Here is a 144179-nt window from a genome sequence, read left to right on the forward strand (position 1 = left end):
CCAGGCACCTGAGAAAAATTCCATTGTTGTGCTTTCTGTAAAGCACTTCGTGCACCAACTGGTAAGATAAGGCTTTGAGTTAGAGTTCCCTCTTCTACCGCATGGAAAAGTGAGAGGGCATGGTGTCGTGCTCAAGGTACTAGCACACTTCTTCATACCAAGAGTTTCCATGCGAAGTGGGTGGTGCTCGCTCTACATTATACATATCGATTTCTTGCTCCCATCCAATGAGCTCTTCTTCTTCCTCTTGTGCGTGTACCACTTCTGCTGCAAGTCTACAGAGACCGTGACCCTTGACAATGTGAACTAGCTTGATATCAATATCATACTCTTGTAGTCTTGTCATCTAGTTTGCACCTCTTTCACCCAGATGTTGTTGAACAAGTAATAATCTGACTACTGGGTGTGGCCCAAAGACTATGTAATGATTTTTCAGTAGGTAGGGTCTGAAGTGTTTCACTACCTTGTATACAACATATGCTTGTTTATCCATGGTGGGATAGTTGAGCTTGGGTCCTTGCATTCTCAAATTCATGAAGGAGATGGGATATTCATTGTTTAGCTCATCCTTCTTAGTGAGCACTGTAGCGAGTCAATTGCCGGAAGCGAATGTGTAAAGCAAGAAATATTGTTGAAATCTTGGTTGTATAATGCAGGTGCATCTACTATCACCTGCTTGATATGGGTGAACACATCCTTTTCATTCTTTCCCCAGCTATAGAATGCGTCCTTCTTGATCATCTCTTGTATAGGTTTGACAAACTGCACATAATCTGAGATGAACTTTCAGAGGAAGTTGATCTTCCCCAAGAAGGACTGCATAGCTTTCTTGTTTACTAGGTGATGAATCTGCATGTGAGTTTGAACTCGGTCTGGATCAACCTTGATCCAACTCTTGGAAATGATATGCCTAAGGAGGTTCCCCTCAGACACTGCAAAGAAGCTCTTCTTGGGATTCAAGTATATCCCATACTTTTGACATCGCTCAAAGATGTTGTTAAGATGATGCAAGTGGTCTGACCTATTTCTGGAAAAAAATTGTTACGTCATCAAGGTAAACCACCATGCTCTATCCATTGAGCCCACAAAAGGTAATGTCCATAGCACGCTGAAAAGTTGCGCCTGCGTTTACTAGCCCAAATGTTATCCTTCGATAAGTGAACGTACCCAACTTGGTATGGAATGTAGTTTTAAGCCCGTCAGGTTCTGCTACCAGAAAATGTTTACATTTGGAAAAACCATCAAGCAAAGAAAACATTTCTTCTCCGGATACTGTCAGTAAGATATGCTCCATAGATGACATAGGGTAATTGTCTTTGTCCGACGAATGATTAAGATTTCAGAAATATACGCACATGCGAATCTCCCGAAACTTCTTTCTCACATGAACTAAGTTTGAAACCCAAGTAGAATGAAGAACCTTGTAAATGATCCGAGCATCCAACAACTTAGTAAATTCTTTTTGTATGAGGGGTTCAAGTGATGGATGGAATTTTCTAAGCTTCTAATGAAACGACTTGGCCCCTTCTTTGATCTAAATGATGTGTTGGATTATTTCTGTGTCATATGTTTTCAAGTCATTGTATGTCCATTTGAACACATCACAGTACTGTCTAAATAGGTGAACAAAGGTTTTCCACTCTTCTAGTGTGCAACACATATCAAGATTTATGAACTTCGGATCTCTGTATGTTCCCAGGTTAATTTTTTTGTGCATCAATGGGGAACTGTGGGTTTTAGTGTTCCTGGGTCCCTTGAAGTAGTTCTACAAGTGTTGTTGGGAAAAGTAACCAATTCGGAATGCCCCTATCCCACTCTAAGGTGTGATAGTGCCTTAGCAACAAACAAGGTAAACTAATTGAGTATTCTTCTTTATGAAATGTAAATGAGGAGAAAGGATGTAACTAACCTGTGTCTTCCGCTAGTTTGTCGATCCAAATCACTCCTCTCTTCAGTAGCTCCCAGCTTCTTGCTCCTTCACCGGCCCAGCTTCACGGAATTCCTGCAAGATCACAAGAGAGAGAAACTATACGAAGATACAGATATACATTCATAAAAAGCTCAAGATCAGATTAAGCTAAACATGTAAGCATAACAAAACATCATTGGTACACAACATGTAGGAGAAACTCAAATAGTTTATTAATAGAATAAGAAAGTCCAAGAGGAGATACAACCAAGTGAGTTCCGATCCAGCATCTACCTCCCAGCAAAGGAATCCCTTCCTCTCCTCCAACAAAGCATAAATCACCCAATGTACTAATCTCAATCTCAAACCAACAACAATTCTCTGCAAAGTGAAAAATTCTAGCCTCCTGAACCTCTGGGTCAGAGATCCATATATAGATGTAAGCAGAGAGGATGAGTCAGCTTATGTTTTGACTTGTGGCTTCTCTCTGTCAGTTCTTGCTTCCACTTGGAGGTTGAGAGCCTCTTACTCATCACTAGTCGAATTCATTGAGGCAAGTGTCATTGGAGAAGATTCTGGAAGCTTCCAGGGTCTTTCCACCTCGTTGAATGAGCTTGCCATTTGTCATTTCTCGCTCAGCGCACCCTGGTAGTGCTTCCACCTGCGTTGCAGTGCACCTAGCCAGTGTAGTCTCTGCATTTCAACGCAGGCAGCTAGTGGAGCCTCTGAATTGATCCTGAATTGACTATTTCTGAGTGGTTTTTGGTGGAGAACTTCTGGGAGAAGTTGTCATTGGTTGACCTTGTTCCTTTAGGAGCTGTAACAACATCTTTAGGGACTTTGGATCCCTTGAATTATGGACATTTCATGCTTATAGCTGTAAGGCACAAAAATGTCTATAACAGTTGCCCCCTAAAGTATGAGGCCGTTTATCGGGTGAAATGCTTTATTAGGAGGATCCGAAGTTCATTCAATGCTGGGAGGAGACCTGTAATAAGATACAATACAATACATTATTTTTCATACTGTTTTCATGATCTAGCCGAGGCGGGAATTCCCATGCTCAGCTTTATAAATTCATTTTTATGTACATGGGACAGACAATTGTCTAATGATAGACTGATGATTCTGCCGAAATCATCATCCTTTGGTAGGATGATTGTCTGTGCTGCAATGCTGTACATGTCAATGTCTTTATTTTTCCTGAATATATATTGCAGCCCAGATGGATGAAACTAGATCCGGGGTCTTCAATCTCATCCGATCTTCACTCTAAGTACAAGTCGATCCATGTGAGAAATGTTCTGAAGTCGAACATGGAAAGACATCGCTTGATTACCGGTCAATGAGGTAAACCGTTAACAAGCGCGAGAGGAATCACCGATAATGATAATGACCCTCAAGGTACTACAGTACAATTCACGTGGTGTGAATAAAGGACTTGGCGTCGAACACCACGCAAAATCTTTCGGTCGAAGGTCATTGATGTATACCTGTCGCCGGAAGTGAGAAACTTGCCATTGAGGCATGCAAGCTTCAAAGTACTGAAGGGGGTGTACCTAGATCAACTTCTTGGATAATGAGCTGATGTCGACAAGAAGCGATCTGTCAAAGGAGGGCCTTAATGTATCCCACATCAGTGACACGGAACGGAGCAAATGATTTTGATGGAGGTGAAAACGATCTGATGATATATGATTCAGGGTGGCGGTCATGGAAGAATGAAGGATAATGTATGGTAGTGGACGGGACACGGTTGACTTCTATGGATGACTTCTCTTGAACATATCGGTGAAACTTATGTGATGGATTGGTAGCATTTACCCCAAAGACGGATGGTATGGCGAGACCATGGCGATGTGACCGATGAATGAAACAACCCAACCCGTCTCAGGCACGGAGTGGAAGTGTCATGTTCAAGAGCGACTTGCTACCAATAAAGTTCTTTGAGTTTCTTCCCAATTTTTCCCCAGTCATTGCTGACCAATACCTCTTTATTTTTGTCAAGCTTGAGGAGGATAACATATGCTTGTTCTATAATTTGCCCTTCGGGCAAACCCATCGCTATGTTTTAACGAGCCTAGCGATAGTGAAACTCGTTCTCGTCTAAAGACAAGTTTATCGCTATTTAATGTTTTTAACGAGTCTAACGACAAAGATAACTCGGTCCTTTTCATTTTTAGAGAGTCTGAAAGGTACGTAAAGTCAACTCCGAAATTCCTTTTTCGTCATCTAATCCCTTAAGTCCGAAAAAGTATAAAACAATACAGAAGGGATGAATTTTCGATAGTTTTAACGAGCTGAATAAAACAAGCGCTCGATCTTTTTGTGCAATAATCCCTCAGGTCCAAAAAGATTAAAATCTAGAGGAGGGATAGCACTTCTGGTCGCTTTAACGAGCTGGAAGGCCAAAACTCGACAATCTTTTCATATTTTACGAGTCAGATGAAAAGAGCTTAAAGAAGACTCGTCTTTTGAGGAACGAGTGATAAAACGGGTAGCAGCTGATTCCAGGTACGGGTTGGAATTTTCCAATCACGGCAGTGTCACAAGGATGGCTAGTGAAATCACTCTTCGCAGCTGTTCCTCAAAATGGGTAAACAATCAATATGGAGGTGAATGATTGGCCAATGGAAAAGTGGAGGTGACAGTGCAAACACGACCAAGGCTTTAATGGCTGATAATGTTACATTCACGGTGGTTATTTACCGGAGGGTAGTTCATTTTTTAACGAGCTTAAACGCGGAAAAACACTACTCGGTCTTATTTTTATTTTTTAACGAGCATGAACTATGTGCTGAAACTGCTCGATCTTTTTGTTTGCATGCCCCCAGCATAATAACGCAAATTGAGGTGCATGCCCCCCAAGCTTCATTGCATTCAACTCGGTGGCTGGAATGAAGGTTTACCTTTGAGATTTGAAAAGGGGATTTGTTTCATTTTTTAATGAGGTTGACACAGTAAAAGAACTATCCTCATGACTCCTTGTTTCATTTTTTAATGAGGTTGACACTAGATAAGAACCATCCTCGGAGCCCACTGTATTTACAGTATTTGATAGAAAATCGAAAACTGAAGGATGATAAAGGTCATCTTTGTATCTTCTCCACAATCCGGGAGAAGGGAACGATGGTGGGAATCATTCCATGGTGCCCCGTCAATTACCATTGATTGAATGATTCCTCCGTTTGTAGAATATACAAGTGATGAAGGATTTGAAGAGGTGCCATTTTCCTTAGACCTATCTATCCAAACACTTGATGAGTGTTGAATTTGTTTTGCCCCCCAGGCCAAGAAAATTGATTGCTACAATATTTCTATTAGGGCGATGATCCATGCTGACAAAATGTTTAGGAATCTTCCGAATCCATTAGATATAGAAGATTTCATATTGTAGGTTTCCACTGTGGCCACTTCTGCCAGATTACTCGCAGGCGGTAGGGCAAAAGTACCCATTAAGGCAGGGTCTTTTAGGAGACCTACTCCAATATTTTGAAGCGAATGATTGCTTCCATGGATCATTGGAATGCTTCCCGTAACTTGTGAACTGTCGGGGAGGAAAGTTTGTTGGTCGACGACTGTAATTCCTCCTTGAAAGGGAAATGCAATCTTCCTGAAGTAGGTCGACACAACTGCGGCCATGGCATATATCCAGGGCCTTCCCAGTAGGATGTTGTAATCGAGGTTTCCATCAATTACTTCAACATCAATTCCTACTGTTCTGCCCCCTAGTTCAACTTGCAAGTTACTTAAAATCCCGTATGGAGTGTACAATCGCCCATCAAATGTTTTTAACGTCGTTGACGATATCGACAAGGGTGGTGAGCCTAAATTCTTCCAGCAACTCATTGACATAATACACGTAGATGCCCCCTCATCAATAATTGTTCGATGAACAGTTTTGTTGAGGGATTTCACTTAAATAAGGAAAGCTAGTTGAGCTGGTAACTGAGGGTCATATCCTTTATGATCAAAGGCCACAAGATTGGAATCCCTTGGGCCAATCCCACCTATTGCTGATAATAAAGCTTGCTCTTGGGAGGGGCAATTTTCCGGTACCTCAAGTGTCGACATAACGGATGACGATTGGGCCAGGTCCTCTATTATATTATAATTCTGTGCTATTTTTGCACGAGGATTAAATGTTGATTTGTGTACTATTCCCTTTGGCGACTTTATTATTTGTTCAGGAATGATGGGTGGCACAACTTCGGTCAAAGTTGTTGTCGAAATACTAGGTTGTTCATTAGCCTTGTTATTCAACAACTGTGGATTCTCGTAATCTTTATTCCTTGTCAAAGCATCATTTTGCTGCTTTGAGATAGACAACATAAGCACTTGGGATCGGGAAGCATTTTGATTAGCAACCAGTTTGGTTCCTGGGTTTGGAAACGGATCAGATAAAACTGCTGAGGTTTTTGAACTCTTAAAGAGTTTCTTAACTTCAACTTTATGTGGACAATCTCTCGTCCAATGATCCTCATCACATATATGACACCCCGCAGGGGGTTTCCTTTGCCCCGAAGGGTTTGCAGAAGCTTTTTCAGGAGATGACTCATCCCGCTCCTTTTTTCTCCCTTTCTTTTTATTCTTCTTGCTTCCCGGTTGTTTGGTTTCTTTGCCCTTATCTGCTGATACGACATTTACTTTCGAAGCAAGAATTTCGTCCTTTGCATTTTGATCTGAAATCTTACGGGCTTTCTTGGAGACAACCTTTGTTGATTTCGCGTTTGTCGTGCCAATCACACCATCGCCGGCGTGAGAGTCATTGTTTGATTTAGGAGGAGGAGGAATTGAAAATTCCGGTCTAGGGGCGTCAGGTATTTTATCGTAGAGCATGCCAGACTGAGTATAGACCAAGTCTAGATATTATGCACGAGCGATAACTTGCTCTTCCGTTACGACTCCCCCCTTTGCCACATCTTCCGTTATGGCCTGGAGTAACGACTTGATAAACCATTCAGCTAATAGCTGATCGGGAACATACGTTTTTACCATCCTACGACGACGTCGCCACTCATGTATATGATCAGATATGTGAGTGGCCGTTGTCTGTTTGAAGTTGGTTAAGATTTTCGTTCCCGTTTCATACCTTATGGGTAATTGAAAATGGGTTAAGAAAGTCGTGGCTAAGGTGCTGAAATTGTCGAACGAAGCTCTAGGCAATTCGATATACCATTTTGCTGCCGGACCAGTTAACGTCCTCTAAAAAAGGCGAAGCCTAATCGAATCATCGTTTAGGGTGTTTGATGAACACCACAGATGAAATGTCATCACATGATTCGATGGATCTTCACCCGAATATCCATTAAATTTAGGAATATATGACGGAAGTTTATGCGGAATCGCTGGCCACCAAGGGGCATAAGCAATTGGATCATTCGTCAGCCGGTTTAGATCTGGTAATTCTAGAGTTGCTGGAATGGCGGTTGTTGAGATTGAACCAGCCCTGGTTGTTGGACCATTTGCTGTTGTCCAATGCTGGATGATTGACCAAGATGAGGAGTCATAGTACTTGTTTGAGCCTGAGTCACTCTAGATAAGGAGGCACTAACCTGAGGTTGTGATTGAGTTGTCGAGACAAGAGGTTGTTGTATTGCAACCTGAGAAACTTGGGGTTGACATACAACAGGTAGCGCTTGTACTTGCGACGCAATCACCATACCAGGTATAGTGGGAATATTCGACACAGGGTGGACTGGTTGCATTGAATATGCAACCCTTGGTTGCTGAGGCAGTATTGGTATCCAACCGATGGATGTAATTCCAGTTTGACCTGAACTTTGTTGTAAACTCCCATATGGTTGTTCTCCGGGAGGGAACAATGAAAAGGCATACTGCCCCCCATATGGTGGCAATCCAGTACTTAAAGGGTAGATTGGCCTTTGAAGACACATTGGATCAATTTGTTGAGTTTCAACATAAGAAATACCAGATGATAATCCGGATGAAGAAATAGGAACTAACCCTGTTGTCGAAGCAGTCCCTGATTGGACTCCGGCTTGTTGTTGATAACTTGCCGGGACAGATGGTATACCATCGAACATCGTTGGGGTAGCAGCAGGAGGCTCTGCCGTTGTTGTGACGGATGACACAGTCCTGGATGTCGACGGTTGTTCAGACATATCTAGTCTATCCAAAAGATTTTCTAGCGATTCTACAAGAACTTACGATGAAAAGAGACTAACTTTGAAGATCAACGAGGGAATGGTGATGATTATTCCATTTAAAATAAATTTTAACGACGCTTGGACACAACTTGCTTTTTCAATTTTAAAGAGTCGAGAAAAAGCAAAAGATGACTCTAGTCTCCTTCGATGTTTTAACGAGCCCGAAGTGACAAATGCTCGGATGGACTTTTTCCATTATAGAGTCTGAAAAAGGCCAAAAGGAACTGCTCTGGAGTTCTAGGTAGAGGGTGTGCCAAACTTTTCGCAAAACCGCAAAATACTTTTTAAGGTACGGGCGGTCAATCTTCCCGAATGCTGTGTTCAGTGCATTGCGATCAGTAGGGCGGCCGACACGGCTTCCTAAGGATAAAGGTTTTATTCCTATAGGGGTCTGCCAATATATACTCGATGGTACGTGGGAGCACAATCCGTACTGGCGCTATCGTCTCTCAGGAGGAATCACCTAACCATCAGCGAGATCGACAGTCACCAGGTTTTACGACGCCGGAACACGTCTCTAGTCTAGACCTCTATGTTGTGCGTTAATTAACAAAGCGTTGTTAAGTTCATTCAATTTATTTTAGGTTGATCTTTCTTAGAAGTTTGCCTTTTTGGATCACCACGAGACGTATGATACAATTCCTAAATGCAGTCTAAAGATGATAAGCAAGCTTTTATATCTTTTCAACAATGAAAATCCTAGCTACAAGGGGAAAAGAAAGACACAATCTTTTCTCAAAGAGCATAGAGCACACTGTAAATGCACTTTTCCTAAATCAAAGCATGCAAACTATCAAAATGCAAATGCACATATGCATGTATTTGTTTTCGCTTTCTTAATATTGATGCCTAAAAAGAAAGCTGTTGTACAAATTTGAATTCGATTTCAAGTGAAAACATAAACAAGTTCCTTTTTCGAAATCAAAAAGACGATTACGACACTTTATGATTTACTTGTTTCGACACTAGAAATGCATAAATTTAAACCAAACGACAAAAGTAAAAGCTCAATCAACTGTGAACAACAAACAAACTCACTCCTAAGATCAAAACGACACTTACGACAGGTCTAGATCTAAGGGCGACAGTATGACTAGTTTACTTTAGTAATGGGAAACTGCAAATGATGTAACAAATAAACAAAGAAAAAATACAGTTTCTTTATACAACTGAGGCAGAATTGAGGCAAAGAAAAGGGGTTTCAGATAGGTACACTGACTGATAACAGACTGCAAGAAACAGAGATAAAACTGAGCAAAAGGAAGCAGGGAACCACAGCTGCACAAGGCAAGGGCTGATCAGCGCACCCTCAGCACAGAGAAACTGAAATTCAGCGCAGGTATCCTTCACGGGACCTGCGTTGAAATGAAGAACCTCTTCACAAAGTCTGCGCTGAAGCAGAAACGAGAGTTGTTTCTGGGTTCTGGGTCACGGTTTGCAGTTTAATCTACAGTTTTTGGCCGGATAAAAGCTATCAATTAGGTACAATTAGGAGGATGATTTAAAGGAGGACTAAGATCTATCACAAAGGGCTGTTAGAGCACTTGTGGATCAGTTGTTCAGATCATAAAAACAGGCCCAGTGAGTGGACTAGAGTGGCAGATCTCTACTTTGCATTTGAAAATGGCAAATGCATTTCGATTCGGCACTCCTGAGTTTATGACAAAAACAACAATAGAAACACAAATAAACTAACAAGATACTCTCCCCAGCGGAGTCACCAATTTGTTGTTGGGAAAAGTATCCAATTCGGAATGCCCCTATCACACTCTAAGGTGTGATAGTGCCTTAGCAACAAACAAGGTAAACTAATTGAGTATTCTTCTTTATGAAATGTAAATGAGGAGAAAGGATGTAACTAACCTGTGTCTTCCGCTAGTTTGTTGATCCAAATCACTCCTCTCTTCAGTAGCTCCCAGCTTCTTGCTCCTTCACTGGCCCAGCTTCACCGAATTCCTGCAAGATCACAAGAGAGAGAAACTACAAGAAGATACAGATATACATTCATAAAAAGCTCAAGATTAGATTAAGCTAAACATGTAAGCATAACAAAACATCATTGATACACAACATGTAGGAGAAACTCAAATAGTTTATTAATAGAATAAGAAAGTCCAAGAGGAGATACAACCAAGTGAGTTTCGATCCAGCATCTACCTCCCAGCAAAGGAATCCCTTCCTCTCCTCCAACAAAGCAAATATCACCCAATGTACTAATCTCAATCTCAAACCAACAACAATTCTCTGCAAAGTGCAAAATTCCAGCCTCCTGAACCTCTGGGTGAGAGATCCATATATAGATGTAAGCAGAGAGGATGAGTCAACTTATGTTTTGACTTGTGGATTCTCTCTGTCAGTTCTTGCTTCCACTTGGAGGTTGAGAGCCTCTTACTCATCACTAGTCGAATTCATTGAGGCAAGTGTCATTGGAGAAGATTTTGGAAGCTTCCAGGGTCTTTCCACCTCGTTGAATGAGCTTGCCATTTGTCATTTCCTGCTCAGTGCACCCTGGTAGTGCTTCCACCTGCGTTGCAGTGCACCTAGCCAGTGTAGTCTCTGCATTTCAACATAGGCAGCTAGTGGAGCCTCTGAATTGATCCTGAATTGACTATTTCTGAGTGGTTTTTGGTGGAGAACTTCTGGGAGAAGTTGTCATTGGTTGACCTTGTTCCTTTAGGAGCTGTAACAACATCTTTAGGGACTTTGGATCCCTTGAATTATGGAAATTTCATGCTTATAGCTGTAAGGCACAAAAATATCTATAACAACAAGTCATATAGATTCTTGAGTGAAACCACACCCATGGGGATGATGTTTCCTTTATTGTCATCAACCGTGTCTTGTAGAGACTGCTCGTGCACATCTTCATCTATCACTTCATCCTTGCAGATGTCAACGTTGGCCATGAAATGCATTATCTATTCATCATCATCCAAAAAACACAAATTAGTTATGTTGTTAGGGATAGATGGCTTATACAAAATTTCAATAGAAAATCTATCCCTAAGCGGTGTCATCCTAGCAATTGCATTTTCCAAAGCATCTGCAGCTGCATTGTGCATTCTTGGTACATAGATGATATTAAAATCTTAGAAATTAGAGATAATTTTCCATACCTCTTGTTGGTAACTCTTAAGATGAGGTGATACACAATGTATGGTGTTATGTATCTGACGTACCACAATCTCTGAAGCACCTACCACTTTTAGCACAACAACATTGAGGCCGAGGGCTTTCTGTAAAACCAAAACGGGTGCTTCATATTCAACAGTATTGTTCGTGCACTCGAACTCCAAGTGACTTGAGACTAAGTGTTTCCTTTTCCTTTGGTCTATCAAAACACACTTGGCTCCAGAGCCATCTTGTGTTTTGGATCTGTCGAAATACAAGGTCCACAAGTCATCTTTACAAGGACTGCTTGCCATGTTACTATTGCTAACACTACTGCTACTATTGTTACAGTGTACTATACAAGTTTAATTTTTGCCAGTTGGGCAAGGAAGGAGACCCAATTTTGTATCTGGTGGGGTAGGGCTTGGTTGTGCAAGATAACACCCCATCTGCGTTTCTAGAAAGCAATTTCCGAATAGAAGTTTCGAAAAAGCCAATGGTTCATTCTGACCATCCATGGGAGTAACATTATGTTTCATATATCTCTCTAACAACACCTGTATCTAGTTAATTCTAGCCTTGTACGGAAACATAAGTGTGACCAGTCTATAGAAAAATATCCTTGCAACTTATTGACCAATCTCTGCTAAGAAATAGGCCATATGCTTTCGGGATGCCCACGATCACAATGTTAATGCAGTAGTGAACTTGTCCATAAGATGATAACCGGATGATCACATCCTGATGTTCACTAATGATTGGTACATATGTTTGGTCAAGTTGGATGATCTGCGTAGTTGTACTGCTCCATTGTGCATTGATTTGTTTAGAGATGGACAGTGGCATGACATTGAATGATGCACCAAAGTCAACCAAACAGTTGTGGACATTGAAGTTAAATATTTCAAATGATAACAAAAATGGTGGGAAGAGTGAGTTCGCTTCTTCCATATGAAGTGTGTTGAGCACAAATGCAAGTGATCCGGGAAACTTGCTTTGTCCCATGCAGGAAGATGCAACATTGTCTGTGGAGGTTTGCCTCAGTGCGCGCAAAATAATATCCTGCTGACCCATGCGTTTACTTAGCTCGTACAAAGAAATTTGCACGAGTCTTCTTCATATCTTCAACAATATTGTAATCCAAAGCGGGAAGACTCACCGAGTTGTCCAGGGGAAGCCTTGTGTTTGTACTGTCCAGTGGAGTGTTTGGAGTTTGCTTCTCATGGATGTATCTTTCACTGTAGCTATCTTCCCGGACTTTCTTTGTGTTTTTCGTGTTGAGGATGCTAGTGGATCAACTGTTATGAGCAGTTGTTTGAATTTTTCTTTTATTATCTCAATCACAGCAGGAGCCCCTTAACTTCTCAAGTTGTATCAACTATTATTCTTTGGGGGCTCCTTCTCGGTGGTTGTTTTATTCTGGGTAGAATTAAGACATTGATGCATGTTAAATACATGCCCAAAAATTGGAGCTTCATCAGATGCAACATCCTCTTCTTCATCTTCATCTTCTGGCTGAACCTACTTGCTTGGGTTTAAAATGATCATTCAACCTTGAAGCCATAGTGCCCATAACTTGGTTCCATTATGGATAATACTTCTTTGAATGTCATTCTTCGTGGATCGCAGAAGTTATCCTTCACAATTTGGTCCACTTGGAACACAACATTGGAGCTCTGTGCAGATTTAGACAAGTGGCTACTGTTGCTACCTGATGTCACATTCTTCATCTGCACAAATATGGGAGGTCTGTTGTTCACTGCTCTCTCGTTCATCTGTTATTAAGTTCATCTACTTCAGTTGTCAAGGATTTGAGGAGATGAGTAAGGGTCTCAATTTGACTTGTTTCCTTTTCCTTTACGTTACTCATAATAGTTTGAGACCTCCTGCCCGTGTCATTGGAGTCCTTAGCTGGTTCGTCATCTACAATGACTCCAATCGTGCGCAAGTCTTTCTCAACATCAATTGCTTCTTGGAAATTTTCTAAAAGTGTTGGTTTCATAGCTCACTTGATGAACTACACAATGCTGGTCAACAATGCAGACATGTAGTAGTCAACTGTGATAGAGTCATGAGGTTTAGTGTCTGCAATGAACTTGTTCAAGATACAGTTAAACCTCTTGTTAAAATATTTCACTTTTTATTTCTGATCCATCTTGAGACTACCCAACTCTTTTAACAACATGGCAGGGGTTTCATTCTCAACAAATTTCTCAAGGAAAATTCTCTTGAACATCCCCTAGTTCTAAATGGAGTTGACAGGAAGGTTATGGTACCATACAACTGCTCTACCATCCAAGGTACATGGAAAAAATCTACATGCAACATCGTCATAATGTACCTTGAGTGTCTGCAGATGTAGGTAGAACATGTCTAGATGGTCTTCTACCGTCATTGTTATTTCAGGGTCATACTTCATTAACAACTTCTCTACGTACCTTGGCATCTTGTGCAAGGCACCCGAGAGTGCTAATGGGCCCTGTGTCATCCATTCTAGATTTTTATCAGCCATATTGTCCTCTGCTTCGTCCTCCTCTTCTTCTAAATTTGACGGTTCAACCTCTGAATCTGTTGGTTTGTCTGCACCTTCGCCTCCTCCACTGCCTTGCCCTTTGCCGAAACCTAAACCCAAGAGTAAGTTCTTAACTTCTTCTCCTACTAGAAAAAAAATAGGTTCCTCTTTGTTCTCAATAACTTCTGCCAACTCTTCAAGAGTGGTGAGGGTTTCTTCTTCAACATATGAGACTACCACTCTTATGGGTGTATTATTTTGATTCCTCTACGAAGAGGGAAGAGTGTGTACTCTTGGAATCAGTCCAACAACTTTAGAAAATTGACGGGTGATGGGATGAACAACACAGATGTGATGATATGAAATTTCTTGTTTGGGTCTGAGAGGTGAGGAATAACCAACTTTAGAGTTGCATGTGGGAGAGAGGGAGTATGTGTTACTACCTTGACCAGATGATGGATAAGTGGGGTTGAGAGGACATTCAACCATAAACTACTGGCGACCCTCCTTCTAGCGCTAGAAATGTTGATGGTGCTGGACCTGCTAACATTCAGGGGATCTCCTCGGTATGAAGTCACAAATAGATCTCACACTGTTTGGTGTAGGAGTCCCATCCGGTATGATGGCCCAGTTTCCATTATCTTAGAGATTTTCCTTGGCTCTTGTTGTTCAACACACGAGAGTGTTATGCTTGTAACTTCAAGAAAGAGAGGTCAGTATGCCTGGTGAGTGCGTAATGTAACTTTGTGTCTAGGTTCTCTTACTGTAAGGGAGAGGATAAAAGCGAGCCTCTAGATGAGAGGTAGTGGTATCACCCAAGGAGAGACACACGCAAAAAAAGCAAGGGTCTGTCCAACATCCAGCGGAATAGTCCACAACGGATGCGACAATCATTAAAACAAAAGTACAAGGGAAAACACGTACGCCATCCAATGGAATAGTCCAGCTGGGGGTGACTGTCGTTATAGCCAAGAAAACACAAGGATGGTCTGTCTAATGTTCCAAGGAGTAGTCCACATGGACGAGACATCAGTGATAAGCAATACAACACATCTTCAACAATGTAAGTACTAAAATGACTGAAGTAGTTCAAATATCTTAGTACAGGTTAAGAAAAAATGCATTACAAACGTTTAAAGAATAGTCTTACAAACAAATAAAAAACATGCGTGAAAACGTGTTGGCTTGAGACATGCTTCTAAATTAAGAAAAGGTTCCAAGACACATCTATACACCATACATCACTAACCCTAGTAGTGGGACATTGGAGCCACTCCTTTCTCCTCAAAGAATAAACTACAAACTCTCAAGGCTATGTGGGAGGAGCCAAGGTGAAAAGTCATTTGCTTATAAAATGAGGGGGTATATATAGCCAAGGGGGATAACTGACCCTTGTGACTCTTCAACTTCCCTCATGATTGTTTTACTTTCTGTGACTTTTCAACTTACATGACTTTTAAACTTCATATGTGCGTCTCTTGGACTTTCACATTACATTATATTTGATTACAACAAGTATGGGCCATAGTAGTGATGTGGCCAAGACAAGTCATGACAAAAGTCGTCATGACACTGATGACATGTACTAGCTGAATATGGTGTTCGTGCTGAGCTGCTATGCTGTTGAGTGATGGGTGTGCTTTCAGTGTACCATGTCTTCACCTTTGCATGGCAAAGTGTGTGGGGTCTTCAATGGTCTTGGTCTTTACTTGATGGTTCTCGTGTATGTGTCCCTTTCACTTGTTGCTCGATGTGCTTCGTACGTTCATTAAACTGTGAACAAGTCTTCTAGCATGCACTCCTTCTTCATCTCATTTGTTGTCACACCATGTTTCAACAATGTACCTGTTTATGCAATCTCTCATGATGAGACGACATCAAATCCAAAAATCTCCTAGTCTAGCATGATGTAGTGTTTTCTGTTTCAGGTGCAGGTGACCGGAAGAGAGGACAAGGCACTGAAATTAGGCAGAGTACAACTCAGGCCGGGATGAGAGGCTCCGGAGCACTATCGGGAAAAACTACACAGATGTCACTGGGAGGTAGATTTGGACAATCTAGGACAATAGTGACAGCTGTAAGGTAGAACCTAGCTAGGCAAAACTATGCAGTTCCTAGGATGAGGACTGGGCCGGTCATCCGTGGGTCCAGCTGAGAATCTGCACAATTTTCAGGAGGGAGATAGAGTGGGCAATAGGTGGCACTAGCAAACATTTATGCGTAGTTTTCTAGAGCAAAGCTAGATCAGGTTGTAGGGAGCTGCTTGTCATAATTGCACATTTCTAAGAGACAGTGTCAGATAGGCAGTTGCTTTGTAGTTTCTAGGATGAGTGTAGAGCAGGGCAGCAGGGAGAGTGCCAGTCAAAACTGCGCAATTTTCAGAGGGAGAGCAGGGAAAGCCAACAAGGGGCTTATCAGTCAAATCTGTGCAATTCTTAGAGGGAGAGTAGGGAAAGGCAGTAAGGGTCCTTCCAGTCAAATCTGTGCAATTCCTTGGAAGAGTGCACTGATAGGTAGTAGGATCCTAACTCAAATGACTGCGTAGTTTCCGTAGACAATGCAGGGCAGGTAGGTGGGAAATTTTTGCGCATTTTTGGGGAACAGTGTAGCCCCAGGTCATAGTGCAGTTTAGGTTTTCCGATAGACCAAAGGCATGCTTGATGAGTGATCTTGCGGGAAGCGCAGATTGGATTGGACTTGGGAACGAATTTTGCGCAGTTCTGGGAGATAGTCGGCCTGCTCACTTCCATGATTGAGCAGTGCATGCTACCCTAGAGGAAAACCTCAAGCTCTGTGCAATAGAGAAGGGTCACTAAGAGTTGAGACTGCACAGTGCAACTTAGTCAGGGTCTGGTTGAAGGGGGTTTGTTCAATTTTTCAAGAAAAATGGCTCTATGAGAGCAAGTGAACTTGTGCATACATCACCTTGTGATCACACACTTAGCATGAATCGATAACAAGACACCTCAAACCAACAAGAAAAACATGTGCTAAGTGAGACCACCTTAAAGGTTAAGAGCGACAAGTGTGACACTTAAGATAGATCTTCGAACAACCGTGATGACACTTGCGTGACAATGTGTGCAACTTTGTGTGTGAGTACGACCGATGTTGATAGAGAAAAAACAACTCATGCACAAAAAGACAAACCTTGAAAATTTTTAAAACAAACTCTCAAGCATGACATGACAATCAACATGCCAAAAGATGACCGGTGGTCGATCAAGCAAAAAGGGTGTAAAGACTCTACAAGAGCCCATGGATTGAGCTCGAGTGTTTACAACCATCAAGGGAAAAACCAAGGAAGGTTTCAAAATTTGGATGTAGGCCAAAATTTTGGAGGGTGTTGCAGCCGCTACAACATATTCTTACCTATTCCTCCATTCTTTCTTCATAACATGAATACAAGAATGACATGTCTATCTCTCCCTCTCAACTAGTGAGGATATACTCATTTCTATAAAGGAATATACTCAAACTCCCTCTTAACCAAGGACTTACCCAAGTTCCCTCTAACCTAGGGACTTAATTCCAACAACAAACATATGCTCTTTGGTGGATATTATGGTAGTATCAGTTGCTATTAGGGCTCCTCCTTTCGATGTCATGAAATTCAACTTCTTCGTCACAAAGCCTTTATCTTTTTAGTCTTCTTCCTAGGGCATCGACCATTCATCATTTCCTTCAACGAACCACAACGTTGAACATACAGTCATGTCATCCTTCTTTTCATTGGAAAGTGTTCTTCTAGTCCACATCTGACTTTTCTTCATTTATAGCTACCTCTTCCAAGTTATGTTTCTTTTAGGATCTTCCATCCATTCCCATGAGTACTAGTTGTAGGTGACATATACATCTCTCTTTCGATAGCCCTGTTTCAACCCAGTCAGATGTTGTTCAAAAATCAAAATGAGCATTCAATTAGAGTTACATTTTATGATGATATTTCATCATGACATCTATTTCTTGCAACATCAACATCCTACACATTCATAAATACATCTCCAAGACTTTTAATGTCAAGGGTCTCCTTCCTTTACAAATTTTATCAAGGTCTTCATATATTCTCTATGGAGATGATCCAGATTTAAATAGGAACGCAACAAATTACATAGATAACCATAAATACAGAGATACAACATAAATAATACTTCATTTCATTAATTAAAAACACTGAAATATGCTTATAAACAGAAATGGAAATAAACTAGCTCGGGAGATGGTAGCTTATTTCTGAGGAGAGATGTGGTGGCTACATGCCTCTGAACTATCTTACAATGAGGCTCGAAGGCCTATTTATTGTTGAGAAACAATGGAAAACCTTAAACATCCAAAACCCTAACCCTAGGAGATGAAGCGCCAAACTATGGGCCCCGTTTTGGGTAAATTGGTACATCAACTTCCCAGGGTCGTAACTTTGGCATACGATCTCCGTTTGACGCGCACAATACCTTGTTAGAAATATCTATCCAAGGAATACAACTTTGGGAAGAGAAACATCGGTCCATGAACCCATGTTTCTCCCACTTTTCCCAAAAAACATCATTTAGGGCCTCAAAACGGCTCCGGAAGTCGAGGACCCGAAAAACTACCAAAAATAGTAAATTGTGCTACAAATGAGGAAATTGAACAACTAAAGGAAACAATGGTGGGGTCCAAGTGGAATTGGTGGGTGGCCACCAATATCCACCTTGATCATTCCTCCCCCCTTAGAAAGAAATGGTCCCCATTGCATTGAGTTCCTCCATGAGATGAGGAAACTTTTGCTGAACTTGGTCCCTGGTGAGCCACTTGCCCTGGTGAAGGAGTTGACTTGCTTTGATAGCTCGATACAGTTGGATCTTATGTTGGTGAGTGTGCTTGATCTGCATGTCCATGATCCGATCAATTGCAACTTGTTCCATGCAATCTGGATTTAAATTTGTTGGTGTGAGTTGTTCTGCAATGTCAGATGTGTCTAGTAATGGTGGAAAGTATGGTCGAAGGTGGTCCACATTAAACACTAGATGCAGGCCAAGGAATGGGGGAATGCTGAGCTAAAATTCATTGTCTCCCACAACCTTGGTAATGGTGTAAGGACCATATCAGAGTGGTCTAAGTTTCTGATAGGCTCTGGTAAGGCGTTCCTTTTGAAAATGCAACCATACTTTGTTGCCCACCTGAAACTTGTGTGGCACCTGATGTTGATAATGTCGCTGCTTGTACTTGGCATTTGATTTCTCCAGAATGTCATGGACCTGCCACTTCCACTTGGATCAAGAGATGTCATAGCTAATTCTTCTAGTTATCAGATGTTGATTGCTTATCTTATCTTACGTGACTATAGTTGCATCTTTCACGAACTTTTCTTCCTTTCTTCACATATTTCTTCCCCAAGAATTTCTATACATAGTTCCTTCATCTTGTCATCCACCTCATATTCCATAGCTAATTCTTCTAGTTATCAGATGTTGATTGCTTATCTTATCTTACGTGACTATAGTTGCATCTTTCACGAACTTTTCTTCCTTTCTTCACATATTTCTTCCCCAAGAATTTCTACACATAGTTCCTTCATCTTGTCATCCACCTCATATTCCATATGAGGTCATATTATGTTGATTTCATCTTATCAATATGTGAACTATTCCAAGGCATATGCTTTCATGCATATTTATAAAGGAAGAGATCCTTCTTCTTCGATCATGCTCATGAGATAGAACATTAAACCATGCTATCTGTAACTATATTATGACATGACTCAATACATCAAATATATACATACCTCTTTTCTCCTTTTGGTTATCTTTACTTCCTTTGACAACTTCCTTTTCTTGCTTGAAAGTGCTTCAACCATCTTGACATGCTCTACTCCTTTGTCATGATACCATAATCCTTCTAGACAATAGATCCCACACAAGGTGGAATGTAGACTATTAATGAGTCACTTTCTTCTTCCAAGTAGAGGTGAATCTTCTTATAAATATTGTAGTGAATGATCTTCGATGATCCTCATTCTGCAAATGTGCCTTAATAATGATGATGTATGATGAATTTTCTATCTTCTATCGTGCTCGATGACTTTATTCCAACCATATATACTACTATTTCGATGAGGATACATGAGCTACTTCCTTTATATGATTACTGTTACAACCATGTAGACTTCTACTTCAACTATCCTCTCATGCTTTCAATGAGGATACATGAGCTACTTCCTTTATATGATTACTGTTACAACCATGTAGACTTCTACTTCAACTATCCTCTCAAGCTTCTATAATGATATCATGATCTCTTTTTTTCTTCAATCATATGCTTCTAATATGATGCCATCTTCTAATATAATGCATCCTGTCATACTTACAATGCTTCTCATCTTGACTGCAATCTTTAACCATAGTAGAGGTATTTTCACCTCTTGCATCTCCTTTCTATGTACTTGAAGATAAAATGTGTGAGAGGCCTTAATGAATATCTATCCCTTCTTCCTTTCTATATTTCTTCTCACCAGGTTCTTCTATTTCTTCAGTGATATGGGATTCATTACTTTCTTTCATTTTCTTGTTGCCCTTCTTGACTTTATGACAAGCTATTTTGAAATGCCCATATTCCTGACATCCATACCATTGGATATTTTACATATCGATCTTCTTCTTTTTCTGAGGACCAAACTTCCCAAATATTCCTTTTCTCCTAGCCATGGCAAAAAATTCTTGAACTTATTCATTTGATCCAACATTGCTTTTTTCTTTCAATCTAGTTTCTTCAATCTTACATAATGACCAAAGTCACTGAATGAGGTGGCTTCCTTCTTTCCATAGATACTTGATATAAAGTTTCCCCATTGATTAGGTGTTGGGTGCAACCCAACTTGTCCTAGTTTTTGGAAAAGATTTCGTGTTTTGTAGAGCATAACATGCAACAGAGTGCGAAGTGGAGTGTTCAACGGAGAATTTTGAATATACCACGTGGTATAAGGGCTTCTCAATAGGGTGAAGCCCCTTATTTTTGTAATAATGTAAAAGATCAATTGGTTTTGGGACCATAGTTTCTTTTTTTAGGGAGTCCATGGTATTTGGAACATGGTATTGTATTGATGTAACCCTTGATGTAATAATATATATAGGGTCAAATAATAAGAAGAAAATCATCAGTTGTGATTCAGATTTGTGTTATGGTTGAACTTTTGTGGTTTGTTGTTTAGGAAAAGAAGGCGAGGCTTTGCAGCTGAGTGCACAGAGGCCTGAGTTTGCAGTTGAGTGCACAGACGACCTGCAGCTTAGTGCACAGGTCGAGAACTATTTGTTATACAAGGAATCATTATATTATCAACAATTCTTGTGGATGTAGCCCCACATTGGGGTGAACCATGGTAATTTGGTGTCCTCATGTGTATATTTACTTATTATCTGTTGTAGCATAATAGTTTATTACAGTTGCACTTTATTTCAGTAAAATGATGATTTATGGCTTTATATGATATGTTTAAGTGGTTAAATGAATGCAACTAAGTAATTTATGAAAGTTAGTAATAAGAAAACATAATAATACCACATCTCCACATACTTCACAACTGTAGAAACATGGTTCTGCATCCTCCCATAGTCACTTCGGGTGAGATTGGAATCTGCTTGTAGGTTGTTGCCGAAAGAGCCAGTGATTGAGGGTTTTGTTGGTGTGCGGTATAGATCAAACCTAGGTTAGACCAAATCATAACCAACAAATGGTTCCATTGCCAGGATCGAAATCTGTTTGAGGGATATGTGGATGTGGCACCCGTCGAAGAAGGAAATTCATGATTGTCTAGAATTGAAAGAACAAGAATGTGCAAATCAAGAAAACAAAAACCCTCGTATGACATCCGAAGCTTGGTTACATAAGTATATTTTTATAGATCAATACAAGATTTTCTTCGCATAATTTACTATTAAGTTGTACAAGTGGATATCGAGCTTGACCAAAAGAAATAATGGTTTTAAAGGTGGAGAACCTATGGTGTGGACTCCTGAACTAATACCACAACTCAAGAGCACTGACAATAAGATTTCAAGGGCTGTCGATTTCTAGATTGATAACATCTTGGGAGGATTTATTACTGAGTTTGCAGTAGACTCGACTGTGTCCTATAGTGAAGTAGAACGATGATTCTTCAAAGGAACGCGAGGTAAGTATTTGAAGTCTTTGAAACTTTGGATTAAGATGCTTCTGTGTGAAAATGGAGTTTTACGGATGCAGTCAGATTGCTAGTTTACTTATGTTTAGAAGAAAAGGGAATAAATATAAGCTTGAGATCATAGTAACACGAAGTGGAAAGAGATATAAAATAGATACCATAAAGAGAGCTAATGGACAAGACCCGAACACCTTTGTAGAGACTGAGTATAGTCCTCTTTTGAGTGAATCTGAAAGTGAAAGAGAAGATAACCACCCTGGTAAACCCCAGGTAACTTCACAATATTCACCTTCCTAGATTAAGAGTTCGCAGAAGCCAGAATCCAGTAATAGCAAGGGTGTTTTTGGATCTCCCCCTCCCCCTCCCCTGCACCCTTATCCCCCTAACCCCCATCCCTCTCCCCCTCCAAGAAGAAATATGGCTGATGATATTAAGATGCCTATTTTCAAAGGAACTGGATCAGAGGATCCATAATATTTTTGGTTTTTATGTGAAGTTGTATGGACCGCAAAGCAGATCAAATATGAAAATATAAAGAAAGAATAGCTCATTACAAAATTCTAAGATAGAGCACTAACATGGTATATGAAGTATTCAGATAATCAGATCAGAACATTTGCAGATATTAAAGCAGCGCTGATCAGAGAATTTAAGAAGCCGAAGTTTGAGTCGTAGTGCATCACTGAGTTGAAAGAAATTAAACAAAAACCTACTGAGTCTGTTCAACAATTTGATAAGAGAATTAAAGTATTGTTGGATCAAGTGAGCTTCGACATAGCTCCGCAGCAACATTGAGAATGGTTTATAGTTGTGTTGTTACCACATATCAGACTACCATTGGCGCAACAAAAGATAACAAGTCAAGCCGAAGCTCTACAGACTGCAATGAAGTTGGAAGCTTCACCTATATGAGATACTAATGAAGGTATGCAATAGATTTAGAGTTAGCTGGCAAACCTAACCCTGCAGATATAAGATATAAAGAAAAGCAAAGAAGTCACATAAAAAGTATGGTGTACGAAGTGCAGATCGAAGGGCCATTCTAAAGAACAATGTACTATATTTAGGGATTACATAGATAGTGGGGAACCGAATCCCTTAAATGCAGGATCCAACCTGTGGTGTGAGATATGTAAGACTAGATGCCAACATCGCTCAAATGTCTATTACCTATTATAGAAATATGTGTAGACTCCAAGGAACCTATATTGCGAATTTTGTAAATCAGTAGGACACGATGAGAATACTTGTTAAGCTTATGAACTAATGACGGAGCGCGGTACTGACACTTATAGAATGCAAGTAGAAGAACAAGGACATGAAGGCAGTGGACGACATGGCTGGTTGAGGACGTGGACAGATCATTTGCTATAAATGTGGCCAGGCAGGTCATTTTGGGAGAGATTGTCAGAACCCTACAATGACATGTAAGTATTGTAAATCCTTTGACCATGTAATTGAAGAATTCCACGTACTTATGGCAAAGATGCGAGAAAAAATGAATCAACAATTTACATAGAATATTCAAATGATGATTGCAGAAAGGAGGACCAATGAACCTCGAATTAGTATTGTCACTAGAAGTGGAGCTGCGACAAGAAGTGATAAAGCAGACGAGAAGAAATAATTTGAAAATACATGGGTTAGAAAACTATTGAGAAAGTTCCCATTTTTGATATTCGGAAAGAAAAAGAGGTATTTATGGAAGCAAAGCAAAATTTTATGGATGTTGGATCTTCGACATCTAGTGCACAGCCAAAGCCCAATTATAAAAGTAACTAGGACATGTCATCAAATTCGACACAGGATCGAGCTTCGACAAAGAATTGAGCTCTGACACAGGATCGAGCTTTGACAGAGGGCCAGGATTCAACAAATCAAGCAGGTATTCTAAAGTCTTTTCTGCAGACTTGTACGAAATTGTTAAGATATCAAAATGCTGTAGAAGGGCTTTAGGAGTTGATAAATTGCTGTGTATCCAAAGAAACATTATGAACTCAGATGTGCACAATCAATAATTTGCATTGATAAAAAATAACCGGGTGAGAGATGAGGGTTAGTGCGCAAATAGGAGTATATGAGATGGATCAAGTTATCCTCGATCTGGGATATGATGCTAATGTCTTAACAAAGCAGAAATGGGAGTTAATGGGTAAGCCGAAGCTACAATGGTCACCTATTCAGTTAAGGATGACAAATCAACAAAAGGTATTCCCCTTTAGAAGACTACCAGGTGTAACAGTGGACATTGAAGGAGTTTTTAGTACTGCTAATTTTGAGGTAATAGAGATCGTTGATGACAATAACCCCTATCTTGGATTGCTTAGACTTGATTGAGAATTTGACAATATGGCTATAATTAATATGAAGAAGAGACAAATGATATTTGAAGGGAATAATATGAGAGTAATTGTTCCCTTGGATCCATCAGAAGGAGTAAGATATACAGAACTAGTTAGAGAATAATATTGCACAACTGATATAGATAATATCTATCAAATGACAACAAAGGAACATGATTAGGTTAACCCTACTGTAGAAGGCAAGTTGACTTGGGAGCATGATAGTTCTTGTACCTCAGGCTCAGAAGAATAATTGGAAAACTGGCAAAATAGGATGCATGAAGTATCCACAAGGCACTGTGCAAGAATTACCAAATCAATTCGTTGTATGATATCTAAGGTATGTAATCTGCCTTCTTATGATGGCTTGGGTGATGTAAATACTTTTCTTGATGATTATGAAGAACAGGTTCCAGAGAATCAAATGTTGTTAGCCTTGGATATATCCCTGAAATCTACCCCTACTAGATGGTGGGGTGCACATAAGAAGAATATAGAAGGCTGGTAGGAATGTCGAAGATTGATGTGGATAATGTTTGGACATATAGATATAGAAATAGAGATAAAATATGATGGTGAAACTAATCCTAGGAAGCATATCCAGTTATGCACTACAACATGGAAGGAGATTCCACAACAAGAATGGGTACATGGATTCATTCAAGCATTAGAGACAATCCCTAAGAATTGGTACTTAGAAATAGAGCTTCAACATGGTACATTCAACTAAGAAGACATGTTTGATGGCTTCATATTAACATTCAACTTTGATGATGATTGCCCATACATAGATTTGGCCCTTTAGAGAGTTAAGAAGAATATATTTGAGAATGTAACCCCACTAACATGGAAACAACCTAATTGGGATGTACAGATAGAAAATGCACTCGAATGATATAACCTTACTGCAGATGAAGAATAAGACCCTTGCAACATTGACATAGAAAAATTAGAAGGATACTGCGAAGTAACAAGACCTGAGCTAGAAATACCAGATATAACAAAGTCATTGAAGACCAAGAAGGTGAACATAGGATTAGAGAAGGAACCTAAGTTTGCAACAATAGGAGACTATTGGGATGAAGGGACAGTAAGTAAACTTATAGAGTTACTTCATGAATATCAAGAACTATTTCCCACCAAGTTTTCAGAGATGAAGGGTATACAAGGATATCTAGGGGTTATGAAGATTCCCCTTAAGACTGATGTGAAGCCATTCAAACAAAGACCTTACACACTGTACTCGAAGTATAAGGAGAAATTAAAGATATAGCTTGATAAGATGATAACAACAGGAATTATTGAACCAATAGAAGAATCAGAGTGGGTGAGTCCTATGGTGGTGCAAGAAAATAAGACTCAAGGAGAGATTAGGATCCGTGTGGATCTGAGAAAGTTAAATGATGCATGTTTACATGATCCCTTCCCTATCCCTTTCACAGATGAAGTGCCAGACAATGTAGGAGGTCAGGAATATTACTCATTTATAGATGGATTTTCAGGTTATCATTAGATTAGGATTACTGCAGATGAAGAATAAGACCCTTGCAACATTGACATTGAAAAATTAGAAGGATACTGCGAAGTAACGAGACCTGAGCTAGAAATACCAGATATAACAAAGTCATTGAAGACCAAGAAGGTGAACATAGGATTAGAGAAGGAACCTAAGTTTTCAATAATAGGAGACTTTTGGGATGAAGGGATAGTAAGTAAACTTATAGAGTTACTTCATGAATATCAAGAACTATTTCCCACCAAGTTTTCAGAGATGAAGGGTATACAAGGATATCTAGGGGTTATGAAGATTCCCCTTAAGACTGATGTGAAGCCATTCAAACAAAGACCTTACAGGTTGAACTCGAAGTATAAGGAGAAATTAAAGATATAGCTTGATAAAATGATAACAACAGGAATTATTGAACCAGTAGAAGAATCAGAGTGGGTGAGTCCTATGGTGGTGCAAGAAAATAAGACTCAAGGAGAGATTAGGATCCGTGTGGATCTGAGAAAGTTAAATGATGCATGTTTACATGATCCCTTCCCTATCCCTTTCATAGATGAAGTGCCAGACAATGTAGGAGGTAAGGAATATTACTCATTTACAGATGGATTTTCAGGTTATCATCAGATTAGGATTGCACTTGAAGATCGACATAAGACCACATTTGCTATAGAATGGGGTTCATATCAATATACAATAATGCCTTTTGGATTAAAGAATGCCCCTGCTCTATTTTCTAGAGTGGTGGTTGCAACTTTTAAGGAATATAGCCACAATTTTTTAGAGGTATATTTTGATGATTGGACATCATTTGGGTTGCTAAGAAAACATATTGGAAGTTTAAGACTTATGCTCAACACATGTAGACAATATCAGATCTCTTTGAATTTATAGAAGTGCAAATTTTGTGTACCCTTCAACATATTGTTGGGACATATTGTTTGCAAGAAAGGACTAATGGTGGACCCTACTAAGATTGCTATCATTGTGAATTTGCCTCCACCTAAGACAATAAGACAACTTCACACTACATTGGGACATACTGGGTATTACAGGAAATTCATCAAGGGGTATGCACAGATCACTGCACCTATAGAGAAATTGTTAAAGAAGGATGTAACTTTTCAGTGCAATGAAGAATGTTAGAAGAGCCTCAACATATTGAAAGAAAAAATGGTAACTGCGCCTATATTAGTGTTCCGTGATTGGAATAAGGAATTCCATGTCCATGTGGATGCCTCTTGTGAAGCTTTGGGATTAGTATTGGCACAACCTGGTGTAGGAGAAACTGATCATCATATAGCTTTTGCAAGTAGGAAGTTATCTAAAGAAGAAAAGAATTACACCTGTACAGAAAGGGAAGGATTGGCCATGGTATATGCTTTGTAGAAGTTTAGACATTATTTGTTTGGATTACACTTTAAAATATTTACAGATCATTCTGCACTGAAGTATTAGGTTAATAAGCCTATCTTAGGAGGAAAGCTTTGCATATGGTTACTGTTATTACAAGAATATGAATTTGAAATCATTGTTAAACCAGGAAGACTAAATGTAGGACTTGATCATCTATCAAGTTTGGAAATAGGGGAAGAACCAACTAGCATAAAGGATAATCTACCTGATGTGCAGTTATTTGAAATCACAATTGCAGATGACTGTTTTGCAGATATCATTCAATTTTTGACCAAAGGGATGACTCCTTCAAAGCATACTACGCAACAAAAGAAAGAATTAGTGGTTAAGGCAATTGACTTTTCATTAATAGTAAGACAATTATATAAGATGGGACCAGATGAAATATTGCGCATATATGTTCCTGAACATGAAAGACAGATGATTCTAGTAGAATCTCATGGTGGCGCAATTGGTGGACACTATGCAGGAAAAGCTACTGTGCAAAATATTTTGAGAGCAGGATTGTGGTGGCCTACACTACATAAAGATGCGAAGGAGTACTGCAGAGCATGTGATATGTGTCAAAGAACAAGAAAACCTTCAAGAAGAGATGAGATTCCATTGGTACCACAAGTTACATTGCAGGCCTTTGATAAGTGGGCTATTGATTTTATTGGACCCATCAACCCACCTGGAAAGAGGACTAGTGCAAGGTACATAATTACAACAACTGATTACTTAACAAGATGGAACAAAGCACAACCAGTAAGGGACTGCAACACAGAGACTATTGTGAAGTTTATTTTTGAGTATATAATGTTTAGATTTGGATGTCCAACAATTTTGATGAGTGACCAAGGTTCCCACTTCCTGAATTTAACTATTGAAGAATTGACTGAGGAATTCCAAGTTTATCATCAAAAGAGTACCCCTTATCACCCTCAAGCCAATGAAATAGTAGAAGCATTCAATAATATTTTGGAGAATGCACTGACTAAGGTATGCAATGTGAAGAGAGATGACTGGGACCTTAGAATCCAAACAGTTTTATGGGCTTATAGGACCACATGTAAAAAGTTGACAGGTCAGACACCCTTTTGGTTAGTTTATGGGCAAGAAGATGTGATTCCCATGGAGTACATCGTGCCTAGATTGCGGATTGTAGCTTTTACATATACAACAGACCTTGATATAATGGATGAAAGAATGTCACAGTTGATTACTTTGGAAGAAGACAAATTTATAGCAGGATTCCATCACCAGGTACAAAAAGTAAGAGAAAAGGCTTGGCATGATAGACATATTAAGCAAAATAAATTCCAGGTAGGAGACCTTGTTCTCCTCTATGACATTAAGTTTATGAAATTTCTAGGAAAATTTAAGATGCATTGGTTAGGACCCTACATTATCAAGCATATAATTGATGGAGGTGCCATTCAATTAGAAAAGTTAAATGGAGAATTGATCCAAGGAAGAGTAAATGGCAGCATGTTGAAGCTGTATAGGGACAACCATATCCCTACAACCTCGCTCTAAATAAGAAAGGAGAAGAGTCTTAGTGCCAACGACAGTTGAAAGTGGGCACTAGACTATAAACTACGTTGCAGAGAGCTTCGACGTAGGGAGTTTCTCTTCTACAATCTAGATTATGTCAAAGCACATAGGAGCTGCGGTGTAAGAAGCGTTGTTCACTACACCAACCTAGATCCATCTTAAATCCGGATCTATCAAGAGCTGAGAGGGATCAAATCTCTCAAGGTGCAAATCTCTTTTTTGAGTGCAAACTTGAGGAAAGGTTTGCACCTTGAGAGATTTGATCCCTCTCGGCGCTTGACAGATTTAGAGTTAAGATGGATCTAGGCTAGTTTCAGTCATGTGAGACCAAATAAAATATGATTATTTTGATAAAAAATATGTAAAATCATCTGATATTAATATAATCATTTTAAATATTCTAAATATGTCTCAGATTAATCTGGTCATTTTAATTTTAAATTTGCTTAGTTACCTCAATTTGTTGAGTGATAAATATTGTGAATAACTTTAATTATGAAAAATGATAAAATAAAAATTTTGAATGTAAAGTGACAATGTAATAGTGTTGAATGATAGAAAATGTGAATAATAAGAATATCGTAAATTACAAATAGTCTTCATTGTGATTAATCTCAAACTATTTTCTTCTACTATTCTTATTGTCACCCTTGTTACTTTTGTCGTCTTTTCATATCGATTATATGAAAGGATAGGTTAAACCATAAACCATTTAAATCTTTAGCTCAAGATATTGTAGTAAACATCATACCTTGTCTCTCTTTCTCTCCAATATTAATAGGTTGAATTACTATAACACAAAAATTAATGTACATTGTCAATAATTTTTTATGCTTACACTAAAATCAATGCACAATATTAATCCAATCACTTTAAAATTAATGCACCATCATACATCCAATTACATCAAATCAGAAATCAACATCTACATTGAAATCAATGCATCTAATGCAAGAAATCAAATAAGATTAGAAAACAACATTTACACTGAAAATCAATGCATCTAATGCAAGAAATCAAATATAATTAGAAATCAACATTTACACTCAAATAAATACATCTAGTGCAAGTAAGAAAATAGGATTATAAATCGACATCTACACTGAAATCAATGCATCTAGTGGAAAAAATCAAATAGGATTAGAAATCACCATCTACACTGAAATCAATGCATTTAGTGACGCAATAAAATAGGATTAGAAATCATATACATTGAAATCAGTGCATCTAGTGCAAGCAATCAAATATTATTAGAAATTAACATTTACATTGAAATCAATGCATCTAGTGCAAGCAATCAAATAGGATTAGAAATCACCATCTACACTAAAATCAATGTATTTAGTGAAAGCAATCAAATTTGATTAGAAATCATCTACATTGAAATCAATGCATCTAGTGCAAGCAATCAAATATCATTAGAAATCAACATGTACACTAAAATCAATGCATCTAGTGCAAGCAATGAAATAGGATTAAAAATCACCATCTAAACTGAAATCAATGCATTTAGTGAAAGCAATCAAATAGGATTAGAAATCATCTACATTTAAATCAATGCATCTAGTGCAAGCAATCAAATATCATTATAAATCAACATCTACACTAAAATCAATGCCTCTAGTGCAAGAAATGAAATAGGATTAGAAATCACCATCTAAACCGAAATCAATGCATGTAGTGCAATAAATATTGTTCCCTCTCTCCCCCCTCCATCTATGTCTATATCTCCCTCCATCTCTACATCTTTTTCTCTCTATATCAACCCCCCCAAACACACCCACTCTCTCACTCCATATCTATCAATCTCCTTGTCCCTCCCTCTCTCTCTCCATCTCTCTCTTCTTCCCTCTCTTCAATTTCCATATATATCTTTATCTCCCTTTGTCTCTCTATATCACACCCAAAACATACACTCTCTTTAACCAATATATTTATCGATTATATGAAAGGATAGGTTAAACTGTAAACCATTTAAATCTTTAGCTTGAGACATTGTAGTAAACATCATATCTTGTCTCTCTTTCTGTCCAATATTAATAGGTTGAATTACTATAACAATTACTATAACAAAAAAATCAATGTACATTGTCAATAATTGTTTGTGCTTACACTAAAATCAATGCACAATATTAATCCAATCACTTTTAAATTTAAAGCACCATCATACATCCAATTACATCAAATCAGAAATCAACATCTACACTGAAATCAATGCATCTAATGCAAGAAATCAAATAAGATTAGAAACAACATTTACATTGAAATCAATGCATCTAATGGAAGCAATCAAATATGATTAGAAATCAACGTTTACACTCAAATAAATGAATCTAGTGCAAGTAAGCAAATAGGTTTATAAACCAACATCTACACTGAAATCAATGCATCTAGTGCAAGTAAGAAAATAGGATTATAAACAACATCTACACTGAAATCGATGCATCTAGTGCAAGCAATCAAATAGGATTAGAAATCACCATCTACACTGAAATCAATGCATTTAGTGCAGGCAATAAAATAGTATTAGAAATCATATACATTGAAATCAGTGCATCTAGTGCAAGCAATCAAATATTATTAGAAATTAACAGCTACATTGAAATCAATGCATCTAGTGCAAGCAATCAAATAGGATTAGAAATCACCATCTACACTAAAATCAATGCATTTAGTGAAAGTAATAAAATAGGATTAGAATCATCTACATTGAAATCAATGCATCTAGTGAAAGCAATCAAATATCATTAAAATCAAAATCTACACTAAAATCAATGCATCTAGTGCAAGCAATGAAATAGGATTAGAAATCACCATGTAAACTAAAATCAATACATCTAGTGCAATAAATCTTCTTCCCCTCCCCCCCCCCCCATCTATATCTATATATCCCTCCATCTCTCCTTCTTTGTCTCTCTATCTCAACCCCCTAAACACACCCGCTCTCTCACTCCATATCTATCAATATCTTCGTCCCTCCCTCTCTCTCTCCATATCTCTCTTCTTCCCTCTTTTCACTTTCCATCTATATCTCTATCTCCCTTTGTCTCTCTATATCACCCCCAAAACATACACTCTCTTTCTCCAATATATCTATCTACCCCTCCCTCCTCTTGTCCCTATCTCTCTCTCTCTCTTCCCCTTCTCTCTCTCCCCTCTTCTTCTATCTCTCTTCCATCTTGTTGTCCTCTCTCCCTCTCTCTCCATCTTCCTTATCACTCCCTCTCTCTCCCCACATTTATCTCTATAATTATTTCTTCTTACCTCCCTCTCTCCCCCTCCAACTCTCTCTCTCTCTCTCTCTCTTTCTCTCTCTCGCTCCAACTCTGTTACTATATCCTTCCCTCTTCCCTCTCTCCTTCTCTCCCCCATTCTATCCATCTCTCCTTATTTGCCTCTTTATCTCACCCCCAAACTTACATATAGTCTCTCCATCTCACCGTTCTCACTCCCTCTCTCTCTCTCCACTTCTCACTCTCTATGTATTTCTTCTTCCCTCCCTCTCCCCTCCTCTCTCTCAAGTCTGCTCTCTTGTAATTCCTCTCTCTCCCTTTCTCTTCCCCCATCTCTCTCTCTCTCTCTCTCTTTTCCCTCCAATGCTCTCTCTTCCCCCATCACTCTCCTCCTCTCTCTCAACCCTTGTCTCTCATTCTCTCTTTCTCTGTCTCTCTCTTAGCCCTCCAATATTCTCTCTCTCCCTCTTTTCCCTCCAAGCCTCTCTCTCCCTCCCTCCCCCCCTCTCTCTCTCTATTTTCCCTCCAATCCTCTCTCTTCCCCCATCACTTTCTCTCTCTCTCTTTCTCTCTCTCTCTCCCCAACTATGTCCCTATATCCCTCCCTCTCTCCTTCTCTCTCCTTCTCTCCCCCCCTTCTCTCTATCTCTCTTTCTTTGTCTCTTTATCTCACCCCTAAACATACACTCTCTCTCTCCATATCTCCCTTGCAACTCCCTCTCTCTCCACTTCTCACTCTCTATGTCTTTCTTCTTCCTTCTCTCTCTCCTCCTCTCTTGAAAGTTCTCTCTCTCCCTTTCTCTCCTACCTTCCTCTCCCTTCCCCATCTCTCTCTCTGCCCTCCAATCCTCTCACTATCTCCCTCCCTCTCTCTTTCTCTCTCTCCCCCCTCCATATTTGTGTCTCCCTCTCCCTCTCTTACCCTTCTCTACCTCTCACACTCATCTCCCTCTCTCTCTCTCTTCATTCCTCCTCTCCCCTATCCTTAATTTTATCTCCATTTCTCCCTTGTGTATTATCCAAAGTTATTAATATTATAATATATTAATATGAATATTATATTTAATAATAATAATAATAATATTAATCTTTTAATATTATTATTAGGGTTAATATTTTTTTTTTTTGCATGGTATTAATATAATTTGGTCCATGGTATTTGTCCCATAGGCTTCACCTAAATAAAACATTTTTTTTAGTGTTAGTAAGTATAAAGAGGTTTATGGAGTAAATATAAAGATATGTTTGATTTATTTACCATACCTATCGTTTATTTATATTTATATTTATTTATCATATCTCTTTTATTTACCATTGTATTTGGCCCATAGGCTTGGTATATAATTAAATGTTGATTTCTAATCCTATTTGATATATTTTTATTTATTTGTCATACCTCTTTATACCTCTTTTATATTTATTTATTTACCATACCTCTTTTATAAATATGGTATTTGGCCCATGGTATTATTAATTATTTGTCCCATAGGCTTCACCTAAATAAAACATATTTTTTGATTTTTTGTAAATATAAAGAGGTTTATGGAATAAATATAAAAGGAGGTTTTATTTATTTACCATACCTCTAGTTTATTTATATTTTTATTTATTTACCATACATCTTTTTTGAGTGTTCCTAAACCTCTTTATATTTAAAATTTATATTGTGTTTATACATACTAATAATTAGATTGATTTTTAAATAGGGCAGACATTAGATTAGAAATGTTAAATGTTAAGCATTACGTTTACATTTAGGTTTACGTTTACATGTTTACGTTTTTATGTGAGATCTACCCCCATACTGTGTTGTTTACATTTACATATGTGAGATCTACCCCCATATTGTGTTGTTTACATTTACATTTATGTTTACATTTACATTTACATTTACATTTACATTTACATTTACGTTTACATTTACGTTTACGTTTACGTTTATGTTTTTATGTCTACCCCCATACCCGGCTGTAGAGCGCCTCTCGACACAAATATGGATGTGTCAAAGTTCACTGGAAAAACAAAAATATGACAGTTAAAAGGGAAAGTTAACGTAAAACACGTGGAAAGTTGCATTTATGAGGACAGATTGACAAGATCTAAGGATATATATGCAATTAATGAACACAATCTGAACACAATCTAGATAAAATCTAAGCTAATGATGGGGTTAGATATCCATAATTGTTATAAAAATCTGCGTCCCGCCCAGATGTGGAATTTTGATGAATTGAGAGTCCACGTGTTGATAGTGTGAAGAAGTTGCAGAACTTTTCCCTATTGAATGTCATCTCAGCGTTCTTGGGAAGAAATTGTTCATAGTTTTCGTGAGAAGGGCTTACTTGGAATAATGGAAGTAGTCGCATCAACCGATGGTACGCCTGCAACAACATCATCACAAAAATAACAGAGATATCCATGGAAGAAACCAACCAAGGAACAAAGAACAAAGAACAAAGAAGAAACAAGATAAGAAACTTGTCGAACCTCAACAAGAAGACGAGCAAGTCAAAGACAATGAGGGAGAAGCGGAGCACACAGAGCAGATGGAAACAGATGGCGCAACATTTCCATCACCTCTACCACCATACCTTCCACCATGTAAACCAATTGCTAAACCAGTGAAAGACTCAAAGGATGCAAATTTTGGCACCTTCACACCCCTATTGCTAGAGGAAGTACCATTTATTGGGGAATTACTTGGGAAAATACCGCAACTGAAGTTCGCAGACTACGACTTCAACGACAGGAAGAAATACCCATAGTTCGCACCAAATAGATATTTGAAACAAGTAAACTGCCCAGAGAGTGGTGTGATGAGGTTAGAGCCGCAACAGTGGCAAAATGGATTAGCTCAATCATGATTGATGAACATGCTAAATGTGCTGCACTTCAGCAGAAGTCCAGGGAGCATGACTTGTGTGCGACAGTTGCTCATGTTGGTGCATGATGGATGCTTATGTATTGGGAAACAAGATCCCTATAGATCCAATTTTGATATGGAGAATCACCAGACTTCCATATCAAGGGTGAAACCCCGCAAAATAATTCGTGGAAAATATCAGGACCACACCATAGCCGACAGCATGAAGAAGAAGTTCGGTCTTACAAAAGGAAAGAGGGGATATGATATAAACTCAATCAACGACCATGTAGTTTTCTTAACGCCACACATATTGGCTGGGAAGATCATGAGAAAGTGCTGAGATAATGAAGTCCCTATAATGGTAGTTTCATTAGCTATGCAGTGCATCAATGGGGTTCAATACAAGTGGGCTGAATACCTTTGCAAATAATTTATGGATGATTGCCATGAGGTTCAGGAAAAAGGTACAACATTCCATTATGCATGGTTGATATTGATCATTGTGATGCTGGCATGGAGAGAGTCGAAGGATTCGTAGTTCCCTTCGATAGCTTCATATGTCTATGAAGCCACATAGTATGCCTTGCTCTAGTATACCACTCAACCGTCGCGAGAAATGGCAAACATGATGTTTTTCATGTTATATCACATGAATTTACAATAGTTAGTGAACCAACATCCTCGCTTCTCGCTGAGCCTATACGAGCAGTATAGATTTGTTGCGAAGTTCAAAGATGATTTCCACAAAGTCTCTATACAGGCCCGTAGGGACACAAATAAGAAATGGCATCCACTTCCATACTTATTAACATAATATGATCTCCTCACACAGGTACAACAATGGCCCATAGAATGGATGAATACACTGGAGGTAGAGGCAGAAGATAGTGTGATAGAGGAAAAGATAAGGATGAGCAGGAATCAGAGGAAGAGGAGAAACATGACAAGGGTCACCAGGATCCTCCTGAAGGAGATGAGAAAAATAAGGAGTCTGAAAAGACAGAAATAGAACAAGCTGTCGTAGAAAAGTGGAAGGCACGTAGAGAAGTTTCCATGAAGTTCAAGAAGAAGCAGAGGACATATAAGATGAAGGATATCATGCCAATGGTCCTTACCGATGGGGACCTGGAGCAGATTAGGGATAAAATTCAGGAACCAACAATAAAGTCATGGAATAAGTAGGAAGATTGCTACGACACACTTCTCATAGGGGTGCAGGAGTAGATTTAAAAAATTAAAATTTTGGCGCAGACGGTCAGACATCAAGCGTAGATATAGGAAAGGATTGGAGAAGAAAGGAAAATAGAGCCTACACTTGTAGCAAGGTTAGCGCCAATACCTGCTAGAGCTCTACAGTGTGACTCCACTGAGGTACCACAACAAGCAAAAGGGTGGAAGCATTTCAATATGAACATTGTAGCAGTACCATTGTAGATATTACATAAGTTTCACTTGGAAATAATAGAGGAGTTGAAGCTACACGAACAACACACTTCGCAGCTGAACATTCAGGTAGAAAAAGAGTGGGCTTCGCTACAGCAGAAGCTCGACTAGATGATCCAGGAGAGGGATCAAGTAGTTCAGTAGCAATAGAAGATCAAGGAGGTGATTGAAGTGACATGCAGAGAGATTCCAGACCTTGATGTCTAAGAAGAAGAGCTAGTAGAGGACAAGGTTGCGAAGCTTGGCCTTGCAGTGAAAGGATATAAGGAAAAGATCACCGCAGTATAGTTTAAATATGAAATGCATATCAGTGAGATATAGATGAATCTACAACCAACAACGCCATAGGAAGTAAGGGAGTAGAGGGATACTGACCTAAAGGCTGCAATGGCCAACATCTTTGTAGTAGTGGCAGACTGTGGGAAACTTTTAGACGAGAGTTTACAGATTTGGACTTTGTTACAGGAAGATCCAAATGTACAGAAATTGCAGGAAGACATTCAGTAGAGGCAACAACAGTTGGAAGAGATTCAGGTAACTGCGAAGACCTTACCAATCTCGCAGAAGCTTGCTAAAATAAATGAGGGAAAGGCCCTTTAGAAGAATATTGAGGAACTAAAGAAGGAAGAACAAGTTTTAACAATGAGGACTCAACCATGGCAGGATGAGGCTATCCAACTATCGTAGGCAGTAGATGAGAAGCTTCAAGAGCTTCGATAGAGGGAGACAACGATGGTGCAGAAGGCTGCATAACATGTGATGGAAGCACTACTGGAAGAGGTGCACAACGAAGAAAAGAAATTCACAAAGACTATACAACAATTCACCAATACTTACAACAATATTGCAACAAAAATCAAAGGGAAAGTAGCTGAGTGACTCAGGATGAGTCACATGTGGGTGTTGGGGGCCTTTTGGGCGCAACCCAACTTGGCCTAGGTTTTGGTAAATACTCCACGTTTTGTGGAGAGGAGTGCGTAGTGGAGTTTGTAGTAGAGTGCGAAGTGGACCACACAATGGAGCAGTTTGAACATACCACGCAGTATAAGGGCTTCGGGATAGGGTGAAGCCCCTTCTTTTTGTAATAATGTAAAAGATCAATGGGTTTTGGGACCATAGCTTCTTGTTTTAGGGAGTCCATGGTATTTGGACCATGGTATTGTAACGATGTAACCCTTGATGTAATAGTATATATAGGGTCAAATAATAAGAATAAAATCATCAGTTGTGATCCATATCTGTGTTATGGTTGAAATTTTGTGATTTGTTGTTTGGGAAAAGAAGGCGAGGCTCTGCAATTGAGTGTGTAGAGGCCCGAGTCTACAGACGACCTGCAGATTAGTGCACAGGTCAAGAACTGTTTGTTGTACAAAGAATCATTATATTAGCAACAATTCTTGTGGATGTAGCCCCACATTGGGGTGAACCACGGTAATTTGGTGTCTTCATGTGTATATTTTCTTATTATCTGTTGTAGCGTAGCAGTTTATTACAGTTGCACTTTATTTCAGTACAATGATGATTTATGGATTTATATGATATGTTTAAGTGGTTAAATGAATGTGGTGAAGTAATTTAAGAATTTTAGTAATAAGAAAACATAATAATACCACATCTCCACATCCTTCACGGTTGTAGAAACCTGGTTCTTCATCCTCCCATAGTCACTTCGAGTAAGACTACGATTTGCTTGTAGGTCATTGCCGAAAGGGCCAGTGGTTGAGGGTTTTTTTGGTTCACAATATAGATCGAACCTGGGTCAACTCAAATCATAATCAACATCAGGTAATGAATTCAGTACAATGGTGGTCATTTCTTTATCGAACATTATTTCCCTTAATTATTGTAGTTGATCTCTTATTTGTGACACCCTCATAAGGTATGAGGCTATCCCTTCTTCTTTTGATACCTTCATCTTGTATAACTCAGTTCTCAAAGATATCACTTCTCCTCTAGTGCTTACAAAATACAATTCTACTAACTTATCATAGATTTGTTTTGATGTCTCCATTTTTGCTACATATGGGATGAGTGAATCCTTGATTGATTCTCTAAGGATTTTTTGAGCCCTTATTTCCCCTTTCATATACTTTGATAATTTTTGAGCTTGATGTTGAGATGGTTTCGAGATGGAGCCATTTACATATTATACAACTTCATTCTATATGAGGATCAAATCTGTCCTCTTCTTCCACACAAGGAAATTTGATGACCCAACCACTTTATTTCTTTCCTTGCATAATTTTGATAGTAGATTTAGACACAGATATAAAGATACTTACTTGTCAAGTGAAGATTCTCCTTTGACGATAATATCTTCAACTTTATTTCTTCATGTTTTGATGATGATTAATGATTTTTTCTTCCTTGAAGATGATAATTCTTATTTTTTCTAAAGATGTCCTTCTTCAAGTATGCTTGAGATGTGAACTTTTCTTCAACGAGAGGGAGATGACCTTGATTTCTTTGATGACGATAAAAATTATTCTTCTTGCTTACCTGGATTACAATATAGAATGTGGAGGCTTCAAGATGCTTCAAATGTGAAGTCGTTCTTTCTTTGAGTGGAGGTGGGTTATTGAGGTCTCCTTTGAGACGTGATGATTTGATCCTTGTGATGTGATGGACAGTCCTTCTATATGCTCCTTAGTTTGCTCGACCCTTATTTATCTTTCTTTAATTTGTCAATCTTCTTCAAGCTTCCTTTCCTTGTTGTAGTTACCTTACCTCTAATACCATGTTGAGAAATCTAGGGGAAGCTGGGTTAGATGATTTCTTTTACTTTGATAACTACTTGTGATGTATTTTTACTTAACTTGATTATCTTCTTCTTTCACTTGATTATACTTAATGTTCTTATCATAAAACAACTACCAAACAATAAAGAACAATGAGACAAGAGGACACAAGATATAGGCTATCATCCAAGGCCAAAACCTCTCCTCTTGAGAGGAAAACCCACAAGAACTCTTCTCTTCTTATAGAACTTCAAATGATGAATTCCAAGACCTTGACCCTTGACCAAGTCTCCTCCAAGACCAAGTCAAAATTTTCCTCTTCTAGCAAAGTCAAACCAATTCAACCTTGACTTGTAGCAACTGAAATCTCTCCTTCGACCTAGACTTCAAACCTACAATCTTAGACTACAATTTCAACTTGCAATCCTCGATCGCTTTAGCAGAAACCATAGATGACACGTGTGATATTTTTATTGCGATTTTTCCTCTTGTCTCCTTCACTTGAGATGACTTCTTCTTCTTGTAAATTTGGTTTGCAAGGGACACTTATTTTAACCCAAAACTTGACTCTTAGTGATGATTTCAATCTAAACTTCTTGTAACTCTAATGCACCCTAGTTTTCCTTCACATGTGTGGGAATGAAGGCCCAAAAACAATTTGCAAAACTTAGATTCTTCTTCTCTGGAATTTTCTTCTTCTTCACTGATTTAGATCTTCGCTTGATCGAACTTCTTATGAGGATCTTGGATTGTCTCATATGTGGTCGACTTCCCTCTTATATATATGCTTCTTGAGAGCCTCATTAGGCTGACATGTCATCCCAAGAGGTCAACTTCATTGTTTCATATTCTGACTTGTTGCTTGCACGTTGAAAGGGTCTTTGACTCAAATAATTTTTTCTTTACAATATGTAACATGCTCAAAAAGGCATTCCATACATGATAATGACTCTTATGACTTTTTAACTCAAAGACAATCCCTAGAAGCACTCATTGGGTGATTAACCTATAAATCAAATAATCTTGAGCATGGAAACCATGCCTAAAGTATGATAATAATAATTTTATTTTTCTCTTTACATCAAATATAGAAAATCATGATTACATATTTCATTATGAAGACCAAACCTAGTTACATATTTCAACACAAGTCTTAGTAAATCTCAGGAGGGATAGCCTCAGAGGGACTACTTATGCTATGGTAGACCTATAGACCATGCATTTAAGGCCTTGGCAAAGGCCCTTATATGTGCGTTAATAGTTACTAAGAATGGGGCTTAAATTATTAAGTACGAAGCATAATAATTCGAAAGGAAATGGCTTAATCCTCTTCAACCTAGTGACCAAGTGCGATGATCCAACACTTAGACATGAGAAATCTAGGCCGTTTATGGATAAGCACTCATTGCCTTTGGATGACCCCAAGACTTTTTTCGTGGAGGTTTGGTACCCTAGAGGTTTAAAAAGGAGGCCTAGGTAGAACCCTTGGGATCAAATCCCCATGATGATGTGGTAGTGGGGCTACTGTAAAGGCTTGGAGAAATACTATGGAAAATGTCACATTTCCCATACAATGACAAAATATGAAATTCACAAGGGGCCTAGATCCGTAAATGGACCCACAATAACATGACACATGACATGGAGGGAATGATGAAGGATGATGTCACCTCAACACTTAAGACCAGTGACATCACCCTAGACCCTGGACCCTATATATTTTGGACGAAGGGCATGGAATAACTCCCAAGATTTAGGTTTCGGGGTGACTTGGCATGTGGGGCCCATTCAGTGGGGAGAATTGTCGCGTGGCATAAATTATTTTAGGAATAGGTCAAGGGAGTGGCTAAGATTTACCGTGAGGCATATATCACCATGTAGCCCAGAAGGTTGTACCTAGCATTTTCAATGGGGAACATTATTGAAACCCATCAGGGTTCTATTCACGAAGTGACGTGCACATGGAGGGCCTACACCCACATACTTTGTCTAAATCACATATGTGTTATAGATTGGTCTGTGTGGACCATAGAAATGGAATTACACGTGACAAAGTGTGAATGGGTCGACAATGGTGTAAAACTATCACGTTGGTGGTGATGAGGCTAGGAATTGGATAGCCACATGGTAGGTTAGATGTCATGGCACTATATAATATGCCAATATTTAAACAAGAATATATTTTGATCTCGGAGTCAGATTGAGAAAAATTTATATCATTGGAAAGGTTTAAACGAGACAGATGCAAAGATATCATCTATTTTAAGTTTTGAAGAAGTTGTAAAAGGTAAAAAAATTTAGATTCCATTTCCATAACTAGACATTGGTAGTTGGGCCAGTTTCGTAACTGACTTCTTCTACCTTTAGTAGGGCCAAGGGATAGTAGGGGGTATGTTATAGGGTGGTATTAGAGCTTCCAGGTTCAACACTTGGATTGGATGGGCTCTATAACATAATTAACAGAGTGAAGGTTCAACATTAGACTGTTGGAGATTAAGTGAGGCATCAAAGCCTTTTGAGAAGCGTTAGGGATGTGTTTGTTGTGTGGATTGATCGTATGTACTATTTGATTGTGTCATGTGAATACAACATGTTACTAATGCTTGGATATGCTCTTATTGTTATGGAGGTGCTAACCTTGGATGTAATTTTATAGCTAGATTTACAGCAAAAAATATCCAACAATAGGACAAGGTGATAATCTCTATTATGCATTTGAGACTTGTTAAAATCTAATAGTTATGTGTATCCATGAAAACACATGAAGGTTAAAGACTGCATGGATAGCAAGGGAGGTGTAGTATATAATTGAAGGACCAAGGAATGAATAGTAGAATGGTGCAATATAGCTCTGATAAATCACAACATGGATATGAAGAAGAAAGGGAAGTTGAAGAGGAAATATTAGTTGAGAAATGAGGAGGGGTAGACTCTCCTAATTTGATGGAAACATTGAGGAGATTGAGAGCTCAAATAAGGAATTGTAAGGATGACAATCAAAGGCTTTTCAAAGCACAAGAGAAACAAGAAAAAATCAATGCAGTCATACTACAAAGTCTATCAAACTTACAAAGGCAGAGGAAAAATGAGTTGGGGATTAGTCATAGAGACAAGAAGAGTCCCTTAGGACAAGAATAAATAACTAATGGTGAAAATGAGAGTAGATCTAGAAAGATGCACAGACTATCAAGCGAAGACACTGTGAAAGGAGGTACTCTACTAAGTACTCCTAAAAAGGATTCAAGCACTTAAGAACAACATTATGAGAACATTCATAGGAGGCCACATCATCATCATCACTATCACTATCATCATCATCATGAGAAAATAAGGGAGAGAGAATATGTACTAGAGGAGTTTAAGGAGGCAAAGCCTCCTACATTTGTTTGTGAAATAAAGAAACTAGAAGATGTTGAGGCATGGCTCTTTGGGATGAAGGAGTTCTTCAAAATTCATAGCTATTCAAAGAACATGAAAGTGAAGGTAGCTACTTTCAGCCTAAAAGTTAAAGTTGACATCTGGGGGGAAGATATAAAAAAGGTAAAAGGCATAAAGAAGAAGATTTGTATTGGAAATAATTTGAGGAACATTTCACAGACAAGTATCTATCGAAGAGATACTTCGGTAGCAAGACTAAGGAATTCTATGATCTGCTATTAGGACAAATTTCATATGAGGAGTATACCACAAAATTCTTAGAGCTCCTAAGATATTTTCCCTACCTTAAGGAATAAAAAGAAAAGAATTGGAAGTATGTTAGTGGACTACCACAGTCCTTCAAGGATAGAAATGAGTTCAATGAGCCCAAGACATTACAGGATGAAATTTGAAAATTGAAGCACTACTATGAGCAGCCTAGGTGTAGACCTGAGTATAAATCAAATTGAAAATTGAAAACCAATGCCAAGTTAAAAATAAAAATGAAGAAAGAAACCAAGGGAATGAATATGAATCTTGTTAATCAAGAACATCAATAGAGCTCCAACACTTCCAGCTGAGGCCTCTTTACTTAGTCTATGGGGGAGGAAGCTAAGAGTTATGAGAAGGGCCCATATAAATGATGGGATTGTGGAGGGAATCACTTGAGAAAGGAATTTCCCAAAACACAATCTCGCTAGCCTGAGACTGTAGAACACGTAGGAAGTAGAGGCAATCAAAGACGTGGTACAAAATATACCCATAATTTATGTAGAGATGGGTAGTTCTGAAGCTGATCACAAAAAAATGATTATAGAAATGGAAGGTATGCTTTGTGACCAAAAAATTTCATCTTTTATTGACCCTAGTTGAAATTTGAGCTATATCAGTCCCACCATTGTTAAAAAATATGCACTGAAAAATAAATCCCATGTTGAGCCTTGGCTAGTTTAGCTGGCCACGGGGACGAGAAGGAGAGTGGAGCACATAGTAAGGTAAGATAAATGACATGATGACTATTTTCAATTTCAATGTGCTACCACTTGGAGCATATGACACACTATCGGGGGTGGACTGGTTGTATACACATCGCACCAAGGTTGAAAATTTTGAGAAGACCATTGAAATTTCGAATGCCTCGATTAAGTTGGAGAGCGTAAAATATTGTGGGAAAAAAAACTAATTTTTTGAGATTGATTTCAACTATGCAAGCCAAGAGAAGCCACAAAAAATTATGTCTTTTATTTTTTGTTCAAATATGTAGCAACATTGAACCTAATTGCAACGTTGGGAATGGCGACAATGTCTTTCCTAGGGAGATGCCTGAGTTGCATCCTAATAGAGAGGTGGATTTCTCTATTGAATTGATTCCAGGAGTTGCTCTAGCATCAAAGGTTCCATATAGAATGAGTACTACAGAGTTGATTGAGTTGAAGTTACAACTTAATAAGATGCTTGACAAAGGCTACCAAAGGCCAAGTGTGTCTCCATGGAGAGCACCAGTTCTATTTGTGAAGAAAAAGGATGGAACACTTAGGTTATGCATTGACTATAGACAACTAAACAAGGTTACCATCAAGAATATGTATCATTTTCCATAGATTGATGACTCATTTGATTAGTTAAGGGGAATAGTAGTCTTCTCAAAGATTGACTTGAAATTAGGTTATCATCAAGTGTGTGTTAAAGACGAAGATATCCATAAGAAAACATTTATAACTAGGTATGGGAATTACGAGTTTGTGGTAGTAACCTTTGGGCTTACTAATGCCCTTACAATTTTCATGTGCTTGATGAATAATGTGTCATTCCCTTACCTAGACATATTTGTGGAAGTTTATGTTGTTGGAATTTTGGTCTATTCAAAGACCAAGGAAGAACATGAAGAGCATTTGGTCACAATACTATAATTGATAAGAGAGTATAATATTTATGAAAAACTTAGTAAATGTGGTTTCTTCCAATCATAGATCCATTATTAGGGACACATTGTCTCAAAAGAGGGAGTAGCAGTTGATCCAAAAAATGTTAAGGCCATCATGGAGTGTCCAACACCAAAGAATGTGGTTGAAATTATGTCCTTCATGGGATTGGTAGGCTATTTCAGGAGATTCATTAACAACTTCTCCAAGTTGGCCACCCAGTTACAAAATTACGAAAGAAAGGGAAAAGGTTTGAGTGGATAGTTGATTATGATAAAATCTTCGATCAACTGAAGCAATTGTTAACCAATGCACTAGTGCTAAAAATAACAAACCATGAGAAGGATTTTTTTGGTTTACACATATGCTTACAAGGAGGGCCTCGATGGAGTATTTATTTAGGAATTCCAAGTTATTTGTTATGAATATCGAAAGTTAAATGAACATGAGAAAAATTATGTAACTCATGATTTGGAATTGACTACCATCATCCATGTGTTGAAGATGTGGAGGCACTGCCTCCTCGGTAGAAAATTTACTCTAATACTGATCATGGAGGGCTGAAATTTTTGTTTGATCAACCTAAATTAAATGCAAGGTAAGGCAAATGGCTAGCCATAATAAGTGATTTTGATTTTGAAATCAAGTATATAAAAAGTAAGGAGAAAAGAATGGCAGATGCTCTCAATAGGAGAGTGAAAATAAACCATATAGCAGTCATAAGTTTCTATATAACTGATTTGGAAAAAAGGATCAAAGATGCTGGGAAGCAAGATGAAAAATATTAGCAGCTAAAGGGAAAATTACAACAAGATTTTGAGGGTGATTAGGACAAGGAATATTGCCTCTTAGAAGGTGCGCTGATTAGATTCAAGAATCAAATCTATGTGCCAAATGTGGGCAATCTAAAGAAGTTTATCTTGAAGGAGTTTCATGCAAAGCCATATTTAGGTCATCTAGGTTATAAAAGACTCCTAAAAATTTCAAGAAATTTTACTATTGGCCCGACTTGAAGAGGGAGGTGGCTGATTTCATCTACAAATGCATAAAATGCCAACAATAAATGGCTGAATGCAAGTACTCAACTGACTTATTGCATCCTATTCCCATTTTGGAATGGAAGTGGGAGGTGATTTCTATGGACTTTATTACAGGGATGCCAAATACTTCTAAGCAACATGATGTAATCATGGTAGTGGTTGACAAGTTGAGAAAATTGGTTCACTTCCTAGCTATTAAGTCTACAAATTTATCTAGCGAGGTGGTTGAAATCTTCAAAAGGAAATTGTGAGATTGCATGTGCTGCCCATTGTAGAGACCAACCCTATACAACCATGAGGAAATAGCATTGGGAACTCAAAATTTATTAATCACTATATAAAAAATCCCTAAATTTCACTTCATTGAACATATCATCTAATTTACATATTATTAACTAAATCCATAATAAAATCATACAAAAGAATATTATAACAACATAGGTATTGTTCACCAGAAGATGAGATTCAAACTTGACTTGCCGCTACTTGCTTCCTTTGTTGTCGGTCGCCTCTGAGTGTGAATATCGACGTGCTTATTCTAAATGCAGTGACCCACCGTTTGACCTCTCAGCCTAATCCTTGGGTACTCTCCTTCCTTGCAGAACCCCGAGCTACAATGGGGTTGTACAATGGAGGCATGTATTAGATGGTAGAGGAGAGCACTCTTTGGCTTAAGAGTCCCCTCTCTAAAGTCCTCTACCTCACCAAACTCACTATAGCTCGTAGTCACTACTCTAACATAGTCTCATCCATCCAACAATAGGGTAAAAAAAAGTCGCTTCACACATGGCCTGCCCCTTCTTTTATAGGAGTCCTCATAGGTGACACTTGGAATTTCATGCATAATTAATTATTTTTGTTAATCCAATAGTTTGATTATTCACCCACCTGTTATCACTCTAAAATTTCCCTAGGTTGTCATGAAATAAATAATAGAGGTAACCACAAACCTACTTTTGAGATTAGGATCTAGCCTTCCTAATGCTCAGAGAGGGCTCTCTCTTAATGATTTAACTTTATTGAGTTAATTGATTTTAGGCTAGTTATTTAAGCTTGATTGGGTTGGTTTTTGATTTGGTTTGGTGGTGGAATCATTGATTTAGATGGATAGATAGATGAAGTCCATTGGGCCATGGAGTCCAAATGTCAAGAAAACAGGACTGAATCAAGTTCTAAAGATAGTGTTCACAAGGCAAGGTAGCTGAGTAATTTCAGATCTTTTAGGCTAGATGGTGAAGTGGTTTTTCAATCGGGGTCAAGGAGCAGACAAGGATTCCTCAAACCGGATAATGAAGGAAATGAAAGAGGTCAATCAAAACTAGGGAGCAATGAAGAATTCCGTACTCTGGATTTCAGAAGAAAACATAAAAATGAATAACTATTCAAGACAAAGTGTACTTGAACAAATTTTGAAATAAAATTCCAATTATTTCATTCAAATTTGAAATCATGTATGTATGTGAAACATTTAAGAAGATAACAATTCAAAAAATGAAAGATACTTCACTGAAGTGGCCCAACACATGAATCCTGTAATGCAATGCCTTTATTACTCAGTCCAGTATGCTGACTTGAAAATGTTTACAATAAAACCTCAGGTTTTCAGATCAATGTAACTATAGAAATGTTCAACAATCCATCCTCTATACTTCTATTTATGAAGTATTTATACAAAAAACAGTTACAAAATATCCTAAACTGTTTTAGGAATTATTCAAGGAAAATAGATACCTTCATGCAAGAAGATAGAGACACCTAGAAAACTAAAAGGCTAGATGTCCCTTCCTTTATTGATTTTACTGTTTTATGCTTTGATCTTTTGCTGCTTTTTCTCCTTTGTTGTTGCTCTACATTAGCTGTCCTTTTACTCTTGGCTTTTGACTGATACTCTTTCATCTGATACTCTTTGACTTAGCTGATCTGCTGTTTTACTTTGATTGCTCTGTATTCACTGTTTACCTTGCATTTTTACAGTAAATCATTCAATTTTTCCCAAGTCTCTGCATTTGGTAATTTAATATTTACCATTCTCCTATAGACTTCATCAGTTTCTGTATATTTTGCAAAGGTGGGCTTGTTTACAAAAATATGTTTTACCTCATGCTGGAGGTAAAAGAGGTTCTCAAAATCCTGGTAAAGGACTTTTCCTGTAGGCATCCCTTTCATGGAGGAACTGTTGGCTTGTTCCTTTGCCACTTCTCTGATTCTCTTATCATAGTCTTCATGTGGCATTAATCTGTCATTAATTACCAGTGGATTAGGTAGACCTTTCTTCCTCAGAGCATCAAATTTCACCATGAACATTCCTATTGCCAGCTCCATTGTTTGGCACATGTCCTCAAGTTGTGTCATCAGGTTCCTCTAGGTGATTACCTTTTTAACCTCTAGTATGGTCACAGTTCTGTCAGCTATTCCAAGTTCTTGCAATTCATATTTATTCTTTGAGTTAAGGAACTGGATTATTCTTGAGGCTTCTTTTGGCATATTTCCAAGTTCGGCCCTAACCCTTTGAATTGCTTCACCAGCCTCCTTGACCAAATCATTCTGCTCAAATATCACCTGTATAGATGGCCAAATATCATTGATTGAGTCAATGATATTGGTCCATAAAATTTCTTTTGCTTGGGCTAGTGTCTCTTTCAGTGTTAATTCTTTCTCCAGCTTCCCAATCTTTTCATTCAACCTGTTTGTCTTCTGAACTTCATTCTTATACATAATCTGAGCCAATTTCTTCTCATCCTCTAGAATTTTCATTTGTTCCTTAAGTCTATTTATTTCACTGGTCTGGATGGAAATATCCTCCATGGCTCTGACCAGCTTAGCTGCTTTATCACTAGGATGAGCTGCTGCTGTTGTTGAACCTGTTGCTGATGTAGTGGCTGATGCAGTTGGAAGTGCTGTAGCTAGTGGTGCTGCTGGGACAAATGAAGCTGCCAAAGTTGAAGGAACTTATGTAGTAACTGTAGGAATAGCAGTGGCAGTAGATGTCTCAAGGCTTGCTTGTTTCAACTGTATTAAATTGTCCAATTCATTCTCCATTTCTTTTAATTGAGAATTTAGCTGGAGAATGAGGTCCATCATTTCATCTTTCTGGCTTTGGCTTTCTAGAACCTCCTTGGTCTGTGGATGTTCAGAAGGAGGCAACTTCAATTGCTTATTCAGTGCAACAATGTCTTAATTTTTCTTCTTTATGAGCTTTTCTGCAGCCTTGATGTCATTTGGATTATATCCAATCTCAATAACCAAGTCTTCCGGTGACTTTATTTTGTTGTCTTTTGCCTGTGAGGATGCTTTCTCTAGCTTAAACTATGCCGTGATGTTGTCTAGAGAATTTTGAAGTTTCTGAACACTCATGGCCTTGTTGGTCATTGTTGATTAGATCATTTCCCCTGCCTTCTTATGAAATTCGATTTGATCAATAGGGTGAACATCCCTGGCCAAAACTTCAAATTTCGTTTTCGTGTAATCTGTTGATGTCTTAGGCTGTTGAACTATAGGCTGCAAAAAGGTCATTTGCATTTTACTAGTTTTAATGTCAAAAGATGACATTAACCTATTCTGATTTCTGGGAGTCTGTTTGAAATACTGGGCATATTTTTTAGCTTTCAATACCTCATTTCTCAACTTGATCTCCTTATTCTTCTCCTTTATGTCTTTTTTCTTATCCACTTGTTTGCTTGATGATGAGGCCTCAATGCTAAGATGTTTCTAAATACTCTTGGTATTAGAGGTTGATGGCTGATATGTTTCCTCTAAAACTAATGGAGTTGTATTTTCTCTAACCCTTGTATCTGTATCCATGATTTGAAGTGTCTTTACTATTTCAATGACCTCTTCTTGCTCATTTACAGGATTTAGCTTGGGCTTTTTCCTATACATGATTTAAAATCTATCACCTGTTGTATCTATGCTTGAGCAAGAACCTTCTTCCATGGTCCTTTTTGTACTTTTGTCTTGTAGGGCTAGAGTATGCAGAATGGAACTAATATCCATCTGTTTCTCCATATCTATCAAGGTATTTTCCAACCACTCTGACTGGTTGGGATATTTTTCAATGTGTACCCTAGACTCATGCATAAAAGGGCTCAATTTGAATTTGAGCCTTAGCTTGTTTATGACTCCTAAAGGGTCATGCTGCCATTTAAAACTGCTACTGAACTTCATTTCCTGTAAACACTTCTCTGCTTCTTCTCCAACCTCCCTATTATTACAGATAAAAGAACCAAACTGGTTTATTTATTTATTTATTATTTTAATTATTTATTTATTTATCTTGAACTATGTTTTCTTACTCACTGATAGGAAATTCACATCATCTAAGTTTATAATCTGCCTTGTATATTCTAATGCAAATATCCTCATGGGAAGATATTTGGGCAACTTATAGGGAGTGAGATGGCATCCGTATATTCTAATTTCAGTGTGATCCTGGTATAGATACCAGTCTCCTATTCTATTGTTTTTAGACAACTATAAAACTCTTTTTATCTCATCACTGATCCTAGGTTGACTGCTACTGCTTATCATATTCACAACTGGATGAACAAAGGAATCAATGAACTCTTTGTAACTGAAAACAGTGGAATAATTTTGGATCAAGGGTGTCCAAAAGATCACTGATCTGGGATGGCCCTTAGTGTCTAGCTTTTGGATGTTAACTAGAATCTTGTCTGACTGGAAATATAGGAACATGTGGAACAATACAGAAGAGTATTTGAATACTCTTTCATTTGGCAGTCTGATTAATTGATCATGGATCCTGTCTACCAAGTACTGGATAAAATTGAAAATTGCAGCTGGAAGCTTGCCTGGGCAAAAAATAGAGAGGAAAGCAAGTATTGGCTCATCTACATGCTCATCAGTGGTATATACTAGGATACAAGAGGGCATGGTTACAATTTGTCTGGCCCTCTCAGAGAAAATGGTAGCAGAGTATGGGGGACTATTTGTAGGAGTATGAGATTCTTCTAGGATGAAAGTCTGAAAGATTTGAGTCCTCTTGGGAAGGTCCAGCTTCAAGTAGAGTTCAAGTAGGTTTTCAATTGAAAATGGAGTTTCATTTGGGTTTGGCTAGATCTGTAGCATTTGGTTTATTGATTCTACAATGATTGTAAACAAAATCTGCTGGCTGGGAGAGACTATGGCTCTTTGGCTTGGGATATAACAGTTTTGGCATAGATGGATGATCTCAGGGAACTGGTATACCTGTGGGAACAAGTATTTGGGCAAATTTGATACTCATAGATGAATGTCATCATTTTGGTTCAGGAATTTGTCTTTACTCCAGCAATGGAGTTTCAATAGATAGCTAGGGGAAATTGTGTCTTTAATTAGGAAATCTCTGTCAGCCAATGGGAGGTGGTCAACATCCAGGTGAGGAGTTTATAGGGGTTTCTCATTTAGAATGATTTGGGAAGCCATAATTTGGTTTATTTTATTGAATTACTCTTTGTTGGATTTAGGAGTAGGGTTAAGTGATCTAGAACAGTGGGAAGGGTTAACACAGTGTGCAAAAAAGGGATTTTGAATGCACAGTGGGTTTCTTTTAGCTTGGCATAGTTTTTAATTAATTCACTTAATTAACCTTTTATTAATTACTGTGCAAAGTTTAAGTAGAGGGCGGTTCTGGTTCTTTTAAGAATACCTGGAAAAATGAAGATTAGGTGTGAAAATAGGGTTTTGTGGTAGCAACAGAGGTTTATGAAGGTTGAATGGTCTTTCTGCTACTTCAAGTCGGAGTCTGCAACGTGTTCTAGTTGAAAATAGGCTAAACGGTTGAATAGAGTTCTCGGGGGTTAAAATTGGTTGACAAAGTCTCTTTGCAACGAATAACAACGAAAAGGGTGAAAAGGGTTTTTTTTTGGATTTTAACTAATAACGGTTAAATTTGGGTGCGGGATTGTTAAATGAACAGTGGGCGGTTTTCTTTTACGCGTGGAGGCGGTTTTATGGCATATCGCACCGCTTTTGAGTGAAGGGCGATATTTTTTTAGAGAATGCGATATAACATGGGGCTTCCACGTAGCAAAATAACGCTCGGGAAAAACTGTGAATCTCGCATGCTTTTGATATTTTAACTGTCAGACGATGGGAGCGCGCGATATGGATATGGGCCGTCGGATCTTAGAGTGTTTGATCGGAGGGCTATCGTGTGGGGGAGTTGCAAGGGTGGAGTTGGGGTGTGATTGGCAGGGCCCGTGGATAAAAATGCGACGGGTTACATATATTCAAAGGTTTAGTGAGGGTCGGGGATTTATACAGTGGGAGGTTAATATACATAACACATGACTATAGTTTAGAAAATAACATAAGGGTTGAGTTAAAAGGGTATCAGGGAGGGTTTTCATTGGGGCCCTATATATTTAACCTTTTAAACTTAGGATAAGGGGGTTTAGTGGGTTTTTAAGGGAAAAATGGAAATTAATAAGGGGAAAATGATTTTTAAAGGGTAATGTCTAGGGGAAAGGGGTGAAATTAAGGGGAAAAAGGGTTAAAATGAAGGGAAAGGGTTTTTACAAGGGAAAATGTGTTAGAATAGGAGGAAATGAAAGGGAAGGGTCCTTTGGAATCAAGAAGGGGAAATTAGTGAATGAAAAGTAATGAAGGGGTAATGGAGGGAAATTTAGACATTTAAGGGGTTGAGTGAAAGGAGGGGAAATTAGTAAATGAGCTTTAGTATTTAGGCCTAAAATCATATAGAACTTTCTAGGGTAAATACCCCAAGCAATACACAATTTTTGTGAATGTCCTCTTTCCTTTGATAGTTCTCCTGAATATGAAACACAGGATTAAACATAACGAAGGTGAATTTGAGCTTGCAACCTTGTGCACTCCAAAACTTCTTTTACCTACCCTTTATCTACCCTAGCATTTTCTCTTCATTCATTGGGTGCATTTGAGCTTGCTGACCCTCTATTTGTTTTTATTTGATAAGCAAACTATCTAATTCTAACCTTATAACTTCCAAGGGCTCATATTAAACTGATGAGCTCCTTATTATTCTCTACCTAACGACTGATATGCCAAGATTAAATAATTTGCATAGATCTTTATTTATCTATCTAACAACATGAAATTTAAAGCATGAGTGAATCAAGATTAAACTATTTGACCATCATGAATTGTGGCATTTTTGACAAGTTTCATACAATCTTATTTTTGAAAAACAAAGTAAAAGTAGTGGCATTTGAATTTGCATCACTTTCAAAATCTATTTTTATCTCTTTTTGGTGGGGTTCATATTTTCTTTTTTGATTCTTTTCTTTTAGCCCTTTGATTTTTCTTTTAGGACTTACCCTCTTTACATTTTTTATATTTTTAATATGGGAATTTTTTTGCAGAAAGCAAAAGTATGTACAATATTACAAGACTAATCATAGCCAATTCAAAATTATGAATCCTATTATTATAGGACCCTAACAGTGGCTCCACATGGGGATGGAATTTCCTAGTGAAATGTCAAAAACTTTAAGATCGGTAGCCTTTCGAAACTTTGATTGTGGTTGCCTTGTAACTGCTTCTCTATGATCTGTTTTATTCATACATATTATGGTACACTTTCAAAGCTCAAGGCCTTCTCTTCGGGCTTCAACTTCAAAGGATAATCATCCAATCCAATCTAAATTTTGCAATGTTATGTATAATGAGCAAATTAAACATCTGAACTAATATTAATCTGGGTATAAGTAATGCTTCAGCATTCTACCATTGATTGGTCCACCTGGTAGATCTGTTCTATCTAACTACTTCAGGAAAATGCTTTGTTACTTCTGTAACCATAAATGATGTAAGGGCCTTGCCATAGGAAATCAAATTTCCCATGTTTAACCTTTTCTTCTCTTATGAAATCCCATTTAAGTGGTCACCTATGTAAAAATCATCAACTTTAGTTTTCTTGTCAAAAATATTTTTGATTTTATCTCGGATCACTTGGGATTTGGCATAGACTTCTTCCCTGGTTTGTTGCAAATGTATTGTTTGATTTATCCTCATTTGGATATCATTTGATTCTACATGCAGATCTTGAATCATTTTCATCACTGGTACTTCTAAAGAGGATGGGAAAACAACATCCATTCCATATACTAGTTGATAAGGAGATGTACCAATGGAATTTTTTGTAGTTAGTCTCTCTGCCCATAAAGCATTAACCAACTTTTTGTTCCACGTCTTCTAACAATTTCTTGATGATATTAAAAAGGCTTTTGTTTGAGTATTCTGCAAGCCCATTGCCTTGAGGGTAATAGGTTGTGGAATGGCCAAGGGTAATGTGGTATTGGTTACAAAAGTCTACCATTTTCTTGGATTTGAATGCAGCTGCATTATCAATAATGAGCTTTTGTGGGCATCCAAATCTTGAAAGGATATTGTTTTCAAGGAATGAGATGATGACAAAATTAGTGGCTTGTCTAGAAGGGATGACTTTTATCCATTTAGTAAAGTAATCAGTGGCTATCAAAATCCATTTATGTTGGGCTGAGGAGGATGGGTGAATTTCACCAATGAAGTCTAGACCCCACTGCTGAAATGGGATTTCTGTGGAGATAGGTTTGAGGGGTAATGGTAAGAGTTTCCTCTTGCCTTCAAATATTTGGCACTTGTGACAGGAGGTCACATATTTTCTGACATCTGCAAAAAGGGTGGGCCAGTAAAAACCCACCCTTAAAATCTTATCAGCAGTTGTTTTCCAGTATAGGTGCCCTCCACAATCTCCTACATGAAATTCTTGCATAACTTTGTCAACTTCATCTTTTAATAAGAAATTTAACAAAATGCCACCATTATCTTTCCAAAATAAAGCATTGTCTATGACACAATATTTCATTGATTTCATTTTCAAGAATCTACCTTTAGTTCTAGATAAACCAGGAGGAGCTTGTAAATTTAGTAAAACAAATATGATATCTGTATACCAAGGTGAATCTAAAAAAGCTTCACTGATTTGTGAAGTCGCCATCTCTTTCGGATCATTTAGAGCACCAATGAAATTTATATCTAAGGTCGGAGAATTCGATTCAGCCATGAGTTTAGCTAAACCTTGGCCTTTGATTAGTTTTGTGGACTTTATTTCAACATCATATTCCAAAATAGTGGCAATCCATTTGCCTCTTTTTCCTTCAGGCCCATTCTGTGTTAGAATGTCCTTTACTACTAAATTTGGAACATATGCAATGATGTGTGAGTATAAGATGTACACTCTGAAATCTTTAATAGCCTTTACTAAAGAAAGTGCTTGTTTTTCCATTATATTATACTTTAGTGTAACATCTCTTAAATATTTGCTGAAAAATGCAACAGGCTGCTCATAACCTTGATCATTCTTTTGCAACAATACTGCTGCAATAGTATGTCTTGAAGCAAAAGAAAAAATTATAAAATCTTTTTTGAAATCATGACTTATGAGGACAGGTGTTTTAGTAATGGCTTCTTTGATTGCCTCAAAAGACTGCTTAGCTTCTACTGTCCACTTAGGTGTTGAATCTTTCTTTAACATGTTATTCAATTCTCTGATTAGTTCTGCTAAGTTAGAAATGAATCTTCTAAGAAAATTTATTTTACCTAAGAATTATTGTAATTATTTAATGTTCCTAGGGTGAGTGATGTTTAGGATTGCCTCTATTCTAGTTGGATCAAATCTAATGCCCTCTTTTGAAATTATGTGTCCTAAGAGTTTACCTTCTTCTAGACCAAAGAGTGTCTTTTTTGGATTCAAAGAAATGCCAAATTTTCTGCATTTTATGAATACTCTTCTTAGGTGATCTAGATTTTCATTAGTTGATTTGGAAAAGACTGTTATATCATCTTTGTAAACAACGAGAAATTCATGGATTTATTTTGCAAAATCTATGTCCATTGCTCTTTGGAATGTTTCTCCAACATTCATCAATCCAAAGGGCATCTTCAAATACATGAAAGTACCCCAAGGAGTGGTAAATGCAATCTTTGCTTGATCTTCTGGTTGAACTAAGATTTGGTTGTATCCATAGAATCCATCAAGTAATGAAATTATGGATGAGCCTACTACCGTCTAGAGAATGTGGTCGATTTTAGGGAGGGGATAGTTATCTTTTAGTGATACTTTGTTCAAGTTTCTGAAATAAACACAGAGTCTAATTTCTCCTGTTTTCTTTCTAGTAGTGACTAAAATAAAGACCCAATCCAAATATCTAATAGGTGATATGATTTGTGCCTCATACATCCTCTTTACTTCTTTTTCAATTAATGACATAAGAATTGGATTAATTCTCCTAAGCTTTTGTTTAAAGGGTTTCTGATCTTCTTTGATGGGTATTTTATGTTGAATAATGCTGGTGTCATAATAATTGAGGTCTTCATAACTCCAGGCAAAGACATCTTGAAATTCTTTAAACAGACTTATGTATTTTAGCTTTTTAGCTGGAGGTAATGCTTTGGATAACTTAACAAGTTTAGGTTTTTATTCTGTTCCTAGGTTGCATTTTTTGTCTAATCTTAAAGGCTCAATTTTTGGTTTCCTAGCTACATCATTTGAATCAAATAGATATTCTAATGGGACTAATCCCTTAGGAAAAAAGTTATTTTTCAGGTTTAAAATCTCAGAATCATCATTAACTAATTCTTCTATTTCTACTTTTTCTAAGTTATCTATTTCTACTTTAGTGAATTTAGTTGGTTTATTTACATCTACAATATTTACATCTATTTCACTATCCATGGTGTCATCTACTGTATAATCAGTATCTATGTTAAATTTTTGGAATTCTCCTTCAGCATTCATGAAATCATAGATTTGAGAATCTTGTGAAAAAATCTGCCAATATTTGAAATTATCAGGTATACCAAGCCACTGTCTCACCTCTGCAGTGTACTGGTGATTGGGATGAAAAGGGAATCTGCAAGTGCTAGCAAAAATGGCCAAACTGTGAGCTTGCATGTTCTGTTTCCTAGGAATAACAACAAAATCAGTTTCAAGAAGTTCTTTAATCAGATCTATAACAATTTCTCTGTGTTGGCTAAGTCTAGGATTATTCACAGAATACTCTCTAATTTGTTTTATGATCAATTCAGAGTCTCCCATGATAGAAACTCTCTTGGCTCCAAGATTTATTACAATTTGCAATCCTAAGATTAAAGTTTCATAGTTTGCCATGTTGTTTGTGCATTTAAAGTTTAATATAAAGACATGACCTTCAGAATGATTATTTTCCATATTATGAATCCAAACTCCTGCACTTGCTCCTAATCTGTTCACTGAACCATCAAAGTCTAAGTGCCACTTAGATTCATGAAACATATTTTCACTGCCAGGTTCTTTATGTTCTCATATGACAACTGTGTTATTGTCCTTTTCAGTGTCTGAATTACATAAAATGAAAGAACCCATATCAGAATGTACAAAATAAATATGATAGTTCTGTGGTTTATCTGTACTACTAACCATGTACTTCATCAAAGTTTCTCTATAAAGATTTTTGGGCTAACCAAATATTGAAATTGTGGCATAAGACATGTCTAATTGTAGAGATCCCTGCAATTTATCTCCCCATGAGCGAGACAATATCATTCCATACTTTGGAGGGATGTCAATGACTACAATATCCATGACTATACTCTTACCTGGATATTGAACTAAAGTGAAACAAAAGTCTTTTATTAGGCCCATGCATTTGACTTTACTAGAATCAAAAGAGAAAAGATCTTTTTATGGTCTGGTTGTATCTAAATCTAGTGTTTCCATGATTTCTTTTGGCATTAGATTGTGGGATGCTCCTGAATCTAACATATCATTGTGTAAGATTTGATCATGAATAGTCAAGCTAATGTTGAATGGAGGAACACCACTTTGTTCATGTTTTCCATTTATCTTAGGACCAAAGATTAATTCTGGTTGGTCATCATTTAGATTAACAGAGTCTTCTCCTTCATCTATATTCAATGTTTCAGTGATTTGGGATTTGTACGAATCATTTCTTATCAATTCTATTAAGGAACTGATATTTTTAATTTGGAAATTTCATTTTGGATATTAAATGGAGTCTATGTTTTGCCTAACTGAATGACTTCCTCCTTGGCTATTGGAGTTTGTGTAGTTTTTTCTCTTTTATCTTCAGTTGGTAATTCAGTTTGTGTTTGGGTGTCTACTGTTTTACTATTTTCAATTCTTTGATTTGGAATAGTTTGGGAAGCAGTTGAAATCTGAATAGCTTTTGAAGCTTGAGAATCAATTGATTTTTGGTCATCCTTTGAAGTTTTCATAACAGTTGATTTTTGAATATCAGCTGAAGTTTTAATAGTAGTATCTGTAATGTCTACAATTTTTGGACTGGATGAAATCTTTGGAGTGAAAGTTTTTTGGGTTTCCCTAGAGAGAATTTTCAACACTTTGGTTGTAGGAGCTCCCACTATTTTCTTGGTCTGAGTCTGGACAATTTTGTTAGTAGGGGCTTCTATGTTTTTCCTACTCCTAAGGTTATATTGCTTATGAAATTCATTAATGGAAAACTCATAACCTTGTTTATAATCAAAAGACTCTCCAGATTGTAAGTATAATTGTTGTAGCATGCATAATTCATGTTCTTTTTGGGTAAGAAAAATAGTATTACCATCATTTATCCCCATTAAGTTAATCTGAGTGTCTTCATGTTCTTCATTTTGGTGAGAAATTTCAGTATAGTTTTCTTGGAAAGGTGGTCTAATTTGTTGATCAGGTGGCCCTTGTGTAGGCTTACCAGTATTGGGATTCTTCCTAAAGTTTGGATTTCTTATTTGAGGATCTTGTTGTTGATTATCCCATTGTGGTTCTCTTTCCATAATTTCTAATCTATCCACTAACTTTTCTAAACTTTTAGCCAAAGTATCTATCTTAACATCTGAAGCGGATGGTTTCTCTTTAATGGTAACTCTCCTCTCATTCCTCATTTTAGCTCTTTTAGTCAATAAGTTAGCTTCTACACTAAATGCCTCACTTTGCATTTGTTCCAGAGTTGTAGGGTTTCTTTCTCTCATTTGGTAAGACATATCAGTGTCAAAACCATCAGGAAATTTAATTAGTGCTAAGTCTGGGGGAGGTTTGATATTTGCAGGGATTGCATTGTAAATACTGTTAAACCTAGTACAATAGTCCCGAACAGATTAATTAGGAGCTCTTCTAATGTTTTCATATTCAGATAATATTTGTAAAGGGTTTTTCTTCCTTTCCCATCTATTGATGAACAATCTAGGGAAAGCAGGTAAATTAGAAATATGACCAACAGGTAAACCTTTAAACCATTTCTTGACATCTCCTGCCAGTGTTTGTGCAAATAATATCATTTGTACATCTTCTTCATCAATTTCATGTAATTCAAAGTAATCATTCATTTTATTTACATGTTGTTGTGCAGTACATTGACCAGTACCATCAAACTGAAAGATTTTACTCTGATAGTCTTGGGGCATGGCATGTACTTGAGTTGGTAAGGTCAATGGTGCATATCTGGCAGCCATGGCTAAGATTCTAGCTTGGCTAGGAGGTAAAGTGGTAGCGCTTGAAGATGAACTCGAAGGGCTTACAACTGAACTTAAAGGGTTTACTGATGAACTTGAAGTATTTATAGATGGAAATAAAACTCTAGGTTGAAGAGGAAGCTTGGAGATGAATGATTCTATGGAATGAGGTGTAGTGGAAATAATAGATGAGGTGGTACTAAATAAAGATGAATTTACAGACTTTGAAGGAATGGTAGAAGGTTTAGGAGTAGCAACAATTAGGGCAGCTAATTCAACTGACTGTGAAAATAAGCTTCATCTATTTGTCTTATGAAATTTGAGGTCAAAGCATCAAGTTTGTCAAAAGTGTCTAGAACATGCTGATCTAAATCGGGATGTATAGTAGTCTTCTTTGATTCAATAACTTGAATAAAAGTAGGGCCTATTACATTATCATGGACTGAAGTTTCAGATTTGGTATGAAACAATGAATGATCAAATGATAAATCAAATTGAAGATCCTCTAAGTTTGATAACTCTTTAGGAAGTGAATTTGCTTTAGTTAGCTGACTAATTCTTTCTTGACTTTCTACTTTATTGTTTTTTCTTAAGATTTTGTCTGGATTATCGTTAATTATAATAGGGTTTGGATCTGGATGTGCCCTGGTATAGTATGTTCTTTTGGAAGCCAAAATATTGAAATTTTTAATTTTTTAATGAAACCTTTCAACAACCCTAAAATGGCCTTAAGGTGCAAAGATGATATTTAGGATTTCCTTTAAGGTTTATTAAACTGAGGACTCGTTCCCTAGTATGGTCGCCACTATGTTACCACTCTAAAATTTCCCTAGGGTTGTTATGAAATAAATAATAGAGGTAACCACAAACCTACTTTTGAGATTAGGATCTAGCCTTCCTAGTGCTCAGAGATGGCTCTCTCTTAATGATTTAACTTTGTTGAGTTAATTGATTTTGGGCTAGTAATTTAAGCTTGATTGGGTTGGTTTTTGATTTGGTTTGGTGGTGGAATCACTGATTTAGATGGATAGATAAATGTATTTTTACCATTGGAACATGGATTCCAAATGTCAATAAAACAGGGTTGAATCAAGTTCTAAAGATAGTGTTCACAGGGAAAGGTAGTTGAGTAATTTCAGATCTTTTAGGCTGGATGGTGAAGTGGTTTTTCAATCGGGGTCAAGGAGTAGTCAAGGATTCCTCAAACTGGATAATGAATGAAATGAAAGAGGTCAATCAAAACTAGGGAGCAATGAAGAATTACCTACTTTGGATATCAGAAGAAAACATAAAAATGAATAATTGTTCAAGACAGAGTGTACTTAAACAAATTCTGAAATAAAATTCCAGTTATTTCATTCAAATTTGAAAACATGTATGTATGTGAAACATTTAAGAAGATAAAAATTCAACAAATGAAAGATACTTCACTGAAGTGGCCCAACACATGAATCCTGTAATGCAATGTCTTTAGTACTCAGTCCATTCTGCTAACTTGAAAATGTTTACAATAAACCCTCAGGTTTTCAGATCAATGTAACTATAGAAATGTTCAGCAATCCATCCTCTATACTTCGATTTATGAAGTATTTATACAAAAAATAGTTACAAAATATCCTAAACTGTTTTAGGAATTATTCAAGGAAAATAAATATCTTCATGCAAGAAGATAGAGACACCTAGGAAACTAAAAGGCTAGCTGTCCCTTCTTTTACTGATTTTGCTATTTTATGCTTTGATATTTTGTTGCTTTTTCTCCTTTGCTGTTGCTCTACGTTGGCTGTCCTTTTACTCTTGGCTTTTGACTGATACTCTTTGACGTAGCTAATCTGCTATTTTACTTTGACAGCTCTGTATTCACTGTTTACCTTGTATTTTTACAGTAAATCATTCAATTTTTCCCAAGTCTCTGCATTTGGTAATTTAATATTTACCATTCTCCTATAGACTTCATCAGTTTCTGTATGTTTTGCAATGGTGGGCTTGTTTACAAAAAGATGTTTTACCTCATGCTGGAGGTAAAAGAGGTTCTCAAAAGCCTAGTAAAGGACATTTCCTGTAGGCATCCCTTTCATGGAGGAACTGCTGGCTTGTTCCTGTGCTACTTCTCTGATTCTCTTATCATAGTCTTCATGTGGCATTAATCTGTCATTAATTACCAATGGATTAGGTAGACCTTTCTACCTCAAAGCATCAAATTTCACGATGAACCTTCATATTGCCAGCTCCATTGTTTGGCACTTGTCCTCAAGTTGTGTCATCAGGTTCCTCTTGGTGATTACCTTTTTAACCTCTAGTATGGTCCCATTTCTATCAGCTATTCCAAGTTCCTGCAATTCATATTTACTCTTTGAGTTAAGGAACTGGATTATTCTTGAGGCTTCTTCTGGCATATTTCCAAGTTCGGCCCTAGCCCTTTGAATTGCTTCACCAGCCTCCTAGACCAAATCATTCTGCTCAAATATCACCTATATAGATGGCAAAATATCATTGACTGAGCCAATGATATTGGCCCATAAAAGTTGTTTTTCTTGGGCTAGTCGCTCTTTCAATGTTAATTCTTTCTCTAACTTCCCAATCTTTTCATTCAACCTGTTTGTCTTCTGAACTTCATTCTTATGCATAATCTGAGCCAATTTCTTCTCATCCTCTAGACTTTTCATTTGTTCCTTAAGTCTATTTATTTTAGTGGTCTGGATGGACATATCCTCCATGGCTTTGACCAGTTTAGCTGCTTCATCACTAGGATGAGCTACTGCTGTTGTTGAACCTGTTGCTGATGTAGTGGCTGATTGTTGAAATATGGCAACAAGAATATTCCAATTTAATTTTTCCTTGAGTTAAATTGTGAATTAAAATCAAATTTAGTCTTAATAGCTACTTGGAAATGATTAATTAATTTATTTTAAATTAATTAGTTGGAGAAATTCAAGTTAGAAGTCTTTCTGAAGTCATGCAAGAGTTATCCCTTAAATTAAGGAGATAAGATTGAGTTATATTTGAGTTGTAATTAGTTAACTCAGTTTACTGAGTTAATTCCAGTTAAATTAGTTCCAAACTATTTGAGGAACTAATAGTGAGTTAACAGTCAGTTGATGCATTAATGCACTCAACAAGTGCTACTCTAGTTAACTGAAGATTCCCTCATCAGAAACTCATGCATGTCTATTATGAGAAATACCTAGTTGAGATTAATGTTTAAGGACATTGTACTATCATTTGCATGTGTTTTCTCATGGAGAAAACTCATGCATGCAGTCAAGGATTCATCCTTGAGGATTGCGCAGTTTTGAAGGCTTGGTTTTCCACTTGGTAATAGGCTAACCATCCACAAGGAATAGCACAAGGAAATAGGAGGTTGGAGGCCAGAGAGGAAGGCTGGAGAGAAGCCAAGGTTGCCTAGGAGCATCTCTGAGGATTGTACTCAGAGCTGGCTAGCTGTGAGAGCTAAGGCATTGTATAATTCCTATGTATTTCCACCATGTATGATAATACAATAGTGTGGGGTTTTTATCTGAGACTTTCCCAAAAGTATTTTCATGTGTATTATGCCATTGATTCTTCTTCTTTTGGTTATATTTTTCAGCTCTATCTTTAAGCTTTCACAAATTGATAGTAGAAGTAGGTTATAGTATTCTGCTTTGATTTATATTGCATTATCGGGTTAACCTATCACAGATTTTCTACAGTGATGCAGTTGGAAGTGCTGTAGCTAGTGGTGCTGCTGGGACCAATGAAGCTTCAAAAGTTGAAGGAACTGCTGTAGTAACTGCAAGAATAGCAGTGGCAGTAGCTGTCTCAATGCTGGCTTGTTTCAGCTGTATTAAATTGTCCAATTCATTCTCCATTTCTTTTAATTGAGCATTTAGCTGGAGAATGAGGTCCATCATTTCATCTTTCTGGCTTTGGCTTTCTAGAACCTCCTTGGTCCGTGGATGTTTAGAAGGAGGAAACTTCAGTTGCTTATTTAGTGTAGCAACGTCTTCATTTTTCTTCTTTATGAGCTTTTCTGCAGCCTTGATGTCATTTGGATTATATCCAATCTCAATAACCAAGTCTTCCAGTGACTTGATTTTGTTTTCTTTTGCCTGTGAGGATGCTTTCTCTAGCTTAAACTGTGCTATGATGTTGTCTAGAGAATTTTGAAGTTTCTAAACACTTATTGCCTTGTTGGTCATTGTTGAGTAGATCATTTCCCCTGCCTGCTTATGAAATTCAATTTGATCAATAGGGTGAACATCCATGGCCAAAACTTCAAATTCTGTTTTCCTGTAATCTGCTGATGCCTTATGCTGCTGGACTGTAGGGTGCAAAAAGGTCATTTTCATTTTACCAGTTTTAATGTCAAAAGCTGACATTAACCTATTTTTATTGCTGGGAGTCTATTTGAAATACTGGGCATATGTTTGAGCTTTCAATGCCTCATTTCTCAACTTGATCTCCTTATACTTCTCCTTTATTTCATTTTTCTTATCCACTTGTTTGCTTGATGATGAGACCTCAATGCTAAGCTATTTTTGAATACTCTGGGTATTAGAGGTTGATGGATGATGTGTTTACTCTGAAACTAATGAAGTTGTATTTTCTCTGATCCCTGTATCTGTATCCATGATTTGAAGTGTCTTTACTATTTCAATGACCTATTCTTGCTCTTCTTGCTCATTTACAGGATTTAGCTTGGGCTTTTTCCTGTACATGATTTCAAATCTATCATGTGTTGTATCTATGCTTGAGAAAGAAACTTTTTCCTTGGTCCTTTTTGTACTTTTGTCCTGCAGGCTGGAGTATGTAGAATGGCACTAGTATCCATATGTTTCTCCATATCTATCAAGGTATTTTCCAACCACTCTGACTGGTTGGGATATTTTTCAATGTCTACCATGGACTCATGCATAAAAGGGCTCAATTTGAATTTGAGCCTTAGTTTGTTTATGACTCCTAAAGGGTCATATTGCCATTTAAAACTACTACTGAACTTCATTTCCTGTAAACACTTCTCTGCTTCTTCTCCAGCCTCCCTATTATTACAGATAAAAGGACCAAGCTGGTTTTTTTTAATCTTGAACTGTGTTTTCTTCCTAGCTGATAGGAAATTCACATCATCTGAGTTTATAATTTACCTTATATATTCTAATGCAATTATCCTCATGGGAAGATATTTGGGTAGCTTATAGGGAGTGACCTGACATCCATATATTCTGATTTAAGTATGATCCTGGTATAGGTACCAGTCTCCTATTCTACTATTTTTAGACGACTGCAAAACTTTTTTTATCTCATCACTGATCCTAGGTTGACTGCTACTGCTTAGCATATTCAAAACTGGATGAACAAAGGAATCAATGAACTCTTTGTAACTGAAAGCAATGGAATACTTTTGGATTAAGGGTGTCCAACAGATGATTGATCTGGGATGGCCCTTAGTGTCCAGCTTTTGGATGTTAACTGGAATATTTTCTGACTGGAAATATAGGAACACATGGAAAAATACAAAAGAGTATTTGAATACTCTTTCATTTGGTAGTCTGATTAATTAATCATGGATCCTGTCTGCCAAGTACTGGGTAAAATTGAAAATTGCAGCTGGAAGCTTGTCTGGGAAAAAAATAGAGAGGAAAGCAAGTATTGGCTCATCTACATGCTCATCAGTGGTATATCCTAGGATACAAGAGAGCATGGTTACAATTTGTCTGGCCCTCTCAGAGAAAATGGTAGCAGAGTATGGGGGACTGTCTATAGGAGTATGAGATTATTATAGGATGAAATTCTGAAAGATTTGAGTCCTCTTGGGAAGGTCCAGCTTCAAGTAGAGTTCAAGTAGGATTTCAATGGAAAATGGAGTTTCATTTGGGTTTGGATATATATGCAGCATTTGATTTATTGATTCTGCAATGATTGTAAACAAAATCTGCTGGCTGGGAGAGACTATGGCTCTTTGGCTTGGGATATAATAGTTTTGGCATAGATGGATGATCTCAGGGAACTGGTATACCTATGGGAACAAGTATTTGGGAAAATTTGATTCTCATAGATGGATGTCATCATTTTGGTTTAGGAATTTGTCTTTACTCCAGCAGTGGAGTTTCAATATATGGCTAGGGGAAACTGTGTCTTTAATTTGGAAATCTCTGTCAGCCAATGGGAGGTGGTCAACATCTAGGTGAGGGGTTTGCAGGGGTTTCTCATTTAGAATGCTTTGGGAAGCCATAATTTGGTTTATTCTATTGAATTACTCTTTGTATGGCTTTAGGAGTAGGGTTAGGAGCTATAGAACAGTGGGAAGGGTTAACACAGTGTGCAAAAAAAGGCTTTTGAATGCACAATGGGTTTCTTTTAGCTTGGCACAGTTTTTTAATTAATTCAATTAATTAACCTTTGATTAATTACTGTGCAGAGCTTAAGTAGAGGGTGGTTTTGGTTCTTTCAAGAATACCTGGAAAAATGATGATTAGGTGTGCAGACAGGGTTCTGGGGTAGCAGCGGAGGTTTCTGAAGGTTGAATGGTCTTTCTGCTACTTCAAGTTGGAGTCTGCAACGTGTTCTGGTTGAAAATAGGCTAAACGGTTGAACATAGTTCTCGATGTCAAAATTTGTTGAAAAAGGCTCTTTGCAACGAAATAACAATGAAAAGGGTGAAAAGGGGGGTTTTTTGGATTTTAACTAATAGCGGTTAAATTTGGGTGCGAGATTGCTAAATGAACAGTGGGCGGTTTTTTTTTACGCGAGGAGGCATTTTTATGGCATATCGCACCGCTTTTGAGTGAAGGGCAGTATTTTTTGAGAGCACGCGATATAACGTGGGGCTGCCATGTAGCAAAAGAATGCTCGGGAAAAACCGCGAATCTCACGTGCTTTTGAAATATTAATTGTCGGACGATGGGAGCGCACGATATGCATATGGGCCATCGGATCTGGGAGTGTTTGATCGGAGGGCTATCGCGTGGGGGTTGCAAGGGTGGAGTTGGGGTGTGATTGGCGGGGCCCAGGGATAAATAATGCGGCGGGTTACATATATTCAAAGGTTTAGTAAGGGTCTGGGATTTATATAGTAGGGGGTTAATATACATAACATAAGACTATAGTTTAGAAAATAACATAAGGGTTGAGTTAAAAGGGTATCGGGGAGGGTTTTCAATGGGGCCCGATATATTTAACCTTTTAAACTTAGGATAAGGGGGTTTAGTGGGTTTTTAAGTGAGAAAGGGAAATTAATAAGGGGAAAATGATTTTTAAAGGGAAATGTCTAGGGAAAAGGGGTGAAATTAAGGTGAAAAAGGGTTAAAATGAAGGGAACGGGTTTTTACAAGGGAAAATGCGTTAGAATAGGAGGAAATGAAAGGGAAGGGTCCTTTGGAATCAAGAAGGGGAAATTAGTGAATGAAAAATAATGAAGGGGTAATGGAGGGAAATTTAGACATGTAAGGGGTTGAGTGAAATGAGGGGAAATTAGTAAATTAGCTTTAGTATTTAGGCCTAAAATCATATATAACTTTTTAGGGTAAATACCCCAAGCAATACAAAATTTATTGAATGTCCTCTTTTCTTTGATAGTTCCTCTTACATATGAAACATAGGATTAAGCATAATGAAGGTGCATTTGAACTTGCAACCTTGTGCACTCCAAAACTTCTTTTACCTACCCTTTATTTACCCTAGCATTTTCTCTTCATTCATTGGATGCATTTGAGCTTGTTGACCCTCTATTTGTTTTTCTTTGATAAGCAAACTATCTAATTCTAACGTTATAACTTCCAAGGGCTCAGATTAAACTGATGAGCTCCTTATTATTCTCTACCTAACTATTGATCAACCAAGATTAAACAGTTTGCATAGATATTTATTTCTCTATCTATCAGCATGAAATTTAAAGCATGAATGAATCAAGATTAAACTATTTGACCATCATGGATTGTGACATTTTTGACAAGCTGCACACAATCTTATTTTTGCAAAACAAAGTAAAATTAGTGGCATTTGAATTTGCATCACTTTCAGAATCTAGTTTTATCTCTTTTTGGTGGGGTTCATATTTTTTTTTTTGATTCTTTTCTTTTAGTCCTTTGATTTTTCTTTTAGGACTTACCCTCTTTACATTTTTTATATTTTTAATATGGGAAAACATTTTGTAGATAGCAAATGTATATACAATATTACAAGACTAATCATAACCAATTCAAAATTATGAATCCTATTATTATAGGACCCTAACACTACTCATGTGTCACTCTCTCATCAAGGATCTCTAAAATTATTTACTTAAATTTTAATTTAAAAATAATATTTTTTCTCACCTCAACAAGATTCCTATTTCTTCTACTAGTTGTCTCTTGATCCCCCTTTCTACTCTTTAATTTGTTTTCATTACTAAATTCAATTGATAAGTCACATATTTGATCCCCTATCTACTCCTCAATTTAACTCAAGTTTTCTCTTAGATGGATATTCTTATGTTGGTTGTTGCCACATGGAGGTTCTCTAAATTTCTTTAAAATTTAATTTATTAATCTTATTTTAATTCACCACCCTCTTCTCTTAATTAGGTTTAATTATTTTAGGATTAATATTTATCCTTACATTTATGTCACTCTTTCCCCTTTTTACCTAATTAAGTTACATTATCTACCTAATATTTTCCAACATGGGAAGGGTAGAGTTTTTAAGGTCAAATATTTTATTTCTTCCTTTGATCCCCTTAACCCAAGTTTTATTCTTGATTTAATTACCTTGGTTATACCATCATTTACCACTTGATGTGAATTTACATGGTTTTCATATCTTGATTATATTTATTAATTTATTTATTTTTAATGATTCCAAGGATGCCAAGTTTTGTCGTGCCCTTCAATAACTTCCCTTGAAGTTCCAAGGGTGTCACACCTAACATTTTATTTGTGACGCCAAGGGTGCCAAGTTGGTCATGCCCTTCAAGAAATTCCCTTGAAGTTCCAAGGGTGTCATGCAACTTTCCCTTCAAGCATTCATTGGCTATGAGGGGAAAGTATAGGTGCAACAACGGAGACCGTTATCATCTCTTATGTTGCCTACTATAGTGAGATTAATGGTGTCAGGGATCAAGGAATCTGCCTTGATCCGTGCCCCCCAGTAAAATCCTCATGAGCGACCCAACTTTGGGACCTTCCCCCATGAAATCGTGATTTTCAAGGCGAAGGTGTTTCAACCTTTCCAGCCCAAGTCACAGTGGGAGTGCTAGTGGGTGAGATCAGGAACATTGTCCTACCCCTCCCATGTAGTTCCATCCAATTGTACAATCCTATCACCGATATGTGAGTCATTCGTCCAAGCAACTAATCTGTGCCTGCAACCACTAACATATCATTAGAATATAGATATACATATATAACAGGTTTCAAAATTGAATTATAATTTCAAAGACAAAATATAAATTTTCATCAAACCAGGTGTCGTCAACTCATGATATGTGAGTGCCTTTGGTGGTTTCCTGCGATCCTCAATAATTCATCAGTAACAAGGTTTTTGAGTCTTAGTCATTGTCATCATAGCATCATCAACACCACCTAGTCATTCACATCATTGTTCATTGTGAATCAGAGCTAATGCAAGTAGCTAACCTAGAGGACACATCCATCATGGCTATATCATCATAACATCAATGGAAACATACATATCCATCAAAGCTATCAACATCGTTACATCAATAGAAAACATACCTATCCATCAAATCTATCATCATCACGATATCAATAGAGAGCATACATATCCTTTACTGCTATCATCACCATAAATTCCATAGAGACCAAACATAACCATTTATGCTACAATCATCATAATATCAATAGAGAACATGCATAACGATTAATGCTACAATCATCGTAATAGAAATAGATAACATACATAACCATTAATTCTATCTTCATCATAATATCAATGGAGAACATACATAAACATCACACCCATTAATATCACAACCACTAATAATAGAGTCATGTGTCTGGATCCTCAACCTGAGGTCCTCAAAGAATAAAGTGTGGGCCTTAGAGCTAAATAAATTTTAATTTCATAGCACTGTCAGTCAACTAGAGTAGGGCACTACACCCACGAATATTATCTCAGATAAAGATGCCAATTTCACTTTAAAGTTCTCGAGAGAACTATTTGCAGGATTGGGAACTAAGTTGGTGATTAACACACCTTATTGTCCATAGATTTATGGGTAAACAGAAAGAATTAACAAAATTCTTGAGGACATGCTAAGAATGTACGTAATGCACCAACCAAGGAAGTGGAAAGAATATCTTCCACTTGTAGAATTTTCATATAACAATGGGTATCAGGAATCACTGAAAATGAGCCCATTTGAAGCACTTTATGGGAGGAGTTGTAATACTCCTATCAGTTAGAATGATCCAATGAATATGGTAATTATTGGGCCTAATATGTTGAAGGACATGGAACAATAAACTTAAACCATTAGAAGGAATTTAAAGGTGGCACAAGACAAGAAAAAGAGCTATGCAGATCAACATAGAGTGCACAAAGAGTTCCAAGTTGGGGAACATGTTTTCTTGAGGATCAGGCCCAAGAGGCATTCGCTAAAGATTAGGTCATGAGCCAAGTTGGAACCACGATTTTGTGGTCCATTTGAAGTGCTTGAAGGAAGGGCTAGCAGCCAATTGGCTAGTCTTGCCACCATCAGTGAGATTTCATGATGTATTTCATGTTTCATTACTTAAAAAATATGTGCAGGATGCTAATCATGTAATTGGTTGGTTTGTGTTACAGATAGAACTAGAGGGAGAGTCCCAACGAGAACCTCTATGCAATCCTGTATCAGAGGCAACTCACACTCTAGAATTGAGAAATAAAGCAAGTAAAAGTGTAGTGTAGGCACTTTGGGCCTGAGGAATCCATGTGGGAAATGGCTGACTAGATGTGAGAAACATATCTTTTCTTATTTATTGAGTAAACAAAATGTAAATACATTGTAAATGTTGTACAAAGTTGTATGTATAAAGCTCCATATCAGGTGTGCTTGGTTTTAAGCATGTGTTTGTTGAATATGGTAATTGAACACCGAGGACATTGTTCCCTCAAGGGGGAGGGGACTATGACAACCCGGTTAATATTCCCTCATTGTAAATGATTGTAATTATGTTAAAAGGATGAGAGAAACAGGACAAATTTGAGTTTCTTAGGGAGGGAGATTGCTTGAGGAATTGGTGAATTTAAATACATCATCCATGGGTTGGCTTAAAAGCTTAAATGGGTTGACTGTGTAATAAATTAACTGAAAAAGAAAAGGATAGGCCTAAGTGTCCTTTAACTCTAACATCAATAAAACATGATAAAACAATAAATAGCAAGAAAGGGTTGTGATGTCAAAGGTAGTTGACTTGCGTGGAGCCTCAAAAACGAAAAACGACTAGTCGGTTGGAGGGGGGGGGGGCATGAAACAAAGTCAACAAGGAGAGTAGAAAACTCATTTATCCCTTGTGTAGTGGAAGAACAGATCGTGGTGAATGTTGGGTGAAATTCCTCGAAGGGTCATATGTGTAATAAGAAAACAATTATCAAAATCACATTGATCGAGCTATGGAGAAAGCGAACTAGCTAAGGAACCCCCAAAGAGGCTTGTTGGGTGAAAACAATATAGAGAGCAGTGGATTGTGTGAAGGCTGAAGAACCCACTAGAAGCTTTTGGATTGATGAACCTGCTGAATTGGTAAGATATGCTCAAGTATTTGTGAGTGTTGATGAACCACCAGGAGTTTCCTTGGGGCTAAGCTTTAGCGCTTGACTCACTGATGAATTACTAGGAAAGGTGATCTCTTTACTGACTAGTAGCTTATCCATTTATTAACCGTCCCTTGATGTAAACTCTCTTCTCCTGAAAGTGAGTCGAGACTCTCTGTATAATGTTATCCTGACATGGACGTTAATCATGTCTAAAAAGTCAGGAAAGAATTGAGTGGGAGCTTGTGCATCTAGTGGATGAAGGTATAGTGACCTTGTGAAATCTTGTTTTAGCTGTCAATATTGGTGGAGTTTCCTCTCAAAATCACTCCACCTCAAGCACTAGAATTTGGCTTGGGGGCGACAAATTTTTGAAGGCCAGAAATTCTCCGCTTATAACACTATAAGGGAGACCACCCGGTTCGGATCTTAGAACAACTCCTTTTTCGTTGAAATGGTGGTTTCGACTGGTTAAACTAGGTCTAATTACCATCTCTCTATCTCTAATGGATTAAAATGTGACTTTCATCTACCAATAGAGAAGAGATATCAGATCAACCCTCTTGCTGATCAGGATGGAAAGTGATCCTTAAGCTGATCTGGGGCTCAACCAAGCCAAAAATAAAGTTTGCCTCTTTGGGAAGAGGACTTCTAGGAGTGCAAAATTAAATCTAAATGCTAATTAATTCTAAAATGCAAACAAAGGAAAAATATCCTAAGACTATCTTGATTAGGCAGATATAGATCTAACCCAACCAAGAGAAAAATATTTAAATTATAGGGATTTAAATATGTCTGGATTATACTGAAGATCAGCCAGGGGTAGGAAAACTTGAATTTTAATTTATTTATTTTTTTAAAATAATAATTATAAATTTTAACATTTTAAATTAAAAATTTGTAATTGTATAATTTTTTTTTAAATATTAATTATAAATTTTAAAATTTTAAATTAAAAACTTTTATACACGTAAAATTTTTTTAATGATTTTTTTTTTTAAATAACAAAAAAAATGTTTAATTTTTTTTTAATATAATAATTATTTTTTAAATAAAAAAATTGTTTAAAAAAAAATCCATAAAACAATTTTAAAATTTAATTTATTTTTATTTATTTATTTATTTATTTTTTTTCATAATTTTTAAATTTTTAATTAAAAATTTTAATTCGTCTAAAAAATTTATTTATTTTTTATTTTTTATTTTTTTAAATTTTTGTTAAAAAGAAAAGAGGTTAATAATAAGAATTTTTTTTAATAAAAAAAATTGTTTAAATATATATATATATATATATATATATATGGTTTTTAAAAAATTAATTTTCATATATATATATATATATTTGAGTTAATTTTTGTTTTTACTAGTTTTTTAATTTTTTTTCGTTAATTTTATTTTATTTTATTTATTTATTTACTTTTTAAAATTAGCTTGTTTTTTTATTTTATTTATTTTTCCCTAGTTTTTGCTAATGTTTGTTTGTTTTTTTTTTGCTCTCTATTTTTACTTATATGTATGTATGTATGTGTATATATATATATATATATATATATATATATATATATATATATATTCAAAATTCTTTTATGGTTTGTGAGATAATTTTTTTTAACATTTTTTATTTTTCATTTTTGTCTTTTTTATATATGTTTTTTTAGAGAAAATTATTTCATGTGGATTGAAAATTTAATTAACAATGTATAAATATGTAGAATATCAAAAATGCAAAATATCGACCTTCTTCTTTAAATATGCAAAACAATAAAAACCTCACTATATATATATATATATATATATATATATATATATATATATATATATATATATATATATATATGAAGAAGAAGACCACTTCCAAAGTTATTAAATTTACAAGATAATTATTTACATTTCATACATTAAAAAAAAAAAGAAAAAAAAAAAGGCATGGTGTAGAATTACCACTTTTTAAAATCAACATCAAAATCACTACCATTCTAAAACACAATGTACATAAAAAAATTTATAGTGCCAAAAACTATGCTCTAAAAAAAACATGTGTGTTCTGCATCACCCGTTTTCAAAATCGGGTCACTTTTTTGCTATCTCTACAAAACAGGTAACAGTATCAGTTCCCGTTTCAAAGTTTACGTTGTTAAACTGCTAAAAGGCGAATTCAATGAAACAAAATAGAAATCCGATGAAAAATGAAAAAAATGGAAAAATTGTAGGACAATTAATTTAATGAAAATCATAAAAGGTGTTTTAGCCAAAAATTAATGGAAAGGGTCCCCATCATTTAAAGTAAATGAATGAAAAATGGGGGGTGTTGGGTTTTCTTTACAACACAACTACAAGTGAAAGTGGTTGTAGCTTGTCTAAGGTTGGGTGGAGAGTTAGAGTCCTGGTATTAGTTTCTAGATCTCTTATAAGATAAGTATTCTCTTATGTCTTTGAGCATGTTCTTATCACGTCTCTGTTTATTGTGTCAAAATAATGTCATGATAATGTTGAGTAGTGTTGTTTTCCTTCATGAATAAGGAATATCAATATCTTATGTAAATATTTTATGGAATGACTCATTCCCTATGAATATTTATGAGTTGGAAATTAACCTAGGAATGCCTGAGCATGAAGAGTTGGGAACCTCTGTTAATGATTATATAAATGCACTGAAATGTTTGGGTATCTAATAACCGTATTGATAAATTATTCATGTTAATAATAAGGAATGTTATTTCCTATTTAGAAGTGCTTCCTGAATATTTTCCTAGGAATGGGTTTATCCCTGTTTCCATTCTGAGCTGGCAAATTGGTCTAAATGGCCTGTGTATGAAGAGATGGATCAATCTTTGTTAATCAATGAATGAATGCATTATAATGTTTTGGCTATTAGGTTGGTATTTACCCATAATCTCAGGAGCGATAACATTCGTATATGTATATGTACATTATATAAATATACATGTGTTTTTTCAAGCTATAGTCTGAGTTGGCTGAGTACTCAAATAAATCTTAAAAGAGATAGCGTAATTACTTATATACATATGAAGAAACTTATATATATACACACATGGTGTATTAAAGGCCATGGAAAAGTCTCAGTAAAGCTCAGGAGGGATAGACCTAGAAGGGATTTCTTATACCCTGGTGTGGCGACCATACTTGGGACTTCGATCCTCAGTCTCATAAAACTCTAAGGAAACCTTAAATTAAATCTTGAGCCCCTTAAGGTCATTACCTGAAGTAAGGTTTCAAAAAATTTCATAAAAACAATTTAAAAACTTAAAATTCTGGCTTCTAAAAAGATTCACTATACTAGGGCCAACCCAAATCCAACCCTGCAACTATAGTGGATGGCCCTGAGAGGATTTTAAGACAACATAAAACAACAGAAACTCAAGCTAGTAGTAGCAAGTTAGTTAGATCCAATTCACTCCTTGAGGAGTTGTCAATTTTAGAGGACATCCCTTTCGATTTTTCAAGTGACCTCTCCTTATTCAGAAGTAAATATGAGAATTCAATCCACGAAACAGTATTAGATACTGAGTTTTTTCAACTCATTGAATAAAAAAGGGTTATTCATTCAGATTTAGATAAATTAGTTGTTGAGACTTTTGACAAATTAGAAGCTTGGGCCTCTAAATTGATAAGTAATGTGGGTGATTCTTACATTTAACAATCTACTGAACTAGCTACCCTTACTACTGCTTCCCTTGGAGTTTCTTCACAAAATTCAGTCGCTGTAAATCCACCTTCATTTACCACCACTTCATCAATTGTATCTACCACAATCCAATCACCTAGACCATTTATTAATCAATCATCTTCATCTTCATCTAGTTCACCTCCATCAATTTCAAGCCCTTCTTCAACCACCACAACTTTACCCCCAAGTCAAACCAAAATCACAACAATGGCAAACATATATTCTCCTCTTGTTTTACCTGCCCAACTTCATGCCATGCCTGCAGATTATCAGAGTAAGATTTTCCTGTTTGATGCTACTGGTCATTACACTTCCCAACAACATGTAAACAAGATGTCTGACTTTTTTGAACTGCATGAAATAGATGAGGTAGATGTCCAAATGAGATTGTTTGCCCAAACTTTAATTGGTGATGTCAAGAAGTGGTTCAAAGCCTTTCCTGCCAACGATATTGCAGACTTAACAAATTTTAAAAGGTTATTCATTGATAGGTGGGAAATAAAGAAGAACCCATTGCAAATACTTTCTGAATATGACAATATTAGGAGAGCTCCCAATGAGTCAGTTCAAGACTATTGCACTAGGTTTAATAATATCTATAATGCAATTCCATCCAACATTAAGCCTCCACTTGACCTAGCATTAATTAAGTTCCCTGATGGTTTTGATGCTGACATGTCATACCAGCTAAGGGAGATAAATCCTAAAACACTTAAACAAATGCAGAGTAATGTTGTCAGTGTAGAGGCCAACCTATTAGCTAAGAAAGCACGAATGAGGAATGAAAAGAAAGTAGTTTTTAAAGAAGAAGCTTCAACTTTAGATGGAAAATTAGATGTTTTAGCTAAAAGTTTAGAAAGAACCATTGATAGGTTAGATAACATGGAGAGGAAGAATCAATGGGAGAATCAACAACAACAACCCCCAATGAGAAACCCAAATTTAAGGAAGAACCCTAATACTGCAAAAAATGCTAATCCAGACCAACAGATTAGGCCCCCCATCCAAGAAAACTATGTTGAGGATTCAAAAAACCATGAAGCAGAGGATGATACCTAGATTAACTTATTGGAAACTACAAAGGAAGACATTTTTTTTCTTACTCAAGAAGAACAAGAGTTATATATGCTTCAGCAGTTACATTTAGAATCTGGTGAATCTTTTGATTTTAAGCAGGGATATGGGTTAGCAATATATGAGGTACATGAACAATATAGCTTGAGAAGTAAGAAGAATAACGAGACTCCCATTAAAAGTCCATCCAAACCCAGACTAAGATAATAAAATAAGTTCCAGCTAACAAAGTATTGCAAATTTTCCCTAGGGGAACACCAGAGACTTCAACCCCTAGGATTGTAGATATAACCTCCACTGAAACCAAATAGAGCCAATTACTGAAAATAATCAAAATAAAAGAAATCAAGGAAAAACAGTAGAAACATAGACTGAAATTCATACCACTGAGAAACAGGATAAAGACACTCAAACTGCACACATTAAGGAAGATCTGAATCAAACAAATAAAATTCAGCTCCCTTTCAATATTAAAAATGAAATAGCTAAATTAAAGATATCAGTTCCTTTAGCCGAACTGGTAAAGAATGAAACTTATAGGTCATAGATAACTGAGACTTTGAACATAGGAGAGGGAGAGGATTCTGTTAATTTGAATGATGACCAACCTGAATTGTTGTTTGGCCCTGAGGCCAATGAAATTCATCAGCAAGGGGTAGTTCCTCCTTTTTACATCAGCATAAACTTTCATGATAAAATTTTGCATAACATTATGTTGGACTCAAGAACATCCCACAATCTCATGCCAAAGGCAATAATGGAAAGACTGAACCTAGACATTACCAGGTCTTATAAGGATTTATTTTCTTTTGATTCAAGCTAGGTTAAATGCCTTGGTTTAATCAAAGACTTACGTGTGACTCTTGTCCAGTGCCCTGCAAAGAGAATTCTAATGGACATTGTAGTTGCAGACAACCCACCAAAATATGGAATGCTACTATCTCACTCATGGGGAGAAAAACTGCAAGGATCTTTGCAGTTGGATATGTCTTATGCCACCATATCCATTTTTGTCCAACCAAGAAAATTATATAGGGAGACCTTAATGAAGTACACGGTCAGTATTGAGGAAAAGCCACAAAACTTTCCCATATACTCCATGCACTCAGATATGGACTCCTTCATCTTATACAATGCAGAAACTGATAAAAAGGAAATCACAGCCAAAGACCTTAAGTACAAAACAACTGACAGTGAGAACATATTCCATGAATCACTTTGGCATTTAGATTTGATGGGTCTGTAAATAGGTTGGGGGCTGGTGCAGGAGAATGGATCCATAATATGGAAAATAACCATGTTGAGGGACATGCTTTCAGATTGAACTTTAAATGTACCAATAACATGGCTGAATATGAAGCCCTGATTCTAGGGTTACAATTGGTTAGGAAATTGGGAGCCAAAAGAGTTTTCGTCATGGGAGACTCAGAGCTGATTATGAAACAGATTAGTGGTGAATATTTTGTCAACAACCCTAGGCTTGGTAGACATAGGGATACTGTTTTAGACTTGATCAAAGATCTCCTCGAATCAAACTTTGCTTCCATTCCTAGAAAACAAAACATGCAGGCCCATAGTCTGGCTACATTTGCTAATACTTGTAAATTTCCATTCCAACCAAACCACCGGTACACTGCAGAAGTCAAACAAAGGCCTGTTATACCAGAAAACCTTAAGTATTGGAAGATTTTCTCCCAAGACTCTTAGATCTATGATTTCATGAACAATGAAAGTGAATTTTAGAATTGAAAGATAGATACTGACTGTACAATAGATAATAAAAGAAAGTAGTTTAGATGTAAATATTTTTGAACTACATAAACCAACTAAATTTACTAAAGTAGAAATAGATAGTTTAGAAAATGTAGAGATAGATGAAATAACAGATGATGATCCAGAGATTCTTAATTTGAAAATAAACTTTTTTCCTAAAGGATTAGTACCTTTAGAGGATTTGTTTGACTCTAATGATGTAGCTAGGAAACCCAAGATGGAACCTCTAAGAGCTGACATAGAAGAGGTTAACATAAGAACTGAGGATAAACCAAAACTCATCAAGGTATCTAAAGCGTTACCCCTAGAGGAAAAGGTTAAATATATAGATCTGTTTAAGGAGTTCCAGGATGTATTTGCCTGGAGTTATGAAGACTTAAAATCTTATGACACTAGCATAATCCAACAAAAAATACCTCTAAAAAAAGATCATAAACCTTTCAAACAGAAACTTAGAAGGATAAACCCAGTTCTTATGCCATCCATAGAAAAAGAGGTTAAAAGAATGTTTGATGCCCAAATAATAGCCCACATTAGATACTCAGACTGGATTTCTAACTTAGTTACAACTAGGAGAAAGACAGGTGAAATTAGACTTTGTGTAGATTTTAGAAACTTAAACAAGGTCTCTTTAAAGGACAACTACCCCTTACCAAAAATGGACCATATATTGCAAAGGGCAGTGGGCTCATCTAGGATTTCACTGTTAGATGGATTCTCTGGGTATAACCAGATATTAGTCCAACCTGAGGACCAAGCCAAAACTGTGTTTACTACTCCTTGGGGTACCTTCATGTATTTGAAGATTCCCTTTGGATTAATGAATGCAGGTGCCACATTCCAAAGAGCTATGGATATAGATTTTTCCAAGGAAATCCATGATTTCTTAGTAGTATACCAGGATGACATCATAGTCTTCTCTAAATCTGACAATGAACACTTAGACCACCTCAGAAGAGTATTTATCAAATGCAGGAAATTTGGGATTTCTTTAAATCCTAAAAAGACACTTTTCAGTCTTGAAGAGGGAAATTTGTTAGGACACATCATATCTAAAGATGGGATTAGGATAGACCTTGCTAGAATAGAAGCCATTTTGACCATTTCCCATCCCTGAAACATAAAAGAGCTACAATCATTTCTAGGTAAAATTATTTTTCTTAGGAGATTCATCTCAAATCTAGCAGAATTAATTAGGGAATTAAATAACATGCTAAGAAAGGACTCAACAATTAAATGGACATTGGAGGCCAACCAATCCTTTGAAGCTATTAAGGAATCATTAACCAAGACTCTAGTCCTGATTAGTCCTAACTTTAACAAAGATTTTATCATTTTTTCTCTTGCTTTAAAACACACCATTGCAGTTGTCTTGCTGCAAAAGAACAATCAAGGATATGAGCAACCAATAGCATTCTTTATTAAATCATTAATAGATACCACACTCAAATACAATATCATGGAAAAATAGGCTTTGGCTTTGGTTAAGGCTATCAAAGATTTCAAAGTATACATTCTATACTCTCACATTATTGCTTACGTTCCAAACTCTGTAGTTAAGGACATTTTGACTCAAAATGGGCATGAAGGAAAAAGAGGCAAATGGATTGTCACAATATTGGAATATGACATAGAGATAAAACCCACCAAGCTCATCAAAGGCCAAGGTTTAGCCAAACTCATGGCTGAATCGAACTGTCAGGCCCTTGATGATCAGGAGGATATGGCGACTCCACAGATCAGTGAACCTTTTACTGATTCACCATGGTATGCAGATATTACATTTGTGTTACTAAATTTAGAAGCTCCTCCTGGGTTGACAAGAACTAAAGCTAGATTCTTATGAATGAAGTCATTGAGATTTTGTGTTATAGATAATGCATTGTTTTGGAAAGAAAATAGTGGTATTCTCTTAACATGTTTATTAAAAGATGACAAGATTTTGCAAGAGTTTCATGTAGGGGACTGTGGAGGACACTTGTACTGGAAGAGTACTGCTGACAAGATTCTGAGGGTTGGTCTTTACTGGCCTACTTTGTTTGCATATGTTAAAAAACATGTGACCTCCTCTCATAAATGCGATAATTTTGTGGGAAAGAGGAAACTTTTACCCTTTCCTCTTAAACCAATTTCTACTGAGATGCCATTTCAACAATGGGGGTTAGACTTCATTGGAGAAATACACCCCCCATCCTCAGCTTAACACAAGTGGATTCTAACAACCACAAACTATTTTACCAAATGGATAGATGCCATACCTTCTAGGCAAGCCACAAACACTATCATAACAACCTTCCTAGAGAGTAATATCCTTTCAAGATTTGGGTGTCCCCAGAAGCTCATTACTGATAATGCAGTAGCTTTTAAATCCAAAAGAATGATAGATTTCTATAACAAGTACCATATCACCCTTGGCCATTCCACAACCTATTACCCTCAAAGTAATGGACTAGTAGATTCATCCAACAAAATCCTGGTCAATATTATCAAAAAGTTACTGGAGGATAACAAAAAGACATGGCACAAGAATTTAGTCAATGCCTTATGGGAAGATAGATTTACTACTAAGAAGTCCTTTGGAACATCACCCTATCAACTGGTTTATGGGATGGATGCAGTTTTCCCATCATCCTTGGGAGTGATAGTCATGAATATCCTCCAGGAACTATAGGTGGAACTGAATGAAATTCAGAGAAGAATAAACCAAACTACACACCTATAGCAAAACAGGGAAGAAGTATATGTAAAATCATAGGTAATCCAGGAAAAAATCAAGAAAGTCTTTAATAAAAAGACTAGAGAAGATGATTTTCAAATAGGAGACAAAGTCCTTAAGTGGGATTCAAGGAGAGAAGACAAAGGCAAGCATGGAAAGTTTGATTTTCTGTGGTAGGGGCCTTATGTCATTTATGGCTACAAATGAAACAATGCCTTTTTCTTGAGAAACATAGATGGCTCAGATCTACTAGGAGGACCTGTTAATGGTAGGATGTTGAAGCATTACTTTTCCACTAACTTAAAATAGTTCATTTTACTTTGCACCATTGTACATAACATTGCAGAGTGTAGATTGGATTGGATGGTAATCCTTTGAAGTTGAAACCCGGAGAGAAGGCCCTAAGCTTTGAAAGATTTATTGTCATAAGTATTAATAATGCAGATTCACAGAATGACACTTTGCAAGGTAACTTCAACCACAATTCAAAGGCTATTGATCTTTAGAGTTCTTGAAATTTCACTAAGAAATGCCATTCCCCATGTGGAGCCACTGTTAGAGTCATATAGTGATAGGATTCATAATTTTGAATTGGCTAAGGTTAAGCCTTGTAATATTGTACATACCTTTTCTTTCTGCAAATGTTTTCCATATTAAAAATTTTAAAAATGTAAAGAGAGTATGTCCTAAAATAATTATCAAAGGACAAAAAGAATATGAAAAGATAAAAAAAAATGAAAATATATGAACTCCAAAAACAAAAACAGATCATGAAAGTGTGCAAGTCCAAATGCCACTACTATTTTACTACTTTACTGTCTTAAATAATGGTTGTGTGCAGCTTGTCATACATGCCACAACCCATGGTAGTCAAACTGCCTAATCTTGACTATTTCATGCTTTGAATTTTATGTTTATAGTTAGAGAATAAAATCTGACCAAATAGCTTAATCTTGACAGATCATTAGATAGGTAGAGAAAATAAAAGGAGCTCATCAATTTAATCTGAGCCCTTGGAAGATATAAGGTTAGAATTAGATAGTTTACTTTTCAAAAGAAAAATGAATGATAAGGGTCTGCTAGCCTAAATGCACACAAATAAATGAAGAAAAAATGTTAGGGTAAGTAATGGGTAAGTAGAAGAAAGGTTGTTGAAGTATAAAGTTGATTGGATAAAAGCACATTTATCATGCTTAATCATATCTTTCAATGTGCATGAGCAGTTAAGAAAGAAAAAACAATGGTTTACAAGTTGATTTAATTAACTCCTCCTCATTCATTTCATCCCTATACTTATTATTTTCCCCATCTACAAGTATGCTATAGTACTAAAAATCCTTCAAGTCATAAAGGCTCAGAGAATTTCTCTGAGTTTTGGTGGGACCGGACCCTCGACTTAATGACTTATGGACATCAAGTGTTATAATTCCCTCCATAAAACTCATTTTCCTTCATTACCATAATAAAACCCCTTTTCCTAAGGTTAAACTCCATTTGCCTATGAAAATTAAACAATCCCATGTAAAATTCCGTTTCATTCAAAATACCCACAAAAAGATTTTATCCTAAGTATAAAGTGTATGTGAATAAAATGCACAAATATTACATTATGCTTAATGGTATGTTCACTCCGCTCATTTCATTTCATATTAATTTTTAACATAATACTATAGAACTTGATATACCTTTTCCCATATATAAATAAATCCCTTATGTAATACTCCAACCCTTAGTTTATTTATAAACTATATTTTATCCCATACCCCTGACAAAACCCTCTTAACTCACCAATTTTCAGTAAAGTTAAGATAATCCCATCATTAAACCCAGTCCGATCATTTAATCCTATGTTTAACTCGTAAATAATCCCAAACCACCATGGATTAAAGCCCCGGGGCCCCCTGAAACCTCTGCCCATTTCATCCATGCACATCTGTCACCCGACTACCATCCGATCATCAGTGCCCACATCCAACAGTTCACAGCCATATCGGGTTCACCTAATATATGACCTTTACCCATCTAACAAACTGGTTTTGCCCAGTCCCCCATTTGCCACGTGTCAAGCGCTAACATAGATCGGGTGACCCCTCCAAAATACCACCTCCTCCATAAAAGCAGTGCAATGGCTTGGGAAACCACCTCCCTGCCCAACCTGAAAAACCACCCACAATTCATTTGTAATTTACCTACCAAAAAGTTACCATTGTTCAATAAAAAGGCTGGCCTTATTTCGCCTTTTTCACTCATTTTCTTTGTGAACCTCTGCAAACCATTGCGACACCTTCAAATGCTGAAATCACCAATTGACCTCAATTTCACTCTTGAAGAAGTTGCAGAGACCCCAATCAAGCTCTCAGTCCGTACCAAAACCTATTCAACCTTCTGCAGTTGCCAAGAACACCAAATTTGAAGTTAATTCACCCAAATTCTAGGTATTTGAAGACAAATTACTAGACAACCCTTTCAATTTGAAAACGTTCAGTCTTTAAAGTGTTTTAATTAAGTAAAATTAATTGAAATTACTTTAAAATTAAAGTGTGTGCCTGATTAGAATACCCAAACCCTTCTGAAAGCTTCCAAGTTTCCTTCAAAACCTTTGAATAAACTTGTATTGTCAAATTCAAATCCACAAGAACTAAATTATGGCTGCCCCTGTCGCCATGGATGTCAGACTTGTCATGACCCCCCATTTGGACCTTGACCACTTTCCCTTGGCGGACAAGGATTTTCAAATCAAAGACATAAGTGCCTATACACTCCTGATCAAAATTCATTGTTTGAGTAAGGAAAAATATCTAAACCATACTGATGACATTGTCCTTTGGGACTCCAATTTTCCCAAATACCAGTTTCCACAAGTACATATCTTTCTTGAGATTGTCCGTATGTGCCATGCCTGTTAGATTCCCAGCCAGAGAGATGTAATATCCCCAGACCAAAAATTCTTGTTTACTATTACAACTGAGTCAATCAATCAAATGTTGCAAGTCCAACCAGGTCCAAACCTGACCCCACTTTCCATTGGGGATTTGTTAGACCAATACACCAAATTGAGTCCATCTAGACTGGCCCAAATATTCCAAACTTTCATTGTAGAAGAGTAGCACATTCCTAAAGATGCCCCTCCATATGTTTCTACCATTTTCTCTGAAAGGGGAAAGCAAATTGTAACTATGATATCATGTATTCTGGGCTATACCATAGATGAATTTGTTGATGAGCTCATCCTAGACTTCATGTCCATTTTCACCCCAGGAAAGCCTCTTGCTACTTTGTACAATTATGCCCAATTCATAGCTGAAAGGATGCATGAAAAATTTACCAGAATGCACAATGAAAGAGTATTCAAGTACTCATTTGCACTTTACCACATGTTTTTGTATTATCAGTTAGACAGATTTCCCTTCACCATCCAAAAGTTGGATACTAAAGGCCAACCCAGGTTGATCATATTTTGGACATCATTATTCCATAGGTATTCATCACCATACACCTACACAAACTTCATTGACTCTTTTTTCCATCCAATCATGACCATGCTGACAGGAAGCCCTCCACCTAGGATAAGTCAAGAAATCAAAAGAGTGCATTGTCCAAGCAAAGTAAGGTGGGAGATTGATACCTTTACCAAAATCACACCGAAATGAGAATCTATGTTTGCCAACTTGCCCTATACAAACTTTCCAAATACCTCCCTATGAGGTTATTTTCTCTAGAGTATTATAGGTAGATAATGAACTCTGATAATGTCAACTTTGTCTCAACCAAGAAAAGAACTAAGTTCAAGGTCAAAAATCAGTTAGGCCCTTTCATTTTCAATTCTAGAGAAGTAGGAGAGGAAGCAGATCAAATTATGAAACAAATGAAGTTTCAGAACAGTTTCATGTGGAGGTATGACCCTCAAGGGTTAATGAACAAACTAAGACAAAAGGCCAAATTGGGACCTTACATTCATCACCCCAACTAGAAATAGAGAGATATGCCAATTAATCTAAGTGGTTGGAAAACACTCTCATAGATAGAGATAGTACAAATGTAGATTTTGAAAATATTTTGTTTGATTTAGAGAGACAACTTGATGAAATCTCATTCCTACAGGTACTAGAGCAAGAAGGAACCATGAGTACCCTTACTATTTTGCAAACTCCTCAGAATGAGGAAAAGAATCCTAAAAGGAACAGAGAGGGACCCTCCAGTTCAGGTATGGACACATCCAATATACAATATGAAGCTAGCTAGAGCAAAAGGCCTAGGCTCAATCTTGTTTCAGAACATGAAGGCATAGAAGGTTCAGTAGAAATAACTAATACTGAGTTAGACATGAGAAAGGGCACAACTCCATCTGGAGAAACACATGAGCCATCTACATCACATATTGAAATTTTAGAAAGGAAACTCAGTGTAGAAGTCTCTTCATTCAATAAGCCTACTGATAGAGATAGGGACATTAAGGACAGGTTCAAGGAAATCAAAATGAGAAATGAGAAATTGAAGGCACAATCCTATGCACAGTATCTCAAACTTACACCCACCAATCAAACTAGGTTGATGTCAGCTTTTGACATCAAGGAAGGAAAGATGCAAATGTCCTTCATAAAGCCAACTGTACAACAACCAAGAACATTAGTAGGTTTCAAGAAGATAGACTTTGAAGTATTTGCAAGGGATATTCATCCCACTAACCAAATTGAATTTCACAAACAGGCTGTAGAAATGATTTACTCCACCCTTACAGGAAAAGCCATAGCTGCCCATCAGTTGCAAAATTCATTGAATAAAATCTCAACCCAATATCAGTTGGAAAAGGCCTCCTCACAGGCCAAAGACACCAGAATCAAGTCTTTGGAAGACTTGGTGATTGAATTGGGACATGACCCCAAAGATATCAAGGCTACTAAACAATTAATCAAAAGGAAGAATGATGACATTGCAACACTCAAGAAGCAGTTGAGGATACCTCAACTACAACACCCCCAAGACACAGGAAGTCTTGGAAAACCAAATGAGGCATGAATAATTGATGGACTTAGTCCTTAAACTAAATGATTAGTTGAGGGAGACAGAAAAGGAATTGGATAGCCTAATCCAATTAAAGCAAACTGATATTGGCACTACCTCGGTGAATGTCATCATAGCAGTTACCATGACTGTTCCTTCCACATTGGCAGCCTCATTGGCTCCCACAGCTCCAATGGCCACAACACAACCGGTTTCTACAACATCTATGTAGGCAACATGTACATCAGGTGAAGAAGCAACAAAGTTGGTTAAAGCTATGGAAGAAATGTCCATACAAAAAACAGAGATGAATAAGCTCAAAGAAAAGGTGACAAGCTTGGAAACTGATTACAAGCTTACCAAAATTATGCACAAAGAAGAAGTGAAAAAGGCTACCAGGTTGAGTGAAAGATTGAAAGCCTTGGAAAAGGACTTGACACTGAAAGAACCCTTGAGAAGGCTAAGGAACAACTATGGACCAATATCATTGACTTTGTCAATGATATTTGGCCATCTATTCAGGTGATTTTTGAGCAAGTAGATTTGATAAAGCTGGCTACAGAGGCCGTCCAGAAAGTAAATGAAGAATTAGGACAAATGCCAAAAAAGGATACCAGAATTATCCAATTCCTTAACAACAAGAATAAGTATGAGCTTTAGGAATTGGAAATAGAGGACAAAACAAAGACAATTTTGGAGGTCAGAAAGGTCCTCTCCAAGAGGAACTTAATGCAAAACTTGGAGGATAAGTGTCAAAATATGTAGATAGCCATTGACAGATTTATGGCTAAGTTCCAAATTTTGAGAGAGAAGGATTACCCAATCCCTTAGTGATAAATCACAAGCTCATGACATAGGAGGATTACAACAAGAAAATTAGAGAGGTAGCAAAGGATCAAGTAAATACATCATCAATAAAGGAATTTCCAACAAGAAAAGTACTCTATCAAACATTTGAAAACTTGTCTTACCTCCAGCATGAGGTAAAACACTTGTTTATCAAGAAGCCTGCTTTTTCCAAATACACAAAGGCAGATGAAATATATAGGAGGATGATAAAAATCCAATTACCTGATGCTGAAGCATGGGAGAAATTAAACGATTTATTGTAGAAATATGTAGTAAAAAGGTTAATGTATAGTAAAAGAAAACAACATGGTAAAAGGATGAAGACAGATCAGCAGGGTCAAAGTGTATTAGAGTGAAAGTGTATAAGATGAAAGGCTAAAGTAAACGAAGTATACAACATCAGAGATCAAACAACAAAGCAACATAAAGGGCTAAATATCAAAGCACAAAAACCAACCAAAATAAAAGGGAAACATGAAACAATTCAATAGCTGTCTCTATCTTCTTGCAAGAAGATGTTTTTCTTTCCTAGATTAAATCTCAAATCAGTTTGAGATATTTTGTAATAAACTTTTGTATAAATACTTCACAATTTGAAGTATGTGGGGTGGATTCTATTAGACATTTCTATAGACTTTTTGATCAAGAAGACTCAAAGGGTTATTGTATCAGTTGATGAGCCAACAAGCTGGATTGATAAATAAAGATCAAACTTTTCCAAGGATTCATGTGTTGAGCGAATTTCAGAGAAGTATTTTCATGCGTTATTTTAATTTTTCTCAAAGCTATTCATAATCTTATATGTGTTTCTCAATCTAAATGTTATAACTGGAATAATATTTTAGAATTTGTTTAATCACACTCTGTCTTAAGAGTTAGGACTTTGAATGTTTTCTTCTGATATTTAAATTAAAGAATTCTTAATTGCTCTTTGGTTTATATTGATTTCATGAATAATCCACATTAAAGGATTCTTAACTGCCATTTGATCTCAATTACCCCTTCCTTCCTCATTCATTATCCGGGTCTGAGAACCCTTAACTACTCTCTCACCTTGAGTGAAACCCTTTCACCCCTTTGTATCAAACATCTGAAATACACTCTGCTATCTTACCCTTGGAACATCCCCTTTAGTGAGTTAATCCAGTTTTTCTTCCTTGTTAGTTGAATCCATAGCCCAATGGTCTAAAAGACATCAATTTATCCATCTATCTAAACAGACCCACCACCCAATATCAAACACAAATCAAACACCCCTTGAACAATCATAGCTATCTTAAAAACATCTTAATGAAAAACAAAGTTAAATTTTAAAGAGAGAGCCCTCGCTGAGCATCAGGAAGGCTAGGTCCTGATCTCCAAAAGCGGTTTGTGGTTACCTTTGGTTTTTCTTTCTTAATACTTCAAAGGAATTATCAGAGTGATAACACCTGGTATATATATAAACCATGTGCTGAAGGCCTTGGTGAAGGCCCTTATATGTGTGTTAACATTTACTAAGTGCGGGGTTTGAATTATTAAGTACAAAGCACAAGAATTCAGAAGGAAATGGGTTAAATCTCTTCGATTTGGTGACCAAGTGTTGTGATCCAACAATTAGATAGGAGAAATCCGGGCCATCGATGGATACACACTTATGGTTGCTGGATGACCTTGGGACTTTTTCCGTGGAGTTTTGATACACCAAAGTTTTTGAAAGTAGGACAAAGTAGAACTCTCAAGATCAAATATCCACAATGATGTGTGTTATATACATATTTGGGCACTTCAACCCCAATATTATATGTCGATAAAATAGGGCTCTTTAACCCCTAAAAGTGTTGTTTCATACCCTAAAATATCATGGTCAACTGATTACATCATTCCCCAAAAGTTCCACCTGAAAAACCATCCAGAACTAGCCTAAACTGGACCATACTGAAAGCTCTACTGTCAGGGTGCGATGCATACTGACTTCTACACTAGCCAGGTGCGATGCATACTAAAGAGGCCTTCTGTGGGGTGCAATGAGCGATAATGGACAAATGTCCGAGACAATTTGCTAAGTGGATGCCCATGGAATCTTCTAGAAACTTCTCCTATGACACTTGCCTCTCTGAATTCACCCAGGAATGAGTAAGAGATCCAAGAAATCTCCAACTGGAACCAAAAACAACAAGTGGAATGACACTAATAAAAAACCCAGAGATGACCCACACCCTTGCATACATCTATAAATGCATCCCTCATCTAAGAGATCTAGAGGCTGGAATATTGTGAATTGCAAGTAGGTGCTGATAGTTTGTATTTGAGAAAGAGCATTTTATTATTGGGTGATCTTGCTATTTCATGAGGTGAAGAGGGCTTTGATGCTGGGAGGATGATCCTGGATTAGACAACCGGGTTGTAATTCTCCCTTCTACTTAATAAAGTTATTTGAGTTTTCTTCCATATAACTGTGCAATTGTGAATGTTATTATTTGTGAATGCCATTGTATGTTCATTATTTTTCTGATTCTGTAATGATTATGATATAATAGATCAAGATGCTTTAATGGTTCTTTGTTACTATGTTTCTACAAGTACTCTCCAAGCGGGATAAGTATGGAGAGGAGTTGCAAGTTCTGTCAAGGGGGAGAGAGATCAAGCAAGGAGTTAAGCAGAAGATCCAGGTTGGTTCCTTTGTCTTTCTCTTATCTATTATACATAGAAGATATCACGAATTGCTTTAAATTGTTGTTTCTAGGATAACTGCCAAACCTAGAGGGCTAGTCGATCAAAAAGACACTAGTTTTCCCAGAAACAAATTGGCGACTCTACTGGGGATCGAATACATGTTTGTTTGTTATTGTTTTTTTTTTTATAAACTATAGATGGAGTCTGAAGTTAGCCAGATAGCCTTCGAACTGCTCTTTCTCTGCAATTGCATAGTAGATGAATGCTGCTTCAGTCAATCTCCGGTTTAGTTTATGAATTGAACATCTGACTTACAAGCATTCTAGATGCCCTTTTGGTAGCTCAGTAACCTCTCAAGATCATACCTCTATACTTTTCTCTTTACTGTCCATCATAGATCAACTTAACTCACTAAAATCAGCTACAAATTTGAGCCAAAATCCATCTCAGTTGCACTCCCTGGACCATTGCACTATCTGTCACTGTCTGCCAGTATGCATCGCACCTCCCGAGTATGAAAAATGTGATGAATCCTTTCTTCTGTGAAGCCCAGGTGTGATGATTGACTGAGCCTATTTCCCTTCTTGAAATTTGGGGTTTTTGTCCTTGTTTTCAGCTCTATTTAGTTGTTTTGCTGCTTATGAACAATACCTCATTACTGAAGCCTCCTTGCATCAGATTGATCAGCCTCCATTGATTAGGATTAGTAAATGTTTTTATATATTTGTCCATCATTTACAATCCTTTGTCGAAAAGTTGCTTAAATCGATCTGACGTTTTGGTACAAAAAGTGTTGTAACTGTTGTTTTGTGTCAAAAAGAGAAGTGTCGTGGAGTCTTCCTTCCATGGATAGTCGATTGAACTTTTTGTCAAGTATTTGATTTGATTTTTTGATATTTAAAGTGTCGAAAACATTTTCTGTTTGAAATTGAAAAGTGTCGTTTAGTCTTCCTTTCTATTTTGAAAAAGAAATTGTCGAAAATGTCACTTTGAAAGAGATATTTCAGATCTTTGCTATACTTAGTTTTCCTTTTTGGAATTTTTCACATTAAGGGGAACGAAAAAAAATACATGCATTTGCATTTGCAATTAGACTGTGTGCGAAAAATGATTTAGAAAAAGTGCATTTAGTGTGTGCTCTTTGCTCTTTGTTTGAAAGAATCTTAATCTTCTTTCCTTAGTAGCTAGGATTTTCATTGCTCAAAATAAACACCGATTGTTTATCATTGTAGACTGCATATTTAGGAATTTTAAATCTACATCACGCGGTGAACCATTGAAAGGAAAAATTTTAAACAAGATCGACTCTATAATAAATTTCAATGAACTTAACAATGCTTTGGAACTTAATGCAACACATCTAGAGGTCTAGGCTAGAGACATGTTCTGGCATAATAAATCTAGTAACTATCTTTTTCATTGAAGGTTGGGTGATTCCTCCTCCTTGATACGACAAGTGCTAGCATAGATTTGTGCTTCCCGTACCGTTGCATATATATTGGGAGACCACAATAGGCTTATATCCTTTATCCATAGGAAGCCGTGTCTGCTGCCCTATCGATTGCAATGCATGGAACACAGTATTCGAGAAGATTGACTTCTGTACATAAGTCCTTGATAATTTCTCTTTAACTTATCACCAAGGTGTATTTTGCAGTTTTGTGATTGGTTTGGTAATCCCTTTGTCTAGATTTCCAGAGTAGTCACTTTCGTTCCTTTTCGACTGGTTAAAAGAAAAGGTCCATTTGAGCACTTGTCACTTTAGGTGCATTAAAAATCGAAGGGGACTAGAGTCATCTTTAGCTTTTTCTCGACTCGTAAAAACTGAAAAAGCAAAGTTGTGTCAAAGCGTCATTAAAATTTATTAAATTCGGAATAACATCCCTGTTCCTTCATTGGTCTTAGGTTGAGATAATGGAGTCCACCAATCGAGGAATCCCTGTTGAGGGGAATCCTAGTCCTTTTACTTCTTTGGGAAATATTGGTGCTCCTCATATGGCCACATTGTCTCTTTCGAGACTTACCATTGGCTTGCCAGTATGGCTGTTCTCAACCTCCGTGGTTCAAAATAACGTGATTCCTCAGTAATCCAATTAGCATCCAGTTGATACTAAAGTTGACCCTTTGCCTTCTTCTTCATTTGTTTCTCCCTCCCCTCCTTCCTCTTCTCTTGGTGAAAGTAGTGATTCTAATAACCAGGTGGCTAAGAAGAAGAGGAAAGGTAAGGAGAAGAAGAAGAAGCCAATTCAGCAAGCAGGCAACCAAGCAACCATAGATTTGGATGCATCAGCTGGTGAAAATCTGCACATTAAAGCTCCTAAACCAAGATTTCCATGCATAATCTATAGAGGAGACCATTTTCATCGAGATTGTCCGTGCATTCCTCAGATCTTGAGAGAATGGTCTCCCCGTTCGCACCGTCAGGTGTCATCAACCTCTGGTGATCATGTTGACAACACACCATCAACTAGTGATAATGAAGTTCATGGAGAGAAAGGAAAGGTCAAAGTTCCATGTGAGTTATGTTAAGGGAACCATACCCTTCCCCGTTGTCCTTTTTTGGGTGGGGCCAAAAGAGTCTTGCATAACCGTCCTGCTTACCGTAGTGAATTCCATATAGATACATGAAACTCTCCCTAAGTCCTTTACTAGTTGAAAATCTGACTGACTTAACTGAACTGTTGGTTGAAACACCTATCATCGAAAGAATCTTCTGAGTCCATACCAGACCAAATTCAATAGGTCGAGATGGCAGTCGACCCAGTTTTACCTTCAAAAGATCATATCCTTCCCGAAGAGAGTGAGAACGATATTGTTCAAATTATTTTTGTTACTTCAGAGTCTGATGAACTTAGGGGCAATCCGTCCGTTCCTTCACAACAGGAAGAGAACCCCCCAGTTCCCGCTACTCAAAGGGTTATTTCACCCGTTTATTCAGTAACCCCTCCAAGTAGTCTAATCACTTCCTTTGATTGGAATCGACTAGCGAGATATCTCCTTCCTTCTTATGTACCTTTCCAGATCATAGTACAAGTTTACAAAATGATCGTGTCAGGCACTATCATAGATGAGTGTGCGTCAGTGAGTATCCTTTCCTCAACTACTTGGAAAGTGCTTGGTTCGCCATCGCTTATGCCTATTACACAGAATTTGTCAGGCTTTAACAAAGGAACATGTCGATCGTTAGGGATCCTTCCTAAGTTACTGATAACTTTGGGACGGAAAACCATTCACCTGAACGTGATGGTAGTCCCAGGACTGTTAGGTTACAATCTACTCCTTGGACATGACTATGTTTATAACATGGAAGCTATTGTTTCAACACTCTTCCGAAAGATGTGTTTCCCGCTTGAAGGAAAAATTGTCACCATTGACCAGCTTTCATTTCCCGGTTCAAGAATAGCTCTAAGTTAATCATCATCCCTAAATGGTCCTTTTATATCCACAATGTCTCTTAAACCTTCATTTCATCCACCTAATTACCGCGAGTAGTCTAGTGAATGTAACGAAGCTTAGGGGGCATGCACCCTTGTCTATTTGGTGAACGAACCTGGCTGAAAAGATAAGTTTCCCTGTAGGTTATGTGATTGGTCTTAGACACCATTCAGCTTCATCTATTTGGCGGACGAAGCGAAGGAAGTATTTTGTCTATTTGGCAGACGAAACCGTCCTACCTAACCATAGTGATTTCCATATGGTTACTGGAGACTCTCTTTTTCACCATGCTGGGGGCATGCAAACTTTTCATTTATTTTTCATTCTCTAGTTTGTTTTAGCTTTCTAGCTGTTTAGCTTCTTAGGTTAGGTGATTGGTCTAACCACCATTCACCTTCTTCCACAGTGCGGACGAGGCAAAGGAAGTGTTTTGTCTAACGGCTAACGAAAACCACTTACCTAACCTCAGTAGTTCTTTAGCTTTTTTAGCTTTGTTGTTTCTAGATTTTTAGTTTTTAGTTTGCGTAGAAATGAAAAGATTATGGAGCATATGTTGTCGCATGTTTCAAGCTCATTAAAAAATAAACCTACCCCTGAGCATAGTTTCCGCAAGGTTCAAGCTCGTTAAAAAATGAACCTGCACCCACACTGAGCATAGTTTCTGCAAGGTTCAAGCTCGTTAAAAAGTGAACCCGCACCCTCACTGAGCATAGTTTCTGCAAGGTTCAAGCTCGTTAAAAAATGAACCCGCCTCCAGTAAATAACCTCTGTGATTGCCATGCTATCAACCTTTTGAGCCTCGGTTGTGTTCTTGCCATCACCTCCATTCTTTTGGCAGATCATATGCTTCCACTTGATTGTTTACCTTTTTGAGGAACAGTTGCGTGAGTGGTCCTCTTAGTCACCCTCTTCACATCACTATGTTTTGAGAAGTTCCAAACTTACCCAGAACCAGTTGCTACCCTAGATACCACTTGTTCCTAAAAAACAAGTCCTCTTTAAACCCTTTTCAGACTCGTTAAATATGAAAAGATTGTCGAGCAATTGGCCTTTCCAGCTCGTTAAAGTGATGGAAATGCCATCCCTCCTGTATATTTTAATATTGTTTGGACCTGAGGGATTATCTTACGAAAATTTCGAGTGCTTGTCTTTTTCGGCTCGCTAAAGTGATCGAAACGTCATCCCTTTTGAATTATTTTAATCTTTTTTGGACTTAAGGGATCATGCTACAAAAAAGAACTGCTGGAGTTTCCTTTTCATCCCTTTTCAAACTCTCTAAACATGAAAAGGACCAAGTTATCCTTGTCGTTAAACTCATTAAAAAAATAGCGACGAACTTGTCCACCAAGACAAGAACGAGTTTCACTGTCGCTAGACTCGCTAAGAACATAGCGACAGGTTTACCTAAAGGGCAAATTACAGAACAAGCATATGTTATCCTCCTCAAGCTTGACAAAAATAAATAGGCACTGGTCAGCAATGACTGGGGAAAAAGGGAAGAAAGCTTGAAGAATTTTATGGTAGCAGGTCGCTCTTGAACATGACACTTTCACTCCATCACCATGATTGAGTCGGGTTGGGTTATTCTGTTCACCGGTCATTTCACCATTGGTCTTTCACACCATCCATTTTTGGGGTTAACACTACCAATCCATCTCAGTGTCACCAATATGTTCAAGAGAAGTCATTCAGTTGAGAATTCACCATCCAGTTAATGCCTCATCCACTGCAATACCTTCAACCTCCATTTTCATGACCGCCATTCCTAAACCTTGTGTCGTCGATCGTTTTCACCTCCATAAAATCATTTGCTTCATTTTGTGTTGTAGATGTGGGATACATCAAGGCCTTCCTACGACAAGTCACTTCTTGTCGATATCAGCTCATTATCCAAGAAGTCGACTTAGAAACAACCCTTTCAGTACTTTGAAGCTTGCATGCCTTAATGGCAAGCTTCTCACTTCCGGCGACAGGTTGACATTAATGGCGTTTGGTCGAAAGATTTTGTGTGGTGTTAGACATCGGATCATATATTCACACCACGTGAATTGTATTGTAGTAACTTGAGGGTCATTATCATTATCGGTGATTCCTCTCACGTTTGTTAACAGCTCAAATTATTGGCTAGTAATCAGGTGATGTCTTTCCATGTTCGAATTCAAAACATCTTTTCACATGGATCGACTTGTACATCAGGCGAAGATTGAACAGGTTTGAAGACCCCGGATCTAGTTTCATCCATCCGGGCTACGATATATTCAGGGATATAAAGACATCAAATGTACACAGAAGCTGCACAGATGGTCATCCAAGCCAGGGAGGATGACTCTACATATGAAGAATCACTAGTCTGCAACCGCAGACGGTTATTTGTTCTACGTACATGAAATAAATTTATAAAAGCTGAGCATGGGAATGCCTGCCTCAGCTAGATCATGAAAATTATATATAATGATGTATTGTATTGTATCTTATATTGGTCACCTTCCAGTTTTCGAAAACCTCAGATCCTCATGATAAAGCATTTTACCCGACATCAAAGATTTACAACTTCATGCTTTAGGGGGAAACTGTTATAGACATATTTGGTCACTTCAACCCCAATCTTATATGTCGATAAAATAGGGCTCTTTAACCCCTAAAAGTGTTGTTTCATAGCCTAAAAGATCATGGTCAACTGATTACATCATTCCCCAAAAGTTCCACCTGAAAAACCATCCAGAACTGGCCTAAACTGGGCCATATTGAAAGCTCTATTGTCAGGGTGTGACACATACTGACTTCTACACTAGCCAGGTGTGATGCATACTGAAGATGCCTTCTGTGGGGTGTGATGAGTGAGAATGGACAAATGTCCGAGATAGTTTGCTAAGTGGATGCTCATGGAATCTTCTAGAAACTTCTCCTATGACACTTGCCTCTCTGAATTCGCCTATGAATGAGTAAGAGATCCAAGAAATCTCCAAGTGGAACCAAAAACAACAAGTGGAATGACACTAATCAAAAACCCAGAGATGACCCACACCCTTGCATACATCTATAAATGGATCCCTCATTTGAGAGATCTAGAGGCTGGAATATTGTGAATTGTAGGTAGGTGCTAATAATTTGTATTTGAGAAAAAGAATTGTATTGTTGGGTGATCTTGCTATTTCATGAGGTGAAGAAGGCTTTGATGCTGGGAGGATGATGTTGGATCAGACAACTGGGTTGTAATTCTCCCTTCTACTTAATAGCGTTCTTTGAGTTTTCTTCCATATAACTGTGTAATTGTGAATGTTATTATTTGTGAATGCCATTGTATGTTCATTATATTTCTAATTCCATAATGATTATGATATAATAGATCAAGATGCTTTGATGGTTCTTTGTTACTATGTTTCTACAGGTACTCTCCAAGCGGGATAAGTACGGAGAGGAGTTGCAAGTTCTATCAAACACCACGTGGTGTGAATATATGATCTGATGTCGAACACCACGCAAAATATTTCAGTCAAATGCCATTGATGTCGACCTGTCGCCGGAAGTGAGAAACTTGCCATTGAGGCATGCAAGCTTCAAAGTACTGAAAGGGTTGTTTCTACGTCGACTTCTTGGATAATGAGTTGATGTCGAAAAGAAGTAACTTATCGTAGGAGGGCCTTGATGTATCCCACATCTATGGCACAAAATGAAGCAAATGATTTTCTAGAGGTGAAAACGATAGACGACACAAGGTTCAGGAATGGCATTCGATTGAAAGATTTTTCGTGGTGTTCGGCATCGGAGCATATATTCACACCACGTGAATTGTAATGTAGTACCTTGAGGGTCATTATCATTATCGATGATTCCTCTCGCGTCTGTTAACAGCTTAAATTATTGGCTGGTAATCAGGCGATGTATTTCCATGTTTGACTTTAGAACATCTTTTCACATGGATCGACTTGTACATCGGGCGAAGATTGAATGAGTTTGAAGACCCCGGATCTAGTTTCATCCATCTGGGCTGTGATATATTCAAGGATATAAAGACATAAAATGTACACAGAAGCTACACAGATGGTCATCTAAGCTAGGGAGGATGACTCTACATATGAAGAATCACTAGTCTGCAACTGTAGACGATTATCTGTTCTATGTACATGAAATGAATTTATAAAATCTGAGCATGGGAATGCCCGCCTCAACTAGATCATGAAAATTATATATAATGATGTATTGTATTGTATCTTATACATTCCAATTTTTGAAAACCTCGGATCCTCATGATAAAGCATTTCACCCGACATCAAAGATTTACGACTTGGGGCAACTGTTATACACATATTTGGGCAGTTCAACCCCAATCTTATATGTCGATAAACTAGGGCTATTTAACCCGTAAAAGTGTTGTTTCATACCCTAAAAGATCATGGTCAACTGATTACATCATTCCCCAAAAGTTCCACCTGAAAAACCATCCAGAACTGGCCTAAACTGGGCCATATTGAAAGCTCTACTGTCAAGGTGCAATGCATATTGACTTCTACACTAGCTAGGTGCGATGCATACTAAAGAGGCCTTTTGTGGGGTGCGATGAGTGATAATGGAAAAATGTCCGAGACAGTTTGCTAAGTGGATGCTCATGGAATCTTCTAGAAACTTCTCCTATGACACTTGCCTCTCTAAAATCGCCCAGGAATTAGTAAGAGATCCAAGAAATCTCCAAGTGGAACAAAAAACAACTAGTGGAATGAAACTAATCAAAAACCTAGAGATGACCCACACCCTTGCATACTTCTATAAATGGATCCCTCATCTTAGAGATCTAGAGGATGGAATATTGTGAATTGCAAGTAGGTGCTAATAGTTTTGTTGGGTGTGGAGCATGATTATTTAGAGGTCTTTGTTTTAGCCAGATGTATACCCCAAGAAGTTTGTACACCCCTCCACGTGGGGGGGACTTGTCCCCCCTGCGGGGGTTTGGGGGGGCCGATCCCCCTCGGCTGGGGGGTCCGGGGGCCAACGGTCCCCTGGTGGGGGTTTCGGGGACAACGCCCCCGAAGCTAAAAACATATGTAAAATTGCCTTGTAAAAGTATAGTACTTTCTAGTCAATCTGGGCCGTTCATTAGGCGGGTGATCTGATGGTAGAACTTATGTTTAGTTTAGGGTTTTTTTTTGTCCTAGAAGGCAACCCCTCTCTTTGTATGAGGGCATTGTATTGAGGCTGTGTAATACATGTGTATTCTCTGAGCGAGAAATAGAGAGGTGAGACTGTGAGAGAAAACAGAGGATATTATAGCGGATCTGCTGTAGGTTGTGTCTCTTCATTTTGTTGGATAATAGAAAGGAAGGACTGGCTATTCGGGGTGGACGTAGCCCAAACTGTGTGAACCACGTATATCTGTGTCTCTCTGGTTTTATACTTTTTCTGTGATTAAATTTATGAAATATTCTATGTGTTCCATTGCTCTGTAATATATAATTTTCTAACAACTGGTATCAGAGCCAAAGGTCTATTTGGTTGAAAAACTCACAAGAGAGAAGGGTTCCTGGTTCAAGTGGGAGCAATGGCGGAAGATGGTAAGTTTAGGGTCGAGAAATTTAATGGAAAAAACTTCTCACCATGGAAGATGCAGATGGAAGATTATCTGTATCAGAAAGATCTGTACCTACCATTAGGTGAAAAAGCAAAGATGCCGACGGGTCTGACAGATGAAGAATGGAATCTTCTCGATAGAAAGGCACTCAGAACAGTACGGTTGTGCCTCGCAACATCGGTCGCCTTCAACATTTTGAAGGAAACAACGACTGGAGGGTTTGATTAAGGCGTTGGTGAAACTATATGAAAAACCCTCAGCCTCAAACAAGGTATTTCTTATGAAACGGTTATTTAATATGAAGATGTCGGAAGGTGGATCTGTTGCAGACCATTTAAATGATTTTAATACTGTTACAAGTCAGTTAAGTTCTGTAGGGGTAAACTTTGAAGATGAAGTTAGAGCTTTGTTATTCTTGTGCTCATTTCCAGAAAGTTGGAATGGTTTGGTAATGGCCATTAGTAACTCTGTTTTTGGATCTAGTACTTTAAAGTTTGATGATGTTGTCAGTGCTATCCTTAGCGAGGAAATGCAGTGGAAAAGCTCCGGTGAGACATCGGGTAATGCTTTAAGTGCAGAGTCTAGGGGAAGAAAAATGGAAAGAGGAAAGAGCTCAGGATATCGCAGTAAATCAAGGAAAGGTAGATCCAAATCCAAATAAGGGATAGCGTGCTGGAAGTGCGGAAAGAAAGGACACCAAAACAAGACTGTAGATCTTGGAAGGGAAAAGGAGATGCACAACAAGAAAACAATCATGAAGCAAATGTGACAGGTGAGGTGTTACAAGATGCTTTGATTCTTTCTTTTGAAAATATTACTAATTCTTGGGTGGTAGATTCAGGGGCCTCATTCCATGCCACACCTGATAAGAAATATTTTCATGACTATGTTTAAGGAGATTTTGGACAAGTCTGTTTGGGTGATGATAAACCCTATAAAATTGTTGGAATGGGTAAGGTTCTTGTAAAACAACATAATGGAAACCAATGGCTAGTAAAAGAGGTAAGGCATGTTCCAGATTTGAAGAAAAATCTGATTTCAACAGGGCAGTTAGGCGGTGAAGTTTGTGTGACAACTTTCACAGATAAAGCTTGGAAGGTCACCAAAGGAGCCTTGGTAATAACAAAAGGCGAAAAGGTTGGTACATTTTACTTATGCAATGGTATTTCTAACTCTGTTAATGATTTAACTTCCAAAGGAGCAGATGTAGCATTATGGCATCATAGGCTAGGACACATGAGTGAGAAGGGGATGAAGATTCTTCACTCAAGGAATTTGTTGCCGGGTTTGAAGAATGTTGATTTGGACTTCTATGAGAATTGCATTTATGGAAAACAGAAGAGAGTTAGATTTCTTAGAGTTGGGAAAGAAAAGAAGAGCGAAAAATTAGAGCTTGTGCATACAGATGTATGGGGACCTGCTGAGGTATCATCTCTTGGTGGCTCTCGTTATTATGTTACCTTTATTGATGATGCAACTAGAAAAACTTGGATTTATTGTATTGAGAATAAATCTGATGTATTTGATATTTTCAAGAAATGGAAAGATTTGGTTGAGATTGAGACAAGAAAGAAATTGAAGTGTCTTAGATCAGACAATAGAGGTGAATATTGCAGCAAAGAGTTTGATAGGTATTGTTCAGTGCATGGAATTCACAGAGAGAAGACAGTTCCAAGAACACCACAAGAAAATGGTGTGTCAGAAAGGATGAATAGAACAATCATGGAGCATGCAAAGTGCATGAGATTGCATGCAGGATTGCCTTTATAATTTTGGGCAAATGCTGTAGATACTATTGTTTATCTAATAAACAGAAGGTCTTCAAGTTCCTTGGGTGGTGGTGTTCCAGAGGAAGCATGGACTGGTAAAAAGGTAAACTACTCCTTTTTAAAGCCTTTTGGTTGTGAGGCCTTTGTCCATATTAATAAAGAAAATAGAACAAAGCTTGAGGCAAAATCAAAGAAATGTACCTTTATTGGATATGGTGTTAATTCTTTTGGTTATCACTTATATGAATATGAAAATCACAAAAGGAGCAGAGATGTAATATTCAATGAAAAGGTCTTGTATAAGAATCAGTTGCAGGAAAAGAAACAGGAAAAAGAAAACAAGGAATACACAGTTCTTGATGAGATCACGGAAAAAGTAAAGGTGCCTGAAAATAATAGTAATCAACAACCACAACAACAACAACCACCACAACTGCAACAGGCACCCCAAACACCTGAAAGTGGTGTTATAAGATCTACCAGGATAAGTATACCCCATGAACGATACTCTCCTTCATTATATTATTTATTGTTGACTGATTTTGGTGAACCGAATGTTATGAAGAAGCAATGCAGGTTGAAAGCAGGAAGAAGTGGGAGCTAGCCATGGAAGAAGAGATGGACTCCTTAATGCATAACTAGACTTGGGACTTAGTTAGGTTTCTTGCAGGAAAAACTACATTGAAGAATAAATGGGTTTACAGGCTGAAGGAAGAAGATGGAGGAAAACAAAGGTACAAATCTAGACTTGTGGTGAAGGGGTTTGCACAGAAGAAAGGTATTGATTTTGATGAGATATTTTCTCCTGTTGTTAAAATGAATTCAATTAGAACTATTTTAAGTCTAATAGAAGTTGAGGATTTGCATCTTGAGCAGTTAGATGTAAAGATAGCCTTTCTCCATGGGGATTTGGAAGAAGAGATATATATGCAGCAGCCACAAGGATATGAGGTGAAAGGGAAGGAGAAACTAGTGTGCAGGTTGAAGAAGAGCTTGTATGGCTTAAAACAGGCTTCAAGGCAGTGGTATCTAAAATTTGACAAGTTTATGTCTGAACAAGGTTATACTAGATGTCACTCTGATCATTGTGTTTATATGAAAAAGCAAAATGATGGGAGCTATATTATATTGTTATTGTATGTGGATGACATGCTTGTTGCAGGGTCTAACATGTAGGAAATAAATGTGCTCAAAAGAAAATTGGAAAATTCATTTGCAATGAAGGATTTGGGAGCTGCAAAACAAATCCTTGGTATGAGAATAACTAGAGACAAGAAAAACCGCAAATTAACATTATCTCAGAATGAATACATACAAAGGTGTTGAAAAGATTTAATATGCACAATGCAAAACTAGTTAGTACACGTTTTGCTAGCCATTTCAAACTTAGTAAGAAAATGTGCCCAAAGACTCAAGAAGACATGGATTATATGTCTAAAGTTACATATGCATCAGCAATTGGAAGCTTAATGTATGCAATGGTTTGCACAAGGCCTGATATTGTACATGTAGTGGGAGTTGTAAGTAGGTACATGAACAATCTAGGAAAGGAACATTGGATGACAGTGAAATGGATCCTCAGATATTTGAAAGGTACCACAAATCAAGCATTATGCTTTGGTGGTTCAAACATTTCTCTACAGGGATATGTTGATGCAGATATGGCAGGTGACAGAGATAACAGGAGGAGCACTACAGGATATGTATTTACTGTAGGTGGAACAACTTTCAGTTGGGTTTCAAAAATCCAGTGTTGTTGCACTTTCAACAACAGAAGCAAAGTATGTTGTTGCTACAGAGGCTAGTAAAGAAATGATTTGGTTACAAAGGTTTATGGGTGAATTGGGTAAGAAGCATGATATGGGCACGTTATACAGTGATAGCCAAAGTGCCATTCATCTTGCAAAGAACTCAACATTTCATTCTAGGACTAAACACATAAAACTCAAGTACCATTTCATATGATCAGTGTTGGAAGATGGAGAGTTGAAGCTGGAAAAGATACACACTACCCAGAATCCTGCAGATATGCTAACAAAAGTTGTAACTAGGGAGAAACTTAGAATATGCTCAGTTTTAATTGGTCTTCAAGGATGATGATGAAGATGAGAAACAACCAGGTCCAAAGAGGAGTCATTGTCTAGCAAATGAAGCAGTGGTGGAGTTGCTACAATCATTCTCCAAGTGGGAGATTGTTGGGTGTGGAGCATGATTATTTAGAGGTCTTTGTTTCAACCGGATGTATACCCCAAGAAGTTTGTACACCCCTCCACGCGAGGGGGAGCGGGGGGACTTGTCCCCTCCACGGGGGTTCGGGGGGGCTGATCCCCCCCGGCTGGGGGGTCTGGGGGCCAGCGGTCCCTCGGTGGGGGTTTCAGGGGCAGCGCCCCCGAAGCTAAAAACAGATGTAAAATTGCCTTGTAAAAGTATAGTAATTTCTAGTCAATCTGGGCTATTCATTAGGCAGATGATCTGACGGTAGAACTTATGTTTAGTTTAGGGTTTTTTTTTTGCCCTTGAAGGCAACCCCTCTCTTTGTATGAGGGCATTGTATTGAGGCTGTGTAATACATGTGTATTCTCTGAGCGAGAAATAGAGAGGTGAGACTGTGAGAGAAAACAGAGGATATTACAGTGGATCTACTGTAGGTTGTGTCTCTTAATTTTGCTGGATAATAGAAAGGAAGGACTAGCTGTTCGGGGTGGACGTAGCCCAAACTGGGTGAACCACGTATATCTATGTCTCTCTGGTTTTATGCGTTTTTCATGATTATATTTTTGCAATATTCTACGTGTTCCATTTCTCTCTAATATATAATTTTCTAACAAGTTTGTCTTTGAGAAAGAGCATTGTATTGTTGGGTGATCTTGCTATTTCATGAGGTGAAGAGGGCTTTGATGCTGGGAGGATGATGTTGGATAGACAACTGGGTTGTAATTCTCCCTTCTACTTAATAAAGTTCTTTGAGTTTTCTTCCATATAAATGTGCAATTGTGAATGTTATTATTTGTGAATGCCATTTTATGTTCAATATATTTCTGATTCCTTAATGATTATGATATAATAGATCAAGATGCTTTGACGGTTCTTTGTTACTGTGTTTCTACGGGTACTCTCCAAGCGGGATAAGTATGGAGAGGAGTTGCAAATTCTGTCAAGGGAGAGAGAGATCAAGCAAGGAGTTAAGTGGAAGATCTAGGTTGGTTCCTTTGTCTTTCTCTTATCTATTATACATAGAAGAAATCACGAATTGCTTTAAACTGTTGTTTCTAGGATAGATGCCAAACCTAAAGGGCTAGTCGATCGAAAAGACACTATTTTTCCCAGAAACAATGTGGTAGTGGGGCCATTGTCAATGGTTGCAGAAATATTATGGAAATGCCATGTTTTCCATACGAGGATAAATATGTGATTCACAAGCGGCCTAGATTAATAAGTGGAATCGACAGTCACGTGGCACATGACGTGGAGGGAGTGATGAAGGATGGAATCACCCCAACACTTAGGACTAGTAATGTCACCTTGAACCCTTGAACTTGGAGAATTTGGGTGGAGGGCATGGTAAAACTCCCAGGGTTTAGGTCCTGGGGTGACTTGGCACGTGGGGCTCATTCAATGGGGGAAATTTTTGTGTGGCGTAAATGCTTTCACGTATAGGTCAAGGAAGTGGTTAAGATTTATCGCAAGGCATATATCGCCATGTAACCTAGAAGGTTGTCCCCAACAGTTAATGGGGAGCGATATTGAAACCCACCTGGATTCTATTCACGGGGTGACGTGGCCTTAGAGAGCCCACACCCACGTACCTTGTCTAAATCACATATGTGTTATAGGTTGGTCCGTATGGACCATTGAAACAGAATTACATGAACGAGTCGATAACGGTATAGAATTGTCACGTGGGTGTTGATGAGGCCACAAATTAGACAACCATGTGGGTGACACATGGGAAGTTAGATGTTGTGTCACTATCTGATAAGGAAATCTTTAAAAGACCATATATTTTGATCCAGGAGTTGGATTGAGACAAATTTTATATCATTTGATAGGTCTCAATGAGAGATATGCAATGATGTCATCGATTTTAGGTTTTGAAGAAGTTGTAAAACTTCGAAAAATTTAGATCCCATTTCCACAACTGGACTTTGGAAGTTGGGTGAGCTTCATAACTGCCTTCTTCAACCCTTAGTAGGGGCAAAAGATAGTAGGGGGTGTTAGCCTTGCTGGCATTTGGCCCAAAAACTGGATCCAAAACACTCTTGAAGTCTTCAAAATTTGCTTAAGATCATCCAAATATCGAAACAATCACATGCCAAGAGCCCTTGGAAGGGCGCTAAAACACTATCGGGAGGCTAAAATACATGAAAAATAGTGAAAAACCATGTATTGAAGGCATACACAGTCCAACGCACAGTAGCCGTTAGATCTGGCCGATCAACGGCCCAGATCTAAGTGGCAAATCGCAATCGGCCTAGCATAGAGGACGACTTAAAGATTGGCGGAAGACACCCTTGATCAACGATCTCTGATGATCGGATCGGTGGGTCGCAATCGGCAGAGGCAAGCCGACGGATTAAAGGCGGACACGTGATAGAACTGGGCCGATGCGATATCGCGATCTCTGATATCGGTGGATCGTAATCAGCGGGGACATATGTTGTGCTATATGGAAAGACCTCTGGCTTGGGTGATATGCGATTGCAATAAGTTGCATCGCAATATTGCGTCGGAACATTGCGAAGGGGCGGGGCCTATGCACAGGTATATGTGCGACTTGATGAACTAGACCCAATTGAGTTCTGAATAATATTTCTTAATATTTGAGGTTCACGGAAGCCATTTTCAATGCATTTTTCGCGTATTTCGTTATTTAACGAAATACAAATGAAACCTTGGACTTGTAATATGCAACAAGATCCGGACCCGAAAGGGTTCGGGAAGGGAAATATATAGAATTTCAGGTCCGCAAAGTCAATTTTTCATGGTTTTTAGTGTTTTCTAACACATTCCAAAAATACAAAGGGAAGATTGTAACAGGCCATCAGCAACTTGCGATAGCGACCCAGAGAGCGGACCTGATGGGAGAATAGACTAGATCTAAGGAATTTTGAAGTCTGGAAGAACAGAGATGGGCGAGATTTTGCTGTGTGCAGCGTTTTCTATGTAAAAACAGGAAAACAATCATTATAAACATTTAAAGGGAAAACAGAGGCCCGATAGCCCTTCCATCACAACGCAGCTCACTCGAAACAAAAAGATCATGGAGTAGACAACGCAGCTTAGCCAAAAAAAACAAAAGTGATTGTGGGGCATCTCTGGCACGAGAGAGCTCCCAGACAATGCAACAAATTACTCGAATGCTGTTACTCTTCTGTCAGAAGAAGAAACCTCCGAGCCCATGCTTTCCTAGTAAGGGCATCAAATAGTTACAAAGGACAGAGAGGATAGATTAAGACTCCGAGCCTCTGAGAGCTCAGGAGCATTGTAAAAGGCCTATAAAAGGCTAAAAGCTAAATTTATGAAGGGTTCAACTTTTGGAGACTATGGAGACTCTACTCCTCTAGCTTCTCATCTTCATTCCAACAATATAAGCTTCTTTTGTTGTTATATGTTCAATGTCCATTTTCTCTTATGTTCTAAGCTTGCACTTGAATAGGCTGTTCATGTTTTCTTTTATGTTTAATGCCAGATAATTGTCATCTTATCTCTGCATTGATAAATTAGATTTGCAAGCTTCTTTTACTTCCTGTATCTGGTCATTCATATGTGTTTATATATGCATCTGCTGGTACAGTCGGTATTCTCCATCTATCCATTGAATCTATAAACTATTGAGCATTAGTGGTATAAAGCCTTTTATTGTTGAGGGTGTTCATGCATGTCTTGAGTGAGAATAAAGCTGAAATGGTTATCTGACTTGATCCAAACCATCATCCATTCCAATAGTTCATAGAACAATATTGAAGATTATATGTTACCAGGCATCTTCGAGCTGCAACCTAGGAGAGTTTCCTAGAGTGATAACATAATTGGCACCGTTGTCGGGGAGAGGAAACTGAAGCTCATCTTCCCTGGGAGACAACACAGATCCATCTTTGATGCTAGACAAAGTCTAGACACTTTTTTGGTTGTAATCATCTATCTGGCGACTCCACTGGAGGCCAAACCTCTTGGCGACTCCACTTCATAGTTCTGGCTCAGTTTGTGAAGCATACTCGGAGAAATCCTCAAAGGCTACAAGCTGATCCAGTACCTAATCCTGAAAAAATCATCAGAGAAAGAAAGGTATTGTAGAAAGGAGCATCAGGTTCAGGTAAACCTAAAAAATCTTCTATATCTCTTCAAGAAAATCTTGCAATAGAACAAATACATGTTGAGAGTATAGCATCTAATACTAGTAGTGAAGAAAAACTCTCAGAGATTCATAAAGCTCCTTGTTCTTTAGGTTCTGCTTTTGTGATAAGCCAAAAGGAAACCTCACCTCATATCCATCATACCCCTTTAGTCTTATCAGTCACTCCTTAGCCCTCTATCATTCAGACTGCTAGTACCCTTATAGCCACCACAACTATGGCAGGTCCACAAGCACCCACCAAAATGGAAAGAATCATAGCTGCTAGGTATGGGCCTCTAGTACTGCCCACTCCTTTGAATGCCATGCCTACTGGAGAATATTAGAAATATAGGCCTAAGTTCACAAGGACTGAAGGTGTTACAGCTGAAGAACATCTTGAGTCATTCTATAGCTATGCTGATAACCTGGACATTAGTGAAGATGATGTGTGGATGAAAGTCTTTGTCCAAAGCCTAGATGGAGAGGCTAGAAAATGGTTCAGAGAACTGACCCCAATATCTATAGCAGATATTGAGGCTTTAGATGATGCATTCCTAAAGCATTGGGGGGATAAGAAGGATCTCCTCTACTACTACACTGAGTTTGGGAACTTAAAAAGGGAAAATTTTGAGTTGTTGTCTGATTTTAGTAAGAGGTTTAACCACATGTACAACAAGATACCAGCTGAAGTAAAACCCACCACTACCTCTGCTAAAATCACCTATGCCAGTGCTTTTGATTATGACTTTTGCCTACTATTGAGGGAGAGGCGATGTTCTACTTTGGCTGATATGCAGGATGAAACCTTGGAAGTGGAATCAAACATCATGGCTGCAGAGAAGCTCAAGGGAGATGTTGATAGAAGAAGATAGAGGGGCGAGTCTTCATCACCTTCAGATCCCAAGATAGATAAAATGACCAAAATGATAGAGTCATTAGCCTCTAAAATCTCCAAATTAAAGGTTGAGCAGCACCCTAGGAAAGGAAGAGTTCCTAATACCTTTGCTCCTAGAAATCCAAATCCAAATCCATATGGAAGAGCTAATGAGCAATTGCAGAATTTGCAAAGAAGCAAAGATTCCAATGAATAACAAAGGGTGAAGACCCCTTTCCAGAATGTAGTCATGGAAGAAGAGAAATTTGAAGAAGATGAGAGATCCATTGTCTGGAAGACAAAGGCAATGGCTCCTTTTTGACCTTAGCTGTCTATGAAAAGTCATTAGTCAATGACCAGATTAACCAAGAATGGGATGGTGAAGCTGTTCTGCAAACTGAAGATCAGCACATATATAATATGAGGTCGAAGATGAATAATGCCAAGGAAACTCCTATTAAAAGAGCTGCTGTCCCTGCAATACAACAAGCTAAAATCTAGAAGCGACCAACAGTTGATCCTATCATCCTCAAAGCTCCAACTCATGAGGTAAGAGGCCTTGACAAGTCTCCTTCTCCTTTTAGTTTTCAATAAGAAATTCAGAAGCTAAGAATACCTATGCCTCTGATTGACCTAGTGAAGAATGACTCCTTAAAAAGATCCATCCTTGAGGCCCTTGAGCATAAAGCCATCCAAGCCTCCATTGAGTATGTAAATCTGCAAGATGACAAGCCAATTTTTATTCTCAGCCCAATGATTGAAAATTATAAGGACAACTCCCCATTGTTCTATGTCTCTCTGACTATTCATGATAAAATCCTTCACAACTGCCTTTTGGACAATGGAGGCAGCCATAATCTAATGCCCAAGGCTGTCATGGATGAGTTGGGTCTTGACATTAACAAGCCTTATCATGAACTGTTTTCTTTTGACTCTAGAAAAGTGAAATGTCTGGGATTAATCAAGGACTTAGCCATCACTTTGTCTCAGCTGCCCACGAAAAGCATGATGATGGATATTGTGGTAGCAGATGTACCCCCCAATTTTGGCATGTTACTTTCTAGAGGTTGTATCAAGATATTAGGTGGATCATTACAAAATGATCTGTCCTATGCCACTGTCCCATTTTTCGGAGGTGAGAGCAGGAGATTATACAAAGAAGCTCAGTTGGCTTATATTATCAACGATGAAAGGAATCCCACTAATCATCCCATCTATGCTATCGACACTGATTTTGGAGCTTGTATTCTTCAGATTGAAGAATCTCAGTTGGCCTCCAGGCAGCTTAAGAAACTAGTTTGCCAGATAACAGAGGAAGAAGGCCCACAAATTTGGGACATGTTCTATGATGGAGCTTGCTCTAAGGAAGCTGCAGGGGCAGGTGTAGTCGTTGTGTCCCCCACATAGGAATACATTCATTTATCTTTCAAATTAACTTTTCAGGTCACAAATAATATATCAGAGTACGAAGCCTTGATATTGGGCTTAAGCACTGCTAAAGAAATGGGCATCAAAGGCCTGAAAGTGTTTGGAGATGCAAACCTCATCATTCAGCAGGTCAATAAAACTTTCCAAGCAAAGCATCCAAGGCTGAAAGCATACAGAGATGAGGTATGGAGGCTCAAGGATTATTTTAATAATTTCAGCATTTCTTACATTCCGAGAATGAAGAACCAGCTTACCGACTCCCTTGTTGTGTCTACTAGCACATTTATTCCTCCTTTACCTTCTAAATTGATGTATGAAGTTTAGGTGAAATATAGACTATCTATGCCTGACAACATAAAATAATGGAAAGTTTCTGAAGACGATGATGAAATTACTAGGTTTTTATAAGTCGTTAAGGAATTTTTTGAAATGCACATCGACCAAGAAAATGAAACCATGGAAGAATGCGGTTAGTCCAAGCTAAAGGATGAGATCGGCCGAGGAAGCATTTTCCAGCTACCTAGTAATCATATACCCAAGGGATTGGTTCCTATAGAGAAGTTGTTCGATCATAACAATGTGCCTTATAAGCCTGCCAAAAAAGAAAATGAGTCTGTTGTTTGTAAACATAATATAGGGAGCCCAACCCATCCGAAATACATAAATCTGTCCACTCATTTGTCTTCTACCCAGAATTCTGAGTATTGCACCCTCATGAAGCAATTCGATGATATTTTTTCCTGGGAATACAGTGATCTTAAAGCCTATGACACAAACATCATTCAGCGTAAGATTCCATTGGAAAATAACACCATCCATTTTAAGCAGAAATTAAGACCTATCAGCCCTCTCTTATTGCCTTTGATTGAGAAAGAAATCAAGTAGCTGTTGGATTCCAAAATCATAGTTCCCCTAAGGTATTCAAAGTGGATAGCTAACCTTGTGGTAGTAAGAAAGAAAAATGGAGAAATCAGGCTTTGTGTTGACTTCAGAAATATGAACAAGTGCTCTAAAAAAGATAACTACCTCTTGCCTAAGATGTAACACTTGCTGCAAAGAGTTTCAGGGGCTACAGTCATGTCTTTCTTAGATGGTTTTTCAGGTTACAATCAGATTGCTATACATCTAGAAGATCAGGAAAAGACCGCCTTCACTACTCCTTGGGGCACTTTCATGTACTCCAAGATGCCTTTTGGGCTGATGAATGCTGGGGCTACTTTTCAGAGGGCCATGGACATAGCCTTTGTCAAAGAGAAGGACAAGTTTGTCCTTATTTATCTTGATGACATAATAGTCTTCTCCAATTGTCACAAGGACCATTTGAAGCATTTGAAGAAGGTCTTCTTAAATTGCAGACAGTTTGGAATTTTAGTGAACCCAAAGAAGTCACAGTTTGCTCTAGAAGAAGGCAAACTTCTGGGAAATATTGTTTCTGTTGAAGGTGTGAAGATTGATCCAACAAGAGTTCAAGCAATTCAAACATTGTCCATCCCAAGGTCAAAAAGGGACATTCAATCCTTCCTGGGTAAGATTAACTTTGTAAGGAGGTTCATTCCAAACTTTGCAGAGCTAGTGAAGCACATCACTTCCATGCTGAAGAAAGGATCAGAGATAAAATGGACAGGTGCTGCAAGAAGCTCTTTTGACTCCATCAAACAAGCTATCATGGAAGCTCCCACTCTAATCAGCCCATATTACACTAAGGAGTTTTGTATCTTCTCTTTTGCCTCTTATGATACACTTGCAGCAGTTCTGCTGCAGAAAAATGATGAAGGCATAGAGCACCCCGTAGCCTTTTTCAGCAAAAATCTAAGGGATGTTGAACTAAGGTATGACCTTATTGAAAAACAAGCTTATGATTTCATAAAATCTTTAAAGGCATTTAGAATTTATATTCTACATTCCAAAGTGGTTGCATATGTACCTTTAGTCTCAGTGAAAGATTTCTTAACTCAACCATATATTGATGGAAAGAGAGCTAAATGGATTGCAAAATTCATAGAGTTTAACATAGAGGTGAAGCCCACTAAGCTTGTCAAAGGCTAGGGCTTGGCTAAACTTATGGCTGAGGAAAATTGTAGTTTGTTAGACATAAATTGCATGGGTCCAAATTGATATGATGAGCAGACAGAGGAAGTAGCAGAAGAGAAAAAGTAGAATCAGTCTTTGGCTGAAAATCTAACCACCTGTGAGTGGTATTCCAACATAGTTCATTTTTTGTAGAAGCTAGAAGTCCCTCCAGGGCTTAGCTCAAGTCAAGCCTTGGCCATTAAACACAGATCAGCCAAATTATGCATTAATAAAAATCTGCTTTATTGGAAAGACCCATCAGGAATCCTCTTGAGATGTCTAGATAAAGGAAACTCTGTGGAAGTCATGCAACAGTTCCATTCTAGCATCTATGGAGGGCATCATTATTGGAAAACCACAGCCCACAAAATCCTGAGGTCTGGGTATTATTGGCCTACTCTGTTCTCTGATGTGTTTTCTTTTGTGAAATCTTGTGACAAATGCCAGAGGTTTTCAGGAAGACAACAACTAAAATCTCTGCCCTTGAAGCCAATACATGTCAATGGTCCCTTCCAGTAGTGGGGCTTGGACTTTATAGGTGAGATCAACCCACATTCCAGTGACCAATACAAATGGATCTTGGTAGCTACTGATTATTTCACCAAGTGGATTGAGGCCATACCCACTAAGAATGCCAATCATCAAGTTGTCATAAATTTTCTTGAATGAGAATATTTTCACGAGATTTGGTTGCCCAAATAAACTAGTCACTGATAATGTAGCAGCTTTCAAGGCAAAAGAATTGGCGGACATGAATGAATCCATGGGCATTCAATTGTTGCATTGTACCTCCTATTATCCTCAAGGCAATGGCCTGGCAGAATCATCTAACAAGAGTCTAATAAGGGTAATCAAAATACTATTAGAGGACAACAAAAAGAGCTGGGATTCCAAGTTGAAGTTTGCATTATGGGTTGATAGAGTTACCATCAAAAATTCCATAGGAAATTCTCCATTTAAGTTGGTTTATGGCACTGATGTTATTTTCCCTATCCAGCTGATCCTCCCTGTGGCCAAATTTTTGCAAGAAGTACAAGATGAAGAGAATGAAATTATAAGGAAAATGAATAACTTGGTTGAACTACAGTAGATTAGAGAGCAGCTGGTTGAGAAGTCAAAATCCCATCAGAAGAAAATCAAAGAAACCTTTGACAGGAAGGCAAAAGTCGACAATTTCCAAGTTGGTGACTGGGTTCTCAAATGGGATGCATTTAAGGAAAAGAAAGGTAATCATGGCAAGTTTGACTCCTTATGTACAGGTCCATTTGTCATCGCTCAAATTCAGCAGAACAATACCTTTATTCTGCATAGTCTGGAAGGAGGAGATGTTTTTGGTAGCCCAGTCAATGGGCGGTTCTTGAAACTATATTTCATTTAAGAATTTAAAGACTTGGTATTGTAAATATGTTTTTTCTAGTTTTTATTTTCATTGCAAAATAGACTCCATGCCCAATGGAACACTAGGAGGAAGACTTTATTTTGTTTTTATAGGAAACACATGTTCTGTGATTCTTGAAACCTCACAGGGAGGGTTTCATCGCCAGAAGGAGCCATTGTTAGCCTTGTTGGCATTTGGCCCAAAAATGGATCCAAAACACTCCTAAAGTCTTCAAAATTTGCTTAAGATCATCCAAAGATTGAAACAATGACATGCCAAGAGCCCTTGGAAGGGTAGAAAAACACTATTAGGAAGCTAAAACACATGAAAAATAGTGAAAAACCATGTATTGAAGGCATACACAGTCCAACGCACAACAGTCATTAGATCTGGTCGATCAACGGCCCAAATCTAAGTGGAAAATCGCAATCAGCCTAACACAGAGGACAACTTAAAGTTTGGTGGAAGACACCCCCGATCAGCAATCTCCGATGATCGGATCGACGGGTCGCAATTGGCGGAGGCAAGCCGGTGGATTAAAGGCAGACATACAATAGAACTGGGTCGATGCAATATCGCAATCTCCAATATCGGTGGATCGCAATCGGCGGGGACATATGTCATGTTATATGGAAAGACCTCTGTCTTGGGAGATATGCGATTGTGACAAGTCGCATCGCAATATCGCGTCAGAACATTGTGAAGGGGCGGGGCCTATGCACAGGTATATGTGCAACCCGATGAACCAGACCCGATAGAGTTCTAAATAATATTTCATAATATTTGATGTCTGTGGGAAAGCCATTTTCAATGCATTTTTTGTGTATTTCGTTATTTAATGAAATACAAAGGAAACCTTGGACTTGCGATATGTGACAAGACTCGGACCCGAAAAGGTTCAGGAAGGGAAATATATAGAATTTCAGGTTCGCCAAAGCCAATTTTTCATGGTTTTAGTGTGTTTTAACACATTCCAAAAATACAAAGGGAAGATTGTAACAGGCCATCAATGACTTGCGATAGTGACCTAGAGGGCAGACTCAAAGGGAGAATAGACCAGATCTAAGGACTTTTGAAGTTTGGAAGAAAAGAGATGGGCGGGATTTTGTTGTGTGCAGTGTTTTCTGTGTAAAAATAGGAAAATGATCATTATAAACATTTAAAAGGAAAACAGAGGCCCGATAGCCCTTCCATCACAGTGCAGCTCTCCTGAAATAGAAACGATCATGGAGCAGACAACGCATCTCATACGAAAACAACAGAAGTGATTGTGGGGAATCTCTGGCACAAGAGAGCTCCCAGACAGTGCAACAAATTACCCAAATGTGGTTACTCTTCTATCAGAAGAAGAAACCTCCAAGCCCATGCTTGCCTAGTAAGGGCATCAAATAGTTACAAAGGACAGAGAGGATAGATTAAGAATCCGAGCCTTTGAGAGCTCAGGAGCATTATAAAAGGCCTATAAAAGGCTGAAAGCTAAATGTATGAAGGGTTAAACTTTTGGAGACTATGGAGACTCTACTCCTCTAGCTTCTCATCTTCATTCCAACAATATAAGCTTCTTTTGCTGTTATATGTTCAATGTCGATTTTCTCTTCTGTTCTAAGCTTGCACTTGAATAGGTTTTTCATGTTTTCTTTTGTGTCTAATGCCAGATAATTGTCATCTTAAATCTATGTTGATAAATTAGATTTTCAAGCTTCTTTTACTTCTTGTAGCTAGTCATTCATGTGTGTTTATATATGCATCTGCTGGTATAGTCAATATTCTCCATCTATCCATTGAATATATAAACTATTGAGCATTAGTGGTGTAAAGCCTTGTATTGTTGAGGGTGTTCATGCATGTATTGAGTGCGAATAGAGCTGAAATGGTTATCTGACTTGATCCAAACCATCATCCATTCCAATAGTTCAGAGAACAATATTGAAGATTATATGTTACCAGGCATCTCTGAGCTGCAACATAGGAGAGTTTCCTGGAGTGATAACAGGGGGTATGTTACATTCTTATTAAACACCCATTTATTTTCAATGAGTTTCTTCAGCCGACAACTCTATTTGATCCCAAGCCTCATTTTTGTCCAAATTTTCCATTTCTTCAACCATTTCCTTCTTCTAGAGTCTACCATCCTCTAAATCCACTACCTCCCTGAGAGTTCTGTGATCATCATCAATAATGGATAAATATATATTTTTAATAAAAATAAGATGGAATATACCTCTTTGGTTGCCTTATTTATTTATTTGATCTCCTCAAAACCAGAGTGTGTGGTTCTTATTATTACACAGTATTTTTTCACACCTCCTACACTTCCCTGTGTCATACCCAGGAGTGCCCAAAAATTAACAACTGTGCAGTGTACCCATCCTAATATGAAGCCCAAATCCTCCTTGAAGAACTAATCGAAAGTTTCGTTGAGCATTTCATGAGAAAAATAAGCTCAAAACCCTAATTTCTGGGTCAATGCAATTGTGACACTGCCCTCTCGTGTTGATGGCAGGTTGCACCATGTGAGCCTCATGCTGCGAGTGCAGTTTTTGCCTGGGTACTCGCACTGAACCCTAAAAGGAAAGTTTTCCCAAAGTGGAGGAGAAGCATCGTGATCTGTAGGCATCCAGAACGATGAGATGGATGATGTTCATTGTGGATGTGGTCGAATTATCCCAATATTACCCTTTTATCTTATCTCTATGAGCTCTCTCTTTGAGATGAAGACCTTCCCCTATCTTTGGTGAGATCCTAACTCCCTCTCCGTGCCTATAAATTCATCCTCTTCCATTCCCAAATGGTTGTTCTCTGATTATTTGCACCCTTATGCTGAGATAATGCCTACATGCTATTCACTTTGGCTTGGAGAAGGAGTGCTTGGAGAGCTTGAGCTTGGACTTGGACATTCACTCAAGGAGGGCTACTAACATCAAGGCTTTGGTTGTATGATTCCTCTTTTGTTTATTAATATATACAAATGTTTGTTCACTTTCCATAAATGCTTGTGTCAATGCTTCATTTATCTCAATGCTCCTTGATCTGTTAAGTGGATTAAATTTGATTATGCTTGTTGCACTTTTATGCTTTGTTGTGTTTTTGGTCTCTTGTGAAGGTATTCAAACTCCATGAGAAGCGAGGATTGAGCCTAAGGGAGCAAGGGATCAAGATATTCAACAAAGGAGCACATTATAGCATAAGAGAAAGGTAGGTCCCCTTCCTCTTTTCTTATTTCGATTGTAATCTAGGAAGGTATCTTGTAGATTGTCTCGTTTGTTGCTAGACCCACTAATTGGGTTAGAGTGAGCGTCTCTTTCCGCAGAGAGGATTCACCTGCACAACAAAATGGCGACTTTGTTGGGGATGTTATAACCTTTCCATTCATTTCTTCAATTTGATCCTTTGATTATTTTGACCAATTGTCCAATTCTCAGTTAGATTGAGTCAGTATAGGTCTGCACAATCACTGATTACTCCCTTAGAGTGCTAAGTCTAGATTGTTTTTTGGATTTTTTTTTTTTTTTTTCCACATTCCTCTCTCAACGTGAGTTTTATCAGTGACATTCACATTGACAACACTTGTTTTTACCTGTATAGTCGCGCTGAAAACCTTGCTTTCCACTGTTTGCTCACACCGAAAATTAGCACGGTTTTTTCTATATAAAGTAGTGGTGATGACCTCGACTAGCATGGGTTTGGCTATGAAAAGTGGCGCTGATGACTCTGTCAGCATGGGTTTCGCTATCTAAAGTAGCGCTGATCTTTAATGTGAGAATTTTTAAGGTTTTTGCCTTAGAATCCAGAGTCTCTTGGCCCCTGATGTCTTTTTCCATCCTATATGCTTAGATTTGTCAGTGTTTTTGATTGATTGCCTTGATTAATTTGGAAAATTTGTCTCATTGGATTTGAAGTGAAATTTGATTGAGTTCTAGGGTTTCTAGTCAATTGGTCATCGCTTGCTTCTTATTGGTGTCATTGAGATGCTGGTTTTGCTGATTGATTGAGTGTTGTTTTATGTGGAAATCATTGAAAACATAGTTTTGCATTTGTTTTAGCTTGTCTTTCGAAATTTACTTTTTGTGAAAATGCATTAGATTAGTTGCATTGAAAAGTTATTTTTTGAGATTAATCATTGAAAATAGATCACATTTTTCAGTGATTGAAAGCTAAAGACTGTATTAGGTGCATCAAATAATTCAAAATGAAAAGAAAAGCATAAATCATATAAGTGCATCTTAGTAAAGTTAAAATAATTTTGCTTTCAAAGAGTTGCATTTAGGATAGTGGAAAGTGAAAATCATTTTTACTTTTGGCATTGCAGTTGGAAGATGAAAGTGAAAGTTAGTGGAAGGAATGTTAATTGATGCATTTTGTTTGACACATAATTGATTGAGTTTCTTCCCTTGGTTAGTCTAACTTTCATTGAAATGGAAAATTTTCCTTCTCTCATATAAGTGCATCTTAGGGATTTAGGTGACACCATTTTGAGCCCAAAACTAAAACATAATTGAAGATAAAAATTAAAATTTAACTCAATTAACCTAAGGAGCATTTGGAACTTAAAGCAAACATTTAGAGGTCTAGGCTAGAGACGTGTTTCAACATCTATAAACCTAGCAACTTTCGTTAACTGCCTGCATTGTATCTCGAGGGTGAAATCCAATTCAAATACGGAAGTATATCGAAGGTTCTCCAATACTTTTGGGTATATCAGAGGCACTTCAGTATGGCAAGTATATCAGAATTCTCTCACCGAGCGGTTATGCATTAGATAACGCTAACATAGACTTGTGCTCCCTGTACTGTCGAGTATATATTGGGAGACCCCACTAGGTTGTTATCTTTTAGCCACAGGTAACTGAGTTAGACGCCTTGTAAACATGATACACCGAACACAACATTCAGGGATATCATTCGTCATACATTAAGTCCTTGGTTTCGGCTAAGGTGTATATAACAATTCACAGATACTTGGTAAACCCTCTTGCCTATCTAACCCCTTTTTCATTTTATTTGTTCTTAATTTCTAAAATTGATTGACCGCGAAACAAATTCTTCCTATGGATATACTCCTTAGTACATTGTAGGTTGATATTGATGGAAAAATTTCCTGAGTCTACTAGTCAAGGAAACCCCTCTAATGGGAATCCTAGTTATTTTCCTTATTTTGTAAATACTAGTGCTCCCTATATGGTAACATTGTCCCTTCCTGGATTGACCATTAGTCTGCGAGTTTGGTTATTTTTTGCCTCAGTGATTCCGAGTGTCCAAACTACTTTTCAATCACATTCTCCTCCACCTGAACAACATTAACCTCATGTCAATCCTAAAGTTGACCCCTCACCTTCTTCACCTATTTCTTGACCTCGTTATTGCTTTCTGCCTTGTGAAAGCCTGGATTCTAGTAACCAGGAAGCTAAGAAGAAGAAGAAGAAGACAAAGAAGAAGAAGCAAAATAAGCAAGGGGGCAACCAAGAAGCCATTGCTTTGGATGCAATCGATGTAGAAAAATCTTCCAACCAACCCTAGAAAGTGAAATTCCCTTGCATGCTATGTAAGGGTGACCATCTTCTTAGGAATTGTCTTGGTATTCCCAAGGTCTTAGAAATGTGGTCCACAGATTCACATCGACCTTTCTCATCAGACCTTGGTGATCATGCTGATGATAACCCTTCAACTAGTAATAATAAAGTCCTTGGGAAAAAGGGAAAAGTAAAATTTCCTTGTAAGTTGTGTGAAGGTAATCATCCGATTCACCTTTGTCCTCTTTTGGATGAAGCTTACAAAGAGTTGGAAAACCTTACTACTTCCCAACCTCATCTTTCGAATGGTTATCAAAATATTTATCCTGATCCTCTACTAGTTGATCAAGTGATTGATCAAAAGTCATCTTTGGTCAACCCCACTCTCTTTGAAAGTAAGTCTTGTGAGTCCATTCTCAACCAACCCTTGGTTGAGAAAATGGTAGACCTGGCTCCACCTTCAGTTAACTGTACCTTTCTTGTAGAGAGTGAATCTCAGACTGTTAAGGTTCTTTTGGTTTCTTCAGTTTCAAATGAAATGGAGGGAAATCCTCCTGTTTCGAGGTGCATGAGAGAAGTTCTCCTGTTCCCATAGAGGAAGAGAGCAGCTCTCTCACTCCTATGATACACCCTCCGAGTAGTTTAGTCACTTCTTTTGATTGAATTCGACTAGTAGGGTATCATCTTCCATCTTATGTGCCTTTCCAGATTACAGTACAAGCTTACCAAATAGCTGTACCTAGCATAGTCATAAACGAGGATGCATCTATTAGCATACCGTCCTCAATTTCTTGGCAAGATTTAGGTTCTCCTAAGCTTGTCCCCATCATCCAGAATATGTTAGATTTTAACAAAGGAACTAGTCAACCATTACGGATCCTTCCTAAGTTACCTATTACTTTGGGAGGAAATACGTTTTATATAGACATGATGGTTGTCCAAGGCCCATTGGATTTTAATCTACTCCTTGGCCGTGACTATGTTTACGTCATTGGAGCTCTTGTCTCCTCCCTCTTTCGAATGATGTGTTTCCCACATGAAGGAAGAATTGTGATCATTGATCATCTTACATTCATTAGTCTTGAATTAAATTCCAATCAACCATCATCCCTAAATGGTTCGTATATGCAAGTGGTACCATCCCCACCACAGGTTAATTATGTAGCCACCTGTTCCATGACCACATATACTAATGATCTAGTAGGTGATGTAGTACACCATGTACTGGGGTCATTGGAGCCCGCTTTTTCCATTGGATCCATAGACATGTATTCCTTCCAGAGTGTTTTTCTCCCATCTGATGAGAACCTCTTGGAAGCCATGGCCTCTTTTGGTATGTGATCATGTCTTTGGAGCAGAGTTCCTTATCCAAGCTTGTTAAAAAATGAAACAAGGGCCATTAGAATGGTTCCTTTACTTTTGTCAAGCTTGGTAAAAAATGAAACAAGATGTCATGAGCATGGTTACTTTCATGTGTCAAGATCATTAAAAAATGAAACAAATCCCCTTCCAATTCGAGTCTTTGATTATATCTCGTAAAATCCCAGTCGAGTCTTTCGCTTGATCTCGTAAGAAGAACCTTCATTCCATCCACCTGTTAGTAACTAGTAGTCTACTTAGGTGAATGAAGTGAAGCTTGGGGGTGCATGTACCTTGAATTGAGTCATTCTGCTGGGGGCATGCAAACTTATCTCAAGAATAGTTTATCTTTGTTTCAAGCTTGTATAAAAATGAAACCAAACCCAAGCATAGTTTGTTTCCGTTTCAATATTGTAAAAAAATGAAACCATCTTCAACTATACTCAAGTATAGTTTCCAATGTTTCAAGCTTGAGTAAAAATTAAACCATTCTCACTTTACCTCTCGTGATTGTCATTTTTACCAGCCTATTTTTTCTAGATGAGCCTTGGTATTTTCATTCCATTGTCACCATCTCTTTGGACGATCATACACCTTCATTTGCTTGTTTCACCCTTATCTGAGGAACATATGTGATGAGTGGTCTTATTAGCCAGCCTCTTGACATTTACATGTTTTGAGTAGTTCCATCATCACCAGAACCGGTTGCTATCCTTTTATACCACACGTTCCTCCAGGTGGAGTCATCTTTAAGCTCTTTTTTGATTCTCGAAAGATGAAAAGATCACCGAGTACTTGTATTTTTGAACTCGTTAAATTAAATCAATTGACATTGTCTCAGTATACATTTACCCATTTTTCAGGCTGGGATTGACGATTTACAAAAAAGGAACACCTTGGTCAACATGGTTAAGAGGTTCTCTCGAATGTTGTTTTATACCTTTTTGGGTTTGAGAGACAAATTACAAAAAGGGAACTTATGGAGCTTTCTTTTTTGTCTCTTTTTCAAACTCTCTAAATATTAAAAAGACATCGAGTTACTCTTCTGTTGGACTCATAAAAAATTAAATGACGAAAGACTTGTCACCATGATGAGACCGAGTTTCTTCTTCCTAGGACTCGTAAAACTTATTAGGATGGATTAATTTGAAGAGTGGACTTATACGACAAGCATATGCTATCCCCTTCAAGCTTTTGATTAAAAATAATTGGGGTACTCACTAGAAATAATGAGGAAAAAGTGAAAGTTAAACATCTCTTGTATAGGCAGCGTGTCGCTCTTGAACATGACACTCATTTGTTTCTCGTGTCGGGTTTTGGATATCCTCACTCAGTCACTTGTCCTTCTGGGTTTGGGTGATCCATTTTGCCTCTCATTTGACTATTCCACTTCGTCGTCATGACCCTTGGTCCTATGTTGAGTCAAATGTTGCCACACTCTGGAGTCATGTCACCGATATGTTCAAGAGAAGTCATATCTGCAGTTTACTACCTATACATTGTCTGACTTTTTGCCACAATCCTAGATCATACTCATTTATTCCACTTTATTCCTTGTTTCGTGTCGATGATGAGGGAATCATTATGACCCTCCTTCGACGAGTCATTTTTTGTTGATTTTAGCTCATTATCTAGGAAAATGACTTAGAAACTCCCTTTCAGTACCTTAGAGCTTGCATGTATTAATGGAAAGTTATTCGCATTTGACGATGGGTTTTTGTCATTGACCTTCAATCGAATGATTCCATGAGTGTTCGACTTCAACTTCATTTTCACATTCACATATTGTACTATCGTACCCTGAGAGCCATTGTCATTATTGGTAGTTTCTTTCGTTCCCTGTTAACAATTCACATCATTGGCCGATAATTAGGTGGTTTTCTAGCATGTTCGAATTCAACACATTCATTTACATGTTAGAATTTGTATTTTGATCGGGTTGGGATGGAGCGTAAGACCTTGAGTTTTGTCTGATATAACTCATGTTGCTTGGAGTTATGTATTATTCATGATTATATACATGTTTCCTCTATATGGATGGCTGTGACCATACCGCGGGAATTTATATCTATGATGATGATGATCCTTCTATATCGGGTGTCTGCGTCTATACCGTGGATCTTAGACTTCCAGGCGATCCTTTTCATTCGGATGGATGTGCGCATACCGTGGATATTTTTACATGATCCTTTCTATTTGGATGGTTGCGTCCATACCGTGGATTCATGTTTTGATATATATGATAGAGGTATTAGATATGTATATGTATATGCACCCTTGATTTGTAGGTCTCTTGACGGTGTTTGTTCTAGTCCTTGCACTGGCTCGTAAAACATCTTAGCCATCACTCCCTATTTTGCCTTCATGCTTTAGGGGGCATCTATTACACAGTATTTTGTCACACCTCCTACACTTCCTTGTGTCATACCCCGGAGTGCCCAAAACTTGACAACTATGTAGTGTACCCATCCTAATATGCAACCCAGATCCTTCCTGAAGAACTAATGAAAAGTTTCCTTGAGCCTTTCCTAAGAAAATAAGCTAAAAACCCTAATTTTTGGATCAACGTGACTGTGACACTTCCCTCTCGTGCTGATGGTAGGTTGCACCATGTGAGCCTCACGCTGCCAGTGCAGTTTTTGCCTAGATACTAGCGCTGAACCCTAAAAGGCAAGTTTAAGTGGGGGAGAATCTAGATGATGTTCGTTGTGGATGTGGTCGAATTCTCCTAAGATTACCCTTTGATCTTATCCCTATGAGCTTCCTCCTTAAGATGAGGACCTTCCCCTATCTTTGGTGAGATCCTAACTCCCTCTCCCTTCCTATAAATTCATCCTCTTCCATTCCCAAATGGTTGGTCTTTGATTATTTGCACCCTTATGCTAAGATAGTGCCTACATGATATTCACTTTTCCTACATGATATTCACTTTGGCTTGGAGAAGGAGTGTTTGGAGAGCTTGAGCTTGGACTTGGAAATTCACTCAAGGAGGGCTACTAACATCAAGGTCTATGTTGTATGCTTCCTCTTTTGTTTATTAATATATACGACTGCTGGCTCACTTTCCATAAATGCTTGTGTCAATTCTTCATTTATCTTAATGCTCCTTGATTTGTTAAGTGAATTACATTTTATTATGCTTGTTTCACTTTTATGCTTTGTTGTATTTTTGGTCTCTTGTGTAGGTATTCAAATTCCATGAGCAGCAAGGACTGAGCCTGAGGGAGCAAGTGATCAAGATCTTCAACAAAGGAGTGCATTATAGCATTAGAGTGAGGTAGGTCCCCGTTATCTTCCCTTATTTCGATTATAATCTAGGAAAGTGTCTTGTAGATTGTCTTGTTTGTTGCTGGACCCACTCATTGGGCTAGAGGGATCATCTCTGTCTGAAGAGAGGATTTACCTACACAATACTTATTCTCATTCTATGTGGTTCTTCTTCTTCGGATTCTTGAATTTATCTTCTCAAAACAAGCTCTAACATTGCTTCTGCCCTTTTAGCACCAGAGGGAAAACTAACCCGATTCTTTTTCCCATTTACACAATGTTCACAAAAATCAAAATCCAAAGAGAAATTAGACATACCTTCTACCATACCATTACCATATAGTATATGAAGGCCCATCTCTCCAATATGTCTCAGTGTTTGATGACATATCATAGTCTTTTTGTTATGAAACCAGCTCAAGAAAAGATAGAAAAGACAGATCAACGCCTTAGAATTCATCCTCTTCGAGGGGGCAACCTCCTTTAAATTACATAAATGAACAATTCTTGGATGATTCAAATGAAAAAACCTCCTTTCTATATATACGAGTCTAAGGAGTCACAATATAATCCAGCCGACCTAACAATAATAATATAAAGCCACAAAAATAACAATAGAGGGATTCTATGGGGCACAGTAATAACAATATGGGGGCAATAGGGGCACAAAAATATTAATAAGGGGTATAACTACAATAGTAATGGGGTGATCGCTAGTATTATAGGGACCCAACATGCCCCTCGCCTTCAAAAAAATGTTGTCCTCAACGCTTGAGTAGTTCTGGATACTTTTGCATAAAATTCTCATCCTCCCATGTGGAATCTTCAGCGGATAAGTTCTTCCACTTGATAAGATACTCTGAAATTGATCGATTTTGTAGCTGCCGAATTCTTGTTTCTATGACTTCTTTTGGTTCCAATATAATTTTTCCTTCCTCGTCAAGTTCTGGCAATATTGTTTGAATTGGGAGCTTGTTGCCTATAACCTTCTTTAAACATGAAACATGGAAAACTGGGTGCAATCTAGAAGCTGTAGGAAGCTCCAATTTGTATGCCATAGTACCAATCTTTTGCAACACCTTGTATGGACCATAATACTTTGGTGATAATTTATTATCCTTCTTAGCTTGCTTGAGGGAAATTTTCTTATATGGTTGTAGCCGTAGGAATACCCAATCACCTACATCAAAACTTCTTTCACTACGATGTTGATCTGCCTATTGTTTCCTTTTATTCTGTGCCAACACGAGGTTATCCTTTAAGAGTTGTAGGACTTGTTGTTGATGTTTGATGTGATGTTCCACTGCCTGAACCTTAGAATTTTCTCTTAAATATGATGTGATGGATGGTGGTTGATACCCATAAAGTGCCATAAATGGGGTCATTTTTGTTGCTATATGGACGGAAGTGTTATACCACCATTCAGCCGGAGGCAACCATTTAACCCATTGTGTTTGTTTATTAGATACAAAGCAACGAAGATATCCTTCCAAACATTTGTTTACTATCTCAGTTTGCCCATCAGATTGAGGATGATAAGATGAGCTATGAGCTAACTGAGTACCAAGACAAGAAAATAATTCTGTCCAAAAATTTCCAGTGAAAATGGGATCTCTGTCACTTACAATAATCTTTGGGTTTCCATGTAGCTTTTGAATTGTTTCCATAAATGCAGTAGAAACTGTACTGGCTTTAAATGGATGTGATAATGCACAAAAGTGTGCATACTTGGTAAGTCTGTCAACTACCACCATTATGACACTCTTTCCCTCAGACTTGGGTAAACCTGTGATAAAATCCATTGAAACCTCCTCCCAAAATTGGCTTGGAATTGATAAAGGTTGTAATAGACCCGGTGTCTTAATTGTTTCAACTTTATTTTGTTGGCAAACCAAACATTCTGCCACAAACTTTTGAATATCTGATTTAAGGCCATCCCAAAAAAATTCCTTCTTAACCCTGTGGTAATTTTTTAGAAATCCTAAGTGCCCTCCTAAGGGAGAAGTGTGCAATTCCATAAGAATCTTTTGTTTTAGCTGGGAATTCTTACAGAGGTATAAGTGATCTTTGTACCATAACGAATCATTTTGCCAGCTAAATGTATCAGACGTACTAGAATATTGTTGTAGCTTTCGAATAAGTGCCCACACTTATTTGTCATTCTTCCATTCCTCCCTTGCTTCGTTTATCCAATCTGGTTGGATAATAGAAATGGCGCACAACAATGCTTCCACATCCTCATCCTTTCTTGAGAGTGCATCTGCCACCACATTTTGCTTCCCTTTTTTGTAGATGATTTCAAAGTCATAACCCAACAACTTTGTGACCCACTTTTGTTGCTCTTCAGAGGATAATCTTTGTTCTAAAAAGTCTCTAAGGCTATCATGATCCGTTTTTACCTTGAAGTGTCTTCCCATTAGGTAGGGTCGCCATTTCTTAAGTGCATGGAGTATTGCCAACACTCCCTTCTCATAAATAGCTTTACTTAAAAACTTTCCCTTGATTGGACGATTTTCAAAAGAAATGGGTCTTTCATCTTGCATTAAAACAACACCAATTCCATTTCCTGAAGCATCACATTCCACAATAAAGGTTTTTGTGAAGTATGGTGTAGCTAAGACCAGTGCTTGGCACATTGCCTCTTTAAGATGTTCAAAGGCCTTTGTTGCTTCTGGAGTCCATGAAAATGCATCTTTCTTCAATAATGTTGTTAGCGGTGCTGCTATTCTCCCATAATTCTTAATAAACTTGCGATAATACCCTGTCAACCCAAGAAATCCTTGCAGATGCTTTATGGATGTGGGGATTTTCAATTCCTTAATGGCTTTAATTTTGCTAGGGTCTACCTTAACTCCTTCATGAGATACAATATGACCCAAATATTCCACCTCCTGGACTCCAAAGAAACATTTGGATCTTTTTGCATATAATTGTTTCTCCTCCAATAGTAGTAGCACCCTGTCAACATGTTCAACATGATCCTTCCAAGACTTGCTGTAGATTAGTATATCATAAAAAAATACTAACACAAATTTCCTAAGGAATGGTTTGAAAATTGAATTCATCAAACCTTGAAATGTTGAAGGTGCATTGGTAAGGCCAAAAGGCATGACCAAAAATTCATAATGACCCTCATGAGTTCTAAATGTTGTTTTCGGAATGTCTTCAATCTTCATTCTGATTTGATGATATCCTGAATGAAGATCCAACTTGGTGAAGTAAATTGATCCATGCAATTCATCCAGTAATTCATCAATGATAGGAATGGGGAACTTATCTTTAATAGTGAGCTTGTTGAGCTCCCTATAATCCAGAGACATGTGCCATGATCCATCCTTCTTGTGCACCAATACTACTGGGGCAGAGAAAGAACTTTGACATGGTTGAATTATACCAGCCTCTAGCATTTCTGCAACCATACATTCAATTTCACTCTTTTGGACATAGGGATATCTGTATGGCCTGATGTTTGGAGGAACACTTCCTGGAATCAGATGAATAGCATGATCATGATCACGCATAGGTGGGAGACCTTTGGGAGTCTCAAATACCTTGGAATGATTGTCCAGGACTTTTTGGAGATCTGGAGAAATAGATGATTCCGATGTGGAAACATCTAGCGAACATAATTGTGTAATTACACCTCTTTGCTCCTTTTTTAGAAGCTTTGTCATACCATTAGAGTTGATTATCTTTCCTGGTTTCCCTTCAATACCCCTTAATTCAACTTCCTTTCCTTCCATAGAAAATTTGATGAAAAGTTCTTGAAAATTAAAAGCTATTGTACCCAAGGATTGTAGCCATTGGACTCCTAGTATAACATCAACACCTCCCATTGGAATGGAAAGCATTGGGCTAGTCAATACATATTCTCCCTTGGATAGCTTGATATTATGGAACTTTCTAGAGAAATTTATTGTTCCTGCATTTGCAATCATCACTTGACACTCTGGTGCTGGATATAGGAAGCAATTCAATTCTTTTGCTACCCTACAATGAATAAAATTGTGGGTGCTTCCTGAATCAATCAACACTATTACCTTTTTCTTCTTGATTTGTCCTTCTATCTTGAAGGTTTGAGGAGTGGTAATTCCCGCCAATGCATTACAAGATATGGTCTGATTTATTTGTTCTTCATCTAGGCTTTGTTCCTGGAGTATATCCTCTTCTTTTGACCTTTCTCGCTCCTTTTCTTCTTCCTCTTCACAATCTATGTAGAATAATTTCTTCTCAGCACACTTATGACCTTTAGTGTATTTGCTATCACAACTGTAACAAAACCCTTTTTCTCTTTTTTCTTCCAATTGTTGTGGTGTCAACCTTATAGGTCGTGGAAGACTAGGGGAAACAACACTTCCGTCTTTATAGTTGTGAGTGGTATGCTTCCTGGTTGCCATAATTTTGCTTTCCATTTTTCTTGCTAACCTGAATTCCTTTTCTAATGAATCAGGTTCCCAAAGGCGAACATCATGTTGGATATTATCCTTTAAAGACCCTATGAACACATCAATCCTATGCTCCTCTGGAATATCTTTTACCCTTATGTTCAATTTTTGGAACTCCTCAATGTGCTCCATTATTGAACCCTTTTGTTTGAGACTTATCAATTGGCTAAAAAAAGTGTTGCTTTTTGTATCCTCATAATGTGCTATCAATTCTTCCGTAAAAATTTCCTATGTGATAAATTGTTTACGAGAGCAAAGCCATTGATACCATACAAACTGATTTGGTTCCAAATATAAAGTTGCCATACGTACCTTTTGTGTGTTTTGCACATTATTGAGATCGAAGAACTTCTCCATCTGTAATATCCATGTGGGGGGATCCTTGCCATCAAACTTCCTCTTATCGATTTTTGGAATATGGTGAGTCTTCGATCAAACATTAGAGTCTATGATATCATGATTAACATTTCTTTTGTTCACATCATGAGTTTCCTTTACTACCTTTTCACCATTAATAAGTATTTCTTGTAGAAAATTTGTTAAATCTGTCTTCATATCTGTCATGCCTGTCTTCAAGTTTGTGTTCAAATCTATCTTCAATTCTTCCATGTCTGTCTTCAAATCTATCTTCCAATCATCCATCTTAGCTTCCACACCCTTTATCTTAGATTCCATGCCATTTATCTTAGCTTCTGTTAGCTTTTGTGAGTGTGACATTTGTTGCACTTGTTCTTGTAATTTTGGTATATCATGTAGCATTTCTTCCTCTTCTTCATGAGTCATGCTAGAGATTTTAGGTTCGTTACTAGGTATTTGCATTTTCTTTCCTCGAGGCATCAGTTACCGCTAATAATGCTTTACTATGCCCTTTGAATTCCTTCAAACCAAGCTTACGCAAAAAATAAAAAAAAAACTACACACCTTTTTTCACTTTGTAGAAGCTTGATATTGAATCTGATGTATCTCTGTAATTTCAGATCCTCCAATTCAGAAATTGTGGCCTGTAGTAGCCTTCTATGTCCTCTTTCCAATGCCACAAGTCTGACCCAATTTGGATTCTCCAAGGAAGCGTTATGCGAAATCTCCCACAGTGACTTGATTATAGACTAGTTCAGTAGAGTGAAATTGCACGACGTGCCACGAGTCACTGTTTCGACCTTTGGATCTGAAAATTGCATACAAGAAACCAAAGTCCGTCCTCTTTCTTTACCTTTTGACGAAATTGTGATCCGATCCCTAGAGAGAAATTTATGACGATTTTCACCAGGTCACCTGTTTGGAATACAATTCAGAAATCTGCAAAAAGACCAACTTCCTCAGATCATATCTCCGCAAATTTAGTGCCAAACGCTCTGAAATTTGGACCCAAGGTTCAGCGTGATTTCTTCTCAAATGGGTTTTTTTTTCAGCTTCTGAAACATCACAAAAAAAAATTTATAGCGAAAATGCCACGATGACCTGTTTGGAGCAGCGAAACCCTAGAATCCAAAGCTCTGATACCTGTAGAAACTTTTTCTACAATTATCTGGCTCTGATACCATGTAGAAACTTTTTCTACAAATTATCTGGCTCCGATACCATGTAGAAATTTTGAATAATATGACACATATTCACAAAGATTATCCTGATCATACAATTATAAGCGGAACATGTATAATACATAATCTCCTCTACGTTGATCATCAATTTACAGAAGCAGAAACATTCACAGGCGCACATAGAAGCATCAATCAAACTCATAAACACAGTATGTATCCCGGGGAAAGCATCTCGCTAAAAACCCCACACTATCTGTATATTATATTGATTGAATCATGTAACAATACAAAGCATAATACTTCTCACAAGTATCTCCACCTCTGTTACACACAATACAGCTCAGATCTGATCTCCAAATCTCTTCCACTGCTTGCCTGCCTCCACTGCTCAATACCTGCTCAAGAACTGATGAGAATAGCTTCCCAAACTCGTTTTTCACCTGCAAAATAGTCACTCACTCTTTGTGGACGTGAGAAAAGGCTAAAATGTGGGCCAAATACGTGAACAAACTCATTGGCATACTCAATCCTTTGATTGTGCAAGATCTGGTGCACAACTATAGTCACAACTGATAGCAATCTGATTCTCTACCACCTGTCCCTGTTGAACTGAACATGCACTGACATGCAACTGAGTTAACTGATGTATTCTTTAGTTGTATTATGAGTTAATAATTAGTTTAACAACTCATCATTAGTCTATCTGCAGTTAGACTAACTACAACCAGTTTAACTAAGTTAAACTGAACACAACTCCATCAACTGTACCTCCAGTCCACTAAACTCAACTCACTTGAGTTCTAACTGAAGTCATGCATGCAACAACTCAACTGACTCATAAGAAAAACGAATTTCCTTCTGACAGCTGCATGTGCCACTTCTGTAGCTCAAACTGAAGTGCTCCAAGAGAATAAGATTAAGTTTATAGTCCAAATATTATTGTGAGATAATAATATTTGACTTTTCTATTTTTGACAGCCAGTCTAAAAATAGACTTGATCACTCACACTGTGATCACTCACACTTTCATCAAAAATAGAAGTCCATCTATTTTTCCCAACTTGATCAATCATCCATAAACATAGACATGATCCATATGTCTAAAAATAGACATAGTCTAAAAATAGACTTGCGCCAAAAATAGCCTGCGGGCCCACTTAGTGAAGGCGACTCTTTTCACTAAGCTCCATCATCTTGTTGCAATCTCAACACTCCCTCTCGACAAGATATGGATTATCAACAACCCCTATCCTGCCTCGGTGGTACTCGAATTTTCTCCTGGTGAGAGCCTTCGTCAAAATATCAGCATCCTGATCCTCCGTTGGAATGTACAAAAGTAACATGATCCTCCGCTGCACACAATCTCTGATATGATGGTACCTGATGTCAATATGTTTAGATCTATCATGAAATACAGGATTAGCTGAGAGTTTAATGCAACTCTGGTTATCACAGTAAATCACAGTAGGATCCAAATGAGAACCGAACAAACCAACCAGGATCTTCCTCATCCATATAGCCTCGCATGCAGCCAAACTTGCTGCCATATACTCGGCCTCCGCTGAACTGAGTGCCACGGATCTCTGCTTCCTGCTGTACCAAGAAACTGCTGTCGATCCGATACTGAAGACCCCTCCTGATGTGCTCTTTCTGTCTGTTGGGCTCCCTGCCCAATCTGCATCCGTGAAGCCACATAGCTTCACCTCATCCTCCTGTCTGTACCACAAACCATATCCCGATGTGCCTCTCAAGTAGCGCAATACATGCTTGCCCGCCTTCCAGAAGAGCTTGGTAGGCTTAACCATAGCTTGTGAAAGCTGGTTAACTGCATAGCATATATCAGGTCGTGTATTGACCAAATACATCAGCGACCCCACCAACTGTCGATAAACAGTGGCATCCACTTCTTCTCCCGAAGTGGCATCCTCCTTCCTCCAACCTCCAGGAAGAGGAGTATCAACAGGCTTGCAGCCATGCATGTTGAACTTCTCCAGTATCTCCCGAGCATACTTGCCCTGAGAAACAAACAGTCCACCACTGCGCTGCCATATTTCCAATCCTAGGAAATAGTGAAGGAGGCCCAAGTCCTTCATCTCAAACTTTGTAGCAAGATCCTTCTTGCATGACAGTATCAACAGCTCATCACCCGTTAGAATCAAATCATCAACATACAGTACAATGATAAGAAACTTACCCTCCACCACAATCTGGTATAGGTTCGGATCCGCCTCACTCTTGGAGAATCCAAGTCCTGTGAAATAGCTGTCTATCCGTGTGTACCAAGCACGTGGTGCTTGCTTCAACCCATACAGCGCTCTCTTGAGCCTGCACACATGCGACTCGCTGCTGAAGACTTCAAAGCCTTCGGGTTGCTCAATGTACACCTCCTCCTTAATGACTCCGTTGAGGAACGCAGTCTTCACATCCATCTAATGAATGTGCCATCCCATCTGCGCTGAGAGAGAAAGAATCGTCCATATGGAAGAATACCTTGCGACAGGTGCAAAGGTCTCCTCATAATCGATCCCCTCAATCTGTGAAAAGCCTCGGGCAACAAATCTTGCCTTGTACTTCTCCACACTCCCGTCAGCTGCCTGCTTAACTTTGTAGATCCATCTCGAACCTACCACTGATTTCCCTTCCGGTCTAGGAACAATCTCCCATGCACTGTTTCTGACAATAGAATCATACTCTTCCACCATGGCGTCTACCCATGCGGGATCCTCCACAGCTTCCTCGAAAGAGGATGGCTCATTCACAACACACTTGCTCATAAGAGCCATGTATCCAGTGTACCGATCAGGTGACTGTCTCTGCCTTCGTTGGGCTGTAGGTGGTCCTACAACTTTCTCTGCATCTTGAGCCAGTCGCTCAGCTTCTGTCAAGCGCTTTCGCCCTCTGATGGTTGGCGCTGCATGACTGGTCTCTTCCACTCCATGAACCTCGTCCTGTGGCTGATCCACGTCCTGAAGCTCATCCTTAGGAACTAATAGCTCCTCATCTGCATGCAAGTGTAGCTCCCTCTCAAGCGAACACTTCATGGCTTTCTCCTCCTGAAATTTTATATCCCGTCGCACAACAGTTTTACCACTGTCTGGCAAATACACACGATAGTTGTGGGGCGTATCAGTGTACCCCACAAATATCCCAACCTCTGCAGTCGGCTCCAACTTCTTTCTGGCATCCTTCGTCACATGCATGTAAACGTTAGCACCAAAAATCCTCAAATGAGAAAGATCAGGCTTCTTACCAGAATAAGCCTCCTCGGGTGTACTCATGCCAAGTATCCTATGAGGACAACGGTTCTGCACATAAACTGCTGTATTGCATGCTTCCACCCACAAGTGAAGGGGTAGGCCCTGATCATGCAACATTGCCCGTGCAGCACCCACAATCGTTCTGTTCTTCCGCTCAGCTACCCCGTTCTGCTGTGGGTTATGGGGAGCTATGAGCTCTCTACGAATCCCTTCTGCCTTGCAGAAATCCTTGAACTCGTCCGAGATGTATTCAACACCATTATCGCTCCTAAGAGCCTTCACCTTCTTCCCCGACTCCTTCTCGACCAGTGCTTTGAATTCACAGAACTTTGAATATGTCTCGCTCTTCTTCTGCATGAAGAAGATCCAGCACTTACGAGAGAAATCATCAACAAAAATCACATAATACCTGTGTTTTGCTGTCGAAGCAACTGAGAAAGGTCCACACACGTCTGTGTGAATTCTCTCAAGGATCGTCGTGGCGCGACTATCCTTCTCGTGAAAAGTGGCTTTCACAAACTTCCCCAAAGTACACCCCTTGCACTGATCTGACTGCGCAAGTGTGCCTTTAGGAAGCCCTGTAGTGATCTGCTGCAGTATCTTCAAGGCTCCATGGTGAAGGTGACCCAATCTCCTGTGCCACAACTCGCCATCATCCCGGCTCACCAATCCTTCTGCCTTGCCTGCCATTGCTGCGCATCCATCTACATGCAACTGATAAAGGTTCCTCACTCGAACCCCTATCTTCCGGGTCTCACCAGTTGTCTTGCTGCGCAGGAAGGCCTTTCCCTCGCTGAAAACAACATCATACCCCTTGTCTTCTAACATCGCCACTGAGATGAGATTCTTCTTCAATCCTGGAACATGCATGACTTCCTTCAATACAAAGGGTTTACCAGACTCCCTCTCAAAGGAAATGGTACCGATATCGGTCGCACTGTATCTACCATCATCGCCCATCTCGATGTGCACTCCAAGATCTTTGTCCTCCAGATCAGAGAACAAATCTCTATCTCCCGTCATGTGAAAAGACGCACCACTGTCCAGGAACCACACTGATCCCATCACACTTGAAACCAAGCATGCGATCAATGAAAAATCAAGCTCAAACTGAGAAGCTAAGGCCTCTCCCCCTGCAGATCCAGCAGCTTGCTTGTTCTTCTTCTTCTGCGGACAATTTGTGGCATAGTGTCCGTGCTGGTGACAGTGAAAACACTTCACCTTGGACATATCCTGCTTCTTGCCTTTCGCACCAGACTGAGAAGCTTTCTTGTTCTTCCCCTTCTTTGCTTTGGCAGCCAAAGCACAATTCTCTTCATCAGATACCTTTGATGAAGATCCATTCTCACCTTTATTGTTACTGAGTTTATCCTTGAGCGCCAGGTCGCTCTTGCTTTGGAATAACATTTGCAATCCGTTGAAAGACATTTCAACAGCACTACTGCAAATTCAATTTCCACCAGCTCCAAACTCAACTGCTTCCGATCAACCCTCGCTTGATATCCTGTAAAAATCTCTTCTACAAATCAAGCTGCTCCGATACCATGTAGAAACTTTTTCTACAATTATCTGGCTCTGATACCATGTAGAAACTTTGAATAATATGACACATATTCACAGAGATTATCCTGATCATACAATTATAAGCGGAACATGTATAATACATAATCTCCTCTACGTTGATCATCAATTTACAGAAGCAGAAACATTCACAGGCGCACATAGAAGCATCAATCAAACTCATAAACACAGTATGTATCCCGGGGAAAGCATCTCGCTAAAAACCCCACACTATCTGTATATTATATTGATTGAATCATGTAACAATACAAAGCATAATACTTCTCACAAGTATCTCCACCTCTGTTACACACAATACAGCTCAGATCTGATCTCCAAATCTCTTCCACTGCTTGCCTGCCTCCACTGCTCAATACCTGCTCAAGAATTGATGAGAATAGCTTCCCAAACTCGTTTTTCACCTGCAAAATAGTCACTCACTCTTTGTGGACGTGAGAAAAGGCTAAAATGTGGGCCAAATACGTGAACAAACTCATTGGCATACTCAATCCTTTGATTGTGCAAGATCTGGTGCACAACTATAGTCACAACTGATAGCAATCTGATTCTCTACCACCTGTCCCTGTTGAACTGAACATGCACTGACATGCAACTGAGTTAACTGATGTATTCTTTAGTTGTATTATGAGTTAATAATTAGTTTAACAACTCATCATTAGTCTATCTGCAGTTAGACTAACTACAACCAGTTTAACTAAGTTAAACTGAACACAACTCCATCAACTGTACCTCCAGTCCACTAAACTCAACTCACTTGAGTTCTAACTGAAGCCATGCATGCAACAACTCAACTGACTCATAAGAAAAACGAATTTCCTTCTGACAGCTGCATGTGCCACTTCCGTAGCTCAAACTGAAGTGCTCCAAGAGAATAAGATTAAGTTTATAGTCCAAATATTATTGTGAGATAATAATATTTGACTTTTCTATTTTTGACAGCCAGTCTAAAAATAGACTTGATCACTCACACTGTGATCACTCACACTTTCATCAAAAATAGAAGTCCATCTATTTTTCCCAACTTGATCAATCATCCATAAACATAGACATGATCCATATGTCTAAAAATAGACATAGTCTAAAAATAGACTTGCGCCAAAAATAGCCTGCAGGCCCACTTAGTGAAGGCGACTCTTTTCACTAAGCTCCATCATCTTGTTGCAATCTCAACAATACCAAATATTATGAAACCAGCTCAAGAAAATATAGAAAAGATAGATCAACGACTTAGAATTCAGCCTCTTCGAGGGGAAAACCTCCTTTACATTACATTATTGAACAATTCTTGGATGATTCAAATGACAAAACCTCCTTTCTATATATAGGAGTCTAAGGAGTCACAATATAATCCAGCCGACCTAACAATAATAATATAAAGCCACAAAAATAACAATAGAGGGATTATATGGGGCACAATAATAACAATATGGGGGCAATAGGGGCACAACAATATTAATAAGGGGTATAACTACAATAGTAATGGGGTAATCACTAGTATTATCTTTCTTGAACATTGTTTTTACACCTACATCATCCATCTTGCTTACATAAATTAGATTTCTAGCCAATCTAGGAATGTGCATAGCATAGGGAAGTGTTCTAATAGTTCCACCAATCATCTTTAGCTTGAATTTTCCTCCTCTTATGATTTTGGTTTTCTTGTCATCACCTAGGAAGACATCACAACCATCATACTTCTCATACTCGCAGAGCAAGTCCTTATGAGGAGTCATGTGGAAGGAGGCACCTGAGTCAATCAACCATACCTCATGATCTATGTGTGTACTTGAAGAAGAAGCCAAGTACACATCCCCTCCTTAATTTAAGGTGGTCTTCACCTATGTAAAAGGAGCATCGAAAGATCCCTTTCCTTTCTCAGTAGTTTTAGATCTACAGTCCCTTTTGTAGTTCCCTTCTTTTCCACATTTCTAGCATACCTTTACAACTTGGAGATTTAGATCTCACTCTAGATTAAAATATCCTACTAGAGGAATTATTTCTATTTATGTTATGGGATTTCCATATTACAAACAAGGAATATCCATATTTTTTAGTCTCATCTCCTTCAACAACAAATCTAAGACTATTTCATCAAATTTCAAGGTAGTTGTATTGCTACCTATGGCAACAACCAGACTATCACATGAGTACGGTAGAGCAGAAAACAAATTGATGCACTTATCGTTGTCTAAAATTTTAATATCAACATATAATAATTAACTTACCATAGTATTGAATACATTTATATGCTCTATCATCAAGTCTCCATCCCTATTTATTAGGTTATATAGTGTTTTGTGCAAGAACAATTTGTTCTCCAGGGACTAATATTGATATAAAGCCCCTGGCATGTCCCACAAATCCTTTGTTTTAGCTTCTTTTGAAACATTTAATAATACTGAATCGAAGACACACAATCATATTGTGATCTTTTCCTTTCGATCCAACTTGGTCCAATATTCTGTTGACATTGTCATTGGTTTAGTACCTGGATCAACCATGATCCACTAATACTTATCCACCAACAAATCCTTCATCTTGAGCTCCCACAACTCAAAACCCTTTATGCTGAATTTTTCAAGCTCTATATTTCAACTTTTCGCTATCTCCTTTCACCACAAGAATTGATAATGTAGATCTCTCATTGTAATAAGGTCCACCGCAGGCTCAAGAAAAACCCCTCAGCTACAAAAGCGTCCCCTTGAAGCTAAAACTACTATGATACCAAATGAAGGTGTTAACTCTGTACAAAAGTTACCTACAAATGAATTCTTAAAAAAAGTGGAAAATATACAATGGAGAGAACATAAAATAAGCACATAATTTTTTCTCGTGGAATCCAAAACCGGGAAAACTATATTAATTTTTCAATATTCCTTTCAATGTTTCAATACATTATATACATGTCGAAGCATTTATAAACTCTAATCCATTAACCCTAGATTGGAACATAACCGTAGTTCCCTTGACCGGATCTACAAAATAGCATGGAAAAAACCATTTTTCCAAAAACCATGTGCAAAACCATGGGTAGGTCTGTCCACCGTCCTTGGGTCCGCATAAAAAAATGTGGTGCTAACTTGAACCCCATGCAAGGGGGTCAATCGCCCCCTCCCCCCTATGCCCAACAAAATGTAACAACACGTACCACTAGTCATGCCAAGAATATAACACATACCTAATAGCGTGAAGGATTTAATTGCTTGGGTTTATGGGGATTTGCATGCCACAAAATGTCTAAGTTTGGAATTCTCCCCCACAGCACTTGCACACTCAAGTAACTAGCTTTTTCTTTTAGATTTCTTTTGTTTTGTCTTGTCTTGATGGTGTTCCATGTAAGGGTTCCAAATGGTGAATGTCAGGGGCTATGGGATCCTTATAGGTGTTTAACCAGGGGTTGGTATTAAGCAATCAATCTATAGCACTCAATTAACACTTCCCTTTGCCTCGAACTTGGGAGATGGGACAAGAGGTGACTGTAGTCTCAAAGTTTTTTTCAGAGTGTGAGAGAATGATGAGAAAGAGAACACGTGTCCACAAATGTACAATGAGAAAATGATCCTTGGGAGGTGGTCGCTTTCAACATGTCTTAACATGAGGTTAGATATTTTCGTTGAATTAGCCGAGTGCATTGTGAGCCCCTTCCAATCCATTGAGGTTGAGCAAAATTGTGGTCGTATGTTGGGAGGAAGCCCCAACATTTAAGAGGAAAATGTCTCCTCCCAGGTATCCATGCAACATTTATTTAGCTGATTGGAATAATAGTCTTTCAATGAATAAAATAAACTAAGGAGGAGCTGATAATGAGGTTGAACAAGTTGGAAGAGAGGGTCTCAACGCTGAGCAAGAAGCATGATATATATTTATATCAACTTCAAGTGTTAGTCCAAGATCTTAGAGAGGAACCTGATTTGGACGAGCCCACTCCTACTCCTCTCCAGGGAAATCCCTGTTAGATTGAAGGAAAGTAAGGATAATCTCATTAGTTATGTGTTTGTATTTTTTGTAATGTTCTATGCAAACATGGCCATGAAGCTAAAAACTAGAATCTCTATTGAGGGAGTTTTTAATCTATATAGAATAATGAAGAGACAAGACTATTTCTGAAATGTGTGGTATAAAGGCTTTAAGACTTATTTTTCTATATCCAATGATGGTTTCCCATAGGGAACCCTTGGTTGTTATCACTATACAATATGTATATTATGCTTACAAATATTATATAGTAAAGAACCTTACTAAAAAACGTAATATTGATGTGTATTTAAAAATATATTAATAAAAAGAATATTTTAATGTGGACAAGGTGGTCCATAATTTTTTTTTTAATTCCCATGTTAAATAAAATATTTAAATGTGAGATATGTATACATTATATATTTTTAAAACAAAAAAATTATGTACTTATTGTATAAAGCAGTTGAAAAATAGATAAATTCTTATTGTTACAACATTTCAAGTATTCTAATTATTTTTGTAATAGCCCTGGTGAAAATTCCATGTAATAAAATTAAATAAAGGCAAAATAATAACCATGGATGATGGGACACTTATTCCAAGCTGAATGTTGGGCATAATTCTAGTGATGGGAATCAATTGTGATTGGCTATGGCTAAGGAAATTGGCAAAGGCAATGACTAAGGCTTTGTGAAGGCAAAATGACATTTTTGGCACATTTCTTTATGAAAATAATGGAAATTAGGAGAAAAGGGAGGTGCAAGGTCACATGTTGCACGTGAGGAGGAAATTGAAGGAAAATAATGGAAAATGAAGAAAATAGAGGCCTCATTCATAAAAAGGCTTCATAGGATTAGTTGGTAACCTTTTGTCAGTTCAGTTTTGGAGCTTTCTCATTATTCTCTCTCTCTCTCTCTCATACTCTTGGAGACTTAGAGCTTTCTTGGAGCACTCTTGGAGGGTGTGACATACTTGGATTCTTAGAGCAAGAAGGCAAAGGAAGGATAGGAATATGCATGTGGATTTTTGGTTGTGATCTATCATTGGCATGGAGGATGGCCTGGATTGACAGTGTATTGCCTAGACTTGCCATTTCCTGGATATCTGTGGTGATTGTGGGTTTACTTCCATTGTTTTGTTTTGGTTGGTTCTCATGTTTCCTTAGCTTGGGTTGAGTTATTAGTCTTGGAAACCCTGGTTGGAAAAACGCTCTGGAAGCCTTGTAATAACTTGGGTTGAGGTACTAATCCTGGAAGCCTTGGTTGGAAAAACACTCTGGAATCCCTTGGTGGGTTGATTTACTAGTCCTGAAGCCCTGGTAGGATAAGCACTTTAGAATCCCTATATAAGTGTGAGTTGAGTTACTAGTCCTGGAAGAATTGGTTGGAAAAACGCTCTAGAAGCCTTGGAAGGCTTGGATTGAGACCAATCTAATGATGATTCTGTGATGTTCGACTAGGAGGTGGAATCACTGTTTGTACGGTCGAGTGGAACATGGAAGTCCCATCTCAGGTTTGGATTTTGAATCATTAATGAAATGTTATTTCTCCTTGTATTTCTATGAACATTTTGATGGATTGTATGTGGTCTATATGGTTGTACTTTCATGAGTATTTCTGTCCCTATTATGTTGGTTATGTATGTGTTTTATGACAACAACCATGTATGGATTTCCTCATGTTTTTACTTTTAATTGAATGATCAATGTATCTATGACCTAATGGATAGAATGGCAGTTGATTTGTTGAGGAATCAATGCTTCTTAGAGATTCTCAAATAAGTATGAGACCCCTGTGCTCAGAACTATTAATTAAACTTGTAGGTTAGACATTTGCAATATGTTTGACAAAATGCCTGTCATGGCTAGTGGGGGTCCAGTTAAGGTATTAAACAAGTATTTTCTTTAATACTATCATTTCCATGTTATTTTACTGATATGAAGAGATGGTTCAATTTTGGGTAGTGACTTGGGCTTTCGGCCTGAAAAAGTGGCTTAAATCCCGAAGTTGTTGTCATAGCACTGACAGTTTTGGTCTTTGGTCACTTGCAGGCAAGACCATGAGAGCGACTTTGGGTTGCTAGTTGCACTCATGCCTATAGCATGGTAGCGAATGAGCCTTAAATTATCCAAAATATCATTGGGACCACAAGGAAAGTTTTCTAAAGTATTGGATTGGTTCTTGAGGGTCTTGTGGCTGATGATTAATGTCTGTATGGTGTGTTTCCATTGGTTCCACTTCATTAACGTGACTTAGGAGGTCGAATCATATCATAGTAGACTCTTGTAGCATGTTTATCTTGGCTGTCTGATTGCTTGGGTAGATGTGGGAGGAGGGTGTTACAGAGTGGTATAAGAGCATGGTTCACCCCTCAGACTGAATGGACTATGTGTTGGTCATGCATGCATGTCAGTTGCATGTGTGTCTCTCACACTTGCATTCCATGTGCTTGTTGCATTTGCATGATGTTGATCATGGTCATAGTGATGTCGTGATGTGGAACTTGAGTTTGTTGTGGTGGAATGAAACATCGTGAGTGGATGACTGGTTATATGTCGATTTATGCCACTTACATGTATCATTGTAGTATGCTTGGTTACATTCTTGCATGTTTGGTTACATTCTTGTATGCTTGGTTACATGTATCATTCTTGCAGGTTTGATTTCAAGTATCATTAATTCATGCTTGATAATATGTGCTTATGTGTATGTGTGGATGGTTATGCATTTCTTATGCATGTTCATGTTTGTAGGTGGTCAAGTGTAAAGTGATGTAGTGGTGGTTGTCATGCATGAGGTTGTGGTGTGCGTCGTTGTTGAGGTCATGCATTGATGAATGGATCCTAGCTATAATGGCAGTTGCATGGTCATATGCTTATGTTTCATGTTTCTATATGATGTCATGATTATATTATATATGTATCATGCTGATTTATTGATCTTGTAGATAAGGTATCCTCCACGAGCTATACTAAGGTATGTTGGTTTATTGTGATTTGGTTTAGCTGACATGACATACCTTGCAGGAAGAAATATCAAATGGCTAGCAAGATGGTTGACTACAAAGAATCTCCCTATGAATCAGAAGAGCAGTATGGTGTTGGGAACTCTTCCGACTTGGCAGTGAAACTGTGAATTTTAAAGGAAGAAATAAGGAGTTGTAAGGTAGATAATGACATAATCATATAGGCACAGGAAAAGTTAGTAGAGGTAAATGCAGTCATACTTCAGAGCTTGTCAGATTTGCAGTGACAGGGACCACTTTGGATCAACCATGAGCAGGAGGATAGAACTAATGGGGCATATGGTAGTAGATCACATGGTGGTCACCAATCAGATAGAGATGACACAATCAGAGATGGAAAATTGTTGGACACTCTGGATAGGAGAAGGGATAGACACATGTATGATTCTAGTTCTGATTCAGATAAGCACTATGATCATCATCGGTATCATCCTTACAAGAGGAGTGATAAGGGGTATTTTCCACATGAGTTTAAGAAACAAAAGAAACCTACTTTTGATGGAGAGGTAAATAAATCGTAAGATGCAGAGGCGTGGTTGCTAGGCATGAAGAAGTTCTTCAGATTACATGACTATTCAGAGAACATGAAAGCTAGAGTGGCTACATTTAGTCTCAAAGGAAAATCAGACATTTGGTGGGAAGACGTGAAGAATGTTAGAGGTATAAATGAGGAAGATTTGACTTGGAGTGAGTTTGAGTAGCTATTCAAGAATAATTATTTGTCAGAAAGATACTTTGATGATAGGGTAAAAGAATTCTATGAGCTAAAGATGGGATCCATGACAGATGATGAGTACACTAGTATATTTTTGGAGTTGCTGAGGTATGTGCCTTACCTCAAGGAGGAGAAGGCTAATATTTAGAGATTCGTTAGTGGATTACCAATTGCATTCAAATATAGGATTGAGTTCGATGAGCCTAGATCATTGGAGGAGGCCATTCAAAAACTGAAGCATTGCTATGAACAATTGAAGCACAAAATTGAGACTAAGCTAGAATGGAAACGTAATGCAAAGAATAAAGGAAATGGGACAAGAATCAAGTACGACCACAGAACACAAGTAACCAAGAGAATTTTGCACCACCTAAGAAATTCAATACATCAGATAGAGGACAAGGATTCCAGTCAGGAGAACAAACCAAGGAAACAGGTTGGAAGCCTATAGAGTGTTGGACTTGTGGTAAAGATCATTGCAGGAGAGACTGTCCGCAAAATCAGTGTGGTAGACCTCAGATGTACAATGCATAGGAGGCACAGACCATTGGGGATGTTGGTCAGAGTGTTCCATGTATCTATGCAGTAGTGGACAACAGGCATGCAAAGGATCAGTCATCTATAATTGAGATGGATGGTAAGCTTTGTGATCAAGTTATTTCTATTTTGATTGAACTTGGATCTAATTATAGCTATGTTAGTCTTGACTTGGTGGATAAGTGTGGTTTGAGTAACAAATTTCATGTAGAGTCTTGGTTAGTACAGTTAGATACAGGTACTAAAAAACAAGTCCATCATTGGGTAAGAACTTGTGCATTTGACTTGAATGGTATGCCCACCACAACACATTTGAATGTATTACCGTTGGGATCATATAGTATGTTGTTGGGAATGGATTGGTTGTATCTTCATAGAACCAAGGTAGACTGTTATGACAAAGCCATTAACTGCGTTGATGACAATGGAGAACCAAGAGTCCTATAGGGAAAGAAGAAAGCCACATCAGTTAGGATGGTGACAACTATGCAAGAAGAGTGTAGCCGCAGGAAAGGGTGCAAGCCATTTACACTAAAAATTTCTAGTGATAAGGGTAAGGCGGTTGATGATGCAGATGCGTTGAGCAGGTACCCAGTTATACAACAGTTCAAGGATGTATTTACTAAAGATATTACATAATTTCCACCTCATAGGGAGGTTGAATTTTCTATCAAGTTAGTGCCAGGGGAAACTCCAGCATCAAAAGTACCTTACAGGATGAGTGCACCTGAGTTGGTTGAGTTAAAGTTACAGTTAAAGGAAATGTTGGATAAGGGATACATTAGGCCAAGTGTATCACCTTGGGGTGCATCGATCTTGTTTGTGAAGAAGAAAGATGGTACTCTCAGATTATGCATTGACTACAGGCAGTTGAACAAAGTGACTATCAAGAATAGGTACCCTTTGTCGAGGATTGATGACATGTTCGATCAGATGAAGGGAGCAACTATGTTCTTGAAGATTGATCTGAGATCTAGATACCATCATCTACACATCAAAGAAGAGGACATTTACAAGACTGCGTTTAGGACTAGGTATGGGCATTATGAGTTTGTTGTTATTCCATTTGGCTCAACTAATGCTCCAACTACATTCATGTGTTTGATGAATAATGTGTTGCATCCATATATGGATAAGTTTGTTATTGTGTTCATTGATGATATACTGGTATATTATAAAAATGAGGAAGATCATGCTGAGCATTTAGTAGCAGTGTTGAGATTGTTGAGGGAGCATCACTTGTATGCTAAGCTCAAAAAGTGTAGTTTCTTTCAGACTAAGGTACAATACTTGGGACATGTTGTATCCAAGGAAGGCATTGCAGTAGATCTAGAGAATATAAGGGCCATCATGGAGTGGGTAGCTCCTAAGAGTGCGGATTAGGTAAGATATTTCATGGGTCTGGAAGTATATTACAAGAGGTTCATCAGGAACTTCTCGTAGATTGCTTATCCCATTACATCATTGCAAAGGAAAGGTAAGAAGTTTGAATCGACTAAGTAGCGTGGGAATCGATTTGAGGAACTTAAGAAATTGTTGACACATGCACCAGTGTTACAGATTGCAAATCTGGACAACGAGTTTGTGGTATGCGCAGATGCTGGCAAGAGAGGGCTTAGTGGAGGCATTGTGTAAGATGGATAGGTAGTATGCTATGAGTCCCAGAAACTAAATGAGCACAAGCACAATTGCACGACACATGATATTGAGTTCGCAACATCATACATGCATTGAATATGTGGATACACTATCTTCTTAGCAAAAGATTTATATTTAAGAGCGATCACATTGGGTTGAAGTATTTGTTTGACCAACCGAATTTGAACACCAGGTAGGCTAGATGGTTAGACACGATCAACGAGTTTGATTTCGAGATCAAGAACATGAAAGGTAAAGAGAACAGGGTGGAAGATGCTCTTAGTAGACGAATATAGGTACATCAATTGGTAGCCATGAGCTCCTATGGGATTGATCAGGTGCTCAAAATTATGCTCAAAAATCAAAGTTATCAAAATGGTGTGGAACCTAAACGACCGCGTAGTGATCGTCATCTTGAATATGGCGCAAATCGTTTCGCATGAAACATACATCGTATGGCTTCAGAAACACATACTGTTCACTTTGGAAAATAGGTAAATTTTTTGAAAAAAAAGGGGACCACCGAGTCAGCAATTCGTACTGCTGACGAGACTATCGATTTGGCGCTGACTATGCAGCTGAGGTGGCACCGTAATCTCATTAACGAATGGTTGAGTTCCATGTGGCACATTTGTACAGGCATGAGTTGGTAGGATGCTATTAGTTGAAGGCTATACAGGTGAACCAATGAGAGGGTGACACGTGGAAAATCCGAAGGCCTCCACGTGCCCTCTCAAAGGTTGAATAAATTTTTCTGTGGGGAGGCCAAGGTCAAACCCATGACCTCACCCACAAAAACACCAAGATTTACCACCACGCCCACAGGTTGGTTCTTAACTAACATATTGCAGGCGGGTCGATGATTAAAGAATTGACCCCTAGCGTACCAGGTTGAAATGCGAAATCGCAATCACAGATCACAGTGTATTGGGTTGTGATGCGATATCACAATCACATATTGCACAATTCAAATTTATGTTATATGTTTTACCCTGGATCCACCGATTTCGATATTTTCCAGATACGATACAAGTTATACTATAGCTGATAGTCCACCAGGTCTACTGCTTATCGCAATCGCACATCGCCCATGACCGCGTTCAAAAACCATAAGACCCACTGATTCTCATCGATTGCGATTTGTGATGGGGATGTTGGTGCCGATAGTTAATGACCAGAACCATAGCCTTAATCACCGGACCTAACCCCCGTGCATATGACCACTCGACCTTAATCGCGATATAGGCAGGGAAGTTGGCGGGACCACCAATTTCAGCATAACTTCCAGAATTAACTCTAGAGAATGAATTTAACTGGTAGTTAGCTAGATTTGGAGGAGGAAATTGTGGAAAGACTGATAGAAGTGATAACTAAGGAAATTTTTGATCAAATTAGGAGAAAGAAGAGGCTAGGGTACCATTTTTGGATATTATAGACTCACTGGAGCAGGTTTTAGAAGCGTTTAAGCATTGCAAGCACATATTTTTACACTTTTGAGCATAATAGAGAGGCCCAAGCCATTGGAAGTTGGACCAAGGAGATGTAGCCTAGAAGGGGTGAACTCCTTTATCATGTTCCTATTGTAATTTATTTTTGATGATGTTCTGTACATGTTTATGCTGCTATTCAGTATCTTATTGATGTTAAAATGCTCATAAAATTAACATAAAAACTCATCATTTCACTTGCAAAAATTCATGAATCCTTAAGCACAATAAAAGGATTTTGTTTCCAATCTGAGGAGGATCTTAGCACAACAATATGATATTCTAAATTAGATCATTTTGGTAGAAGGGCTATAGGTTTTCTTTGTGGAATAAGGATTTAAATGTTTGCAAGTTTATGTCATGCTACAAGGTTAAAAATCAAAAGAAGAGAAGGGAAGCTGGTTGGAAGCCCTGAAGTTGGGTCAAGGGGAAGGAGGGAAAGGTTGCCACAATATCCAACACTAGTTTAGCCTCAAGTTGTAGTTGAGACTCCAGAGATCATGTCTCATGAAGGAGAACCTAAAAACATGACAGAAGATGAGAAGACCTTCAAAAATGCTTTATTTGATATGACAGAGATGGTGAGGGTCCTCTATGAAGAGAGGAATACCAGGTTGCAAGGGAAAGTTACAAACCTCCAAATGAGAAGGCTCTCCAGGAGGAGGTAATAGAAATGGAGACAAACCTCCACCCTATCCACCATCTTCTTCTTCACAAGCATATTCACCCTCTTCCACTAATACAACCCTTACTCATTCTCATCATCA

This window comes from Pinus tabuliformis, chromosome 9, assembly GCF_031772625.1.
Source record: "Pinus tabuliformis cultivar Carrire ecotype Pingquan chromosome 9, CPIR1, whole genome shotgun sequence".
NCBI classification, from domain to species: Eukaryota; Viridiplantae; Streptophyta; class Pinopsida; order Pinales; family Pinaceae; genus Pinus; species Pinus tabuliformis.